Source organism: Stenella coeruleoalba (genome assembly GCF_951394435.1).
Source record: "Stenella coeruleoalba genome assembly, chromosome: 19".
Lineage (NCBI taxonomy): Eukaryota > Metazoa > Chordata > Mammalia > Artiodactyla > Delphinidae > Stenella > Stenella coeruleoalba.
Genome location: NC_137165.1, coordinates 9,879,672 through 10,001,567, shown reverse-complemented (window position 1 = coordinate 10,001,567; position 121,896 = coordinate 9,879,672). Strand labels below are relative to the sequence as shown.

At 47.6% G+C, this 121,896-nt stretch overlaps 6 protein-coding genes across 10 annotated transcripts; 3 read left to right on the top strand and 3 right to left on the bottom strand.

Moving 5' to 3' along the window:
* Positions 1–2,009: 2,009 nt before the first annotated feature.
* ZMYND15 (zinc finger MYND-type containing 15) lies at positions 2,010–7,244 on the bottom strand (the record flags this gene model as incomplete). Of its 3 annotated transcripts, none has more annotated exons than XM_079905572.1 (13): positions 2,010–2,360; positions 2,734–2,894; positions 3,131–3,189; positions 3,272–3,425; positions 3,591–3,689; positions 3,777–3,865; positions 3,986–4,102; positions 4,249–4,329; positions 4,650–4,802; positions 5,347–5,507; positions 5,774–5,929; positions 6,016–6,250; positions 6,683–7,244. In XM_079905572.1, the coding sequence occupies 13 exons, from the start codon at positions 7,224–7,226 to the stop codon at positions 2,189–2,191; spliced, it is 2,181 nt and encodes a 726-aa protein (XP_079761698.1). In that variant the 3' UTR covers positions 2,010–2,188. The 3 variants fall into 3 exon arrangements, with proteins under 3 accessions (XP_079761698.1, XP_079761696.1, XP_079761697.1); XM_079905570.1 differs by having other exon boundaries at positions 3,131–3,234; positions 6,683–7,226; XM_079905571.1 differs by lacking the exon at positions 3,986–4,102 and having other exon boundaries at positions 6,683–7,226.
* An 843-nt stretch (positions 7,245–8,087) lies between these two features.
* Positions 8,088–11,757, top strand: CXCL16 (C-X-C motif chemokine ligand 16). Its single transcript, XM_079905482.1, has 5 exons — positions 8,088–8,498; positions 8,855–8,993; positions 9,301–9,383; positions 10,589–11,008; positions 11,460–11,757. The coding sequence occupies exons 1-5, from the start codon at positions 8,432–8,434 to the stop codon at positions 11,504–11,506; spliced, it is 756 nt and encodes a 251-aa protein (XP_079761608.1). The 5' UTR covers positions 8,088–8,431; the 3' UTR covers positions 11,507–11,757.
* A 359-nt stretch (positions 11,758–12,116) lies between these two features.
* Positions 12,117–14,130, bottom strand: MED11 (mediator complex subunit 11). Its single transcript, XM_079903752.1, has 3 exons — positions 13,552–14,130; positions 13,225–13,355; positions 12,117–12,582 (listed from the first exon to the last, which is right to left on the bottom strand). The coding sequence occupies exons 1-3, from the start codon at positions 13,634–13,636 to the stop codon at positions 12,445–12,447; spliced, it is 354 nt and encodes a 117-aa protein (XP_079759878.1). The 5' UTR covers positions 13,637–14,130; the 3' UTR covers positions 12,117–12,444.
* An 8,244-nt stretch (positions 14,131–22,374) lies between these two features.
* On the bottom strand, positions 22,375–30,843 carry ARRB2 (arrestin beta 2). Of its 2 annotated transcripts, none has more exons than XM_079904620.1 (15): positions 30,709–30,843; positions 27,783–27,813; positions 27,092–27,152; positions 26,935–26,979; positions 26,508–26,704; positions 26,157–26,216; positions 25,720–25,787; positions 25,451–25,586; positions 25,129–25,213; positions 24,774–24,846; positions 24,342–24,479; positions 23,547–23,630; positions 23,382–23,461; positions 23,213–23,303; positions 22,375–22,921 (listed from the first exon to the last, which is right to left on the bottom strand). In XM_079904620.1, exons 1-15 carry the CDS (start codon positions 30,729–30,731, stop codon positions 22,828–22,830), a joined length of 1,266 nt encoding a protein of 421 aa, XP_079760746.1. In that variant the 5' UTR covers positions 30,732–30,843; the 3' UTR covers positions 22,375–22,827. The 2 variants fall into 2 exon arrangements, with proteins under 2 accessions (XP_079760746.1, XP_079760747.1); XM_079904621.1 differs by having other exon boundaries at positions 23,213–23,267.
* Positions 30,844–36,190: 5,347 nt separating this feature from the next.
* Positions 36,191–59,466, top strand: PELP1 (proline, glutamate and leucine rich protein 1). 2 transcript variants are annotated; one of them, XM_079903750.1, is made up of 17 exons: positions 36,191–36,444; positions 44,138–44,202; positions 44,583–44,688; positions 49,415–49,564; positions 49,805–49,876; positions 54,100–54,159; positions 54,486–54,636; positions 54,822–54,951; positions 55,098–55,185; positions 55,648–55,736; positions 55,816–55,932; positions 56,053–56,200; positions 56,342–56,501; positions 57,213–57,268; positions 57,413–57,619; positions 57,756–59,204; positions 59,324–59,466. In XM_079903750.1, exons 1-17 carry the CDS (start codon positions 36,196–36,198, stop codon positions 59,414–59,416), a joined length of 3,390 nt encoding a protein of 1,129 aa, XP_079759876.1. In that variant the 5' UTR covers positions 36,191–36,195; the 3' UTR covers positions 59,417–59,466. The 2 variants fall into 2 exon arrangements, with proteins under 2 accessions (XP_079759876.1, XP_079759877.1); XM_079903751.1 differs by lacking the exons at positions 36,191–36,444; positions 44,138–44,202 and having other exon boundaries at positions 44,582–44,688; positions 49,379–49,564.
* Positions 59,467–99,944: 40,478 nt separating this feature from the next.
* On the top strand, positions 99,945–107,951 carry ALOX15 (arachidonate 15-lipoxygenase; the record flags this gene model as incomplete). Its single annotated transcript, XM_079904494.1, is given in 19 exon segments — positions 99,945–100,244; positions 101,796–101,983; positions 101,985–101,995; positions 102,268–102,349; positions 102,434–102,556; positions 102,716–102,726; positions 102,729–102,821; positions 103,010–103,170; positions 104,034–104,169; positions 104,172–104,176; positions 104,333–104,542; positions 105,841–105,927; positions 106,019–106,094; positions 106,097–106,187; positions 106,340–106,461; positions 107,035–107,135; positions 107,248–107,415; positions 107,526–107,763; positions 107,941–107,951. Coding segments are annotated over 19 exon segments (2,049 nt in total). The 5' UTR covers positions 99,945–100,109.
* Positions 107,952–121,896: the final 13,945 nt, after the last annotated feature.

Genomic DNA, 121,896 nt, shown 5'->3' with positions numbered 1-121,896 from the left:
AAGAGTCATTAAGCCCGGCCCAGAGTGAGCACAGACTGCCACAGGTTAAGGGCTCAGTCCTAAAAGACTGCCCCCACTTCAGATGCTAATTGCAAGCCCTGGGCCCTCTGACCAACTGACTATAAACTGAGGCTTCCTGTGATCTCCTTCTCAGGTTCAATAATTTGCTAAAATGGCTCACAGAACTCAGGAAAACAGTTTACTAATTATTACTGGTTTGTTGTAAAGGAACTGCAAAATGGAAAAGAGGTATAGGACAAGGTGTGGTGAGGGAAGAGGGGGTAGCCTGGAGCTTCCATGTTCTCTCCAGGTGTGCCAGCCTCAGTACCTCAGTGTGTTCATTAACCCAGAAGCTCTCTGAAGCCCATCATTTAGGGATTTTTATGCAGGTTGCTTGGTGATTAACTTAATCTCCAGCCTCGCTCCTCTCCCTTGGAGAGTAAGGGGTGGGGCTGAACGTTTCAGCCCTCTCTAATCATGCGGTTGGTTCCTCTAGTATCTAACTTCCATCCTGAAGTTAAATAAGGGCCCACCTAGAGTTACCTTATTAAACTCAGGTATGGTTGAAAGCGGCTTATTATGAATAACAAAAGATGCTCCTCTCACCTCTGTCACTCAGATTATAGAAGCTCTTGTGCCAGAGATGGGGCACGCAGACCAAATATATATATTTCTTATATTATCACATTATCACAGGGAGTAATAATAAAATTTGAAAAATGTTGATAATTGTTGAAGCTGGGTGATGGGCACATAGAGATTCATTATGCTGAATCTTCTGGGCTTTTGTGTATATTTGGAAACTTTGATAATAAGATAGTTATAATAAAAGAGGATGACAGAAAGAGAAGCAACTTACAAGCCATACTAAAGAGTCTGAAATTTTAAACTTTTTTTTTGAAATAATTTTAGATTTATAGGTGGGGTGCAAAGACAGTAGAGTGTTCCCAAATACTCCTCACACATCTTCCTTATTACTTCTTCTATAACCACAGCGTGTTTATCAAAACTAAGAAATTAGCATTGATACAATACCATTAGCTAAACTGAAAACTTTATTTGAATTTCTCCAGTTTTTCCATTAATTTTTTTTTTCTGTTCCAGGGTCCAAACCAGGATACTGCATCGTATTTAGTTGTCATGTCTCCTTAAGTCTCTTCCAATCTGTCACCATTTCTTGGTCTTTCTTTGCTTTTCGTGACTTTGATGCTTTTGAAGAATAGCAGTCAGGGGTTTTGTAGACTGTCCCACAGATTGGTTTTGTCTGGTGTGTTCTCATGATTAGTCTAAAGTTATGGATTTGGGGGAATAATACTACAGAGGGGATGTGGCCTTATTGCATCATGTCAGGGAGCATGATGTCAACATGACTTCTTATTTCTTGTAAACCTAGTCACTTGGTGCAGGTGGTGTCTGCCAGGTTTCTCCACTATTTTTCCCTTTCTATACGTTGTGATAAGAGTCATCAAGCCCGGCCCACACTCACGGGGATTTTAAAAGTGGAGGAAAGTTCATTGAGGGGATTTAAGCAGGGAGTAATGTTTCGAATGTCTGTTTTGGAAGGAACACGAGATATGGTGGCATTTGCAGTGGGACTGGACATAAACTGCTGGATGTTGAGTGACCAGCAGCCTGACTCAGCTGGAGCTGGTTCTTTATGGGCCGTGAAGGATGAGAGAAGGTGGAGTCAGGGATGGCCATGAAGTTCCTAACTTGGACAGTTGGGTGGCTGGGGTCTTTCACTGACTCTAAACCAAGGTTGTGAGTGCCCCTAGGAGGTTGCATGCCTCCCCTGCCCCCGCCCCCGTCCCCTCTCCCCCCCAGAGAGAAGCCACTTTGTTTCTTGGTCTTGCTTGACTCGGATCCGGTCCCTGCCTGTTACTGGGGCCGGAAAATGCCTTGTCAACACACACAGTAGAAGAAGTTTGGGATTACCCAGGAGGGCAGAATCCCAGAGGGGACAGCTTTCGAGGAACTGAAGAAAGATGGAAGAAAATGTCATCCGTAAATCCTTTAATCCTCTTTCCATTTAAGGACCCAGTTATGAGCGTTTGACTCAGTGGTTTCAAACAAGTAAGTTTAATTACCTTTCGTGTTCCGCCAACTGGCCTCCCCCCTCGGCCTCGCCGGTTTCGTGTTCCTTTCTGAGGCGTGTTAGGGGAGGGGGTGGACTTCTACCTCTCCGCCCTCACCTCCGCCGGCGGGCCCTCCGCCCAGGTTTCTTTTCTCCTCGGCGCCTACGGGCGGGGGCGGGAGGAGCGGTAGGAGTTGGGGCGGGAGGCGCGGGCCCTGGCACCTGGCGGGCCCAGCTCCCTTGCGGAGGCTTGTAGACCAGGTGGAAGATGAAGGCGTTGCAGTACCTGAGGGGGGCGTGGCGCCGTCAGGGGCGGTGCCAAGAGGCCGGGATTTTCCCAAGGGGCGGAGTTTGTGGGCTCCGAGTTTCAGGGGGTGGGGCTAAACTTAGGGCTCTGCCAGCCCGAGCGTAACCTGGCTTTTTTTTGCTGACGGGTTGGGGGGGGGGGCGGGGCTGGGAAACGAGGCGTTGGAGAGATTTTTGTGAGCTGGATGTAAAGAGGGGTGTGTGGGCGTTGTCGAGACCCTCCAGCGGGGGTGGTGGGAGTGCGCGCGGCGAAAGCAGGGTGTAGGGCTGGGCCAGGACGGCCCCAGGACCGCAGAGACGAGGGTAGCGGTGGACCTTTCAGGATGCGTGGCCAGAGAGCAAGAAGGCCTTACCAGGGCATACAGTTGTCCGCCGCTCTGAGGCGAAAGGGGGAGCGGAAAGGGTTGGGCTGTGGAGGGCTGGTGCCCCCTCCCGTGGCCACCGCCATGGTCTGGTCGTCCATCACACAGCCGTACTCGCTGCTCTCGGTGAAGAAGGCCGGCACTCGGAGGGACTGGGGTGGGGGCGGGGCCTCAGACACTCTCAGAAAGGCTCCCAACCCCACGTACCTCCCGAGGACCCAGGCGGACCGGGATGGGGAGAGGCACGAGGCAGGCACAGAGGGGGGCAAAAGAACCCGCTGGCGCGCCCCAGGTCTGTAGAGCAGATGATGGGGAAGAAGAGACTTTCAGAAAAGGAGGAGGGACCGGGCAGGAGGTGAGAGAAGGTCCCTTTTGTCCCATCCCGCACCTGTAACCGGGGCAGCGAGCTCAGCCAAGTGTCCTTTAGACCAAAGCCAGAGTTAAATCCTGCGGAGGAAAGGAGAGCAAGGAGAAGCTGGCTCCCAGGGCCTCCTCCCACCTCCCCCATGCTCCTACCCCAAGAGCTTACCGATAACCAAGTCAGGCTTGGGCCCCTGGAGCAGGTGGTAGGGCCGTGCAGACACCTTGATCTGCAGGTCCCTGCGGCCCCCCTTCTCCTTAGTCCCAGAGCTTAGCCGTGCTGATACCCCGGAACCAGGACGGACAGATACTTCGAGGTCATCCTGGGGAGTTTGGAGTGGGGTGGAGAAGCCGGTGGAAGTTTTGGTACTGGGAGATGCATCAGGTAAGACAGGGGAGAGGAGGCAGGGATCGGAAGGGCAGAGCCCAGCTGGGAGGACAGCAGGAGGGTTAGGGCTAAAGAGCAGGGCACCCCCCTCAGCCCTCACCCTCTGCAGGGTAAAATTCTGCTGGTCACTCTCAGGGGGCAGGCTGTCACCCACAAACTGCAGCTCCAGGGCCACGTGGGGGAGCAAGACCAAGAGCTCCTGAAGGGCAAAGAGGACAGATCTGGGTCCCACCCTGCATCCACCTCCACACCCAAATGCTCAACCCTCAGGCCTGGAGGGACTTACCCAAAACACCATGATGAGGTCAAACTCCTTCCCAGCCTCCATCACGTGGATTTTCAGTGACTGTTTGTTCTGGATGTTGAGCTCAGGGACTGGGTGATAAGCTAGTCATTTAAGAATACATCTCCTCCTCCCCTCCCTCCTGTCCCCTACCCCCGCCCCCCCGGCCCTCCTGCTCCACGCACTCCTCCCCCTGCCTCCGCCCTCCTTACAGGACTGGGGCACCAGATGGGTGATGACATAGTACACAGTCAGCGGGTAGGTGAGAAGCACAGCCATGGCGGAGTCCAAGCTGAGGCCCCGCCACGTGTAGTAATCCTGCCACGAGCCTGGGGAGAGTGGGTTACTGGGGACCTTGCCCCAGGCCTGGACCCCCACCTCTCCTGTCCAATAGCCCCCTTTCTCAGCCACCGAGTCTGCTGGCCCTCCAGTCCCCGTCCCTACCCCTAGCTCCCTCAGGGCCCCTCCAGCTCACCAAAGAGGCCCCTGGGTGGATCTGGGGGCACAGGAGGCATCAGAGCAGGCCCATCCCCCTGAAGAAGCTGGTAGGGATCTCCTGAGAGGATGAAAGAAGAGGAGCCTGGTGTCAGGGAGGTCCCCACCTGGCCTCTTCCTTCTTCCAGAGGAGCTGTGTTCCCTGAGAGAGGGCCTGGAGCTGCAGCAGGAGGAATGGGGAGCTGCCTAGGGATGGGGCTTCTGGATGGGCTGGGCAGGGGTGACTTTTCTGAGGGTTGAGGAGAGGCATGAAATGCCCTGGTGGTGGTGGTGAGGTTTGGTGTGTATGTGGAGGGGTTATCTAGGACCCGGACAACTTTTTGCTCTCCCGTCCTTCCCTCTAGTCTGAGGGACTTATGCCTGGAGAGAGGCCCCACGCACCATTGAGAAGAACGCTGAGGGATGGTGTGCTGCCCCTTGGGTGCCCGAGGGTGCCAGGGCCTGGAATCAGCATGCTGAGCTGGGTCCAGTAGCCACGAGTGAGGCCTCGTGAGGCCAGGAAGGCCTCCTTGTTAAAGGTTTCACTGGTCACCTCTGGAGAAGGATGAGGGGAGGGGTTGAGGGCCTGGTGGCCAGGATTCCAGACTTTGGCTCTCCTCAGTCTCTCCCCAGGACACTGAGTCTGAGTCTGGTTCTAGTCAAGCAGAGAACTATTAACATTTCTGAGTGTCTACAGCATAGCCCACAGAACCCATATAACAATTCCATGCGTTTTAACATTTGTTAGTCTGCCCATTTCACAGTTGAGGAAATAGCTCTAAGAAGTAAAGCGATTTGTTTCAGGTCACCAGTTAGTGGTGAAGCTGAGAAGCAAGTATTTGAATCCCTACTCCCGAATCCCATAAGTTCTCTCAGGGACCAGGGCGCTCAGTTCTCAGCTCCAGAGATGCTGTGTCCAGCCCCAGGGGTCTAGCCCCCAGCCCCAAATACCCAGCACCCAGCTGTTATTCCAGGGATCTATATTCCAGCCCCAGGCACTTAGCCTTCAAGCCCAGGACCCTGTTCCCAGGCACCTGGGGCCCCAGTTCCAAAGACCGGGTCCCACTTTCCCCCACCCATCCTGACCTTCTTAGGGTACCTGCGGTGTAGGTAAAAGGCAGAGTTGCCAGTTCTCCGGCCCGCTCCATAAAGGCTGCAAGCCTTGGGCACCAAAATCGATGGCTCACATCATCTGGGCATCGCTTCCAGTCAGCCTGGAGACAAGCCTCTCCGCAGTACAAGACAGCGCCACACTGGGGGCTGGGGTCACGGGGAGGGGTGGGCACTCAGTGTTAGTGTCTGTAGGTCCCCTGTCTGCTGTCCATCTGTCCTGCGACTGCCCGTACGCACTCAGTCTGTTTGTACTCTCTGTGCCTATAACAGCTTTTTTGTGTGTGTGTCATCTTCTTGTTTCCCTGTCCCTCATTCTGTCTGTCTGCAGGGCCCCCCCGCCAGCCTGCTTCCTCTCTGTTTGCCTGACTGTTGGGGTCTTCCTTCCGCTCCCTCCATCTCTGCAGGCTGCTCACCAGGGGGTTAGCTTCACTTCAAAGCTATGCCTGTGACAAACATGGCAGTTCCGAGCCCGAAGGGAGGCAAAGGTGAAGCCGGGCCGGGGACCCCATGTCCGCATCGGGGTCTTGGTTAGCTTCACTTTCAGCCTTGGGACCAGATTCTCCAGCTCCCTGAATGGGGGTGGAGACGGCATCAGGCTGGGGGGCTCAGGAGCCCAGGGCCCCAGGCTTCCCCACCCTCTACCAGGTTTCTGTACCGATGCAGCTGGGCGTCTCCCACAGTAAGCTTTCGGGGCTTTCGGGGGTCTCCAGAGCCCATGGGACAGGCCATGCTGTGGCAGAGGAGAGCATAGGCCCGAGGAGCCAGGTTCTGTGTCCCTGAGCCCCTGCCTGCACTCCCCTGCCCTCCATCCGTCAGCAGGTCAATGCCCAAGATGGTGCCGTATTCATCCGTCACCAGTAGGAGGCAGGAAAGGTGCAGGGGGGCCGCCTCTGGGGAAAAAGGGAAGAGTCGGGGGCAAAGACTGTCAGGGTCAGGGATACCAAATCAAATGCCCACGGGGACTAGGAGACTGAGCGAAAGGGACTAGGGAGAGAGGGCACGCCTCATCGGAAGGGGACTGCGGCTACACAGAACCAGCATTTGCTGCGGGGTGGAAATGTGGGCCTGCTGTGGGAACTTTACATTTTTCTTGAGAAGGGGTAACTCCAGACTTCTGGAAGTTTTTTCTTTTAATGTTTAAATGTTGGCTCAAATTTTAAAAAACAAAGAACATTGTGGATCAATGAAGACACCTTTTTAGGCCAGATTGGCCTGAGGGCCACCCATTTGTGACTCCTAACTGGATTCTGAGGGGCAGAGGAGGGCTCTGAAGGGGAGTATGCCTGGGCGGGGGCAGGGCAGGGCCAGCCCTGGGTTCTTACCACTTCTCTGTCCCTTTCTTCTCTCAGGCCCTGGTTTGTCCTCCGCTCTGTCCTCTTGGCAGCCGACCTCGCCACCTGCTGCCTCCTGCTGGGCCCCGTCTGCCTCCCCTGGGGGGTTTGCTTCCTGTGGGGACTCCCTGCTGGTAGGGGCTGTCTTCCCATCCGCCTCTGTTCCTACTTTCTCGGTGCCTGCGCCCTCCTCCTCTCCCCCTTCCTCCAGGCTGACAAAGCTGACATAGGGGCTTAGGTCCCGCAGGTGGAGTGGGGGCTCGTCTCCCAGGAGCCGGGCAGCCCCCAGGCCTGGTGCAGGGCCTGGCTCTGCCCCTTGCCCCAGGCTGATGCCCACACTACGGTTGGGCAAGACGTGGAGCACCCAAAGGGCGCGGTCCTGGGGCAGCCTTCTGATCTGAGCCTCCAGCTGCCACCAGCAACCCTCCGGGCTGGTTCTCACGGCCCCGCGCTCCGCCACGAACTTGCGGAACCAGCCAAAGAGGAGGGCAACGAAATCAAGGAACTCATCCCGGTATCCAGACACAAACTCCATGTCTTCAGGGAAACAAGGCCTGGGCCCAGACTGAGCAGAGGGAGGGATGTAGGGTGAGAGAGAGGTACTCGGGAGAGTTTGGGGCTGGGTCATAAAATGGGGGAGATTGTGGGTTTGAGGGTCACTTAGGGTGGAATCTATGGATGAGTGTTAGGAGTGAGGAAGGAGTTTTCAGGGCGGAGGATGGGAATTCAGGGTGAGAATGGGGTCCAGACTTGAAAGTGGGTGATAGGGTTAAGGATGAGTAGTCGGGAGGGAGATGGTATTTGGGGCTCAAAATTTGAGGCTCAAACCCTCAAAGGTAGGGTTTAAGTTGAGGATAGAAGTGGGAGAGGGCTAATCCTATGGGCAAGGGTTTGGTGAGGAGGGAAGAGTTTTGGATCCGTCTGTGGGGTGTGGGAGGAGGGGGACAGCAGCTAGGGCATCTTCGGCTTGGATAGGTTTGGCGGTGAGCCCCGGTACACCTAGCCCCTGCCGTCCGGTTCGCTACTCCGGTACCTGCAGCCGCCACCACTTTTCGAAGGTAAATACCTCGGGGTGGGGCGTGACGTCAGGCTGCCCGAGCCCTCCGCGGGCTCCTCGGGTTGCCACGCCCCCTGTGTCGTGCGCGGCGCAGAGGCGCTCAGGGCAGTCAGTGTGCTGCTGGGCGCGCGGACTCGTCTGCCGCGGTCACTCCAGCCATGTGACTGGATCCCAGTGCGCCGGACCCGAGCCCGAAAAGTGAAAGCCTCTCGAAGGAGGAGGTCCAGCCAACTGACCTGCGGAGGGCGGGCGGGCGGGGCTGACATCCCCGGGCCGAACCGGATCAGCCTAGCGGGCAGTGCCCGCCCGCCACGCCTGGCCTTGCAGCCTGGACTTTCTTCCGCTTTCTTTCGCCTTCTCCAAACATTCCTGGCTGCCTCCTCGACGGGGCACTGGGCTGGGTGCGGGAGCGCGGGCAGAGGCGCTCCGCCTCCCGGAGTTTCCCCGCCGCCCCAGGCTGGCGATCACGCGGCTACAACGGTACTGACCGCACTTACTGGTTCGAGACGGTGAGGGCGCCCACAGGGAGGCGCCGCCACCTCGCGCCTCGCCTCGGCCCGGCCTTGGTGCCGACGGCCGCCGTCTCCCGCAGAATCTCAGGCGTGGCGGGAGAAGGAAGCGAAAGCCATTGAGAAACCGGCTGGAGCACGTCTGGGAGTCAGACAGGGCGAGGCGGGCCCGAGATGATGCTGAGCTGGGAACTCCGGATCCTCTTGCTCCTACTCTTTCTATTGTGCCACACTCCTCCAGGTTCGTCAGGGGCCCGGCTGGTTCCCAGATCCCCGAATCCGGGGAAGGGGATGGGGGGCACGAGGGCCGCGGGGTTGAGTTGAATAAGTGGGGAGCCAGGGTCCCCAAGGCAGCCGGGGCAGGGGGAGGGCCAGCTGCCTGGGGTTGGGGACGGGCTGGGGAACACCAGGGCCCAGGTGTGATTATGGACGTGTTTGGGGAGTGTGATGTGTGAGTTGAGCCCTGGGGGTGGGAGGGGCTCAGATCCCCGGGTCTAGGGGAGAGGCTGCAGTGGGGCTGTGGGTTGGAGGCTAAGTTTACCGCTGCGTGAGCCCCTGAACCTGGGAAACTGTGCTGACCACCTCGGTCCCGCTCAGGAGATGGCAATGAAGGTAGCATCGCTGGCAGTTGTCCCTGTGATATAAGAGTTTCTTCCCACTCCCCTCCTAACGATCACATCATGGGACATCTCCGAAAATACCTGAAAGTCTATCAACGTTGCTCTTCCTACGTCAGGTAATCTCACCCACCCCTGGGAGCGCAGAGCCTCCGGGTGCCTCCAGGACCCTCTCTGGTCAAACTTGAACTCCTTCTGGGAGGACCCCTAGTCCCTTCTATAGTCCCCATAACATTAGGTTATGTGTGCCCTAATTCTCCACACCTTAGTTTCCCTGTTCCGCCTGGAATTTCCCAGTCCCAGCAGAAACTGCTGAATCTTGGCAGTGACCTCACTTCTTTGGAACGAGGAAAGAGCTGGGAAAGTGGGGGGAGAGAAGGGGGGCGGAGATTGGAGACACAGCTGAGACCACGTCCTTCCTTACAGGTTCCAGCTACCCTCAAGAAGTGTGTGTGGAGGCAGCAGTGACCGGTGGGTCCAGGAACTGATGCGCTGCTTTGATCGTGAAGGTGAGCGCGTTCCCCCTCCTCCCCAGGCTCTGTCTCCAGGGCTCGGCCGCCTCCACCTCACACTTTTCTTTGCCTCAGCCCTTTCCCCTTTGACACCTCACATTCCTATTCTGTGTACTTTCACTTAAGTCCCTGTTTACCAGAAATCACTCACCGTCACTTCCAGGATTTTTGCCAATTCATCCTATCACCTGTGCATTTACTTAATGTTTTCCTTGAAATCAAGGCACTGTTTTTATTTTCCAGTAATTTATTATGGAAATTTAAAGACATATATAAAAGTTGAAAGATTTGTACAGTGAACATCCCACCACCTGGATTCTATAATATTTGATTTTTATATTTTATGTGTGTACATAATAAAGCATATATATTTTATATTTTACAATATCGCGTCTACAGCATTTTAACTATATTTGCTTTATTGCACGCCCATCTGTCTATCCATCCCTCTATTCCTCATCAACCTGCCTAATATTTTTTGGTGCACTTCCAAGTAAGTTGCAGGGTTGACTATACTTTATCCCCAGACATTTCATCATATATATTATTAAGGCGGGTTTTATATTTTATTGTACCTTTTTTTTTCTTTTGAGGTAAAATTTACAAACAATGAAACGAATAAATCTTAAATGTACACAGCCACCTCTGAAAAACTTAATGGCAACAAGTCCTAAGCAGGAACATCTGTGAAGTCACAAATTTGATATGCTGGTTGTATTTCTCTCCTAAAATAAATACACAACCATTAAGACACAAAGTGTTCTTCCAGATCCCAGCTAAAGTTGTCTTCTGTAGCATTGGTGGTACCCATACTGCCCTTTGGCTACGTAGACCTACCTTATTCATTTACTCTTCCTGGCTACTCTGGCCTTTAGTACTAAAATTATCCTTGCTTTACAGCTGAAAGAAATGAATCCCAGAGAGGTTAAGAGACAAGGGGCAAGGTCACAGCTACTTTGTAGCAGAGCCCGGGTTCCAACCCAGGTCTCCTGACTTCCCAGTTCAGAATGCATGCTCGCCCCAGTGGTTCCATGTTGTGGTTTGCTCACTTCCATCTCCCCATGTTTCCCCTCTGCCCCTGCCTTTCTTTCCTGGCATTTAGCTGTTCCCTTGATGTTCTCCTTGACCCACTACCCTTCCCTCTATCTAGTTCTTCAGCTTATCCCCTCATAGCCCTGATTCCTCACTACTTGCTTCTTCAGAATGTGGACGTGCTCACGCCAGGAGTGTGGCCCGCCAGGGACATGTACCTCCCCACAGCACCCAGGTTCCTGAGCCCACAGAAAAGACACCTTCAGCCACGGGCACCCCCTCACAGAAGTACCTGCCATCCACCCTGCAGCCTACCCAGCAGCCCATCCCTCCAGAAGGAGCAACTTTGTTGGACCAAAAGCTCATCCACACCAATGAGACTACCACTTACACTTTGGGCCACCGTCTGGGGGCAAGGCCTGGGGCCAGGGGGAACCAGAGGCAGCTGGGAGAGAATGTGGGTCCTGCAGCTGGGACATCAGCCATGGTGCCAGTGCTGTCCCTCTTGGGCATCGTTTTCCTCCTCACTGGAGCCCTGCTCTACATGCTGTGCGAGAAGAGGAAGAAGCAGTCACTGCAGTGTTCTCCAGGTAAACTGGGCCTCTGAACCCCTCCTCCAGGGATCCAGAGGCTCCTTGGTAGGGATCCTGCCCACAGTAGCTCTCAGGCCGGCAAATGTGGAGGCTGCCTGCACCACAGACAACAGGCAATGAGGGGAGAGTCAGCCAGACTACAGAATGGGGAGGGAGGGAAGCCACCATAGGCCCAGGGACCAGTGCATGGCCTTCAAAGCCAGACAGTGCTTGAGCAACATCAAGATGGCAGCTAGAGCAGACGAGTGGGAGATGAAGCGATGGAGGAAGGTGGGAGCTATTCGTTCAGTTCACACATCTTTATTGAGCACCTACTGTGTACCTGATCTATAGTCAATGTTTTGGAATCTGATTCCCCAGTTCAAGCTATCACCCCTTGCCCCCCACTCCCCCCGCCCAACTTCCCTTGATCTCAGAGCTCATCTCTCAATTTCTTTATCTTTTCCAGATTTGCACCTTCATTATGTGCGTGTGGCAGCAGACGCCAATGCTTAAAGAATGGAAGCTTGTGAGGGCAGATTACGATTTATTCAGTATCAAATGCAGTTAATATACTAGGGCAATCCCTGGCACGTGGCAGGCACTCTCCACATATTTGTCGATGTTTAATACACAACTAACCAGCCACTGCCCTCTCTTAGACGTTCCCTCCGTTTTTTTTTTCTATGCTGTAATGTAAAATTACCTCATACTAGATATCTTGTACAAATTCTGTATGTGGATTTTTTAACTACTAAAACTTATTTTTATAATTATTGACTCTTCTTTCTGCAGACATTGGTCTCATGCCCTTGCCCCCTTACCATGATTCCTGGCTTCAGCTTCTCTGCTGATGGCCACCTGACACCTTCCCCCTCAGCGCATCCCCCAATCCCTGCCAACCTCCTTGTCCCAAGTCCCTTGTGTCTTGTCCTTGTCCTTGTCTCTTCACACCACAGCAGTGTTCCTCCCCAACTTCAGCCCTCTTCCACTTTCCCACCCTCCCTCCGCACCAGCTGCCATACAGCCTGGTTTTACTTCCTCAACCCCTTACATCACCCATATATGGCCCAATGAGAGTCTGAGCTCCTTATTTTTAGTATTACTGTTTTTATTATCAAAACCCTTAGTTCTCATTTTATCTTTTCCAGTGAACAAAAATGTGTCTCCATTGGTCCAAGTCTACCTGGGGCAGGGACCTGAGGAAGTGGATTGGGTGTCTTGAGTCTCTGTCTCCTGTCCTGAGTTTGTCAGCGCTCAGTGAAGTGCATGGCAAGAGGAGCCAGGGCACAGCCAGGCATGGGCTTGGTCTTTAAGGTTCTCCATTCCCACCTTTTGTTTCTTCGTCCTCATGGCTTCTGACCAGCAGCACATGTACGGGGCAGCCCATGCTCTCCAGGTTCTGTCCTGGGGTGCAGGTGGAGCTCTCCTTCCAAGCTTTTCACCCGCTTGGCCTAGTTTTCCAGCATCTGCTCACAGGTTCGAGCCACCTCACTGAGCTTGAGACGAGCATAGTCCACTCGCTTCAGGGCCATCTGACAGTCCTTCCTCGAAGAGTAGCTGGAGCCCTCATGGGGCTGCCCTGTGGCCACCTACAGGACATTTAGATTGATCAAAGAAGCACCCTTCCCCTTTCCCATCTCCCCAACCAGGCATCAGGTCTCTTGTCTCATTTCTTCCCTGAGTCTGAATTTGCTATGCCACTTGGTTAGCTGGATTACCTAGGGCATATCACTGAATTTCTGTTAACCTCATCTGTAAAATGGGGATGACAGTAACTAACTACTTTCTGGAGTTGTTATAGGATTAGATAATGCAGAGTGGCACACTGTAAAAGTTTAGTAAATGGTAGTTGCTGTTATAATGACCTCAGAACCCTTCCAATCCTGTTCCTTTTCTCAGGAGGTAGCCATCTGGGGCTCCATACCCTTGAGGTCTGGTCAAGTTTCTAAGAGCATATCCTGTGGCTTTCGTATTGTTTACACACCCTCTCCCAGGACTTCCCCATCCAGTGGCTCATGTGATGCAACTCAGTGACAAAGGAAACCTACCCTGGAAGGGAGGGGTCCTGCCAGGGTCAACTGGCCTGCTGGGTAGGGCTGGTCTTGCTTAGCTCCCGAAACCAAAGCTCTGCCCGGGACTCCTGAAGGCTAAGGCTAAGGCAGTGAGCTGGGCGTGTTGCACGGTCCAAGACAGACAGACAGACAGACACACACACACACACACACACACACCTGAGTGAGATAGCGGATCTGAGCCGACAGCTCCGCCTCCACGTGCTGCACCGACGCGGTGAAAGCGGCTGCCTGTCGGTCTAGGAGCCGCTCATTGGTTTTTTCCTTGGAAAGTTCCAAGATCACTGTACCTGCCGGGGTGGAGAGTGGGCGGGGCTCTCCGGAGACTGCCAGTATAGCCGCGCCCCAGAGCCAGCCCCACCCACCCCTGCACCCACTTAGGATCCCTCCCAACCCCACTCCCAGTCACCGGTCGGCGCATGTGCGCACGGTCGGTCTAGCTCACGCTCTCGCTGCCGTTCCTCCTCTGGTCGTCGTATCCCGAACCTGCATTCTGAAGAATGGCTCCAATTTCCCGTTCGATGTCTTCCAGGGCGCGTAATCGCTCGTTCGCCAAGCTGTAGGTAGCCATCGTTACTCCGGGATTCTCTCCTTTTGCGAAATGCTGCGGAAAAGTGCCCGGAAATGGCTGTCGGTTTGCGCCCGCGCAGAGCGCGCCCCTTAGCTAACACTACAGTTCCCGGGATGCTCAGCACCGTCTCGCCTTCTCGGTTCACCTGGTGAACTACAACTCCCAGGGTCTCCTGCGCATGCCCAGGTCTGCGCCACCACCGCGTGACCACCTGTGGTAAGAGGCAATATCGAAATATTCACGCCCTTCAAACCTGTCCACCTTTACGACACTGTCTTGTGGTCTGTGTTTAATTTCTTCTACAAGAATTTAGTGAGCGTCTGCTGGGTGCTAGGTGATGATGGTGGGAGCGCTGGGGTATTACAGACTGGACAGCCATGGACCCTGTGTTTGCCTATCCCACTCCGCCACCTATCGGAGCCTGGGGAAAGCCGGACTTGGTGAGTGTGACCTTATTCGCCCTAGCGATTCCCTCTGAATGGGAGCCCTGAAACACGGACTGTCAGTATATTCTGAGAAGCTGGCTCCTATCAGCCTTTTCCCTCTCTGATCGCCTGTTAATGTGGTTGGCTCTGGGGATACAAAGGTGAGGTGGACTCTCACGTGATAGTGGGATAAATGTTTCGTTAGGGCTACGCCCAGGGTGTGTCTCTGGGAACACAGAGAAAGGATTCTGGGAGGAAATCCTGCTTGAACTGAATCTGAAGGCTTAACCAGGTGGATGAGAGCTTGGAGTGGAAAAGGGGAAGGCACAGGCAAGCGCATGGTGGTGTGAGGGGGCTTACACATTGGAAGTCCAGCAAGGGGTTCAGTTTGACTGGAGTGAACGCAGTGTGGTGGTGGATAGGTGTGACTGGGGAGACTGGAGTGGGGAACCAGATCAGGAAATGGCTTGCAAGCTAAGGAATTTGGACTTTATTTTGAAAGCATTTGGGAGCCTTTGAAGGATTTTCAAGAAGTGTATTCTGACCAGCTGTACCTTTTAGGAAAGATCAATATTGACAGTTTATGGAAGATTGAGAATGAAGCCAGTTTGCACAGAGTTAGCAAACGAGTGGAGACTTTCAGCTAAACTTGAGAGATCTAGCGTTTAACTTCACTCCTTTACTAAATCCTAGGAAGATAGCAATAAGGGGATTTTAGAAAGGAGTCAAGGAGAGAGAGGAGTTAATAGCAAAACTTTAGATAGAAACTGCAAGACAGAAGGGTGTGTAGTAACTGATTTAGCAGTGAAGTAATTAAGCCAGCAGTGAAGAAACCTTAGAAGCAACTCTTTTAAAATTTAATTTAATTTTTTATTGAAATATAGTTGATTGGCTTAGAAGCAAGTTGATTTACCCTTAAATCAGTGGCATCACAGTACAGCTGGGCTGTAGGTAGTACTAAAATTAGGAGGATTATTTGAAGTAGTTAGACCCCCCCATCTCCTCCTTTATATCCTCATATCTCCTGGCAGCTACTCACCCCCAACTCATCAGATTGCTGGAGGTTTCTTGGTTGGAGATGGAAACCAGAGAGTCTTTGGCATGGAGGGCACCTGGGCATGACTGTATTTAAAACAGATTGAGTGAAAGTTTATTTACTTAAGAATGGTGGTTTCTAGAACTCTGGCAACCAGGCTTTTACCTTCCAGGTCAGAGACTGGAAGACTCTCATCTGGGGAATTTGACTATTCAGAGGAAAGATCTAAGAGTATTAACATCAGGGGTTCTCCAGCAAAGCAGTTAGCCGGATCACCCCATAGTGAAACCCACAGTTGATAAGTCCCAACTGTGTCCACAGATCTTCTAGTCAACTTCTTAGCATGTCACCCTTAAAATGAGCAGACAAAAGATTTCTAGATGTTTGCAGAAACTTTCTAACATGGAAGGCAGAGACCAAAATAAACAGAAAAAAAACCCCAAACAAACCAAAAAAACCCCACCTTCGATGACATAGAGTAAAACTTAAGGAAAAAAAAATATTGACGCGCTTAGGTCAGAGATACTATAATAAAGGATTGAATCCAAGAAAACACACTTGAAAAATAAAACCATGAGGGAAAGAATGAAAAATTGAGCAAAAGGGTTGAAAGAGAAATTGAAGCACTCTCCCAGCAAGTAAAACAAAAGAAAGAAGATGGCATATAGGAAAGATGATGTGAGAAAATTAGAGAATCAGTCCAGGGGGCTTAAATTCTCTGAGAACAAAGGGAAGAAAGGACTTGTGTTTCTAGATGAAAAGGACCCATTAAGTGCCCAGCATCAAGGCACCTCGTGAAATATCAGAACACTAGTCCCACAGAAAAGGGTCTTGCAGAAGCTTCCAGAGAGAAAATAGACCAGCAATCAGAATGGCCTTGATCCTCTGAATACTAACACTCCACACCAGTGGAGCAGCGCCTTCAACGTTTTTGGGGAAAGTGATTTCCAATGTGGAGTTCTGTACTCCAGCTGTAGTAGGGTGAAGGCTAAAAATGCAGTGGCTCAACCAAATAGAACTTAACTTTTTCTCAGAAAACAGGTTGGTGTGGGTAGTTCAGTGTGCTCCACAAATCAGACCGAGACCAAGGCTAGCAAGCAGTGCAGCTCTGCCAACCTTTAGGCTCTTATGCTCAAAAGTATGGTCTTCAGGCCACAGCATTGGCATTACCTAGATGCTTTTTAGAAATGCAGGATCTCAGGCCCCACCACAGACCCACTGCATCAGTATCTGTGTTTGAAGATCCCAGGGGATCTGTATACACAGTATACTTTGAGAAACACTGCTTTTCCCTTCCAGGTGATCTGTATGCACAGTAAACTTTGAGAAACGCTGCTTTGCTCTGGGACATTGCTGTGTGCAACGTCAAAACTGGGTTGCTGCCCTCCGTGGGCTGCAGCTGGCAGGAAGGCAGAAGAGTAAATATAGAGGAGGCACACCTGTCTCGGAGGTCTGGCTAGGGAGTGGCACATATAATTTCTACTTACATTCCTTTGAAGAAAACCCAGTCATGTGGTCTTACCAGCTCCGGGGTTCTGGGAAATCCAGTCCTTACCTAGGTGGCTAGCTATTGTTCTAGCACTGTGGCAGAATAGGTTTTAGGGGATATCTAGACTCTCACAACAGCCCAACTATCAATAACGAAGATAGAATAAGGACATTTTGATATGTACAAGGTCTCAAGTTTCTCTTCCAAGTACCCTTCTCAGGAGGTGACTAGAATTAGACCCTAGTCAGAAGGCTCCTGGAGAGAGATTTTTCAAGGAGATGGAAGAGATAACATCTGTTTTGTTTTGAATGAGTTGAGAGGATACCCAGATTTTTGGAGGAGAGTATAGAGCAGAATTAGTGATAAATCAGAGAATAAGCAAATTTTAAAAATGATAGCTATTCAGGGAAAACAGTTGTGCAAGAAGAGAAAGGTAAGCATAATAGACCACATGACGCAGCTATGGATAACATTTGCAGTAAATCCTGGATGTTGATCTAACCCCGATTGATAGAATTCCCTTGGGAGAGCTTCCCATGTCGGGGCAGGGGGGCGAAAGGGCGCTCAGGCTTCACCTTACATGGCAGGAAGCCCATAGACAATGCTTAAAACAAAAATCAAGAAGTAGCAAAACAAGCATGTTGTTTAGAGATGGAGGTAAATGCCAAAAGAAACATCGAACGGAGGTGAAAGTAATTGCCTCTGAGGGGAAGGAAATTGCAGGGGGAAGGAGTTTACTTTTTCTTGTAATAGCCCTTGTATCTGACTCCTTCAACTATGTGGATATACAACTTTGAAAATAAAAATTAAATAAACATGAAAAGCGAGAGAGGAGATAGACTTGACTGTGAAAGAGCCCTGAGTGTGGAGGAGTGTGTTTTCTTTGGTTTCCTGCCTTTATCCCTCCCTTTTTCCCTCCTTCCCTCCCTGCCTTCCTTCCTCTCTCCCTTTCTTCCTTTAACGGAAGAGACTTGCACGGGTCTATTTACCATGGAGGAAGAACCAGTAGAGAGAGGCAGAGTTTGAAGAGATGGGGGCGGTTTGATGAATCAAGGTCTCAGAGGAGGTGGGAGGGGGAGCGATCTGAGCACAGGTGGAGGGATTAGCTTCGACCTGGAGGCGGCACCTTAGCCTTGGTTGTGTAGGAGAAACGGTGTCGATGTTGGTGCTTGCTTGTCGGTAGGAGGTGGGAATTAAAAATCATTCATCCCTCAGAGACTAATCTCTGTGAAGAGCGGGAGAAGTCACTCTGAATGTGAGGAAGGTTTAGAAAATTAGTGAGTTGGATGGGAGCAGGAATAGGAGGTGACCAGGGACGTGGAGGGGGACAGGGGGGTTATCAGGTGTTGAGGGCCCAGCTGAGGTTAAGGGCCATAGGTTTGCAGTGGCCCAGATCCATACCCAGCGCCTAACACGGTGTTGGCACCTAGGATGCGTTAAAAATATTTGTTGGATGAATGAGTAAATATGTGGTTGTGTGATTCTTCTCTGGCAGTGCCTCAGCAGCCCCGTGTTGGAGGGGACAAGGGCAGGTGGTGGTTAGAGCCAAGAGTGGGGTTTGAGAGCAGGTTTTGTGAAAGGAGGAACAGTTGACAGTGCTGATGAGATAGTGGTTGATGTGATGATCCTGAAGTTTAGTCTGGAAAGAAAAGCAAGTGTTAAATTGCGAGAAAACAGAAGGGCCAAGAGCTTGGTGACAAAAAACCAAGAAGTCATTAAAAAAAAGTGATTATAATTGACTACATATTAAATATAAAAATTATGAATTATTAAAAATACCAGAAGCAAAATACTTTGAAGCTAGAAGTGATGGTTGCACAACATTTTGCGTGAACTAAGTGCCACCGAATTTTACACTTTAAAATGCTTAACTTGGGACTTTCCTGGTAGCACAGTGCTTAAGAATCCGCCTGCCAGTGCAGGGGACACTGGTCCGGGAAGATCCCACGTGCTGCTGAGCCACTAAGCACGTGAGCCACAACTATGGAGCCTGTGCTCTAGAGCCCATAAACCACAACTACTGAGCCCACGTGCTGCAAGCACTGAGCCCTTGTGCCACAACTACTGAAGCCCGTGCACCTAGAGCCTGTGCTCTGCAACAAGAGAAGCCGCCACGAGAAGCCTGCGCACCGCAACGAAGAGTAGCCCCTGCTCGCCGCCACTAGAGAAAGCCCATGCATAGCAACGAAGACCCAACGTGGCAAAAATAAATAAATAAAATAAATAAAATGGTTAACTTTATGTTATATGAATTTTACCTCAGTAAAAAGAAAAGAAAAAAAAAAGCTAGGAACAAATTCAGAAGACAAAGCGGGACAAATATGAGCAAAATAAATGACAAAGCGTTAATTGCTTTAATATATAAAGAGTTCTTAGGGTACTTCTAGAAAAACAACATCAACCCAGTAAATCAGGTTCATCCTCACTCATGATCAAAGAGATGCAAATTAAAACTAGGGTGATACCATGTCATCTGCTTGATTGGCAGTAATGAAAAAGGCGCTCACCTTTTTTTTTCTCATTTTTTAAAAAAGTTTTTATTGAAGTATAGTCGATTTATAATGTTGTGTTAGTTTTAGGTGTACAGCAAAGTGATTCAGTTATATGTATACTTTTATATATATATATATATATATATACTTTTTACATATATACTTTTTTTTTTTTTTTGGCCACACTCTGTGGGATCTTAGTTCCCCAACCAGGGATCGAACCCGTGCCCCCTGCAGTGGAAGCGTGGAGTCTTAACCGCTGGACCACCAGGGAAGTCCCTGTATACTTTTATATTTATATGGTGGGTTGGCCAAAAAGGTCATCCGGGTTTTCCGTAAGTTACATAAGATGTTCTGTAACATCTTGTGGAAAAACCCGAACGACCTCTGTAACATCTTACAGAAAAACCCAAACGACCTTTCTGGCCAGCCGGATACTTATATATATATATACTTTTTCAGATTCTTTTCCATTATAGGTTATTACAAGATGTTGAGTGTAGTTCCCTGTGCTACACAGTAGGTCCTGTTGGTTATCTATTTTATATACAGTAGTGATGCTTACCCTCTTTGACCCACCAATTCTACTTTTTTTTTTGACCACGTGGTGGTTTGTGGGATCTTAGTTCCCTGACCAGGGATTGAACCCAGGGCCTTGGCAGTGAAAACAGGGAGTCCTAACCACTGGACTGCCAGGGAATTCCTCCACCAATTCTACTTTTAAGAGTTTGTCCTACAAACGCACTTTGCATGTGCAAAAAGACATATCCTCAAGGATAATTATTGTAATACTGTTTGAATTAGCAAGAGTGGACATCCTTCATGTCCATCGATAGAAAATTGGTAAAAGTAAATGACATCTAGGCAATGGAAAGTTAGGCAACTCTTTTTAAAAAATATATTGATTTTATTTATTTATTTTTGGCTGCATTGAGTCTTCGTTGCTGCGTGCAGGCTTCCTCTAGTTGCGGCGAGCGGGGGCTACTCTTCATTGCGGTGTGCGGGCTTCTCATTGTGGTGGCTTCTCTTGTCGTGGAGCACAGGCTCTAGGCGCACGCAGGCTTCAGTAGTTGTGGCACGCGGGTCAGTAGTTGTGGTTCGCGAGCTCTAGAGCGCAGGCTCAGTAGTTGTGGTGCACGGGCTTAGCTGCTCCGCGGCATGTGGGATCTAACCGGACCAGGGCTCGAACCCGTGACTCCTGCATTGGCAGGTGGATTCTTAACCACTGCGCTACCAGGGAAGCCCCTAGGCAACTCTTTAAAAGAATGAGGTAGATCTATGTGGATTGCTAAAGGAATGTTCTCCTAGCTGCATTATTAAGGGAAAAAAGCAAGGTGGAGAAGGGTGTGCAACTATCTGTATTTAAAATAAGGGGGAAATATGTTCATATGTATATGACTGTGTCTGAAGAATGTCTTTGGAAGAGTGATCAAGGAACTGCTAATAATGATCGCCTCTGGGAATGAGAAATGGGAGGCTGGGGATCAGGGGCATGAGGGAGCCTTCTGTTCACTCTTTACTGTTGAGATTTTTTTTTTTTTAAGCCATGTGCTTGTTTTACTTAAAAACATTAAAAACGTGAAAAGCTAAAAGAAAAAAGGCATTATTTCTCAAAGCGTGTGCTAATTCAAAATCCCGATTCATGGGTTCTTCCTGGGATCGACTGAATCAGAATTGGGGAAGGTAGAAGCCTGGGACGCTGTGTGTTTATCGCGTACCCCAGAGGATTCTGATTCACCTGAAAAAGTTTGAGATCCACGGGCCAAGAGCTCAGAGGTCAAGGAGCAGGTTCGTGGTTGTCAGAGGGATGATGACGGTCCCTTCACATGAAGAAGACCAGGGCGTGCAGGGTAGGCTGCTGCTGTGGAGAGGTAAGCAAGGTCATTGGCATTTTGGCAGCACTTAAAGCCTGTGGGTAAATCACGATTTAATTAGATGTCATGAGCCGTAACATAGACTAAAGGCCTGTATGAGTGGCTCCATTTGCCTCACCAGCCTCATCTGGAACTACTTTGCCACTGGCTGTCTCTGTCCCAGTCCCTCTGGCCTCTTTCAGTCTCTGAAATGTGCTCTGTTCCCTTCTGCTTTCACACGTGGTGTTACTTTTTTTTTTTTTTTTTTTTTTTTTGCGGTACGCGGGCCTCTCACTGTTGTGGCCTCTCCCGTTGCGGAGCACAGGCTCCGGACGCGCAGGCTCAGTGGCCATGGCTCACGGGCCCAGCCGCTCCGCGGCATGTGGGATCTTCCCGGACCGGGGCACAAACTCGTGTCCCCTGCATCGGCAGGCGGACTCTCAACCACTGCGCCACCAGGGAAGCCCCGTGGTGTTACTTTTGCCTGGGATACTGGAACTCCTCCTCATCTTCCAGTGTTCTGCTCAAAGGTCACTACCTCCACTGAAATCTTCTTCCAGCCCTAGCCTAGATCAGAACTCCCTAGCTCCTGCATTTCTCCTTTGGAGCACAGATACTGCAATGATTTAATGTTTGCTTCGGTCACTGCCAACCCTATACTATGCCTGGCACATAATAGGGGTTTAAATCAAGATTGTTCATGGAATGAATGAATGAGCCTTAAGAGAAAAAGGAGAAACGTTGGGCTGCAGGAATGGGAGTGGGTGGTGGGGTGAGGGATGTCAGTGGAGTACTGCTAACTCCCTCCAGCCTAGCCTGGGGCTTCGGCCAAGCCTCTGGGAGTCCCTGATGGATGTCAGAGGAGCAGCAGTAGGATGTAGCTTCTTGGACTTGTCCACAGCAGCATGACTCCCTTTGGCTGCCCAAAGCCTCGGTGTCTGTGTTACAGCGTAAGGACCAGGCTCCACAGAGATGTGTGTCGTGTGGCTTCTGCCTGCAGCCGTGGTGCCGCTGAGCCCCAGGAGTGGACAGCTTGAGCAACCATAAAGAGCAGTGGAAATGCACACACTTGGTCACGACAGGTCACCATGCAGTCGTGTGTGTCAGCTGCAACAGGGAATGGCCTGCCCTGCGCACCTCCCAAGAACATCTAGTCTGCAGGGAAGTGAGTTATTATTCCCTCTGTAAATGAGTGAGTTTACTTTGTGGCTTTACCAAACTGTACCTTTGAGTTGGGACTGACCAAATCGAGTTTCCATGTTTACCTTGGAGCTCAGGTACAGCTCAACCATTCAGTAAACGTTTACTGACAGCCTATGGGCCGGCCAGGTGCCACGCAGGTGCAGAGAAGAGACTGCGTCCTCACTCACAGCTGACAGTCATGGGTACGCACACTATGTGCTCCTTAAACGCTGCATAGAAAACACACACGCTCGTGCCTATTAAAAGGTTTATTTTCTTCTTTATGCTCAGAAGCAAAGAACTGGCCTTGCCTCCCAAAGGGTCTCATCCTGAAGGAATGGGAGGCAGAGATAGTGACAGGAGGGGGTGTTGGTGTGAGGTTGAATGTGGGAGCTCTTCCCCCCGCCCTTTCCCTACTGTCCTCTTCAGTGTCCCCCTCCAAAACATTTAGGTACAAACCCAGCTTGCCACCCACTGGGGGGCTGGGGAAGCACAGCCGTAGTCAAAAAATTAATGCCCACGATCCACAAGAGATGGGTCCAGTGTGTATCTGGTGGGGGATAGGGGAGGGAGGGAGGGGAGGGGTTGGTTGAGGAAGCCGCTGGGTGGAGGGGAAAGGACGAGAGGCTGGGATCCCCCCCGGTGACAGTGGGGGTCTTGGTCCTGCCCCTACGTCTCCCAGCACCATCCACGCCCTTCTTCCAGCCCCGTTTCCTAGCAGAACTGGTCGTCGTAGTCCTCGTCCTTCATCCCCTTCAGCCGAAGCCGGGCAAAGTCCTCAAACACGATGTCGTCATCTGTGGCATAGCTTGGTGGTGGAGAAGAGGGGTGAGGCGAGGGCTCCAGCCCTCCTTCTCCACCTCCCACACCCCTCCCGGAGACAGAGGTGCTGGGGCAGCCGCGGGGCTGGAGGTATTTGCAAGAAGGGACAGAGAAGGGGAGGTAATTGGCAGCTCACATGGCTAAGTCCTCTCTATTGGATGCTTCAACCATCCCTCCCCCAAGAGAAAAACAATGAGGGGCAGAGGGTAGGTTTGAACGTTACAGGAATCTATCCAAAGAGAGTCAAAGCTAGGAAGGTAGGGGGTGAGTCTCTTACTTGGTATCAAATTCAATGAGGTTGGTGTCCACAGGGGCATCTGTTTCAGGAGCAGCTGAGGGGAGGAGGAGAGTGGGGGGGTGGGGGGTTGCTGAAAGGACCGGCTTTTTCCTCCACTGGCCTTGCTTCAGGCCTTCCCTTGCGGGGCTTGGGCGGGTGGCAAGCTCACCTGACTGGGGTCTGGGGAGGGTGATGTGGTCATGGGGTTTGGGGTGCATAAGAACAAAAGGCAGTTCCACGGAGACATCCCTGGGGAGAGAGAGAGGCACGGTGATGAGATGACACTGCAGCGCCAGAGGAAAGCCCTGCGCCACCGCCCCACCCCAGCACTCACCCGCCTCGAGACACCACCAGCTTCACCTTGACCCTGTAGGACACCAGGATTCCCAGCACCTCCTTGTTGGCACCCTCCTTAACGCTGCAAGTGGGAGGAGGAGTTGGACCAGAGCCCATTGCCCTGCGCCCTAGGCTGATCTCGTGTAAGGTACCCGGCTGCGTCCTTCCTCTCATCTTCTCAGTTCTCTCCAGTAAAAGCCCAAGTCCTTGTGACCCGGCAGCCCTGCACTGTCTTGCTCTCCATAAGCCCTCTGACCTCACTTCCTGCTCCCACGCTGGCCTCAAGGCCTGCTGTGTGTGGTCGTGTACAGAGGCGCCAGTGTGGGTGAAATCCAGCCCACCCTTGGCGGAGCTGTTCCGAGAGGCACGGGGCCCGCAGAGGCCAGCAGTGGCTCTGCGGCCCCTCCTGCCGCCTCAGACACACGGGGCCGTCTGCCTCCGCGTCTTTGTGCCTGTAGTACCCTCTGCCCGGAGCGCTCTTCCCCTGCGCATCCGCAGTACCTACTTCCTTTATATCTTTCCTCAGAATTCACCTCTGGATTGCGCGCCCGCCCCCCCCGCCCCCGCCGCGGCTTTATATCTCCTTTCTCTGCCTTGCTTTTTCTCCTCAACACCTATGACTGAACATGCCTTATATTTTGCCATTTATCTGATCTGTCTGGCCTCCGTCTCCGAGAATGTAAGAGATGTTTTGGGTCTGTTCTGTTCACCGATAGAGCCTGGCACACACCTGGCGTGGAACGAGTGTCTGTCTCCTGTGCTGCAGGACTCCCCTCCCCCAGCCCCCCCTCACATGGTGCTGGATGCCAGGTTGGTGTCCTCGTGCTTGAGCTTCCCGTCCAGGGCGAGACCGCGCTTCTCCCGGTTGTTGCTGAGCAGGGGGGTTATGGTGTACACCTTACAGAACGTGGAACTGGGCGACACCTGGTCACTGGGGGATGGGGACAAGAGAGCGAGACTCTGGGGGCGCAGATGGGGTGAGGGGGCAGCTCCCACCCCCAGCAGCTTCTCCCCGGTCACTAGCCCCTGCCCTCTTTGGGCACAGGTCACAGGGAGGAGGTTTTGGCTCGACCTGCTCAATAAAATGAGCAGCTCAGAGCCACTCAGCTGGAGGGAATGCCCTTGTAAGTGGAGACAGTTCGGGAAGAATTGCCCCCCAACCTCGCGTTCCCTGGGCCTGCTCTTGCCCCCTGAGGCTGGGACCCAGGGCTGTTGTGCTACTCACTCTTGTTCGATCTGAGCCACAGGACACTTGTACTGGGCGGTGCTGAAGAGGCAGATGTCGGCGTACTGTCTCACTGTGGGGTGGGGTAGGGCCAAGCAGCTCCGCATGGAGTGCCGGCAGCCCCCCCCCCCCCCGCCAACTCCAGACCCAGGCAAGGGCCCCGGCCCCTCTGATGACCCGCACCCTCCCCCTGGCAGTAAACCCCACCCCCATCTCATCCTGGGACAGACAGCCTGAGTCCTTTGAGCCCCTCGGGTCTCCCCACTGGGCTATGTCCTGGGGCTGAGCTGATGCCTGAGGCCACATTTGCAGCAACTCCCTCCCCTAAGACACTTTTCCAACCCCGATGTCCTACCAGAGACTTTGATCTTCTTGACAGTCTTGGTGGAGTTGTTGGTGACGTGGACGTTGACATTGAGGGGCTCCCCATGGTAGTACAGCTTTTGAGTAGGGGGGTCAGGTTAATGGGATCTTTTTTCACTGGTCCCATTATTAGTGTGCCCCCTGACACACACACACACACACACACACACACACACACACACACACTGCTAGGCCTCCTCCCTCTAAACCCAAGCCCACCCCCAGCTAAGGTGGCCTCCTTTAAAAACACCATCCTGACATGTGGCTTCACCCCTCCCCCCCCCGGGTCTGCAGCAGCTGGGTCCCCACCCCACCTCCTTGTCCAGGGAAGCCTCAAGGTGGAGGGACCGGTCAGACATGAGGAAGTGGCGTGTGGTTTCAGCCGAAGGCTGGGGGCCGGGTTTCTCTGGGGCAAACTGCACCTTTCGGATCACCAGACGCACGGAGTTCCTGGGGGCAGAGATGAGGGGTGAGAGGGTCAGTCCTCAGATGCCCAGACACTCGCTCCCGCCTCCCACAGGGGCCTGGGGCTCCTGGGACCCAGAGGGAATGGTCAGACCTGAGGGGAGGTTGCTTCTCTCACCTTTTGTGGCTTTTCTCTTCTAGTGATTTGGCACAGAAGGCTCGAATCTCAAAGTCTACCCCACAGGCCTTGGGAGGGTGAGAAAAGGTCACATCTTACACAAGGCCTCTGCCACTGCCGCCACTCACTTCCTTCCCACTTCCCTGTCTTGGCCATGGACTCTTGCCCCATCATGGTCTGAGGAGCGTAGGGCCTGGGTCTTCCGCCTCTGCCTCCCCGAGGCCTGGCCCGGCAGAGGCTCGGTCCTCGCTGCACAAGATGAGCCCCTCTACTCAGGGCCGTGTAGGTCAAGAGCAGGAGGTGTCGCAACTGAACAGTGACCATTCCATACACCCACTGCCATCGGGGACATTTCCCTATCCTTAGTCCCACCCTGACGCCTCCTCCCACCCCCCGGTGTGTCCCCTGGCTCTTGCTGGACCCTGTTCCTCCCGTACCTTCCCTGTGTCCTCTGGGCCTGGCTGCAGGGTGACGGAGCAGGGCAGGTTCTGGGGTATCTGTGGCAGAAGAAAAGAGTTCAGTTCTTCCAGAAAGCCCCGGAATCTTCCTCCCAATCTCAACTTAAGAGGTTGGAGGACTCCTGGAGAAGAGAAAGGAAAAACAAAGGGGCCCCGGGGGGAGGCAAAGAGGCAAGGGCTTCCTGAGTGCAGGGTGACCCTGAAGCAGGGGTTCTAGGGTCCCTCCTCACTGTTTCTCCCAGACCTGCCCTTAACAGGTGCCTCACCCCCCCCCCCACCCCCAACACAGTCCCAGATGCCTTGCTCTGCAGAGGGTGGGGGTGTCCTCACTGTGAAAAAAAAGGGGTGGGCATGCTTGCCCAGCTTCCTCAGCAGCCGGTCCTGCAGGCGGGTGGGGGGCCGGGGCGGGTTGGGCGTTGGGGGGAAGGCCTGGTAGTTGGCGATGAACAGGTCCTTGCGGAAGGACAGGCCCAGCACATCCAGGTCTTCGCGGCCATAGCGGAAGGCACAGGTGAGGGTCACAAACACTGGCAAAGGTGGGCAAGGTAGGGTGGTCAGGAGCCCCCCTCCCACAGTCCCCTCACCTCCTAGCAGCAGCTGCTCCTTCCTCAGCAGCATAAAACCTGCCTGAATCCTACTCCTGGCTTCCGCCTCGGCCCTCCGTCTCCCCAGGGCCCCTCTCAATGCCAGCCCATTTCATTTCCCCACCTCCCTCTTTCCCTCCCTCCCCTGGGGCCCCTGGACTCAGGGCCAGTACCTTTGCGGTCCTTCAAATAGTCAGGGTCCACTAGCACCACGCCATCTGGGAAGGGGACACATGAGCTCAGTTCCTGTCAGGGCCTCTCCACCATTCCTGGGCCCAGGAACTTCCTCCCCTCTTGGGGCACATGATGCCACTTTCTGGGCACACTTACCTACAGGATCCACTTTGTCCAGGTGATCTACAAAGTCCCGCTTGCCCAGGTACACGGTGAGCTGAGGATGCAGGGGGTCACAGGGAAGATTGGGTAGGCGGGTGGCAGGGCTTCAGAGCCCTCAGAAGTGGCTGCCCTGACCCTGGGCTTCCCAGCCTGGGGTATCTGAAGGAGTTTCTCCTGGTTTCCTCCCAGTGGGGTTGGAAGAGGAGAGTGGGAGGCTTTGCTGGACTAGCCAATCTTGAGGCTTTTTAACTGCTCCCTAATATCTTTTCGCACCTCTGAACGCACACTGTGTGTGCGTAGGTCCAGGAGGACCTGGCGCTAGGCAGGCAGTTAGAGAGCCTCACTGCATGTCCTCAAGGACTTCTGGGATAAACAGGCATAGCTTGGGGGGATGTTATCTGTTCCCAGCCCCAGGCACCCGTGGGTTGGCTCCTAAGAGGGCTCCAGGCGTGAGCTTCTGGCCCCCTCCCCCTTGGTCTCACTTAGGGACCCAAACTGAACTGAGCCTGTCCCCACCCAGCCCTATGGCTGGCTCAGGCCTTTGCGGCAAGGGGCTTCAGGAGGGAAGGAAGTTGGCTCTTAGCTGTCACAGGAAGTGGGGAGCTTGGGGTTGGGGACTGTCTAGGGCAGGCTGGGCCTTGTGAGGGTCCAGGGAGGGTTGGGAGAAGCACTGTGGGAGACTCACCTTGCAGTTGGGACTCGACTTCTTGAAGACCCTGACAAAAAAAGGGAAACCCCACTGCCTCCCTCAGACTCAGCAGGGACCCCGGTGCCAAGACCTTGTCCCTCCCAGCCTGAGAAGCAGAGGTCACCCGAGATTCCTGCCTGGAGGCTTTGGGGCCTTACCTAGCCCTACCTGTTCCCACTTCTTCCCAGAAGGAAAGGTAACCAGAGGTCCTTAATACTCCCAGCATGGCAGCCCCTCAAAGCTGGTTGCCATGTCAATGCCCCTCACCCCCCGTAGTTCCCCTCCTCCCATGGCAGTGGCCACTGGTAGCCAGAGGAACCACTCAGGCTCTTCCCAGAGGACCTCCCCCAGGGGAACCTGAATGGACAGGTTGCAGTAGTGTCTGTGTAAGGCCTAACTCTCTTTCCATCTCTGGTCTCCACCTCCCACAAGAGCTGGAGTACTTGAAAGAGCGATGGCTCTAAAATGGTTTCTATTATGGGCAGTACCTAAGTGTGACCCTACTCTCCATTAACCTCCAACTGTCCCCATCTCTGATCTCAGCAGCTTAAAAGCTTATTTGTCTTTCAAGGCCCAGCTCAGATATCACCTCCTTTAGAAAGCAGATCCAGCCCAGACTCTGGTCACTCCCTTTTTTGGGATTCCTGTCACATGTTGTTTATGCTTTACCTATGGTGTGATAGCGTGCAAGGGCAGTTAGCTGTGTATCATCTATCTCACCAGATGGACTGTGAACAGCAGAGGCCTTATTAATTTGGGTGTCCCCAGCACAGCACCAGCCATGAGACAAACATGAGGATGCTGGCTAACATTTATTGGATGAATGGTCTATGCTCAGCACTGTTGCAAGTATTTCATGTGTGTTATCTCATTTAACACTCTTAGCAACCCAATGATGGGAGATCCTAATGTTCCTATTTTACAGGTGAGGAGACTGAGGCACAGAAGAGGTCAAACATTTTACCTAAGGTCACAGAGAGTAAATGGTGGAATGTGGGTGCAAACAGGTATTCTGGCTCTTCATCACTAAACTATTGTACTATCCTGCCTCTGTTATTGGCATTAGGTTTGTTGGAGTGAAGGAGATTCACTTTCCAGTTGCTGAAACAATCAAAGCCTGGACTCCACCCATTGCTGGGAGGGTAGGGAGGTGTCTGGCAACCCCTGTGTCCTGGCCACTGTGGGCCTATTCTTTGCTGCACCATCTTACTCCTCCCAATCCACTCTGCCTCCGTAGTGATATCTGTGAAGGGTCCCCAGGTAGCAGAAATTGAAATCCTGCCAAGTGGCCCATCCCTCCTCTAACTCCACCACCCCAGTTTTTGCTATAACAACTTCACATGCCCCTTCTTCCCAGAAGGCCAAGCTATCCAAAGACTATAAGGCATAGGGTATGGAGGCTCCCAGGTATCCCCATCTACTAAAGAAGAGCAAACATTGGTAAGGTGGCAGCTAGGATAAGCACCCTATCTCCTGTCCCCACTTGGGGGCTGACTGCTGTGGCATCCTGCAGCTCTCCCTCCCCTTTGCTTCTGGTTTTCCTCTTTGTCCTAGTGTTTCTTCCTATTAGGAGTACTGGCAGAGGGTTGGGACAGCCACAATCCGTTGGACAACTGGAGTGTGGCTCTGGGGTAATTGCCCTGAAGTAGCTGCAGGGCACCTGCCCTTTAGATTCTAACCCAGCCAGCCTCCTGCGGGCTAGGGAGGAGCAGTGTGTATACTGAGGTTGGCATGACCAGAGAGGTACCCAGTGAGGGGGCAGGGGGCAGCAGAAGCAGATGCCCCTTCACACTTCCTGCTATTCTCTCCATTTCCTGTGGCCCAGAATTTGATGGGGGTGGGAGGAATTGTGCCAAGTCAGCAGTCCCCCGTTGGTCCATCCGTCCCCCTCCCTGAACCACATAACGGAAATCTGGGGCCTCCCTCAAGTCAGCAACTTCCCCTTTCTCTGTGTTTAACCCCTAATCCAGGACACCAATCCTCCCTCCGATCATCTCTCCAATATCAGTTGACTTGGTGCTCAGAAACCTATGCTTTCCTACTCTACGGGTGGGGAGTGGTAGGGCTGGTAAAAATTTTTTTGCAGAACAAGTGACAGACCAGAACCAGGCCCCCATTCCTGATCCTCTCCGGAGAGAAGCAAATAGCCCCACTCTTTTTCCTCTTTTGCTCCTGCTCTCCAGGGATTCAGGCGTTCACCCACTGCCCCCTTGGGGGTGTTGGGTCACAACAGGAAGTGGATTTTGCTAGAGACCAAAAAAGAGAACTCGGGGTGTCAGTGGAAGGAAGGAGCCTCGATTGCACAGAAAACATCCGGGGAGTGGATGGCGTGCCCAGGGCAGACACAGCTTCCCCTCACCCCCGGGAAGAGGGGTAAGGCCCAGAATCGGGGAGGGTCGCCAAGCACTCTGCTCCACCAAGATGAAGCTGTGGCTCCTAGCAACCCGGGGGAAGGCAGAAGTTTGGAAGCGGAGCCACCCGGCCTTGGGACAGGTTGGGGCAGCCCGACTGCCTGTGGGTTACTGGACGGGAGGCGTTCCAGTGGCTCGGAACGAGTCTAGGGGGGCGATCCCCTCCTGGCATCCAGCCTGCCCATACCCGTCCCCTCGGGGCCGGCCACCTGCTCCGCCCTCCTCCGCCCCTGCATCGCAGCCTGTACTGGAGTCGTCCGGCCCCCACATCTCTGCGAGAACCCAGATGCAGGTTTCCTGATCGCCTTCAGCCCTCGCTTTCTGCATGGGCTGTGGCATGCGTTCCCCTCATCGTCCCCGAGGACCTAGGCGTGCGGCCCCGGATGGCTGTCCCCTAGGGACCCAGGAGTCCGACCCCCGGATTCTCTCCCCCGGGTTCCTGTCTGGGGACCGTCCCGGCACCCGCCCCGAGCCGCCGCCCACGTCCCGCTGCGTGGCCCCACCTCTCTTACCTGGTCCCGGGTTTCTCCCCCATGGTGCGCGCGCCCGCCGCCCGCCCGGTTCGCGGCTAGCTCGCAGCCTCCTAGCCCGCTGCCAGGTCCCTGCTCCTCCCCGCGCCACTGCGCACGCGCGCCCCCGCTCTTTCTCCACTCCCCCCTCCCCTCCTTTCCCCCCCCCACCCCGCCTCGGATCCTGGGGAACCGGGGCCAGATGCGTCAGCCCGGATCGCGCGCGCCACGGCGCTGCCCGCCCTCTCTTCACAGACACGCGCGGTGATTGGCTCCACCCGCTCCCCTCAGCACTCCAGCCCCACCCTTCCCGAAGGATCCCTGGCTGGCGCGCGCTGCTACACCCTGCTCTTCCCGCCCATCTCTCCGCCCCTCCGCACCCGCTTAGGAACTGATTTGGCCTCCTCAAACGAAGGCGCCCGCCTTCCAAGAGACTAAAGCCCTCTGATTGGTTCCCTGCATCCAGGACCCTGCAGGGGTCCCCTCCCCTTTGTTTGCTTTCTTAGTGGCGGTGGAGGCGAAGGCGGTGGTGGGGGCGGTGCAGGAGCTCAAGCACAGTCTAGGAAGGAGGATGAGGAGAGGCACACGTGGGTGAACGGTTCCAGTTGCGTGATGCTCGCCTATTGCGCGCCTCTCACCCGCTCACCCCAGAGCTTGTAGCCGTCTTTGGCCCGCCCTCCCGCTTCTTTATTGTGGTGTGTCAGCTCCCCCTGGTGTCTGTCTTTGATCTTTGCAGGGTTACTTTTCCTCATTTCTCTTAACCACCCTTCTCCATCCGTTCATCAAAGCTAACATCCTTTCATGCACGCCTGCATCCATCCATGCCTATTTTGTGCCAATCATTATGCTAGGAGATGGGGACCCAGACATGAATTTACATGGCCCCTGCCTTCCTCGTATGGTTGAGGAGACATATAAAGAGGTATTATGATTCTAGGAATGCTATAATAGAGGTATGACTCAGAAGACAAAGTGACTCCCAGCGCTTGACTGGGGGAGGGATGGAGGCAGTGCAGGCTGTCCAGAGGAGGGGACATTTGAGGACAATCTTTCTGAAGGGTGGGCAGAAGTTGAGAAAGGGTTTTCCAAAGAGAGAGAAAGGCAAGGGGCACATCCTGTTCTGAGGTGTCTGTGGGGTTAGAGGGCAGGAGAGATAAGGCTGAGGAGGATGGCTGGAACAGGAGTGTGAAGGATATTGTATAGCAGGTAAAGGAGTGAGACAGGGGCCTCTCGTGGAGGACACATGGATCCAGTAGTGGTTTTTTTAAGCCAAGGGGTGGCTTAAAATCTTCCTAAAGGATGAGATTTCTCCTTTAGGAAGATAATTCTGGGCAGTGTGGAGGGTGGAGGGAGTGGGGCACGGCTGTTGTAGATGAAAACTAGTCAAGGAGAGACGATGAACAATAGAGTGGAAGGGAGAAAGGGGGCCAGGCTGAAGAGTCATTTTTAGGGCAAAATTGAGCAGACTGGGGGAGGATGATGGATGATGGACATTCCTAGACTTAAGGAGCTAACGTATTCTCTTTCTTCCATCTCTTTCCCCATACTCCCCTGTCTCCCCCAAATGAACTAACTTCACCCTTCTCCCTCCACTTTTCTGTGCAACAAAAAGTAATGTGCACAACAAGTTTCTGAAATCATCTTTAAGGTTCAAATACAGGCTTACTAACCAGCTGCTACTTCCCCACCCCCAGTTCTCCCACCACCTTCTAAGCTCACTCTTCACACCTTTCGAGCTTTAGCTCATGCATTTCTTTTAAACTCATGAATCACTTTTGTCAAAGGGTCATGACCAGAAGGTAATGAGATCTATATTGCTACATATCTAAAGTGATTTTGGAGCTGAAAGGTAGTGGTCTGCATGGCATTAAAGCTACTGTATTAAAAAAATACTAATATAAAGACAACTTTAGAATATTAAAGAAGGCTGGAAAGAATGAAAGAGATACACCATATAATCATAGTGGGAAAAACCATCATTACAAAGACATCATTTCTCATATTGCCTATAAATTTAATGCTGTATCAAAATAATAATGAGACTTTATTGGGGGGGGAACCGGATTCTAAACATTATCAAAAGAATCAACTTTCACATATAGTCAGGAAAATTCTGAAAAATTGGAGTGAAGCAGGCATTTGTCTTACCAGATAATTTGTTATGTTATGATAATTAAAATAGTGTTATTGGTGCAATCATACTAAACGTGGCGATGAAACAGAATAGAGTGTCCAGATACACACCCACATGGAGAAATAATGGCAGATTCACTAGATAGGGTTGGGACAATTGGCTATCCATTTGGGAAAAAAAGTTGTATCTCTCACACCTTAAACAAAATGAATTCTAAATGGTTTAAGATCTAAATGCACAGAATAAAACTATAAAAGTATTAGGAGAAAAGACATGAGAATATTTTTATAACCTTGGAGGTTAGGGAAAGCCTCACAAGATATCAGACCCCAGGGCTTGAAATAATAACAGCTTACACTTTATGTACAGTATCTACCATGTGCCAAACATTGTTCCAAGCATTTTACAAATATCAACTCATTTAATCCTCACAAGCCTATGAGTGAATGTTCTACAATATCCCCACTTCATAGATAAAGAAGGGGAGGCACAGTTAAGTAACTTGCAGACTCACACAACTTGCAAGAAGCAAAGCTGGTGTTTAAACCCTGCAGTCTAGCTCCAGAGTCTGTGCCCTTAACCACAGCACCTTACTTGAAAAAGGCTAAGAAATTTAAAAATAACAAAATAAAAAGGCAAATTGGAAAAAATCCCTTGCAACCTTGCAACACAGATAACAGTCAAGAATACATTCCCGCATCTACAAAGAGTCCCTACAAATTAATAAGATAAACAACCCAATAGAAATAGGGGTAAAAGTTATGGGAAAATAATTAATAAAGAAGGAACACAAATGTCTACTAAACATATGAAGTTACTCCATTTCGCTAATGAAACAAAAGAAATTGAAAGAAGGAGATATTCTTCTTCATTATTCAGTTGACAAAATTAAAAAATAAACCTAGTTTTGGGATGATGTATAAACTAGAGAAGGAACACAAATGTCTACTAAACATATGAAGTTACTCCATTTCGCTAATGAAAACAAATTGAAAGAAGGAGATATTCTTCTTCATTATTCAGTTGACAAAATTAAGAAATAAACCTAGTTTTGGGATGATGTATAAACTAGAGAACACTGTTCTACATGGTTGGCAGGGGTGTTAATCGATGCAAACTTTCTAGAGGGCATTTTGCTTAGTTCTTGTCAAAATTAAAAAAGGCAGTTTCTTACATCCAAAACTCATTCATTTATTCACTCAACAAATATTTATTGAACAGTTTTTATGTGCCAGGTACTACTGTTCCAGGGGATGAGGATAAAATAGTGAAGACGACAAGACCCTTCTCATGGGGTCTGTATTTTAGACAGAAGAAACAGTCAGTGAGGACTTCCCTGGAGGTGCAGTGGTTAAGAATCCGCCTGCCAATGCAGGGGACATGGGTTCGAGCCCTGGTCCGGGAAGATCCCACATGCCATGGAGCAACTAGGCCCGTGCGCCACAACTACTGAGCCTGCGCTCTAGAGCCCGCGAGCAAAAACTACTGAAGCCTGTGTGCCTAGAGCCCATGCTCTGCAACAAGAGAAGCCACCGCAGTGAGAAGCACACGCACCGCAACGAAGAGTAGGCCCCGCTCACCGCAATTAGAGAAAGCCCACGCGCAGCAATGAAGACCCAACGCAGCCAAAAAAACACAACAGTCAGTGAATAAGTAAGAAAATAAATCTTGGATAGTGCGATGAGCTGTAAAAAAAATTAAATAGGGTAATGTGATTGAGGGTGATGGGGGTGAGAGTGGGAACTTCTTAAAAAGGAGCCCTTTCTGAGGATGGCCAGATGGCGTCAGTCATACAAGGAACGTTTCTCCAGGCAGAAGCAGCAGCATGTGCCAAGGCACTGAGGTGGGAATGGGCTTGCCAGAGGACAGAAAGTAGGCTAGTGTGGCTCAAGGATGGGGAAAGAGAGGGAGAGTGACTTATGTGGTATGTGTTGAGGTCACAGGTGGGTATGGGTCAGATCGTGGGGATTCTAGTAGGCCAAGGTGAAAAGATGGGATTTCATTCACATGATATTTGGAAGCCACCGAAGGGCTTTAAGCAGGGAGTGACAAGAACTGACTTCCATCTGAAAAGACCACTCTGGTTGCTGCGTGGAGAAGGGAGTACAAAGGGCCAAAAGGGGAGCAGGGAGAGCAGTGAAGAGGCCACTGCAGGAGGCTAGCATAAGAGGCCAGGTGAGAGAGAATGGTTACTTGGCCCAGAGTGTCACTGGAGATGGAGAAATAGAGAAAAATGAACCCTACTGGGTAGTATATTTTGGAGGCAGAATGCCAGGGCTTGAAGAAGGATTAGATAAAGTGCAATAAAAGAGGAAAAAAGATCACCCTTGCATTTGAATCTGGGATTTGAATTTTATTAGATTCAAATTATGAAGACTTTGTGTACAAAAAAATGCACAGAAGTATCAGAATGTTCATTAAAGTGTTTGTATTAAAAAAATGTGTATTAGTGAAAAAACTGGAGCAGCTGGAAGTACTCAGCAAAAGAATTGTGAACTCGTGGTGCGCCCATTTCATTGTACCGCGCCGCTTAAAAAACGGCGTAAAGTTGCCCACAATATATATCGAGTGACAAAAGCCAAGTACAGGGCTTCCCTGGTGGCGCAGTGGTTGGGCGTCCGCCTGCCGATGTGGGGGACGCGGGTTCTTACCCCGGTCCGGGAGGATCCCACGTGCCGCGGAGCGGCTGGGCCCGTGGGCCGTGGCCTCTGAGCCTGGGTGTCCGGAGCCTGTGGTCCGCGGCGGGAGAGGCCACAGCAGTGGGAGGCCCGCGTACTGAAAAAAAAAAAAAGCAAAGTACAGACCCCGCTCTTGTAAAATATACTCTGTATTTATGTGTTTGTGCATAGACTAATATTAGGAAAGTATACACATTACTGGGGGAAGGACTTGGGGGGGAGGGAGTTTCTCTTTTTACTTTATGCCCTCTTTATTGTTTGAATTTGTATTTGCAAGGCACGTGTATTGTATCATTTCTGTCGTTGTAAATGTAGTTAACAATATCTATGATTTCAGACAACGAGGCCAGGCCAGTGATACCTAGATCGAAAGTGTCCTACGTTAAAGGCTAGCTTTTGGACTCCGGCGCCTGTAGTCCTAACCCCGTGTTCTTTAACCGCCACTGGTCCGGCCTCCCGCCCTCGACCCAGCCCACCGACCAGGCCTTGACACCCCGGGAACTAAACACCCACAGCTGGGTCGCCCCGGCCCTTCCACGCCGCGCATGCTCCCTCCCAGCCGGCGACCGGACTGCAAAGCGCAGGACCAAGGCCCCCTCCTCACGCCCCTCCCCTCGAGGCGTCCGTCGCGGGGTATTTGCGTCATCGCGCCACGCCACCTCTAGAGCCCAGGGGAAGATGGCGGCAGCTGTTCTTAGCGGGCCGTCTGCGGGCTCCGCGGCTGGGGTTCCCGGCGGGACCGGGGGTCTCTCGGCGGTGAACTCGGGCCCGCGTCTCCGCCTGCTTCTGCTGGAGAGCGTGTCGGGGTTGCTACAGCCGCGAGCTGGGTCCACCGTTTCTCCTGTGCACCCCCCAACCCGCTCGGTCCCACATTTGCCGGGGCTCATGTGCCTATTGCGGCTACATGGGACGGTGGGCGGGGCCCAGGTGAGTCTGTAGCCCGCAGGCCCGCGGCCCTGTTGGAAGGTTGGCGCAGCTTTTGTGCACCGGGGTCTTGATGCACTGCAGCTGCAGTGGAGAGGTGGAGGGAAGGAAAGCTGGGGGCAGAAAGCGGATCCAGGTATCACTCTGGACGAGATTCACGCATTTCTCCTTTATCAGCCGTGAATCGAAGAAACTCGGAAGAGAAAGGGCCTCGTTTTCTCTACTGCTAGGCTATCGGTAGACACGCATGAATGGGTTCGATCCCAGGCCCCGTCATTCACTAGATGTATGATCTTTAGCTTCTTTTTCATCTGGAAGTATCTGTTTTGGGGATTGTTTCGACTGAGTGAATGGATGTATTCAACAAATATTTACTGAACTCTTACTGAGGGCTAAATGCTGGGCGCTCCAGTTATAGATGCGATGGCGATGAACAAAATGTTACAAAACACTACGAGAATTGTATAGTAGGGACCTCTAACCTAATGTGGAAAATTGCAGAAATTTTCTTGAGGTACTGGAGTTTAAGTTGAGATCCCCAAAGATAATCATAGGAGTTGGGTAGGGGAAGAAAATAGGAGGGGCGGTTCAGTCAGCGAAAAGCTCATGTGGGAAGGTCCTCTGGTAGGAACTGAAAAGAAGGGCATTGTGCTTGAGGTTCAGAGATGGAGGGGAAGAGAGTGGGCGCTATGAGGTGAGTAGGCAGTGAACAGATTATGCAGCGCTTTGTAGACTGGTTTAGAAGAGTCCTTTGGATTATACACAGAATAGAATCTAACTTCCATTCAGTCCTACAAGCTAGAAACCCAGATGTCATTCTGAACACTTTCTTTTTGCTCACACACCTCCGTATACAGTCTGTTAAGTCCTTTTGATTTTATTCTCTAAGTAGCTTTCAGATCTGTCCACTTCTTTCCATGTCTTTCCCATTGCCCCCATCCTGGCTTTAACCCCCATCATCTTACCCAGATTCTAAGAAGACATAACTGTCTAACCTACAGTAGGTTCACCTTTAATATTATCTCCCGTGGTCCATCTTCTCCCGCTAACCCTCCCCCAAATTCTATTCATCCTTCAAGACTCGTGTACATGAGTTCTTCCTTGTCCAACATTTGTTACCGGGATCTTCCCAGCTCTATGCTTCCTTCCAGGAAGAGGGTTATCACAACCTGCTGGGTGGTTCAGTAATCTTAGCCCCAAATTTATTAGAGATGACCTCATTTATTTATTAGTCCTCATTGAGGGTGACAAAACTGTGCCTCTGATATCTCAGCCCAGTTCCCCTCCTGTGATTCATGTGGTTCCTAAGTATTTCTGAAATATTATCTATTCTGTTTATAAATGTGTGATTTCCGTCATCATCTCTTTCAAGTCTTCCCCTCCTCCCTCAAGGTGAGCTACATGAACTTAATGTCTTGCTTAATTTCTCTTAAATGTCTAAAAGCATTTTTTTAAAATTGAAGTATAATTGATTTACAGTGTTGTGTTAATTTCTGCTGTACAGCAAAGCGACTCAGTTATACACATATATACATTCTTTTTTATATTCTTTTCCATTATAGTTTATCCCAGGATATTCAATACAGTTCCCTGTGCTATACAGTAGGACCTTGTTTATCCATTCTATATGTTTTGATATAGTTTATATCTACTAACCCCAAACTCCCAGTTCATCCCTTGCCCACCCTCCCTTCCCTTAGAAGAATTTTGAGTAAAGAATCTAAGGGTGATGTGGGAAACACCTTTAAATTGCCTGTACTATATTTTTTGGGTATATCTTGCCTTGAATTTTTTTCTACTTGTCTATGTTGTATTGAGTTCTCAGAACATGGACCTGTGTGGTGGGTTTCCTTCACTTCCTCGTAGATTTTCATTCAACAAAGATTTTTTGAGTATCTCTTATGTGTTACCTACTATTCCTCATCTCTAGGTAGATAAGTAAGACATCATCCTTTTCCTCGGAGAATTTCTAGCTTAGCTGAGATGAGAAATGAAGGTAAGTAAATAGGCCTGGAGCGTGAGAGAAAAAGAGATCCATTGATTGGCCCATCCATCTACGCTTAATCACCAACTTTGTTTTCCCACAGGTACTGCAAACTCAGTACCAAAATGGAACTACCTGAGCACAGTTCACAGTTTCTGGCTTGCATTATGGCAGCTGGTCTCCTTGCTGTCAGTCTTGCTCTTTTTAATTCATTTCCCACATAACAGCTGATCCTGTTTGTAAAATCCTTAACCTGTTTGCTGCCTTTTAAAATCCTTAAGCACCTGAACTTTCCTGCCTCAGGGCCTTTGCACTTGTGCTTGGAATCTCTCCCTGTGCCGCCTCTCCATACCCGCCCCCCCCACTCCCCCCCAACAATCCCCCAAATCTTTTCAACTCAATGTTTGTTTGTCACTGCCTTTGGGAAACCTTTCCAAACCACCTATGATTAGCTGTTCTTTATTACACCATATGGAAATTATTTATTCATTGTACATATACACTCAACCTCCTTCCCCCATACCCACACAACTGGGCTTTGATTTGTTTTCGTGTGTAGTTAAAAAAAAAAAAAAAAAACTTCTGAAAAATCTCAGATGACACAAAAGTAGAGAAAATAGTATTTTGAACCACCCCCACCCCGGCTCGTGCTGTCTCTTATCACCCAGATTTAACAGTGAACATTTTTGCCAGTCTTGTTTCATTCCCACTTTCCCAACTTTGCCTCCAACCTCCCCTGCCCCCGGAGCACTTTATTTTTATTTATTTATTTATGGCTGCATCGGGTCATAGTTGCGGCCAGGGGATCTTTCGTTGTGGTACGCAGGCTTCTCTCTAGTTGTGGCATGTGGGCTCAGTAGTTGCGGCACGTGGGCTCTCTGTTTGTGGCACGCGGGTTCCAGAGCGCATGGGCTCTGTAGTTGTGGCATGTGGGCTTAGTTGCCCCGTGGCGTGTGGGATCTTAGTTCCCCTACCAGGGATCGAATCTGCGTCCCCTGCATTGGAAGGTGGATTCTTAACCACTCGACCCAGGGAAGTCCCTCCCACCCCAGAGCATTTTAAAACAAATCCTGTATCTCATTTCCCTTATAATTGCACATACTTTGAAGGACAGAGTGTCTTGTTCTGGCTTGTGTCCCTAGGGCTTTGTACTGTCCCATTCTCTAACCAGTACCCAGTGATCTTCTTAAAAATATCAGTAAGATTAGAGCATTGTCCTGCTTAAAACTGTACACTAACTTATTGCACCAGGCCTTACATAGTGCGGCCTATGCTGGCCTCTTGACCTCCCCTCACACGACTCCTGGCCTGTCTTCATTGTGCTCCAGCCACCCAGGCTGATCTCATTTCTGCAGCAGCTGAGGCCACTGCTCATCAGTTCCTTCACTCTTTGTTGGGAAACTCCTGGGGCGGTGAGCTGCTTGTTTAGATCCCAGCTTCCATGCCGCCATTTCAGAGGAGCCTTTCCTGAGCACGCTGTTTTAAAATACAGTGGTCCTTCCCATTTCAGTCATTTTCTGTCAGATTATTCTGTTTTGGTTCTTTCCTAGCGTTTATCACTATTTGAAATAAATTAACTTACTTATTATCTGTCATGTTCTCTCTTCTCTTCTTACCTTGTTTAAATTCCATTATAATCACTTCCTCACCCTTCTGCCTTCATTGTACTTGCCCGGCAGCACCCCGTCTGTGTTAAATCCAAGTCCTTTTATTTGGTGCCTGTACCTGTAACAGCTCAGTATGGCTGGAGATACATGTATCCTGGCTGGCTGGTCTCACTTTAAATTCATGGCTATCATCTTCTCAAGTGGACTCTTAGTGTTGCCTAGCAATCCTGTTACATTTCCACTTTCCTAGACAACCTCTGATTACTTCTCTCCATCCTCACTCTTAACTGATGAAGTCACTTCCCATTTCAGTGAGAAAATAGAAACTGGGGGATGGGAATTCCCATAGGCTGCCGTCACCACATCTGCCAGCTTACCTGTGTCTGTGCTCGTATGCTCTGCCTTCCCTCCCATTACTAGGGGTGAGCTGGTCCATGCCCCTACTAAGGCCAGCCCTCTGCTTGTACATGACATCTGTCCCCTCTGCATGTACACAAGTCCATTGCTTCTCCACTTGTTCATCATCAGCTTTTCCCGCTTAGGTCATTTTCATCAGCATATAGCTCAAAACCACTTTAAAAAAAGTCCCCCTTCCAGCTCCTGCCCCATTTCTGTGCTTCTCTTTATGGCAAAACTCCTCAAAAGAGTTGTTTGCACTTGTACTTTCTCCCATTCTTCTTTTTAAAAAAATAATATTACTTTGAAATGATTTACAATTTATAGAAAATTTGAAAGAATATACCCTTCACCCAGATGCCCTGAATGTCAGCATTTTAAATGCATATTTGTTTGATCATTCTCTGTGCATATTTTTTCTGGGTCCATGAAGGAGGAAGTTGCAGACATGATGCCCTTTTGCCTGTAAATTCTTCAGCGTGCATTTCCTTAAAAACGATTCTCTTACATAACTGCATTCCATCATCAAACTCAAAATCAGTATCAGTACCATAAGTGATTTAATCTATAGATCTTACTCCAATTTTGTCAGTTGTGCTAAAAGTGTCCTTGATGGCGAAAGAAAAATTTCTTACGATCTTGACATTTTTGAAGAGTGCAGGATAGTTATTTTATAGGATGTCCCTTAGCTTGGTTTGTCTGCTGTTTTCTGATGATTAGGTTTAGGTTGTGCAGTTTTGGCAGGAACACTGCAGAAATGATGTGTGACATTCTTGTCGCGTTGTATCAGGGGGCACATAATGTCTCTTTGTCCCATTACTGGTGATGTTAACTTTGATCATGGGTTAAAGTGATGTCTGCCAGGTTTCTTCATTATAAAGTTTTGGTTTTTTCCTGTGGGGAGATTATGTAATTTTGTGTCTTGTTACCCTTTCACCTGTTTTTTTTAGTGTCCATTAAAGATTCTTCCCTGAACGAATCATTACCCTGATGGTTGTCCCTTAGAACTCATCCCATTTAGGCTTTTAGCCTAACTACTTCACCAAAATACGGCTTTACCAGGTGACTTGGTAAGTCTTGAGGATCAGCAATGACCACTGAAGATATCAAGTTCAAAGGTCAAATTTTGGTCCTCCTATTACTTGACTTGTCTGTAGTATTTGTTACAGTTGATGACTCCTTTCTTGCAAAATTTTCTTCGCTTGGCTTCTGGGATACCACTCTCTCTTGATTCCTCTCTTACCATACTGGTCACTCCTTCGCAGCCTTCTTTACTGGCTCCTCCTCTCTAACCTCTCAGTGTTTGAGTGCCCAAGAACCCAGTCCTTGTACTGCTTTCTTCCTCTATTTACACTCACTCCCACAGTGAGCTGATCCAGTCTGATGACTGACAACTTCCCAAATCCATACTCTAACCAGGATTTCTCCTAACTCCGGACTTAGCTACCCAGTGCCTATTTGGCATTAAATAGACATCCCAGACTTAACACCTGAAACTGAACCCCAAACCTGCTCCTCCTGCGGTATTCTGCTGCCTAGTAAGTGAACTCCATCTTTCTAGTTGCTCAGGCAAAAAACTTTGGAATTAGCTTTGCCTCTTTTCTTTATCTCCCACCCATATCCAGTGTGTTATCAAATCCTGTGGGCTCTAACTTCAGAGTATAACCACAGCTTGAGGCTTGAATCCCCACTCTTACCACGCTCTTTACACTGCCTCGTCTCTCTCCTGGATCCTTAAAATAGCCTCCTACTTGCGTCTGCTTCTGCCTTCTGGACAAGGCAACTCAGGTGTTGTGGATGTGTTTTAAAAAATATATTATGTCAAGTAATATCCCTTCTCTGCCTAATTCTTCTCTACCCCATGGCTTTTATCTTATTCAGAGTGAAAGTCAACGGTTGCCTATATGACTCCAAAAGGTCCCACCCTGCTCCCGGGGCCTCGTCTCTCCCGCTCCGTCTCCTCTAGTGACAGGTCACCTCCTTGCTGCTCCTCAGATACGCCTAGTGTGCTGTCATCTCACAACCTTTGCTCTTGTTCTCTGCTTTGCCTGGAACAACAAAAAGTTACCAGCATGCCTTTTTTTTTTTAAACAGTTTTATTGAGATGTAATTCACATACAATTCACCCATTTAAAGTGTACAATTCCATGGTTTTTAGTATTTGCAGAGTTGTGCAACCATCACCAGGATCAATTTTAGAGCATTTTCATCACTCCCAAAGGAAACCCTATACCCATTGGTAGTCACTCCCCATTTCCCCCCAACCTCTCTCTGCTCTTCAGCCTGAGGCAACCACTAAGCTACTTTTTGTCTCCATAGGTTTGCCTGCTCTGACGATTTCATAGAAGTGAATCATACAATACGTGGCTTTTGGGGGTCTGTCTTCCTTCCCTTAGCATAATGTTTTTAAGGTTCATCCATGTCTCAGAACTTCATTCCTTTTTATGGCCAAGTAATACTCCATTGTATAGATATGCTACGTTTTGTTTATCCATTCATGGTTGATGGACATCTGGGTTGTTTCCAGTTTCTGGCTGTTATGAGTAATGCTGCTATGAATGTTCGTATACGATTTCTTACGAGAACGTGTGTTTTCATTTTTCTTGGGCATATACTTAGGAGTGGTGTTGCTAGGTCATATGGTTAACTCTAACCTTTTGAGGAACTGCTGGGCTGTTTTCCCAAGTGGCTGCACCATTTTATATTCACAGTGCGTGTGAGCGTATCAGTACGCCTTGCTCTCACTTTGCTCAGCTAGCTTCTTAGAGGGCCCTGTGTCCACTCCACATAGAGTGCTGTCTCCCTTCCCTACTCCAGCCTCTCCTTTCCTTCCTCAGTTTATTTTTCCCCTTAGCACCTAGCACCCTCCAACATGCTATTTCTTATTTGGTCATTTGTTTATTTTCTGTCTTCTCTAACTAGAATATAAGCTCCCTAGCACCTCAAACAATGTCTCACATAAAGTAGGTAAATAAATGTTTATTAAGTGAATCAACATTTCCCTTCATGAGGACAGGGACCTTATTTATTTTATTCAGCTCTGTATTCCTTCATCTGATTCAGGCATAAGATGTGTTTGTTGAAAGAATGAATGATGAGTACAGTTAGGGGGATACAGGGGCCACCAGAGGACTCTGGCCATTTAAGCGTGGAGAGTTTACTCGTGGGAGGGCTGAGGAGGAGACCTCTTTCAGGGCTGCCAGAATGTGCAGGAAGGAAGCTCTGGTTGACTTGGTTTATGTTGGCATTAGCAGCTCGAAGGGAGCCAGGAACAGGAGGAGGGGGATTTGGGGTGAAGGAGGAAGGGGTCAGATGAGTTTAGTGTCCAGTCAGCAAGCATTTAGGGATGTCCCTCTGTGCTAGGTGCTGTCTAGGGAAACGGAAGGAGCCTGTCTTTGAAGTCTGGTAGCTGGGATGAGTCGGGCTGTCTAGCCTTCTGGGTAACACTAGTTCGTTGGGTGGGAAGTTGGGGAGGGGACAGGTGGGATGTAACTTGAGGAAAGCCCACGGGACAGGACAGGCTGCTGTGTGTGTCACCTACTGAAAATAGGGAAAAGGTTGTCGGCCTCTAGAGGAATGGCCTTTTGGTCTCAAAGGAGGTGTTACTTCAGAAAAGGCTTCGGAAACAGTGGGGCAGGGAAGCGCTTGGAGAAATCCTGTGTCTTTAGCATCCTATTCCCAACTCATTTCCTTGTCTTCTTTCCTCCAGAACCTTTCAGCTGTTGGCGCGTTGGTGGGTCTCAGTAATGCACGTCTTGGTTCTATCAAAACTCGGTAAGTCTTTAACCCTGTTTTTCTCCAGGGGGATGTTTCTTTAGGAAGAGGGCTGTATATCTGTCCATCCACTGTCACCACCCCACGGATTCCTGAGATTTCTCCATTCCCCAAGAAGGTGGAGAGTTTGATTCTTTTCATGAGTTCACTTGGCTTTGAACCCCACCTATTCCAGCTTCCAGGTTTCTGTGCCCCACCTTCTGTTCCCTTCTTTCCTTGTTGCCCACACCTCACTCCAAGTCCTCCAAGTATTTCAGGAGTTAGAAGCTGCCGTGGATCTGGAGGTGATGTGTTTCTCTAGCCAGTGAGCGTTAAAGGGCGATGAATTGCTTTCTCTGCAGTCTAGCCACCACCCACTTGTCACTCACCTTTCTTACAAGGTTTGAGGGCCTGTGTCTGCTGTCCCTGCTAGTGGGGGAGAGCCCCACAGAGATGTTCCAGCAGCACTGTGTGTCCTGGCTTCGGAGCATTCAGCAGGTCTTGCAGGTAAGGATTCAGCCGCCGCCCTGCCTCCCTCCCTCCCTCAGCCATGCTGTATTCTCCATTCTGGATGTGGTACATATTTGTGGCTTAGACATTTAGTTCTGAGGACAGAATAATTAGAAGCAGTTTTTTTCTAGCAGGGAGGATGAGCTTCAAATAGAAACATCCTTTTAAACGTTTTGATTTTTTTTTTTTTTTTTTGCGGTACGCGGGCCTCTCACTGTTATGGCCTCTCCTGTTGCGGAGCACAGGCTCCAGACGCGCAGGCTCAGCGGCCATGGCTCACGGGCCTAGCCGCTCCACAGCATGTGGGATCTTCCTGAACCGGGGCACGAACCTGTGTTCCTTGCATCGGCAGGTGGACTCTCAACCACTGTGCCACCAGGGAAGCCCACGTTTTGATATTTTTATCTACTGGGTTATTTTAATTCATCTGACCTTTCATACTCTGTAACCGCTGTTTCACATCCTTATTAGCTTTTCTAATGAGTGACATCTCTAAAGCTGCTTTTCCTAGATGTTTGATTTTTTAAAATAGTTTACTAATTTTTTTTTTTTTTTTTGGCTGCATTGAGTCTTCGTTGCTGTGTGTGGGCTTTTCTCTAGTTGAGGCGAGTGGGGGCTACTCTTAGTTGCGGTGCACGTGCCTCTCACTGTGGTGGCTTCTCTTGTTGCGGAGCATGGGCCCCAGGGGCATGGGCATCAGTAGTTGCAGCACGTGGGCTCAGTAGTTGTGGCTCTCAGGCTCAGTAGTTGTGGTGCACGGGCCTAGTCGCTCCATGACATGTGGGATCTTTCCAGGCCAGGGTTTGAACCCGTGTCCCCTGCATTGGCAGGCGGATTCTTAACCACTCTGCGTCACCAGGGAAGTCCCCCCAAATTTTTTTTTAATTTTTTTTTTTGGCCACGCTGTGTGGCTTGTGGGATCTTAGTTCCCCAACCGGGGATTGAACTCGTGCCTTCAGCAGTGAAAGCGCAGGATACTAACCACTGGACTGCCAGGGAATTCCCCAGGTGTTTTTTTTCCCTACTCCTCTCTTCCTCTTAACATTTAAATTTTTTTCTGCTTTTACATCCTTTGATGACATCCCCACTTAGTTCTTCCACAAGCATGTTCTGGGCACACATGGCAGGTTGTGTGCTAAGCTCTGGTGGAGAGATGTACTTGGACCCTGCTTTCAGGTGTTTAGAGTCTCTTGCAGGGGTTGGGAAACTTTCTAGGTGTCTATAGATAGTAAAATGTCTTAGGTTTTACGAACCCCATATGGTTTCTGTTTTTTATTGGCTGTGCCTCACACACATGGGATCTTAGTCCCCCAACCAGGGATCAAACTCGTGCCCCCTGCAGTGGAAGTGTGGAGTCCTAACCACTGGACCACAAGGGAATTCCCATGGTTTCTATTGCGTAGTGTTTCTTTGTTGGTTTGTTTTCCAACCCTTTAAAAATTTAAAAACCATCCTTAGCTTGTGGGCTGTGCAAAAACAGGCACCAACAGACCATGGTTTGCTGATCTGTGTTCTAGTGGAAGAGAATAATATTTATTTTTTAAGTGCTTTTTATTTTATTTTAAAAATCTATTCATTTGCTTTATTTATTTATTTGGTTGCGCCTGGTCTTAGTTGCAGCTTGCCAGCTCCTTAGTTGTGGCACGTGGGCTCCTTAGTCACGGCATGTGAACTCTTTGTTGCGGCGTGCCCGTGGGATCTAGTTCCCCGACCAGGGATTGGACCCGGGCCCCCTGCATTGGGAGTGCAGAGTCTTAACCAAGGAAGTCCTGAAAGAGAATAATTATACAATGAGTGTGAAAAGATAAACTTCAGTAGGTGCCCTGGAGGTAAAGAATGTAGTTCTCTGAGAGCATGTAACGAGAGAACCTGACCCAGACTGGGGTGGTGATCAGGGTCAGTGGTTCAGGGAGGGCTGTTCTGATGAGTAGGAGTGAACTGGGCTGAGAGTTTTCTAAGTGTTCTAAGCCTGCAAAAGTCCTGAGAGAAAAGGAGTTTGACTCATTTGTAAAGAATTATAAGCAGGCTGGTGTGGCTGAGGTTAATGAGATGCGACCGGGGAGGTATGTGCATGGGGACCAGGCTGTGTGTGGCGTTGTAGGCATATTAGGGAGTTTGGTTTTTATTCTCAGAACAGTGGGAATTCATGGAAGGTTTTGAGTAGGGGGAAGGAGGTGGTGGTAGTGGTGACGTGATCAAACTTTCATTTGGAAATACCACTCTGGCTGCTGTGGTGAGACAGGATTAGAAAGGAGCCAGAATGGCAGCAGAAGGACCACGAGGAAGGTACTAAGGGTAACCTAGGAGAGCATTCACGGTAGCCTGGACTAGGGCGGCAGCTGGAGACATGATGAGAAGTAGGTGAGAGATTTGGAGGCAAAGAGGGATTTCAAGAGAGATTTAGAGGCAAAATAGACAACAGGTCCTAATGATGGAATAGTGTCAGGGAAAGGATGTGTCCAGGATGACTCCCAGGTATCAGAACATTGGAAGACAGCCAGGTTCCAAGGGGAGTGGTGAAAATAACATGAGTATGGTCTTGGGCATTCAGTAGAGGCCCCCAGGAAGCATACCCTTGACCTAGTGTGCGTGGAAGTGACCAGATATCTCAGAGGGTAACCCTGAGGGTTCAGTGGTGGGGGCTTCAGTCAATATGTTTTACAAAGAGGAAGAGTCCTCAGCATTTAGATGGCAGCTGCAGCTGAGGATGAGGCTCAGATGATCAAGTTGAATACTTATACAGACTGGATCTTGAGGCGCTCCACAGTCAGTGGTCAGGTAGAGGAGGATGAGCTTACAAAGCAGACAAGACAGGGCTTCCCTGGTGGCGCAGTGGTTGAGAGTCCGCCTGCCGATGCAGGGGACACGGGTTCGTGCCCCGGTCCAGGAAGATCCCACATGCCGCAGAGCGGCTGGGCCCGTGAGCCATGGCCGCTGAGCCTGCGCGTCCAGAGCCTATGCTCCGCAACGGGAGAGGCCACAGCAGTGAGAGGCCCGTGAACCGCAAAAAAAAAAAAAAAGCAGACAAGACAGAGCAGCAGAAAGGAGATAACCAGGATGGTGGGTTGAATGGAATCCAGATACTTCAGGGAAGACGGAGGAGTCATTTCTCTTTATGCCCTTCTGAGCTGGAATAAGACAAGGACTGAAAATTTTTTATCAGATTTAGCAACTCAAGGGTAATGAGACAGTGAAAGTGTTTTTGGTGGAGCAGTGGACACGGAAGCCAGGTTGCCCTGGGATGAGCAGTGAGTGGGAGAAGGAGTGGAAGTGGAGAAGGTAGGTAGTCCTGTCAAGACGTCTGGCTCTGCTGGTAAGAGGGAGAAACTGGGCAACAGCTGAGATTGGGCAAGTGGAGTATGGACTCAGGAGGAGGACTTCTAGGATGGGGGAGACTGGAGCATGCACAAATGTCAGTAGGAAGAATCCTTTTGAAAGGGATTGCAGAGAGGGGGCCAGTTAACAGGGTTAGGTTCTGAGAAGAAGGGAGGGGGGACTATCTAAAGCACCGAGGAGGGATTGTCCTCGGACGGGAGGAGCATCTCCTCTAGTGGGACAGGAGGAAGGAGAGCAGGGATGAGGATGGAGATGGAGTTTTCAGTTTGGTGGTGGGAAGCTGAGGGAGTGCCCATCTTTGGGCTTCAGCTTTCTCTGAAGTTGCAGGTTAGGTTATACGGAGGTGACGGTGGTGGGAGAGGGGCTGAGTAGCAGAGGGAGTTAACGAGCGAGAGGTGCAGGAGGATTGCTGGACAGTGTTGAGGCCTGCTTGTGGTTGGTAGGCCCACTGCGTCGGACTTCCTAACAAGCATTCTTGTTTGTTTCATTGACACGTGGCGTCTGGTCTAGCAGGGGGTAATGTGCCGAAGGCTTTTCCCTTAGATACATGTTAATTTTCTAGAGAAGTCCTTCTTTATAAATTTAAGCCGTTTTTCCTCCGTGAATTCCACAGTAGGTCTGAGACAGCCAGAAGCAAGCTTGGAGAGATGGGGCGGTTTTGTTTTGGCTGAGACTTTTCTTGTGGTCTGAGAAGTGCTCCTCTCCATTCCTAGCAGGGAAATATAGTATGGGAGCAGCGAGAAACTCTTGAGATGGTCTAGTCAGGCAGATCTTTAAAGTATGGCTTTGTTACCTTTTTTTCCCCCAAATTCCTCGGACCCCCAGACGCGCATAGTACTAAAGTGTGAACACACATCCTGTCTGTAGATGAATGTGTTACTTCGGATGCTCCATATCTCTAATACGCTCTGTCCCTAGTGGATTTTTTTTTTTTTAATCTATTTATCTTTGGCTGCATTGGATCTTTGTTGCTGTGCACTGGCTTTCTCTAGTTGCGGCGAGCAGGGGCTGCTCTTCGTCTCAGTGCGCGGGCTTCTCACTGCGGTGGCTTCTCTTGCTGCGGAGCATGGGCTCTAGGCGCATGGGCTTCAGTAGTTGTGGTGCGCGGGCTCTGGAGCGCAGGCCTAGTAGTTGTGGCGCACAGGCTTAGTTGCTCCGTGGCATGTGGGATCTTCCCGGGCCAGGGCTTGAACCCACGTCCCCTGCATTGGCAGGCGGATTCTTAACCACTACGCCACCAGGGAAGCCCCTGTCCCTAGTAGATTTGATGGTAATGTTGACGTTAACTGTGGTGTTTGTCGAAAGCCCCATGTTTTCATACCTCTCATTCCTCCTTTCGGTGACCGTGAAGGTGAGGTTGGGAGCATGGGGTGTTGTTGCTCTTTAGTCCCAGGACCCGCCCCCCACGATGGAGCTGGCCGTGGCTGTGCTGGGGGACCTGCTCCGCTACGCGGCCCAGCTCCCCACACTCTTCCGGGACATCTCCATGAACCACCTTCCTGGCCTTCTCACCTCCCTGCTGGGCCTCAGACCGGAGGTGAGACGCCTGCCCAGGTCCCCCTCCCCTGGGCCCATTGCATTGCTTGCCCTCACTGATACCCATTGGGTTAAAGAATGTGATGGGAAGTGATTGGGGAATAGGACTGAAGAAGTGAGAAGGGGTCCGGGCCAAGAAAAAGTATAAGGAGAAGAGACCCTGAGGGGCGTGTGGTGGGGTGGAGATAGGGTCTGGGGCGATGGGCCCTTGGCCTCTTCCTTACTTTCTGTTTCCCCACAGAGTGAGCTCTCAGCACTGGAAGGAATGAAGGCTTGTATGACCTATTTTCCTCGGGCGTGTGGGTCTCTCAAAGTAAGTGTTCATGGGAACTCCTCTTCCCACAAACATACACCTTGATAGCCATCTTACCTCAGATTCCGGTGCTGAGATTTCTAAGCTCCTGTCTCCACAGCTCTAATTGTGCCACCTCGTAGCTTTAAATGCATTCTCATTTAATCCTCACAGATAAAGAAATCGAAATTAAGTAACTTGCCTAAGAACTGATGCCAAAGCTGAGGCTCTTACCCCTGGACTCTTTCCTCTCTCTGCCCTGCTTTCTCCGTACCTCTAGAATGCCCTGCCCGTTTTTCTACCATCTTGTTTTACTTTGTTCCTAAAGCTCTTATGATTTCCTCTGGGAAGCCTTCCTGACTTATTACTTCCCTATATCAGCTTCCCCAGCGCTTCTCTCTCCTTATTTTCCTGACTAACCTCTCACCCTGTCCCCCGAACTGTCATGGCTGTACAAAGGTGGCTGCACAGCAGAGCCTTATTAGGGCAAACAGGCAGGGTGGACGTGGATCAGGTGAGGGAGGAAGGAGGTCAGTGGAAGAATTCGTTTTATTTTCAAGGAGATAAAATAACAAATATGAATGGTTATCAAATTCTCCCAAAGCAGTAACAGTTAAAGGGCCTTTGGAATTGGTACATTGATTGTTTGCAGAATAATTCAATGCCGAGAAGTACCTAAGAACAAACAGGTGTTCACCTGTCGATTAGATGTTCTCTCTTGTTTTGATACACTCATCATTGCTTGACAAACCGTTGGGCACCCCCTTTCTCAGATGGAAGCACAAACCTATGGAGAACTGGAATTAGCGGCAAATTAATATTTTTTTTTGTATAACTCATGTGGTTAATCACAGTAATTGGTAATACTATACTCAGTATTACCAATTAAGGGGGAGTTTGCCATACAAGTTATCTTGAAAGTAAGCTCACATGGTTCTATGACCAAGTTAAGGAAGTCAAAGGGAAAGGGAACTGGTACTTAGTAGAACGGCTACTCACTATGTGCCAGGCACTCCGCTGTGTGTCTTCTCAGTTTGCAGTAATTCTGTAGAGCTGGTGTCACCGAATTAAACAGGAGGAAACGGGTCCAGAAGGGTTTGACTAACACAAGCCTGTGTATCTGGTAGTTGTAGAACCAGGGTGAGAGTGAGAACTATTTGTCCTTCATGCCCATGTTTTTTCCACCAAACCAAACTCCCCAGGCACTTTTAAGAACGTGGACAGGATTGACAGACAGGCTTCCACACTGATGCCGGCTCTGATCAGTTGTTAGTGGCTTGGGAAGGATCGTGAGCCTGACGCGGAGCTCTGGGGGCACGTGCGCTGTGGTCTGGGAGTGGTACTTATGGAGACTTTGGTAACTGGTTACTTGCAGTATTTGAAAAGCCCTGGAGCAGGTGATATTTCTCAGTGAACGTGGGTCCCGTCCTTGCTGATGCTTTGCTTTCATATGACTGCCACTAAGGGCAGGTAGTAGAATCTTTGGGTAGCAGGGCAGGACTTTGTCAAGAAGGCATTTGGAGTAACTTGGGGATTTTATTAAAGTTTTTTTTTTTTTTTAACTAAAGTTTACTAAGTTTAGTTTACTAAACTAAACTTTCTTCTAGAATGCTCTGTAAATTCACTTCTCAAATTGCACAGGCTAGATCATTGTCTCTGACCCCTCATTGGTCAAAGTACGTGAGGTTTTACTGCATACGCCTGCTTTGATTCAGCTTGGTTTGGGGTTATCTATACCTACCTGCATCCTCCCAGGAAAGTGCAGGGGGAATTGAGTGTTATCTATGGGGTCAAGATTTGAGTAGTCAGACTAGCCTGTCCATGAGCCCTCTGCTAGTGCCCCTTAATTTTCGTTGTGAGTGGTGGTCAGGAGAATTCATCTTTAACTCACAGCCTTTTGTCAGACGTGTAGTTTTTGAAGTTATGGCCTGCATTTTAAGTACCCTCTCCAAACCAAACAACAAAACTTTCATATGTTGTTACGGGGTGCATATGCCCTTATTTCTCTAAGAATACAGTGTCATCTGGAGCACTTCCCTCTGTTGAGGAGTCTGGCTTTGTCTGTTGCCTACATGGCAGATAAGACTCTGTCTTGTGTGGAGGCCCTGGGGGCAGTTTGTACTTGAAATGTCTTGCAGACCAGTACTTAGGAACTGATAATTGGACTGTCTATCTGTTCTCTATTCCATCCCCCAGAAGCTCCCAGGGCAATTGCAGTCTCCAAGCTCAGGATGACCCCTCCCAAATGAGATCTCTCAGGCATTCTGAGTCCATGAAGTCAGTCCTGTAGAGGCGTTACCTTTCCTCCTCGACAGATTATTTGTTCCCTGGAATGAGTGGGAAGACTCACCCCACTCTTAAGAGACACCCAGGACGTACTGTGTGTGCAGGCGTGCTTGCGTTTCCAGTGAAATGTTCCAAGTGAGCCGTTACTTTGGTTGGCTTTGCAGGTCACTTGGGGTAGACCTGTGGTCAGAGCCATGTCCCTGTACTTTGCTTGACTGCAGTCACGTAAGCAGACTTTTGGTGGCCTCAGCCCAGCTTTTTGACTCAGTCTCAGGGAAAGCGTGAGCAGTAAGTTGGCCAAAAGGGCTGAGTGCCACTGTAGATAAGGCTTTGGCGACTCTCTGTCATCCTTGGAGAAGCCGGTGTCAGGAGACCTGTGGGCGGTTGCTGCTTTTGGTTTGAAGTGTGCAGAACCCTACCACACCGGACCTGAAAATGCTTTCCAAGTCCCGAGGGATACGGTTCTAGGCCTTCTCATACCCTGGGATCAGCTGTAACAGTGCTTGTCTCATGGTGAGAATCCTGCAGTGGAACGTGGGAAACCAGATGTGGTTCCTGCCACAGGGCGATGGCAGGGAGCCCTTGGAGGGCTGCTTTCTGAACCATACACTGCTAGACCTCCCTGCCTGCTTCCTCCCATAAGTCCCCTGCTGCGTACCTGGTGCCACTGTTGATTTGTCTTCCTTGTCTTCTGGAAGTTTACCTTTGTGCATGTGATGCCGCCATCCCCTGATGAAGTCCATACACGCTAGCCTGGGATTTAAGGCTGGCCTGCTTCTCCGTGGGCCTCTTGTGAGCCTGGAGCTCTCCTCATGGTGTCCCTCCCTCTGTCTCCTTATCCGGGTCCTCCCTTTTCTCCCCAACCCAGCTCAGTCCTGCCTCTCAGCATCAGTCCCTCCTGACCCTCCCTCTTTGTTTTCCATGCATTTGTCTTCCCGACTCTTACACCCACTGAAGGTGGAAATCCTGTTATACTTCAGTGTTCTCACCCTTTTTGTGCCATAGACCTCTTCGAATGTTTTTAAATCCATAAAATACATGGAGTTGCAAGGGACACTGATTCTGTTGAAATGTATACTTGAAAAAATTGTGATAGAGTGGGATGTGCTGCTTTACTAACGTGTCAAATAACAGGATCTAGCAGCAGGTCTGGTAACTAAGTTTCAAATTAGTGATGCACGTGAATGATAATTCAAGATAACTTTACAACTATATGTAACGTGAAATGAAAATAAGTGATTTCTGATGGTGACAGTCAGAGGTACTGCTGATACTACTGTGGCTTTTTGTCTACATATACAGTAGAAAAAAAAATTATACTTCATTTACAGGTTAGTGAAAATGATTTAAAAAATTTCCCTTCCATGTTCACAGGCCCCTTTGATTCTACCTCCAGCTAAATGGGGCCCCAGTTAAACACTCCTGTGCCGGCGCCTTCACATAGCAGGCGGAGTACTGTTGTTGGCTAACTGACAGGTCGCTGCTCTGAGATGTGCTACCTCAGTCCTGCTGGGCAGCCTTTCCTTCTCTCTCCACCTTGTCCTGCCCTCGCACCTCTGGTTAGTGCCGCGCCTCCCAGCTTGGACCCTTGCTTCTTGTCTGAGCTGGCAGGGAGTTGGGGCGTGGAGGTAGCTGCTTTTCAGTGCTGTGTCTTTGGCTTGAGGGAGATGACTGTCATTTTGCAAAGATTGGCAGGAGGGGGCCCAGTCGTCTGTGGGACACAGGCCTCAAACAGGGAGGCTAAGGACAAGAGGTGACATTCAGGGTGTCTTTCTACCATGAGAGCATGTCTGCACCCAGGCATGATGCCCCTTAGAGTGTGGTGCTTCCTTGTCTGCAGGAAAGAAAAAGGCCTTAGATCCTGGGCCTCGATTCTGCTGCTGGGAATGGGCGGGGTCTATGTCTCTGGCCCTTGGAGCTGACTCACCAGCCTCTCCCTTTCTTTCCCTCTAATCCAGGGCAAGCTGGCCTCATTTTTCCTGTCTCGGGTGGATGCCTTGAGCCCTCAGCTCCAGCAGGTAAAGGGAAAGGAGGGAGATGGAGAGCCTGGGGTCTGAGCTGGAGCTTCTTTTCTCTATTTTTCTGTCTGTTACTGCTTTTTGACCACGGTCTCACTCCCCTCCCTGTGAACATACGCAGTAAACACAAGTCGTGACTTCTGCCTCCGTGTCTCCATCTGTGTCTTCTGCCTCCGTGTCTCCATCTGTGTCTTTCTGCCCCGTAGTCCCTTCCGTTTTCCCTCAGAGCTCTCTTTGATCTCCGTCTTCCTGGGCATTGGTGGGGTTGGGATTCCGTGGCTGGGCTGGATTCCCATCTGACCAGGGTTCCAACCTGTCTTCTGCAGTTGGCCTGTGAGTGTTACTCCCGGCTGCCCTCTCTAGGGGCTGGCTTCTCCCAGGGCCTGAAGCACACGGACAGCTGGGAGCAGGAGCTGCACAGCCTGCTGACCTCTCTGCACAGCCTGCTTGGGGCCCTGTATGCGGGGGCGGACACGGGTAGGGACTGTGGCTGCTGTGGTCGGTGGCATGGTGGTGAGGGGAGCAGGGGGCTGGTCTGGAGAGGCGGGGCCTTTGAGTTCTAGGCAAAAGGGAGTAGAATATGGGTGGGTCCTCCACCAGAATGGAGGAGGAGGGGATGGAAGACAGACCTGGCGTGTGAAGGTGGTTGTGTTTCTGTCCAGCTCCTATGCAGTACGAAGGCCCTGGGGTGGAGACGCTGCTCTCCCCCTCAGAAGATGGTGATGCCCATGTCCTTCTCCGGCTTTGGCAGAGGTTTTCCGGGCTGGCCCGCTGCCTGGGGCTCATGCTCAGGTGTGTGAGTGTCGGAGGGAGCGAGGGCCTGGAGCAGGAGGGGCCAAGATGGGTGTCGTCTTCATCATGAGGAGGGAGGTTGAGGGTGGGTGTGGAGTCGCCCTGGGCCCCCGCGCTGAGGATCTCCCTGCTCTGATTCTCGTTAGCTCCGAGTTCGGGGCTCCCGTGTCCGTCCCCGTGCAGGAAATCCTGGATCTTATCTGCCGGACCCTCAGCGTCAGTGCCAAGAACATCGTAAGTGGAGTTTGTGCCCTGTTCACAGCGCTTGCCCAGGATGCAGGGCAGCCGGGCAAGCAGTGTGGGCTGTGGCTCCCGAAGTGATGTCGCCTGAGGTTGCCCCGGCCAGCTCCTTACCTCTCCAGATGCCGTTATTCCCGTGCTCCCGGCACACGCACATCAGTGCCGATTCGCTCCCGTGTTGCGGGAGCACTTGTAGCAGATGCTTCCTCAGGGGAGGGTGAGCTGGGGGCCAGCTGCATCACTGCCGCGAGGTTCGGCCGTCCCTCCCTCATCCTCCTTGCAGGGTCTGCTGAGGAGGATGGCAGTTAGATCTTGTTGGGGGAGTTGGGGTCGGGTGTGGGTTCCTTACCTGCGTGCACACGTGTATTCAGTCACGTGCATGTATCCTGCCTCCATTTCTCTTTCTTTGCCTCACTTTCTTCCCCCACTCCTTAACTCTGCTAATTTTTTCTGCAGAGTTTGCTTGGGGACGGTCCCCTGCGGTTGCTGCTGCTGCCCTCCCTCCACCTGGAAGCCTTGGACCTGCTCTCTGCACTCATCCTCGCGTGAGTGGGGTCGGGAGGATGCGGTGCAGGGGCTGGGATGTGCTAGGAGCAGGGGTCACTGTTCTGTCTTCGCCCCCAGGTGTAGAGGCCGGCTCTTGCGCTTTGGGGCCCTGATCAGCCGCCTGCTTCCCCAGGTTCTCAATGCCTGGAGCATTGGGAGGGACAGCCTCTCTCCAGGCCAGGAGAGGCCTTACAGGTGACCATCTAGGAATAGAATAAAGAGGAGAGGGTGGGTGAGGGGGTGCCGGTGGACCGGGGGTGCCGGTGGCTGGGACATCGACTCCCTTTCACAAGCTGCCCTCTGCTCCTCCCACAGCACTATGCGGACCAAGGTGTACACTGTCCTGGAGCTGTGGGTGCAGGTGTGTGGGGCCTCGGCAGGAGTGCTTCAGGGGGGAGCCTCGGGTGAGGCCCTGCTCACCCACCTGCTCAGTGACATCTCCCCGCCGGCTGATGCCCTCAAAGTGAGTGAGGCCTCTGCCCCTGTCCCGGGACCCCATCCTGCACCCCTTGTCCTCACCAGCCTCACCACCAGACACTGCCTTCTGACTGTCCTGCTTTCCTGTTGGCCGGTGTGTGTGATTTATGTTCCCCTCCCCCGCCAGCTGCGCAGTCCCCGGGGGAGCCCTGATGGGGGTTTGCAGACCGGGAAGCCCAGCGCCCCCAAGAAGCTAAAGCTGGATATGGGGGAGGCTCTGGCCCCGCCCAGCCACCGGAAAGGGGACAGCAATGCCAACAGTGACGTGTGTGCAGCTGCGCTGAGAGGTGGGTGAGGCCTGTGCCCTGCACCTCGGCGCACTGGGATGGCCTGGGGTGATAGCCCCAAACCAGTGGTTGAGGTGGAGGGTGTAGGAAAAATGCAGACCCAGCTAAGAGCCTGTGGCGAAGCTATGCCACCCCCAGGGCTGCAGGTGGAATCTTGGGTCCTGTTGTTAGGTGGAGTGCTGGTGTTGACACCGCCCCTCCAGGGTCTCAGCTGTCTTTGTTCCTGCATCCCCTGTACGTGCCAAGTGCTGTTCTAGTACAAGAGGGCGGGGCCAGGAAGAGGACGAAATCCCTGGGCTGTGGAGCTCACACTCCCCAGGCGGGCTGCTCAGTGGGGCTTCCTGCTTCTGAGTTGCTAATCTGGATGCAGAAGTGACTTTCTTTTGGGTCCCGTGTATTTCACTGCCCTCCAGCCCCCCACCCCCCGTGTGAAGGGAAGTGCCAGCTCTCCCCAAATACGTAAACGCACATTTATAATGTTGTACCTCCATCATCTGTCTCGTTTACATAATGTTGTCAACAGCTTAGGTAGTAGGGATACGTTTAGGATCCCCATTTTATGGTTGAGAAAACAAACTTAAAGGAGTTACGTGACTTGCCTGAGGTGGGCCGTGGCAGAGTGGGGTGCTCAGCTGGGGCCATGTGCTTCAGAAGCCCTGGCTCGTCATCGTGTTAGCCGCCCACCTCTGACATACTGGTCTCCTTCCCCAGGCCTCAGCCGGACCGTCCTCATGTGCGGGCCTCTCATCAAGGAGGAGACTCACAGGGTGAGTGGAGCCTGGTCCCCATGGAGGTGGGGAGGAGCCACAGCTCTGTACCTGTCGGGGGCTCATTCACACCAGGAAGTAGGCCCCGGAGAAGGGTTGGCTCGTCGTGGTGTCGTCTCAAGGTGTGCTCTCTGTCCTTTTCAGAGACTGCATGATCTGGTCCTCCCACTGGTCATGGGCGTCCAGCAGGGCGAGGTCCTAGGCAGCTCCCCGTATACCAGCTCGCGCTGCCGCCGGGAACTCTACCGCCTGCTGCTGGCTCTGCTGCTGGCGCCTTCTCCTCGCTGCCCGCCTCCTCTCGCCTGTGCCCTGCAGGCCTTCTCCCTGGGCCAGAGAGAAGACAGCCTTGAGGTAACTGCAGAGTGTGGCCAAATCCACCTCGTGGGTTCCTGGATTCTCGTTTCTGATGCTTGTTGGCATTCCCTCCCTGATTTCATGAAGGCCCAGATCCCTGATGCTCGCGCTCACCCTTTTTTTCCCTCCTCAGGTCTCTGCTTTCTGCTCAGAAGCACTGGTGACCTGTGCAGCTCTGACCCATCCCCGGGTTCCTCCCCTGCAGACCATGGGCCCTGCCTGCCCCACCCCTGCCCCAGTTCCCCCTCCTGAGGCTCCATCTCCGTTCAGGGCTCCAGCTTTTCATCCCCCAGGCCCCATGCCCTCTGTGGGTCCCATGCCCTCGGTGGGCCCCATGCCCTCAGCAGGCCCCATGCCTTCCCCAGGCCCTGTGCCCCCAGCGGGCCCCATGCCCTCAGTGGGCCCCATGCCCCCGGCACGTCCTGGACCTCCAGCCACAGCCAACCACTTAGGCCTCTCCGTCCCAGGCCTGGTGTCTGTATCCCCCCGGCTCCTTCCTGGCCCTGAGAACCACCGGGCAGGCTCAAATGAGGATGCTGTCCTTGCCCCTAGTGGCACTCCTCCACCTACTATACCCCCAGATGAGACTTTCGGGGGAAGGGTGCCCAGACCAGCCTTTGTCCACTATGATAAGGAGGAGGCGTCCGATGTGGAGATTTCCTTGGAAAGCGACTCTGATGACAGTGTGGTGATCGTGCCTGAGGGGCTGCCACCCCTGCCACCCCCACCCCCCTCGGGTACCACACCCCCGCCTGCAGCCCCTGTCGGGCCCCCAACAGCCTCCCCTCCTGTGCCAGCCAAGGAGGAGCCAGAAGAGCTGCCTGCGGCCCCGGGGCCTCTCCCTCCGCCGCCTCCCCCTCCTGTTCCTGGCCCTGTGGCACTCCCACCACCCCAGCTGGTCCCTGAAGGGACTCCCAGTGGCGGAGGACCCCCAGCCCTAGAAGAAGATTTGACAGTTATTAACATCAACAGCAGTGAGGAGGAGGAGGAGGATGACGAGGAAGACGAGGATGAGGAGGATTTTGAGGAGGAGGAGGAGGAGGAGGAAGAGGAGGAGTATTTTGAGGAGGAGGAAGAAGAGGAAGAAGAGTTTGAGGAGGAGTTTGAGGAAGAGGAAGGTGAGTTAGAGGAGGAAGAAGAGGACGAGGACGAGGAGGAAGAGGTGGAAGAGGTGGAGTTCGGCCCGGCGGGCGGGGAGGTGGAAGAAGGAGGGCCTGCACCCCCAAGCCTGCCTCCAGCTCTGCCCCCCGCCGCGTCCCCCAAGGTGCAGCCGCAGCCAGAACCGGAACCCGGGCTGCTGCTGGAAGTGGAGGAGCCGGGGGCTGAGGAGGGGCCTGGGGCCGAGACGGCCCCCACACTGGCCCCTGAGGTGCTCCCCTCCCAGGGGGAGGTGGAGAGGGAAGGGGGGAGCCCCCCTGCAGTGCCACCTCCTCAAGAGCTTGTTGAAGAGGAGCCCTCTGTGCCCCCAACCCTGCTGGAAGAGGGGGCTGAGGGTGGGGGTGACAAGGTACCAACCCCACCAGAGGCATCTGCAGCAGAAGAGATGGAGACAGAGGCAGAGGCAGCAGCTCTCCAGGAAAAGGTGAGCGGGCTGGGTGGGGAGAAGTGCTGGCTGCTTGCACAGCCTGACCCACTCCTTGGTGTGTGTGTGTGTGTGTGTGTGTGTGACTGTTTTGGATTTGATGTCTTTGTCCTTCAAAGGAGCAGGATGACACAGCTGCCATGCTGGCTGACTTCATTGACTGCCCCCCTGATGATGAGAAGCCACCACCTGCCACAGAGCCTGATTCCTAGCCCTCTCCCACACCTCTCACTCTTCATTTCCAATAAAGTTATGTCCTTGGATAGCGACTGCTGCTTCTGCCTTTTGCCACCACAGTGTCCCCAGCTGGGCTTGTCCTGTACCCATAGTGTTTCCCAAACATGTCCATGGCTGTCCTGTTAGCTCCACCGTCCAGAAGAGGAGCCATTGACTTACAGGGGTAACAGCCTGTCCTGTTGCTCAGCAAGTCAGTGTCAAAAGTGTTGAATTTTTGCCTGGTGCTCTTGCTGATGCTAAGTGTGTGCTGGGTTGCCTGGAGAAGGAGAAGGAGAAGAAGGAAGTAGCCCTGCTTCTGTGAGTAATCCAGGTGTGGGAGTATGTGGGAAATTTATGGGATTAAGTGTCCTAGTGAGTGAACCTGTGTATACACACAGCCCCTTGGTCTCAAAGAGCAGGCCAAGTGACTGTGATGGAACTTTAGAAAATTACGATAAAGTACAGAGGCGTTTAATCATTGACTTCTCTGAACTGGGAACTTGGGTGTCTTAAATTATAGGGGCATCCATCGTGGATATGGGGGATGAGCTCTATTCTGGGACTGGTCCTTCCAGTGACAACATCCCCGCCCAACACCTCCCTGGCAGGAATTTGACAAGCTCACCTCTAGCCTTCCTACTCACTCTTGAGATTTGGACATTTCCCAGCCAGTGTCTGATCCCTTTAAGCATTTATAGACTATCTATATTCTAGGACTTGTTGGGATGCACATGTGAGCATCACCCAGAGTTGTGTATGTGAGAGGGTATTGAGGTTTATGGGCTTGAGGTAGATGCCTCATGGTTTTTTCAGTCTGTGAACATGAGTAAAGTGCCTTGGAAATGCAGAAAGGGTGGTGACTTCCCAACTGCCTGTATCCTGAAGGGCCTCTTTGAGAAGTGACATTTGTGCCAATTTTTGGAAGATTAGTAGGCGTTTAAAAAAATTTTCCACCCCCTTGGAAGGAGGAGACAAGATGGCGGAGTAGGAACTTGAGTTCACCCCCTCACAGGAAAACACCAAAATCACCACTAACAGCTGAATAATCATCGACAAAAAAGACTGGAACCTACCAGAAAAGATAATCTACTTCCAAAGACAAAGAAGAAGCCACAACAAGGCGGTGGGAGGGGTGCTTTCGTGATACCAAATCCCATACCCACCAGGTGGGCAACCTACAAGCTGGAAAATAATTATATTGAAGAGATTCTCTTACAGGAGTGAGCGTTCTGAGCCCCATGTCAAGCTCCCCAGCCTGGGGGTCTGGCCTCGGGAGGAGGAGCCACTAGCGCATTTGGCTTCGAAGGCCAGTGGGCCTTCAGTGCAGGAGCTACACAGGACTGGGAGAAACAGAGACTCCATTCTTGGAGGGCACACACAGGGTTTTGCATGCACTGGTACCCAGGGCAAGGCAGTGACCTCCTTAGGAGCCTGGGCCAGACCTACCTGCGGGTCTTGGAGGGTCTTCTGGGGAGGTGGGGGTTGGCTGTGGCTCACTGTGTGGGCAAGGACACTGGTGGCAGAGGCCCCAGGGAATATTCATTGATGTGAGCTCTCCCAGAGGTTGCCATTTTGGCATGGAGACCTGGCCCCACTCAACAGCCTGCAGGCTCCCAGGCCAAACAACCAACAGTGTCGGAAGCCAGCCCCAGCCATCAGCAGACAGGCTGCCTAAAGACGTCCTGAGCACACAGCTGCCTCTAAACACACCCCTTGAAATGGCCCTGTCCACCAGAGGGCCAAGATCCAGCTCCACCCACTAGTGGGCAGGCACCAGTCCCTCCCACCAGGAATCCTACACAAGCCCCTGGACCAACCTCACCCATCAGGGGCAGACACCAGAAGGATAAGGAACTTCAAGTCTGCAGCCTGAAACGGAGACCACAGACACAGAAAGTCAGACAAAATGAGACAGCAGAGAAATATGTTCCAGATGAAGGAACAAAATAAAACCCCAGAAGAACACCTAAGTGAAGTGGAGATAGGCAATCTGCCTGAAAAAGAATTCAGAGAATGAGAGTAAAGATGATGCAAGAACTCAGAAAAAGAATGGAAGCACAGACCAAGAAGATACAAGAAATGTTTAACAAGGAGCTAGAAGATTTAAAGAACAAGGAGCTAGAAGATTTAAAGAACAGATGAACAATACAATAACTGAAATGAAAAATACACTAGAGGGAATCAATAGCAGAATAAATGAGGCAGAACAAATATGTGAGTTGGAAGACATTGGTGGAAATCACTGCTGCAGAACAGAATAAAGAAAAAAGAATGAAAAGAAACGAGGACAGTCTAAGAGGCCTCTGGGACAACATTAAATGCACCAACATTTACGTTATAGGGGTCCCAGAAGGAGAAGAGAGAAAGGGCCTGAGAAAATATTTGAAGAGATAGCTGAAAACTTCCCTAACATGGGAAAGGAAACACTCACGTCCAGGAAGCGCAGAGAGTTCCATACAGAATAAACCTAAGGAGGAACATGCCAAGACGCATATTAATCAAACTGACGAAAACTAAAGACAGAGAAAATATTAAAAGCAATAAAGAAAAAGCAGCAAATAACATACAAGGGAATCCCCATATGGTTATCAGCTGAATTTTCAGCACAAACGCTGCAGGCCATAAGGAAACAGCACAATATATTTAGCGATGAAAGGGAAAAACCTACAACCAGGAATACTTGACCCAGCAAGGCTCTCATTCAGTTTCAACAGAGAAATCAAAAGCTTTACAGACAAGCAAACACTAAGAGAATTCAGCACCACCAAACCAGCTTTACAACAAATGCTAAAGGAACTTCTCTAGGTGGAGAAGGAAAAGTCATAATCAGAAACAAAATTACAAATCATAAAGTCAAGAGTATAGTAAAGGTAGGAAATCATCCACACACAAATATGATATCAAAAACAGCAATTTTGAAAAGAGGAGAGCACAAGTGCAGGATACTGGATATGCATTTGAAATTAAGAGACCGGTAACTTCAAACAATCCTGTATATATACAGACTTCTGTATCAAAACCTCATGGTAACTGCAAATAAAAAATCTACAATAGATAACACACACAAAAAAGAAAAAGCAATCCAAACACAACTCTAAAGATAGTCATCGAATACCAAGAGAAGAGAATGAAAGAGGAAGGGAAGAAAAAAGACTTAGAAACCAAATCCTAACAATTAACAAAATGGCAATAAGAACATACATATCGATAATTACCTCAAATGTAAATGGATTAAATGCTCCAACCAAAGGACATAGACTGGCTGAATGGATTAAGAAAAACAAGACCCGTATATGCTGTCTACAAGAGGCCCACTTCAGATCTAGGGACACATACAGACTGAAAGTGAGGGGATGGAAAAAGATATTTCATGCAAATGGAAGTCAAAAGCTTGAGCAGCAATACTCATATCAGACAAAATAGACTTTAAAATAAAGACTGTTACAAGAGACAAAGAAGAACACTACATAATGATCAAGGGATCAATCCAAGAAGAAGATATAACAATCATAAATATACATGCACCCAATATAGCAGCACCTCAATATATAAGGCAAATGCTAACATCCATAAAAGGAGAAATTGACAGTAACAGTAATAGTGGGGGACTTTAACACCCCACTTACATCAATGGACAGACCATCCAGACAGAAAATCAATAAGGAAACACAGGTCTTAAATGACACATTAGACCAGATGGACTTAATTGATATTTATAGAACATTCCATCTGAAAGCAGCAGAATACGTATTCTTCTCAACTGCACATGGAACATTCTCTGGGATTGATCACATGCTGGCCACAGGGCAAACTGCAGTACATTTAAGAAAATTGAAATAGGACTTCCCTGGTGGTGTAGTGGTTAAGAATCCGCCTGCCAGTGCAGGGGACACAGGTTTGAGCCCTAGTCGGGGAAGATCCCACATGCCACGGAGCAACTAAGCCCGTGCACCACAACTACTGAGCCTGCGCTCTGGAGCCCACAAGCCACAACTACTGAGCCCGCGTGCCACAACTACTGAAGCCCGCATGCCTAGAGCCTGTGCTCCGCAACAAGAGAAGCCACCGCAGTGAGAAGGCTGTGCACAACAACGAAGAGTAGCCCCCGCTTGCCGCAACTAGAGAAAGCCTGCATGCAGCAACAAAGACCCAACGCAGCCAAAAATAAATAAATAAACTTATAAAAGAAAATTGAAATTGTATCAGGCATCTTTTTGACCACAAAGCTATGAGATTAGAAATCAACTATAAGAAAAAAACTGCAAAAAAAACACAAACACGTGGAGGCTGAACAATATGTTACCAAACAACCAGTGGATCACCACAGAAGTCAAAGAGGAAATTAAATACCTAAAGACAAATGAAAATGAAAACACAACGATCCAAAACCTTTGGAACATAGCAAAAGCAGTTCTAAGAAGGAAGTTTATAGCAATACAATCTTACCTCAGGAAACAAGAAAAATCTCAAATAAACAACCTAACCTTACCCCTAAAGCAACTAGAGGAAGAAGAACAAAACCCAAAGTTAGTAGAAGGAAAGAAATCATAAAGATCAGAGAAGAAATAAATGAAATAGAGATGAAGAAAACAATAGAAAAGATCAATGGAACTAAAACATGTTCTTTGAAAAGATACACAAAATTGATAAACCTTCACCCAGCCTCATCAAGAAAAAAAGGGAAAGGGCTCAAATCGGTAAAATTAGAAATGAAAAAGAAATTACAACTGACACCACAGAAATACAAAGGATCACAAGAGACTACTACAAGCAACTATATGCCAGTAAAATGGACAACCTAGAAGAAATGGACAAATTCTTAGAAAGGTACAATCTTCCAAGACTGAACCAAGAAGAAATAGAAGATATGAACAGACCAATCACATGTACTGAAATTGAAACTGTGATTTAAAAACTTCCAACAAGCAAAAGTCCAGGACCAGATGACTTCACAGGCGAATTCTATCAAACATTTAGAGACGAGTTAACACCTATCCTTCTGCAACTATTCCAAAAAATTGCTGAGGAACACTCCCAAACTCATTTTCTGAGGCCACCATCACCCTGATACCAAAACCAAAGATACCACAAAAAAAGAAAAGTACAGGCCAATAACACTGATGAACATAGACGCAAAAATTCTCAACAAAATACTGGCAAACTGAATCCAACAATACATTAAAAGGATCATACACCACAATCAAGTGGCATTTATCCCAGGGATGCAATGATTTTTCAGTATTCACAAATCAATCAGTGTGATACACCACATTAACAAATTGAAGAATAAAAACCATACGATCATCTCAGTAGATACAGAAAGAGCTTTTGACAAAATTCAGCACCCATTTATGATAAAAAAAAAAAACTCTCCAGAAAGTGGACATAGAGGGAACCTACCTCAACATAATAAAGGCCATATATGACAAACTCACAGCTAACATCATACTCAATGGTGAAAAGCTGAAAGCATTTCCTCTAAGATCAGGAACAAGACAAGGATGTCCACTCTTGCCACTTTTATTCAGCATAGTTTTGGAAGTCCTAGCCATGGCAGTCAGGGAGAAATAAAGAGATAAAAGGAATCCAAATTGGAAAAAAAGAAGTAAAACTGTCACTGTTTGCAGATGACATGATACTATCCATAGAAAATCCTAAAGATGCTACCAGAAAACTACTAGAGCTCATCAATGAATTTGGTAAGGTTACAGAATACAAAATTAATACACAGAAATCTGTTGCATTTCTATATACTAGCAATCAAAGATCAGAAAGAGAAATTAAGGAAACAATCCCATTTACTATCACACCCAAAAGAATAAAATACCTAGGAATAAACCTACCTAAGGAGGCAAAATACCTGTACTCTGAAAACTATAAGATGCTGATGAAAGAAATCAAAGATGACACAAACAGATGGAAGGATATACTATGTTCCTGGATTGGAAGAATCAATATTATCAAAATGACTATACCACCCAAGGCAATCTACAGAGTCAATGCAATCCCTATCAAATTACCAATGGCATTTTCCACAGAACTAGAACAAAAATTTTAAAATTTGTATGGAAACACAAAAGACCTTGAATAGCCAAAGCAATTCTGAGAAAGAAAAACGGAGCTGGAGAAATCAGGCTCCCTGACTTCGAACTATACTACAAAACTACAGTAATCAAGACAGTATGATGCTGGCACAAAAACAGAAATATAGATCAATGGAACAGGATAGAGAGCCCAGAAATAAACCCACACACCTATGGTCAATTAACCTATGACAAAGGAGGAAAGAATATACAATGGAGAAAAGATGGTCTCTTCAGTAAATGGTGCTGGGAAAACTGGACAGGTACATGTAAAAGAATGAAATTAGAACGTTCTCTAACACCATACACAAAAATAAACTCAAAATGGATTAAAGACCTAAATGTAACACGAGATACTGTAAAACCCTTAGAGGAAAACAGAGGCAGAACACTCTTTGACATGAATCACAGCAAGATCCTTTTGGATCTACCTCATAGAGTAATGAAAATAAAAACAAAAATAAATGGGATCTAATGAAACTGAAAAGCTATTGCTCAGCAAAGGAAACCATAAACAAAATGAAAAGACAACCCACAGAATGGGAGAAAATATTTGCAAACAAAGCAACCAACAAAAGATTAATCTCCACAATATTCAAACAGCTCATGCAGCTCAATATCAGAAAAAATAAAAAAGAACAACAACAACGAAAACAACAAAACAAACAACCCAATCAAAGAATGGGCAGAGGGGGCTTCCCTGGTGGCGCAGTGGTTGAGAGTACGCTTGCTGATGCAGGGGACACGGGTTCATGCCCCGGTCTGGGAAGATCCCACATGGCACGGAGCGGCTGCGCCCGTGAGCCATGGCCGCTGAGCCTGCGTGTCCGGAGCCTGTGCTCTGCAATGGGAGAGGCCACAAAAGTGAGAGGCCCGCGTACCACCAAAAAAAAAAAAAAAAAAAATGGGCAGAGGATCTAAATAGACATTTTTCCAAAGAAGACATACAGATGGCCAAGAGGCACATGAAAAGATGCTCAACATCACTAATTATTAGAGAAATGCAAATCAAAACTATAATGAGGCATCACCTCACACTGGTCAGAATGGCCATCATCAAAAAATCTACAAACAGGGACTTCCCTGGTGGTCCAGTGGTTAAGAGTCCATGCTCCCAATGCAGGGGGCTTGGGTTTTGGGAACTAGATCCCACATGATGCAACTAAGAGCCCGCATGCCGCAACTAAGAGATCCCACATGCCACAACTAAAGATCTCACATGTCACAACTAAAAAGATCCCACATGCTGCAGTGAAGATCCTGCGTGCTGCAACTAAGACCTGGCACAGCCGAATAAATAAATAAATTTTTAAAAATCTACAAACAGTAAATGCTGGAGAGGGTACAGAGAAAAGGGAACCCTCCTACACTATTGGTGGGAATGTAAATTGGTACAACTACTATGGAGAACAGTATGGAGGGGTTCCTTAAAAAACTAAAAATAGAACTACAATATTATCCAGCATTCCCACTCTTGGGCACGTATCTGGAGAAAACCATAATTCAAAAGGATACATGTGGGACTTCCCTGGTGGTGCAGTGGCTAAGAATCCGCCTGCCAATTCAGGAGACATGGGTTTGATCCCTGGTCTGGGAAGATCCCACATGCCGTGGAGCAGCTAAACCCGTGCGCCACAACCACTGAGCCTGCGCTCTAGAGACTGCGAGCCACAACTACTGAGTCCGCATGCTGCAACTACTGTAGCCCACGCACCTGGAGCCCATGCTTCACAAGAAGAGAAGCCACCACAATGAGAAGCCCGTGCACTGCAATGAAGAGTAGCCCCAGTTTGCTACACCTAGAGAAAGTCCACGCACAAAACGAAGACCCAATGCTGCCAAAAAATTGAAAAAAAAAAAAGATACATGCACTCCAATGTTCACTGCAGCAGTATTTACAATAGCCAGACATGGAAGCAACCTAAATGTCCATTGACAGAGGAGTGGATAAAGAAGATGTGGTACATATATACAATGGAATATTACTCAGCCATAAAAAGAAATGAAATAATGCCATTTGCAGCAACATGGATGGACCCAGAGATTATCATTCTAAGTGAGTCAGACAGAGAAAGACAAATATATATCACTTACATGTGGAGTTTAGGAAGATGATACAAATGAACTTATTTACAAAAGAGAAACAGACTCACAGACTTCGAAACCAAGATTTTGGTTACCAAAGGGGAAAGGTGGTGGCTGGGGGAAGAATAAATTAGGACGTTGGGATTAACATACACACACTACTATATATAAAATAGATAACCAACAAGGACCTACTGTATAGCACAGGGAACTCTACTCAATATTCTGTGATAACCTATATGGGAAAAGAATCTGAAAAAGAATGGATATATATACAACTGAACCACTCTGCTGTATACCTGAAACTAACACAACATTGTAAATCAACTACACCTCAATATAAAATAAAAATTAAATTAAAAGAGATAATTATTACGGATGGCTATACCATTTATGCAAAGATAAAGTACAAATTTAAATTGTCAAAAAATTTTCCCCTCAACTTGTTATTTTGAAAAGTTTTAAACCTGCAGAAAAGTTGAAATAACAGTACAGTATATAACCCTTCCATGAATTGACCAATTAACCTTTGCCATGTGAGTTTTTATCTCTGTAACTACATCTGTATCTACGTGTAGACGTGTATTTACACATGCATATATGTCTCTATAATCAATACATTTATATCTATACACATTTTTTTGTTGTTGGATCACATAAAAGTTGCAGACAGCATGGCCCCTCACCTCTAAACTCTTCAGCATTTAGATGCTAAGATGAAGATGAAGGACATTTTCTACATAATCACAATACCACTAACAAACCTAAGAAAAGCAACAGTAATTCAATAGTACCAACTATATACAGTTGACCCTTGGACAACGTGGGGGGTTAGGGATGCCAACCCTCTAAGCAGTCAAAACAGAGTTGGCCCTCTGCATCCGAGGTTCTGCATCTGAGGATTCAACCAACCTCGGATCACGTATTACTGTAGGACTTAGAACTGGAAAAAAAAAGTGTATAAGTGGACCCATGCAGTTGAAATCCTCATTGTTCAAGGGTCAGCTGCAGTGTGGTATTCAAATTTCCTTATTTTTTAAAAAAATGTCTTTTATAGCTGTTTGTTTTTTAGGTGGAGGGGGCTTAAGGATCACAAGGACAAAGGTGCATAGGTGTGAAAACTCCTGCAATAGTGATTTTTCAAAAATGCAAAGAACCTGAATCCTGGAAGCTGTAGATAGGTAAAGTTGACATTGACTCTGAGGAAGATGCCAGAACAGAAAATTTTCTAATTTAAATTGTATTCTGAATGGATAATATAGTCACCTGGTTCAAAACTCAAGAGGTACAAAAGGTTTGTTGAAAAGTCTTCTTGCCCCTGTTCTAGTCACCCAGACTTTTTTTACCTGAGCAGCAAGTATTAGCAGTTTTATATTTTCTTCCAGAGATAACGTATGCATACACAAGCAAATATGAAAATCCTTCCCTTTTTCACACAAGTAGTAGTGTTTTATCACTTAAATCATATAATTTCAGTAAGTCATGGGGTTGATTCATTTGACAAATACTGAATACCAATTATGTACTGGGTACTGCTCTCTCAATACATATATTTTGAAATAATTATAGATTCACAGGAGGTTGCAAAGTCTAGAGGGGAGAGGAGTGACGAAGCCCCCTTCCCCATTTTTCCCAGCCTTACATGTTTATAGTACAATATTAAAACCAGGAATTTAATATTGGTATAGCAATAGGCACCTGTTTTACAAACTGGAGATGGAGCAGTGAACAGCCCTTAAGCGGGGTGGGGTAGATAAATACGTAAAATGTACGTTAGGTGGTGGTGACGTGTCTAGTGGGAAAACAAGGAAAGAGGAATAGGTTTGTGTGGGTGTTTTTCAACATTTTATTATGAAAATTTTCAGACATTAAGAAAAGTTGAAAGAATTATACTGAGAATACCCATATATGTACATGTTACTGCGTGTCTGCGTGTGCGCACGCGCGCGGGCCCATGCGGATTTTAAGTACGGTGGTCAAGGAAGGTCTTGCTGAGAATGTGATAGTGAAATAAAGACCCAAAGGAGTCCAGTGGTTAGGACTTGGCGCTTTCACTGCTGCGGGCATGGGTTTGATCCCTGGTTGGGGAACTAAGATCCCTCGAGTCTTGTGCCCAAAAAAAGAAAAGACCCAAAGGAGTTGGTGGGGGGAGAAAGACCATGGGGTTCTGGGGGAAGAGTTTTCCAGGCCAAGGGCACAGCAATTAGAAGGTCCTGAAGTGGGAGCATTCTTGGGGTGTTGAAGGAAAGCAGGGAGACCAGGGAGCCTGAAAAAGAGGAGATGAGGTCAGAGGTAATAGGGTGTCTTTTGACTGCTTATAGTGGTTTTTGCCAAGTTGAACATTTTTATTTTTATTAATTGCATTTATCAATAAGCCTTTTAAAGCTCCTAGGTTTTTGAGTCATACTTTTAAAAAGCCCTCACCATTCTGAGATTGTTAGAAGATTCTCACTTCTTTTTCTAGTTATTTTTAAGATCCCATCCTTTTATAATATTAATTCTTTTATGATTTTAGTTTTTATATTTAAATCTTTCATCCATTTGGAATTTATCATAGTGTAAGGCATGAGGTACAGATCCGGCTTTACTGTTTTGTCCAAATGTCATTTATTAAACAACCCACCTTCCCCTGATTTGAAATGCCACCTTTGCTACACTCTAAATTCCTGTACGTGTATATTTGGGTCTATTTCTTGACCTTGTGTTCTGCTCCATTGATCTGCCTGTGCACACTGATTGATTGTGGCTTTATGATATGTTCCAGTATCTGGTAGGAAGAGTAGGTTACCAAAGTGTGTTTGAGCTTGATCAAAATAACTGGTAGGAACCAGAATGGGTTCACAATTCAGAACAGGGCCTATCAGACTAGCCCTTCTGGGTTTCTGGATTGATAGCCCAGGAAATGGGGAGAGTGCTTGACTTCAGCAAGTTCTTCATCAGTCTCCCAATATGCTTGTGGCCAGTGTAGAGAATGGTGGCCACATATTAGGAGACTTAAATTATTTAAGCAGTTAATAATCATACCCAAAGGACAATCGATCAGGGTCATCCTGGAGATTTCTTGGGCTGTGTCCCAGACCTTGCTCACAATTCCTCTAGGTAACGTGGATGGAGAGCTGTGCACTAAATTTTCATGGGACACAAAGTCGGAAGGCTAGCATGTATTTGGAATTGTCTGACAAGGAGTTTTTAAAAAGTTGCATGGTAGAATTTCATAGGGGTCAGAATATCGTTCTGTCTTTGGGCTTCTCAAGCAATTGCATAGTATAGGAAGTTGTGGCTTAGCAGAGAGAGGGGGATTCAGAGATGGGTGCGGGCTTAGGAGAGCCTGGAGCAGGTGATAAAAGGGGGCGTGGGGATGTGGGTGGATGGGTTAGTGGGGGGCCTTGAAAGCTCTGCCCAGGAGTCTGGGCTTTCCTCTAGGTGGCAGGGATTCCTTTAACGTTTAAGCTGGAGCAGGGAAGCGACAAGTTCTATTTTCCATCAGCTTTGGCAGCCCGTGAAGGAGAGCAGGAGCCTGAGGGGTCAGAGAGGAAATGAACACTGGTGTAGGTGGAGGATGTTGAAGCGTGACTTTGGGCAGTGGCCATGGGCAGGGATGCGCAGGTCGGGCTGTCCGGCTGTCTAAGAGTGCCCTTTGGCCTGCTCTCTGGTATCGTGAATGCTTCAGTTTTGGGGACTCTTGACAAAGGCTGGCTGGGCCTTGCCTGGGGACAGTCTCGAAGTCTTTCCACTTTTTCCCAGGAAGCAGATGAGTCTTCTGCCATCCCTCAGTACCATGTGTCAGTGTCATTGCTTACACTCCCCCAGAGATGGGGCTTTGAGAGGATAGCTAGCCAGAAACTATAGATAATCCCCCAAATGGCAGGGCCTACGGCCAAGACTGAAGTAATGTTGGGTGTCTTGAGTGCTTATGGGGTACAAGCAGGGCAGCAGGCATTGCGGAAATAAATAATACATTATTTGAAATCCTTCTCTAAAGGGATTCACAACCTGGCAATAGTTAGAACACTCTGAGCAGTTCCTCTAGGATAGCAAGCAGCTGGACAGGTGGGGTCTGGAGCTCAGGAGAGGGATCGGGGCTGCAGAGAGATTTGGGAGGGGGCAAGTCACCCCAGGAATACGATTTGAGTGAAAAAAGTAGGCTGTGTATGGAACTCAGAAAACACTAACATTTTAAGGGCAAGAGGAGCCTTTAAAGAAGAGGGAAGGGAACTTGGAGAGGGTGATGTCCCAGAAAACGAGAGAAGAGCTTCAAACGGGAGGGGGAAAGTATCAGTGCTGCTGAGAAATGCCCGTAGGATTTGTCAGTGATCAGTGGGTTTGGGCAGAGCAGTCTTAGAAGGGTGGTGGGGGCAGAACTTAGTGGGGGAGCTGGAAGGTGAGAAAAGGGGGAGAGCAAGATTCTGCACAGGAAGGAGAGGGGAGAAGATGGGTAGTGAGGGCATTGGCCACGGCAGGCTCTGCTCCTGGCGCGTTCTCTGCGCGCTTTCTGTCTGCTGCGGAGGGCCAGCTGCTCAGCCTTGCATATGGTTCCTGTCACAGCCTCCAGGGACAGGCAGAGCTCCCCAGGCAGGTCTCAGGCTCTGGTCACCACTAACAGAGGCCGAGAGCTGACGTTTTCACAGGGGCTTTGGACATCCCATCTAAAATCACCTCTCCTGGGACTCCTCTGGCAGTCCGGTGGGTACGACTATGCACTTCCACTGCAGGGGGCAAGGGTTTGATCTGTGGTTGGGGAACTAAGATCCCACATGCCGCGTGGCACGGCCAAAAAATTAAAGATAAAATAAAATCACCCCCTCCTGTCCCCACCTGCCATCATCAAGCCCTTCCCCTGCTTCCCCCCGTGCTCCACTTTGTAGCACTTAGCACCACCTGACATATGCGATTTAGTATGAGTTTATTTGGAGCTGTCGCCTCCCAACAGAATGTAAAGCACCATCAGAGCAGAGACCCTTTCGTTGTGGTCTGTCCACTGCAGTATTGCCAAGTCCCAAATTCCTGGCTTGAGGCAGGGGCTCAGTCACCACCAGATGAATGAACAAGTGAATGGGTCACTGAGGAGGAATCCCTGCAGGGACCTGGCAGGTGTCACAAGCACAGATAACCGAGGTTCCCCTCAGTCCCTTCCCGAGCTGAAAGGGCGAAACAAGCAAGCCCCGCCCACAACCTGATAGCCAGCTCCCCAGCTGACGGGCGTGTTTGTAGAAGGTTCCGCAGAGTTCATCCTGTCAGGCTGAGGTCACCCCGCGTTCTTCTCACACAGCGCCTGTCCCAGCCCTCACCCTCTGAGAAGGCTGAAGGCAACAACAAAGCACGGGCTGGGGCTGTAGGGCCCCTGGGGCTGCGCTGCCCCTGCCCCCTGCAAGCCAAGGAGACCCTTCCAGGGACGGCTCTCAGGGCACAGATCCTGTGGCGCCCACGGGGGCCACCTCCCGGGCCTCTGTCTCCCCAGGGTCACACTGATCTCCAGTCCACGTGCCTGGTTCACTCTCCCCATTTCGGGTCTCTACCTGCCCCGGGCCCAGGTGGAGAGCTGCTTTCGGACGCCAAGGATGCTGCAACCTGCCCAGGGGACTTCCCTAAACACTCATCTGCAGCACCTCCTGCATAGGGCTCGGGTGCTATGTCTTCTTTTCTCCCTGTGCTTCCTGGCAAACGCTGGGCCTGGAGGAGTCATTAGTAGACGGTAAGTAAACGGGTCCTGTGTGTGATCCAGAGTTCAAGAGGAAGCTGCCCGCTTTCAGTCCTGTGTGATTATACCTGGTCTCCCTAATCTCATGCTGCTCTGATGTTTCCCAATTTGATAACTCAGTCTTGCCCCAGATTTCTTCACCTCTCTGACCCCTCTCAGTCCACCCTCTTCATTGTTTCTCTAGCTCCCATGTGGTGACACATCGCTCAAGCCACACTTTTTTTTTGGCTGCACCCCGCGGTATGCAGGATCTTAGCTCCCCCGACCAGGGATCAAACCTGTGCCCCCTGCAGTGGAAGCACAGTCTTAACCACTGGACCACCAGGGAAGTCCCTTAGGCCGCAGTTTTGAGTCTTAAACACCAAGAATCTGCACCCATTTACATGTTGATCATTTCAGTCCCTGTCAACCAGCCTGGAGGTTACTTGCCTTCATTTGTCACAACTCCACGAACCATCTCTGTTTCTCTCTGCTTCCAGCGAGCCATTCACTCACTCACTACTTCCACAACACGCCCTACACCTGCAATGTACTTCCTGTAGGCCACACATGATGCCGAATGCTAGAAGGAACACAAAGGAGAACTACCCAGTCACTGTCTCCAAGGACATCTCAGGCTCCTGGGGAACAGGAAGCTAAATAGAAGAATGCCATGAAGTGAACTTGTTCTGTGATTACAGAGCACAGTGAGAGCCCTGGAGGAGAGCTGTTGGGTCCATGAGGGGGTAAGGATAGTGGGGAGATATAAGGGCATAAGGGCTTTCGAGAGCAGTGTCTGTTGTCTGGGGGACAGACAATCTGGATAAAAGGTTGGGAAACTCCACCAACCCCGAGTGACTGGGGCCAAGAAGAAGGACATTTCACGTTAAAAATTTTTTTCATATCCATAGAAAAGTTAACAGAATAGCAGTACAACAGACACCCATGTACCTTTCACTTAATCAAATATTGATATTTTGTCACATATGCTTTTTCTAGACCTTGAACCATTTGGGAGTAAGTTGCATCATCATGATACTTTACACTTCAATATTCCCACATGCCTAAATATTTATACGGTATTTCTTAAGATTAAGGACGTTCTCTTACACAGTCATGATATGATTATCAGTCAAGAAATTTAACAATTGAGAGGCTACTCTTACCTAATATGTTGCCCATATTTGCCATTCCTCAATTGTCCCACTAGTTTCCCTTACAGCTGTCTGTGAATTTCACCTTTTTATGTCACTAAGTCATGGTACCTTTGGCCCATCTGTGACCTGAACTCTATCCCTTGTCCCATTCCTGAGTCTCCTCCCTTCCCTGACCTACATCCATATACATATAGGTCACCTATATCCATTCACGGCCCTTAGTTGGATCTCTGCAGCATGGGCCACCTCTGCTAACTCCTGCTTTGTTCTTAAAGCATTAGATTCTAGAATTAGTATTTACTTCTTCCTTTCTCTTTGATCAAAAGCAAAAATAATCCCAGCTAACAAGAGGTTCATAACTTTTTACTAAAAAGATGCCTGTCAAACAACAATGCCATATATTTCAGACAAAGATGAGGTCCAGGTTGTGGGGAGGGCTGATAGACTATCAAGCTTCCACCAAGCATCTCTGTCTTCTCATCCGGTCCCACAGTCATGAAGGGTGGGGCCCTTGACCACTGGAATGAGACACACACACAAACACCTAACCTAGGTTCATCACTTGCATCACTTCTTCAGTTTTCCCAGAACACTGAGGTTGGCACTCAAAAAGACCTCTGAACGTATGGGTCAGGCTGATGAGGTGATACAACTGCTCTTGTAACAACACAGTAGGCATTCATATTTTTGTGAAATGAATGAAACATATAAAGGAATGGTTGGAGAAGCCAGGAATTGACCGGACAGCAGGCAGTGGGAAAAGAAAGTTTGGGATTGGTTTGAGCCATTCCATTATTTTTTTTCTTCCAGTTTTATTGAGATAAAACTGACATATAGAACTGGATAAATTTAAGGTAGATAGCATAATGATTTGACTTACATACATCATGAAATGATTAACACAATAAGTTTAGTGAACATGCATCATCTTGTATAGATACAAAATTAAAGAAATAAGAAGTATTTTTCCTTGTGATGAGGACTCAGGATTTACTTTCTTAACTTTCATATAAAACTTACAGCAGTGTTATTTCTCATGTTGTACATCACATCCCTAGTACTTATTTATCTTATAAATGGAAGTTTGAACCCTTTGACTGCTTTCATCCAATTCCCACCTGCCCCAGTAACCACACATCTGATCTCTTTTTCTATAAGTGAGTTTCTTTTTGAAGTAGTTGACCTACAACAACACTATGCTAGTTCCTGTTACACAACAACATAATTATTCAATATTTCTATACATTTCAAAATGATCACCATGATAAGACTAGTTATGATATCTCACCGTACAAAGATATTACCTAGATATTGGGACTTCCCTCGTGGCACACTGGTTAAGAATCTGCCTGCCAGTGCAGGGGACATGGGTTCGAGCCCTGGCCCGGGAAGATCTCACATGCCACAGAGCAACTAAGCCCAGTGTGCCACAACTGCTGAGCCCGCGCTCTAGAGCCCACAAGCCATAATCACCGAAGCCCACACGCCTAGAGCCCGTGCTTCGCAGCAAGAGGAGCCACAGCAATGAGAAGCCCGCGCACCGCAACAGAGAGTAGCCCCCGCTCGCCGCAACTAGAGAAAGCCCGTGCGCAGCAACGAAGACCCAACGCAGCCATTAAATAAATAAATAAAAACAAAAACAAAACAAAACAACAAAAAAAGAAGGCAGTGGGCATTCCAAGAAGACTGCCCAGGTTGTCTACATTGCTAGACATGCCCAGCCCTAACCACCATATGGATGGAACATTAACTCAAGGGTGACCAGAAGGGACCATAAAAGAAGCCCAGATTCTTTCCCCCCGGTGCAGACCCTCTCTTGGTCTCACCCGCTGCTCCCTTGCAGTGTATCCAATAAATCTCGCTTTCTACCCTCGTTTCTGACTCAATAAATTCTTTTACCACCCTCGTTGCCGGCCCCTTCACTGCACTCTGTGGCGTCTTGGTGGCCCCTACGGGGAGTGCCTCTCTCTCCTCTCTGTGCCTTTTCTGATCGTCTTCCAACACGTAGTGATCGGCCTACTGGGCCTACTGAATCGGGGCAACTGAAGGTCACCGGCAGGGGCTACTCCTCAGCGAGACCGGAAGCCCTCCGGGTCGGGACTCTGACGTGCTGTCACCCTAAAGGGTACGGTCTCTTCTTCTCTTCAACACCGCGGATGGTCTGAGGTCCCTGGAGACCCGGGATGGCGCACCCTGGCCAAGGAGACTGTTCAGACGTAAAACCTGGCCCCATACGGATCGACAGTCCCTGCCCGATCAGGTGGCAGTGCCCTTTGGCCTTAGCCTTGGGACTCCTCGCTTCCGATGCCTGGTGCAGTCGGCAGTGGCAGCTCGTCTGGGGCGAGTCCAGGCAGGCTGTGAGATCCCCTTTTCCTTTCCATTCTCCCTTGAGGACCACCCATCCTGATCCACCAACATCTCCAGGTACTTCAAACGAGTCGAGTCACCACAAAACCAGTGAGTTTCCCCTCCTGGCTGGCCCGAGACCACTTTCCACTCCCTCCTCTTGGGCTGTTCACCCAAGGCCCGACACCTGTTGGCTGGGTGTCAGGAGGCCTCTGTCAGACAGAGCACGCCTCCAGAGGTCCTCTATTCTGGGGGGTGGGGCGCCCCAGTCTAGAGCGCAACCTCAGGTCCCCTGCGGACACTACAGAGGCCCATCTCCCTCTAGGGACACCTTTTGGGCAGACGCTGTGCCTGGTTAAGATCCGATATGGGTCTAACACCCTTTATTCCTGCTGAGTCACCTTTGGGATGTATTCTTAAAAACTGGACTAAATTTGATCCCCAAACTCTCAAAAGAAACGGCTAATATTCATTGCTGGATCAGGAGGTCTGGCCCCTCCATTGATCCCTAAACTATAACACCATCCTGCAGCTCTATCTCTTTTGTCGTAAACTTGGGAAGGACTCTGAGGTCCCCTACATTCAGGCCTTCATGGCCCTGTCACAAAACCCCAAAATACGACAAAGTGGGTGCATGCGTCTCTCCAAATTCTGCTCTCTTAGGCCTGACACCGATATTGTCCACGGTCCCTCCTTCAATCCCTCCTGCACTCCTCTTACCTGCTCCCCTCCCACCACTGCTTGTCCCTAGCCCGACATCCCCTCGCTTCCCCACACCCATTCAGGACCATGTAAGCCCAGAGGGACTAGCTATTCTAGCCATGCACTTTATCAGCCAGGCTTCACCTGATATCAGACAAAAACTCCAAAAACTCGAACAGGGACCCCAAACTCCCTTTGCGTCTTATTGGATACAGCCTTTAAGGTCTTCAATAACCGGGAGGAGGCCTTGAGAGCCCAGAGGGCTAAACAGGAAGATGAAAGATAAACGGCAAGCCCAATATATGCAGCCGCGATTGTTGGTTCCCTGTCCATTTCGGGCACTCCCGTGGCTCACCCCAGCCAAGCAAAGGGGACAGCCGCCCCGGCCTGTTCCTGCTCCTGCTGCAGCCAACCAGAGCACTTCAGTCGGGAATGTTCTAAGCCTCAGGGCTATGAGCCCTAACTGCAAGCAACGTGGCCACTGGAAACAGACTGTCCCCCTCTCCCTCAAGGGGGAGGGCCATCCTCCGCCCAAAGGCCCCATGTACCACTGGGAGGCCTCCGAGCTCCAAGAGCCCCTCCCCAGGGACAAATGCCCTTGATGCTTTTCCTGGACCACAAAGAGCCATATGAGGAACCTGTCCTCTTGCAGGACTGACAGGGTCCGGGGCTTATATAGGTTCCCATGTTTTCCATCTCTGTGGAAGAGCCCTGCGTGACCCTTGATGTGGCAGGGACCAAAATTACTTTCCTCATTGATACAGGGGCCACATATTCCACCCTGACCGCTTTTTCTGGTCCAACCTCTCTGTCCTTGATCCTCCTCACCAGCACTGCCGGCAAACCACAAGCGGCCCATTTCTACACCTCCCTTGACTTGCACGATAGACACACACCTTTTTTTTTTTTTTTTTTTTTTTTTCCCGGTACTCGGGCCTCTCACTGTGTGGCCTCTCCCGTTGCAGAGCACGGGCTCCAGACGCGCAGGCTCAGCGGCCATGGCTCACGGGCCCAGCTGCTGCGCGGCATGTGGGATCTTCCCGGACCAGGGCACGAACCCGCATCCCCTGCATCGGCAGGCGGACTCTCAACCACTGCGCCACCAGGGAAGCCCGACACACACCTTTTTACTCATTCCTTTCTGGTCTTGCTTCCTGCCCTATCCCCCTTCTGGGCCAAGACATTATGTCTAAGCTACAGGCTCATTTGTGCTTTCTTGAGACCCACCGGCCCTCATGGCACTCTTCACACCAGATTCCTCTTCCCACATAAATCCTTCCTTATCCTTCTCGTGGCAGGGCCACCTTTGTTTAATTTACTTGTTCATTTTGTCTCCAATAGACTTCATTCCATCAAGCTACAAATGGTGATAAGACAAGGATTCCAACCTCTACAATCAATACAGTTGACTACTCTTGAACAGGCCTCCCAAAATTTCTACTCACACACAATCCCATAGCCCCATGGCCGATCAGCAAAGCCAACCAGGATCCCAAGTCGCCCCTTCTCAGCATGAAGTAGCCCAAGATGATGTCGTCGCCCAGATGTCAATGATTTGACTTTGCTGATCTGTCAGGGGGGAAATGTGGAGCTTAACAATAGAACAGTCATCTTGAGCAGGGGAGGTCATTTCAGGATAAGGCAATTGCATCCTCCCCCAGTGGAAAATTACCAGCAGCCACAAGCAGTGGGCATTCCAGGATGACTGAGTTACGACACACCCAGCCCTAATCACCATATGGGTGGAACATTAACCCAAGGTTGACCAGAAGGGATCATAAAAGAAGCCCAGTTTCTCTCCCCCGCCCCATGCAGACCCTCTTCTTGATCTTGCCTGCTGCTCCCTTGCAGTGTATCCAATAAATCTTGCTTCCTATCCTCGTTTTTTTAAAAATTTTATTTATTTATTTATTTTTGGCTGTGTTGGGTCTTCGTTGCTGTGCATGGGCTTTCTCCAGTTGCGGCGAGCAGGGGGCTACTCTTTGCTGTGGTGCGCAGGCTTCTCATTGCAGTGGCTTCTCTTGTTGCAGAGCATGAGCTCTAGGCACGTGAGCTTCAGTAGTTGTGGCGCGTGGGCTCAGTAATTGTGGCTCAAGGGCTCTAGAGCACAGCCTCAGTAGTTGTGGCGCATGGGCTTAGTTGCTCCGCGGCATGTGGGATCTTCCCGGACCGGGGCATGAACCCGTGTCCCCTGCATCGGCAGGCGGACTCTCAATCACTGCGCCACCAGGGAAGCCCCAACCCTCGCTTCTTTTACCACCCGTGTTGCTGGCCCCATCACTGCACTCCATGGCAACGTCTTCAGCATTCATCTACTGCACATATATATTAAAATTCAACAGTGACTTCTGGTAAGCACAAAACAGCTTATCTTTCCCACTGATTGCAACTAAGAACTCTGAATAAAATATAAGATGCAACTAACTACCTGAGTCTGTAAAGTGAAGGCTGGCATGCAGATTGGGGGGAGAGCCAAAACTTGAAGAACCACATGTAACTGGGGTGAGTTACCCTGTTTCTTTTATTCTTTTATCTCCTGACTTTGACCTGAGAGTGATCTCAGTGGGGGATTGCACAGCAGGGAGCAGCGGTGAAAACACAGAGAGAAACCCTATCTTTCTGGCCAGAGAACTAAGAGAAGGGGCTCCTACAGCTTGGGAGTCTGGTGGTGACTCCCCTCTTTTTCTGGCTCAAGGGTGGCCCAAGTCACAGAGTGTACAGCAGTGGGGGCAGCATATAAAACTGAGCGAAAACTCACCTTTGTGGCCAGAGGAACCAGAAAAAGGAGACCCTGTGGTCTAAGACTGTAGGGGTGAATCTCCATTATTTTTTCCTCTTTTTCTCTCACCACTTTGCACTGGGGGTAGCCCCAGCCATGAGGAACTGTGTGGCAGCACTGGTGACAAAAACTTGAAGAGAAACCCCTTCTTTCAAGCAGGAGGACTGAAAAAAATAGATCCCTGGAGGTCGGAGAGAGTAGGGAAAGTACTGGAGAGGCTATAGAGAGGAAATCCTAATTCTGTGTATGAATTTACACAAATTCTGGGTTAATCTCGGAGCTGTGCATGCATGGAACAGACCTAAAGGAGCATAGCCAAGGCTGAGAACTGAGTTATGATATAAACTACCACCCAAGTCCCAGACTAAGAGACATTCATGCGTGGGACAGACCCAAGGTACCACAGCAAAGGTTTGGAAAACACTTAACACTGAAACCACAGCTCACAGAAGGTGAGACAGAGGTTGATATCTGAATCTAACCAGGCCAATTATCGGCTAAATCAGAACAAACAAACATCAACATTTTCCAAAGGATTTTGACAGGACTTAAGAGTCTCACAACATAAAATTTAAAATGTCCAGGATTCAGTCCAAACTTGCTGGACATAAAAAGAATCTGGCAAATAGGACCAATTCTCAAGTGAAAGACAATCAATAGAAGCCAGCTCTAAGATGACTCAGATACTAGAATTATCAGACAAAGACTTGAGTGCAGCTGTTATAACCATGCTGTATGAGATAAAGGTGCTGAATGGAGAGGTTCTCAGAAGAATAGAGATATAAATAAATATTTCCATTTAGTTCATTTATTTATTTATTTATTGCGGCACTGCATGGCATGCAGGGTCTTCGTTCCCCGACCGGGGATCAAACCCATGCCTCCTGCAGTGGAAGCACAGAGTCTTAATCACTGGACTGCCAGGGAAGTCCCCAAATGGAAATTTTAGAATGGAAGGATACAATATCTGAAATAAAAAATTCACTGGAGGAGCTCAACAGTGGAATGGAGGTGGCAGAAAAGAGTCAGTGAACAGTCACACATTTTCCAATCCGATGAACATAAAGGAAAAAAGATTTAAAAGAAAACCCAATGAATAGAATAGAGCCTTTGTGAACTGTGGGACAATATCAGCAGTTCTAATATTCATATCATTGAAGTCCCAGAGAGAGAGGAGAAAACATTTGATGCATAAAATATATTTCAAGAAATAATGGATGAAAACTCTCCAAATTTAGTGAAAGACATAAATTTACAGATTCAAAGAGTTCAGCAAACCCCAAACAGAATGAACTCAATAAAACCATGCCCAGGCAACAGTCAAATTACTGAAAATCAAAGATTAAAAACCAAACCTTCTCTAAAGTAACCAGAGAACAAGGGCTCATTACATACAGAAGAGGAACAATATGCATGATTGTGAATTTCTCACTAGAAGCAAAGAAACTAGAAGACAGCTGAATGACATTTTTTTTTTTTTTTCCTGGTACGTGGGCCTCTCACTGTTGTGACCTCTCCCGTTGCGGAGCACAGGCTCCGTAGGCACAGGCCCAGCGGCCATGGCCCACGGGCCCAGCTGCTCCGCGGCATGTGGGATCTTCCCGGACCGGGGCACGAACCCGTGTCCCCTGCATCTCAACCACTGCGCCACCAGGGAAGCCCTGAATGACATCTTTAAAGTGTTTAAAGAACTGTCTACCCAGAATTCTATTTCCAGTGAAAACATACGTCAGGAATGATGACAAAGTGAAGACATTTAGATGGAGGAAAACTATGAGAATTTGTTGCCATCAGACCTGTTCTATAAGAAATGGTAAAGGAAGTTTTAGGCTGAAGAAAAATGATACCAGAGGGAAACCTGTAACTTCAGGAATAAAGGAAAAGCAACAGAAATTGTATATATCTGGGTAATATATTTTTCTATTTTTCTCCTCTTAAGTTACTTAAAATACGTATTAACTGTTTATTTTTAAATTTTCATTTATTTATTTTATTTATTTTGGCTGTGCCAGGTCGTAGTTGCGGCACACGGGATCTTTTTGTTGCAGCATGTGGGATCTTTTAGTTGTGGTACATGGACTTCTTAGTTGCAGCATGCATGTGGGATCTAGTTCCCTGACTAGGGATTGAGCCCGGGCCCCCCTGCATTGGGAGCATGGAGTCTTACCCACTGGACCAACAGGGAAGACCCTGTATTAACTGTATAAAGCAAAAATTAGTACATTGTCTAGTGGGGTATTCCATGTATGTAGATGTAATGTATATGAAAAGTATAACATAAAAGTGGATGAAGGGACCTAACCTATATGGTTGTAAGGCTTCTATATTTTACTTCGGGTGGTAACAATATTAACTCTGAGTCTACTGTGAGAGGTTAAGTATGTATATCATAATTCCCAGAGCACCTCCTGAAAAACAAAGTCATATAGCCCCAAAGCCAATAGGTAAATTAAGATGCAATAATACTCAAATAACCCAAAAGTAAACAGAAAAGGGGGAAGAAAACATAAAACACAGAAAATAAAATGGTAGACTTGAATTCAACCATATTAATAATTATATCAGATGTAAATGGTTAGGGAATTCCCTGGCAGTCCAGTGGTTGAGACTTCAAGTTCTCACTGTGGAGGGCCTGGGTTCGATCCCTGGTCGGGGAGCTAAGATCCCACAAGCTGTGTGGTGGAAAAAAAAATTAAATGGTTAAACACTCCAATTAAAGATGGATGATCAGATTGGATGAATAAAGGTCCAAGTATATTCTGCTTATAACAAATCCACTTTAAATGTAATGATATAAATAGGTTAAAGGTAAGAGTTGGAAAACATATGCAGTGAAAATACTAGTAGAAGAAAGAATAGCAAAAGAAAAAAAACCAACACACACACACACACACCAAAAAAACTCAATCAAAAAATGGGCTGAAGACCTAAGCAGACATCTCTCCAAAGAAGAGATACAGATGGCCAACAGGCACATGAAAAGATGCTCAATATCACTAATGATTAGAGAAATGCAAATAAAAACCACAATGAGGTATTACCTCATACTGGTCAGAATGGCCATCATCAAAAAGTCTACAAATACTAAATGCTGGAGAGGCTGTGGAGAAAAGGGAACCCTCCTGCACTGTTAGTGGGAATGTAAATTGGTGCGGCCACTATGGAGAACACTATGGAGGTTCCTTAAACTAAAAATAGAGCCACCATATGATCCAGCAATCCCATTCCTGGGTATATATCCAGAAAAGACAAAAACCCTTAATTTGAAAAGATACATGCACCTCAATGTTCACAGCAGCACTATTTACAATAGCCAAGACATGGACACAACCCAAGTGCCCAGATGATTGGCTTAAGAAGATGTGGTACGTATACATACAATGAAATATTAGTCAGCCACAAAAAATGAATGAGATATTGCCATTAGCAGCAACATGGATGGACCTAGAGAATGTTACACTCAGTGAAGTCAGACAGAGAAAGACAAATATTATATGATATCACTTATATGTGGAACCTAAAAATAATACAGATGAATCTATATACAAAACAAACAGACTCACAACATAGAAAACAAACTTACGGTTACCAAAGGGTAAAGGGAGGTGGGGAGGGATAAATTAGGAGTATGGGACTAACAGATCCAAATTACTATCCATAAAATAGATAAGCAACAAAAATTTACTGTATAGCACAGGGAATTATATTCAATATCTTGTAATACCCTATAATGGAAAATCTGAAAAAAACTGAATCACTTTGTTGTACACCTGAAACTAACACAATACCGTAACTCAACTATACTTCAATTGAAAAAAGAATGGAATGGGTATATTAACATGAGACAGGCTAGACTTCACATCAAGCAGTGTTATCAGGAATAAAAGAGAGACATTACAGAATGAAACAAAAAGGTCATCCCAACAAGAATTCATAACAATCCTAAATGTATATGCACCTAAGAACAAGGATGCAAAATACAGTGAAGAGAAAACTGATACAACTGAAAGGATAAATGGACAAATCGACAATGATACTTGGAAATTTCACCTACTCCCCTCTCCATCATCAACAGAACACGCAAACCAGTAGAACACAGAAAGTCAGCAAGGATGCAGAAGACCTGCACAACACCATTAACCAACCTGACCTAATTGACGTTTATAGAACACGCCACCCAAACAGCATCGGAACAACGCTTTCCATGTACACAGTGAAAATTCACCAAGACGGATTATATTTTGGGCCATGCAAGAAACCTTAAACAAATTTAAAAAAATGGAAAATCATACAGAGCATGTCTCTGACCATAATGGAATTAAACTAGAAATCTGCAACAGAAAGATATCTGAAAAATCCCCCAAATATTTGGAAATTAAAACACACTTGTACATTGTTCAGGAGTCGGGAAAACTATCTCAATGGAAATTAGAAAATAAAAGAAACAAAAATACAACATATCAAAACCTCTGTGAGGCATTAGAGCAGTACTTAGCGCCATTGGTTGCTAGTAATTGTTTAATAATAGGTTCTCTGGAAGGGGGAAGACTAGCCCTAGTGCATAGTATTTCTGACTTCTGTGGTGTAAATACTCCCACTCCAGCTGATTTCAAGGTGACATCACTGAACACAAGGTTGGGAAGAGGTGGGCACAATTGATTCTCACGGCTCCAGGTCACAAGTGCCTGAAGGGAAATTGTAGCATTAAATACTTATATTAGAAAAGATGAAAGCTCTCAAATTAAAAAAAATCTAGCTTTGCATTTAGAAAATGAAAAAGAGCAAATTAAACCCAAACCAAGCATAAGGAAGGAAATAAAGAGCAGAAATCAGTGAAATCAAAAACAGAAAAAAAAAATCAGTGAAACCAAGAGCTGGTTCTTTGCAAAGATCAATAAATCAACAAACCTCTAGTCATGACCAAGAAAAAGAGACAAGTGACAAACTGCCAATATCAGAAATGGAAATGGAGAGATCACTATAGACTCTACTCACATTAAAAGGATAATAAAGGAATATTATGAACAATTATACCATGTATTTGACAACTCAGATGAAATGGACTAACTGCTTGAAAGACTTGAACTACCAAAACTCAAGAAGAAATAGATAACTTGAATAGTTCTGTATTAAAGAGGATTCTGGACCCAGTTCCAGCATGGGGGTGGGAGAGTTTTTCCATATCAACAATTCTCCGACACTAGCTGGGTGTCCTAAAATTCAATACAATTCTGACACTATCTACTTGGAGATAGCATCAGATCCCACATGTTAAGAGTTGTCTTTTTTTTTTTTTTTTGGCCACACTTGTGGGATCTTAGTTCCCTGACCAGGGATCAAACCCAGGCCTATGGCAGTGAAAGTGTGGAGTCCTAACCACTGGACCACTAGGGAAGTCCCGAAAGTTCAGTCTTATAAGACTGCTTCTCCCCACGTACCCCACTGCCCCCATGCACCCCACCCCCGCCCCCCTGCACACATGTGTGCACACACCTACCCACCTACCCACATACACACACTTCAGATGCCAGTTGCAAGTCCAGGTTATCAATTGTGCTTCTAACCAACTGGCTATAGGTGGGAGGTTCCAACGACCCCCTCCTTGGATTCAATTAACTTGCTAGAGAGGCTCATAGAACTCAGAGAAACATTTTACTTGCTAGACCACTGGTTTATCGTAAAAGGTCATTACTCAGGAACAGCCAGCTAGAAGAGGTGCACAGGAGAAGGTATGGGGAAAGGGCTCAGAGCTGGCCGCAGCGGGCCTCTCACTGCTGTGGCCTCTCCTGTTGCGGAGCACAGGCTCTGGACGCGCAGGCCCAGCGGCCATGGCCCACGGGCCCAGCCACTCCGCGGCACGTGGGATCCTCCCGGACCGGGGCACGAACCCGCGTCCCCTGCACCGGCAAGCGGACTCCCAACCACTGCGCCACCAGGGAAGCCCCCTTTTGGGTTTTTATGGAGGCTTCATTACATAGTCATGAAACTGAGTCCCCCTAAAACCAAGTTCCTCTGCCAAGTTTATGATTAACCTCTCTATCCAAAACTTTATTCCTTTTCTTGTCCCACACATGTTCTCCCTCAGGTCTGAGGAAGATCAAAGAAAAGGGGGGACTGTGACTGAGCAGGACCCTATGGGGCCTTCCCAGGAAAGATCCACCCCCCATGCCCTCCACCTGCCTCTTGTTTGTAGCAAATCTTTAGCTGCCTAGGCCTTCCCTGAGTTCCAAAGAACAAATTTAATCAGAAGTGAGAAAATGCAGAGACAGAGGAAAACAGTTAAGCAAGACAAAATAATAATAGTTTAGCCATTAAACAAAGTCAAGGACCTTCAGTACCTCCTCAAGGGCTAGACAGTATTCTGAGCCATATCCTTGAGCCGTTTTGCAGATACTGAAACCCCCACCAGGTGGAAGAAGTTAACTGCACGCTGACCACAAGCACACAGACCTCAGACAGGTTGGAACCAGAAACTTAATGATGTTGACTTCCAATTACCTCACCACCAAGTCAGAAGAGTGTCCACGAGTTGATCATGCATCTCACAACCTTCTCCTTTACCCTATCTTTAAAAATCCTTCCCTGGGCTTCCCTGGTGGCGCAGTGGTTGAGAGTCCGCCTACCGATGCAGGGGACACGGGTTTGTGCCCCGGTCCGGGAAGATCCCACATTCCGCGGAGCGGCCGGGCCCGTGAGCCATGGCCGCTGAGCCTGGGCGTCCGGAGCCTGTGCTCCGCACCGGGGGAGGCCGCAGCAGTGAGGGGCCCGCGTACCGCAAAAACAAAAACAAAAACCCTTCCCTGAAATCCAACAGGGAGTTTGGGTCTTTTGAGCATTAGTGGCCTGGACTCTGTTTGGCCTTAACAATAAATTCTGCACTTTCCTTCACCACAACCTGGTGTCAGTGGACTGGCTTTACTGCACACAGGTGAGCAAAGTTTGGCTGGGTAACAGCCACAGTCGATTAAATCATTAGCCTTTGGTGATTGATCCAACCTCCAGCTCCTCTCCCCTCCCCAGAGGTCAGGTGGGTTGGATGGAAATTCCAACACTCTAATTACACAGTCAGCTTCTCCAGCGACCAGCTCCCATCCTTAGGAGCTTTCCAAAGAAGTCACCTTATTAACATAACAAAAACCACCTTACTGCTCTCCTCACTTAGGAAATCCCAGGCGTTCTAGAAGCTCTGTGCCAGAAATGGGGATGAAGACCAAATACGTATCTCTTTTTTTTCTTTTTCTTTTTCTTTTTTTGCGGTACGCGGGCCTCTCACTGCTGTGGCCTCTCCCGCTGCGGAGCACAGGCTCCGGACGCGCAGGGCCATGGCTCGGCCGCTCCGCGGAATGTGGGATCTTCTCGGACCAGGGCACGAACCCGTGTCTTCTACATCGGCAGGCGGACTCTCAACCACTGCGCCACCAGGGAAGCCCCAAATACATATTTCTTATTTAAAATCACAATGTTACATATATCAAAGAAATTGAATTTATAGTTAAAAACCTTCCAACAACAAAAACTCCAGGTACAGACAGTTTTGCTACCAAACATTTTGGGGGAGAAATAATACCAGTTCTACACAATATCTGTGGAAAACAGAAGAGGGGAGAATACTTCCCATTTCATTTATGAGGCCAGCCTTACCGTATTACTGAAGCCAGGTAAAGATGTTGAACCAGGTTCGTTCTCCGACGCACAGCAAGCCAAACACTGAGATGCCGAGGTTTGCAGCAGAGGAAGGACTTATTCACAGAGCAGCCAAAAGAAGAGAACAAATCTCAAACCTGCCTCCCTGAATGCAAGAGGCTCAGGGTATTTATAAGATAAAGCTGGTGGGCGGGGAGCACGGGGAGCATGGAGAAAGGTGATTGGAGGTAAGAAAAAGGCGAAACAATTGTTGTTCTGCGCAGGTGCAATGAATCTACATGCTTCTTCATGGGACGCATGTCCAGAAAGTGGCAGCGACAGCATGTTCTCAGGGTGGAGTTCCTGGCCCTCTGACTTCAAAAGGTTACTGGACACTCGCACAGGCCCAGGTAGGGGATCGGTAGTTCCAATCAGTCTTAACTAGCTCAAGCTAGTCATCACAGCTGACTCCAAGTTTCTGAAAAAAACTACTTGGGCAAACACCTTATTGTTTAGGCTACGTGATGCTTGGAGGACATGCAGATTTTTGCAAAAACAATTAAAGTGAGCCTGAGCAGTGAAGGCAGTTTACAAGTTTAATGGATCTAACTGATGATTGCCCTCAGTTTCAAAGACAAAACGAGAAAGAAAAACTGCAAACCAATGTCCCCCACGAACACAGAGGGGAAAATCTATAACAACGCATTATCAAATCGAATTAAGCAGCATGTAAAAAATGTAATAATCACACACAAGAGGAGTTCATCCTGGGAATGCAAGGCTGGTATATATGGTTGAAAATCAATCAATGAAATTTACCATCTTAACAGAGTAAAGAAAAAAATTCGTGTGATCATCTCAATACATGAAGAAAAGGCATGTGACGATATCCATTCATGATAACTGTCAGCAAAATATGAATAGAAGGGAACTTCCTCAACCCGATGAAGTTGAAAACCTACGACTCACATCATATTTAATCATGAAATACTGAATGCTTTTCCCCAACATCAGGCACAAGGGGAAGTTGTCCATTCTCACGGCAACTATTCAACATCACTGGAAGTTTTAGCCAGTGCAGTAATGCAAGAAAATAAATAAAAGATACACTGATTGGAAAGGAAGAAATAAAATTGTCCTCATTTCCATTTGATATGATTATCTACATAGAAAATTCAAAGAATCTACAAAAAAGCTCCCACAACTAATAAGTACGCTTTCCAAGACTGCACAATGCATGATCAATATACAAAAGTTAATCGTATTTCTATATAGTAGCAATGAACAATTGGAATGTGAAATAAGAAGGAACAATTTGCAACCACACCAGAAAAAAGAAATACTTAGTAGGTATAAATCTAACAAAACATGTACATGATCTCTATGCTGGAATCTACAGAATACTAATGAAAGAAATCAAAACAGACCAAATAAGTGGAGAGATATACTTTGTTCATGGATTGGAAGACTCAATAACGTTAAATATCAATTCTCCTCAATATATCTATAGATTCATGCAATCCCAATTAAAATCAACAGCAGAAATTTTTGTTAGTAATTTTTGTCAGTATCAATAAGCAGATTCTAAAATGTATAGCAAAAGGCAAAAGGAAATAGAATAGCTAAAACAGTTTTGGGAATGAAGAACAAAGTTTCAAGACTCAGGCTACTTGATTTCAAGACTTTCTATTAAGCTGCAATAGCAAGTCAGTGTGGTATTGGCTGAAAGATAAGATCATGGAATAAAGTAGGTTGTCCAAAAATAGACACAAATATGGTTAGCTGAGTTTTGGCAAAGATGCAAAGGCAATTCAATTGAGAAAAAAAGTACTTTTCAAGAAGAGGTGCTAAAACACCATTTCCATATGCAATCCACAGGCAAAAAAAAAAAAATCAACCTTGGCTCATTCCTCACACTTCATACAAAAATTAACTTGGAATAGATCACAGACCTAAATATAAAATGTGAAAAAATGGGAGTTCCCTGGTGGTCCAGTGGTTAGGACTTGGCACTTTCACTGCCATGGGCCCAGGTTCAATCCCTGGTCAGGGAACTAAGATCCTGCAAGCCACGTGGTGTGGCCAAAAAAAAAAAAAAGGGGAGAAAGTAAAACTTCTAGAAGAAAACATAGGAGAGAATCTTTATGACCTTTTGTTAGACACAGGCAAACACAATCTGTAAAAGAGAAAAATAAAGTTTACCTCCTCATAATTAAAAACTTCTTCTCTGCTGGAAACACTGTTAAGAGATGAAAAGACACCCTCACTTCCTGAGACCTTGCTTGTTGGGAGAAAGTATTTGCAAATCACATACCTTATAAAGGTCTTATATCTAGAATATATAAATTACTCCCAGAACAACAATGAGAAAACAAGAAACTCAATAAAAAATGGGCAAAAGTTTGAAAAGATACTTCCCCAAAAAAGATATACAAGTGTCAAATAAGGACATGAACAGATGCTCAGTATAATTAGTCATCAGCAAAATGTAAATTACAAGCACAATGGCATGCGTCTATACACCTACTAGAATGGCCGACACTCCCCTGCCACAAGTCACCCCGTCTCCCCTAAGCTGTACTGGTGAAGATGCACAGCAACTGGAACTCTCATGCGTTGCTAGTGAGAGACTGAATCTACAGAAGGACAATGGCCAGAATCACATAAAGAAACAGAGCCACGACCACTGGAGCAACCAGCCAGAGACATTAAACCACACCTCTGAAGCGACCAGTCTAGAAAGCCAACCCACAACCTCTGCAGTAATTGGCCCCACATGGTCAGAACCTGGTCAATAACCACCAGCTTCCCTAATTTTTGCCCCTGCTTCCAATTTAGGACCAACCAGAGAGAGACATACAGGCCCCCTAACCAATCACATAGGATGCCCCACTTCTAGTTAGCTGTGGGCCTACAGCCTTTGCAAGGCCAACAGCCTCCAATCAGGAAATACCTGAAGCCATCCCTTTTTCCCATTGTAAAGCTTTTGAACTACCCCGCCTGCCACACACAAGTGATAGCGGCTGACTTCCTTGCCATATAGTAAGCTCTGAGTAAACAGCCTCTGTTTGCTCTCATTTGGGCGATCTTTGTTTATTTCCCCACTGGTGGGAATGCAAATTGTCATGGCCTAGAGAAATCCACAGGTTCCACAAATTTCTGTGGAAATCTTCAGACTAGCAGTCTCACTATAACTCTGGCCTCTAATCCCAGCTCCCAACATGGGGTCTCTGAATGGTCATTGAATAAACTTAGATGCAAAATTCGGTTCACGTCAGATCACATCACATCAAGTGTTTCATAACATTTATGAAAGGTCCAGAAGGTTTAATGGAGGAAACACATCATGCACCACAGAGCATTCAGCAATCTCTTTGCCCTCCCATATCCTGCTACCTTTCTCCCATGACAGTTAGGAGAAATATTTATAATGAATTAAGTTACACAGCTGGGGCACTTCCCTGGTGGCTCAGTGGTTAAGAATCTGCCTGCCAATGCAGCAGCACGGGTTAGAGCCCTGGTCTGGGAAGATCGCACATGCCGCAGAGCAACTAAGCCCGTGCACCACAGCTACTGATCCTGCGCTCTAGAGCTCGCAAGCCACAACTACTGAAGCCCATGCACCGAGAGCCCATGCTCAGCAACAACAGAATCCCCCAAAATGAGAAGCCCGCGTGCCACAACGAAGAGTAGCCCCCGCTTGTCGCAGCTAGAGAAAAGCCCACATGCAGCGACAAAGACCCCATGCAGCCAAAAATAAATAAATAAATAATAAAATAAATAGATAAACAAGAACCTTGAGGATATTAAAAAAAAATTACACAGCTGGGTCCCACTTTGATGGAATAATACTTGTAAAATACAGTGTTAACATATGTTAAGGTCCTGATACTTCCTTCCACAATTTCAGCTGGCCTTACTATACTGGAGCCTCAGTTTTGGATTTTTGAGTTCCAAAAGCCTGGACGTAAAGGGATTGGGAATGACTCCTGTGCATAGATGATGGCTGTGGGAAAAGATAAGCCATGCCTGTACCTTTGATTGCAGCCAACGGGTCACCTATCGACTGTTTGCACTAAAACCCTGCTTAGCCCCTGTCTGAAATATCTCAGGTGGGTGGCCCTTCTTACTACATCAATGTTATTTGTTCATTGCTTTGCTGATTGATCACTTTTCTAACAGCACTTCCATGGACTTGGTTCAGTCTTCTATCTTTTTCAACACTTGGAGTTTCACTCCGCAGCCAATTAGATGGGCGAGGTTGGTAGCTGGTACTAATAAGGGAGGAATGTATATGAATAAGGACTAATTTTGTAAGTGGTCAGTTCATCATGAATACTTCCTGGCTTTACATAAGCTTATGAGTTTGGGGATTCAGAAAATAAGTATGTGGACCATATGAGTTATTTATTGCTACATTATCATTACCTCAGTGGCTTAGGGCAACAAATACTTATTACCTCATACAATTTCTGAGAGTCAGGTGGTTCTAGCTCAGGTCTCTCATGAGGTTTCAGTCAAGGTGTTGGCTGGGGCTGTAGTCATCTGAAGGCTTGACTGGGGCTGGAGGAACTCACTCACATGGCTCTTGTCTGGAGGTCTGTTTTTCACTGGCTTGTGGCAGGAGAGCTCAGTTTATTGCCATGTGGAGTGCTCCATAGAGTTTCTTTTCTTTTTTAAAAAAAATAAATTTATTTATTTATTTATTTTTGGCTGCGTTGGGTCTTCAGGCTTTCTCTAGTTGCGGTGAGTGGGAGCTACTCTTCATTGTGGTGCGTGGGCTTCTCATTGCAGTGGCTTCTCTTGCTGTGGAGCACGGGCTCTAGGTGTGCGGGCTTCAGTAGTTGTGGCTCGTGGGCTCTAGAGCACAGGCTCAGCAGTTATGGTACACAGGCTTAGGTGTTCTGTGGCATCTTCCCAGACCAGGGCTCGAATCTGTGTGCCCTGCATTGGCAGGCGGATTCTTAACCACTGTGCCACCAGGGAAGTCCCATAGAGTTTCTTAATTGTCCTCATGACATAACAGCTGACTTCTCTCAGAAAAGCAGCTGAAGAGACACAGAGAGAAGGAGAGAAGCGGAGAGAGAAAGAGAGATGTCTTTTAGCTTCAGAAGTCATATACCATCACTTCTGCCATAGTCTATTGGTTACAAAGACCAACCCTGATACAGTTTGGGAGGAGACTACGCAAGGGCATGAATACCATGAGCTGTGGGTCCCTGGGGACTGTTCTGGAGACTGGCTACCACTGTATGCCCTCTGGCCCCCAACAATTCATATTTCTTCCACATGCCAAATACACTCATCCCCTGTCAAGGCACCACAAAGTCTAATCCCATTATAGCATCAGCCTGCAGTCCAGAATTTCATCATCTAAATCAGGCCTAGGTATAGATAAGGTTTCTCAAGTATATATTCTTTTTTATTTTTAATAAATTTATGTATTTATTTTTTAAATTTTTGGCTGCATTGGGTCTTCATTGCTGTGTATGGGCTTTCTCTAGCTGTGGCAAGTGGGGGCTACTCTTCATTGTGGTACATGGGTTTCTCATTTCGGGGGCTGCTCTTGTTGCAGAGCACAGGCTCTAGGCACGGGGGCTTCAGTAGTTGTGGCATGCAGGCTCAGTAGTTGTGGCACACAGGCTGTAGAGCGCAGGCTCAGGAGTTGTGGTGCACAGGGTTAGTTGCTCTGTGGCATTTGGGATCTTCCTGGACCAGGGATCGAACCTGTGTCCCCTGCACTGGCAGGCAGATTCTTAACCACTGTGTCACCAGGGAAGTCCCTCAAGTATATATTCTTAAGTACAGTTTCTCCAGTGAAATTCCTCACCTTCTGAAGACCTGTGAACTAAAGAGAAAGTCATCAAAAAAAAAAAAAAGAGAAAGTCATCTGCCTCCCTCCCCCACCATACAGTGGTGGACTAGGCATAGGATAACATAGTCATTCCTATTCAAAAAGCGGGGAGAGGGCAGACAGCAGAAGCAAGAAGAACTACAATCCTGCAGCCTGTGGAACAAAAACCACATTCACAGAAAGATAGACAAGATGAAAAGGCAGAGGACTATGTACCAGATGAAGGAACAAGATAAAACCCCAGAAAAACAACTAAATGAAGTGGAGATAGGCCACCTTCCAGAAAAAGAATTCAGAATAATGATAATGCAGATGATCCAGGACCTCAGAAAAAGAATGGAGGCAAAGATCAAGAAGATTCATGAAGTGTTTAACAAAGACCTAGAAGAATTAAAGAATAAACAAACAGAGATGAACAATACAATAGCTGAAATGAAAAATACACTAGAAGGAGTCAATAGCAGAATAACTGAGGCAGAAGAATGGATAAGTGACCTGGAAGACAGAATGGTGGAATTCACTGTTGCAGAAGAGAATAAAGAAAAAAGAACAAAAAGAAATGAAGACAGCCTAAGAGACCTCTGGGACAACATTAAACACAACAACATTAGCATTATAGGGGTCCCAGAAGGAGAAGAAAGAGAGAAAGGACCCGAGAAAATATCTGAAGAGATTATAGTCGAAAACTTCCCTAACATGGGAAAGGAAATAGCCACCCAAGTCCAGGAAGTGCAGAGAGTCCCATACAGGATAAACCCAAGGAGAAACACACCAAGACACATAGTAATCAAATTGGCAAAAATTAAAGACAAAGAAAAATTATTGAAAGCAGCAAGGGAAAAACAACAAATAACATACAGGGGACTCCCCTAAGGTTAACAGCTGATTTCTCAGCAGAAACTCTACAAGCCAGAAGGGAGTGGCATGACATATTTAAAGTGATGAAAGGGAAGAACCTGCAACCAAGCTTACTCTACCCAGCAAGGATCTCATTCAGAGTCGATGGAGAAATCAAAAGCTTTACAGACGAGCAAAAGCTAAAAGAATTCACAACCACCAAACCAGCTCTACAACAAATGCTAAAGGAACTTCTCTAAGTGGGAAACACAAGAGAAGAAAAGGACCTACACAAACAAACCCAGAACAATTAAGAAAATGGTCATAGGAACATACATATTGATAATTACCTTAAACATGAATGGATTAAGTGCTCCAACCAAAAGACACAGGCTTGCTGAATGGATACAAAAACAAGAACCATATATATGCTGTCTACAAGAGACCCACTTCAGACCTAGGGACACATACAGACTGAAAGTGAGGGGATGGAAAAAGATATTCCATGCAAATGGAAATGAAAAGAAAGTTGGAGTAGCAGTACTCATATCAGATAAAATAGACTTTAAAATAAAGAATGTTACAAGAGACAAGGAAGGACACTACATAATGATCAAGGGATCAATCCAAGAAGATATAACAATTATAAATACATATGCACCCAACATAGGAGCACCTCAATACATAATGCAACTTGCTAACAGCTATAAAAGAGGAAATCCACAGTAACACAATAATAGTGGGGGACTTTAACACCTCACTTACACCAATGGACAGATCATCCAAACAGAAAATTAATAAGGAATCCCAAGCTTTAAAAGACACAATAGACCAGATAGATTTAATTGATATTTATAGGACATTCCATCCAAAAACAGCAGATTACACTTTCTTCTCAAGTGCGCATGGAACATTCTCCAGGATAGATCACATCTTGGGTCACAAATCAAGCCTCAGTAAATTTAAGAAAATTGAAATCATATCAGGCATCTTTTCTGACCACAACGCTATGAGATTAGAAATCAATTACAGGGAAAAAACTGTAAAAAACAGAAACACATGGAGGCTAAACAATATGTTACTAAATAACCAAGAGATCACTGAAGAAATCAAAGAGGAAATCAAAAAAATACCTAGAGACAAATGACAATGAAAACACGATGATCCAAAATCTATGGGATGCAGCAAAAGCAGTTCTACGAGGGAATTTTATAGCAATACAAGCCTACCTCAAGAAACAAGAAATATCTCAAATAAACAATCTAACCTTACACCTAAAGGAACTAGAGAAAGAAGAGCAAACAAAACCCAAAGTTAGCAGAAGGAAAGAAATCATAAAGATCAGAGCATAAATAAATGAAATAGAAACAAACAAAAAAAAAACAATAGCAAAGATCAATAAAACTAAAGGCTGGTTCTTTGAGAAGATAAACAAAATTGATAAACCATTAGCCAGACTCATCAAGAAAAAGAAGGAGAGGACTCAAATCAATAAAATTAGAAATGAAAAAGGAGAAGTTGCAACAGACACCACAGAAATACAAATCAACCTAAGAGACTAACTACTACAAGCAATGCTATGCCAATAAAATGGACAACCTGGAAGAAATGGACAAATTATCAGAAAGGTATAACCTTCCAAGACTGAACCAGGAAGAAATAGAAACTATGAACAGACCAATAACAAGTCATGAAATAGAAACTGTGATTAAAAATCTTCCAACAAACAAAAGTCCAGGACCAGATGGCTTCACAGGTAAATTCTATCAAACATTTAGAGAAGAGCTAACACGCATCCTTCTCAAACTCTTCCAAAAACTTGAAGAGGAAGAAACACTCCCAAACTCATTTTACGAGGCCACCATCACCCTGATACCAAAACCAGACAAAGATACCACAAAAAAAGAAAATTACAGACCAATACCACTGATGAATATAGATGCAAAAATCCTCAACAAAATACTAGCAAACAGAATCCAACAACATATTAAAAGGATCATACACCGTGATCAAGTGGGATTTATCCCAGGGATGCAAGGATTCTTCAGTATATGCAAATCAATCAATGTGATACACCATATTAACAAATTGAAGAATAAAAACCAGATGATCCTCTCAATAGATGTAGAAAAAGCTTTTGACAAAGTTCAACACCCATTTATGATAAAAACTCTCCAGCAAGTGGGCATAGAGGGAACCTACCACAACATAATATACGACAAACCACAGCAAACATCATTCTCAATGGTGAAAAACTGAAAGCATTTCCTCTAAGATCAGGAACGAGACAAGGATGTCCACTCTCACCACTATTATTCAACATAGTTTTGGAAGTCCTAGCCACGGCAATCAGAGAAGAAAAAGAAATAAAAGGAATCCGAGTTGGAAAAGAAGAAGTAAAACTGTCACTGTTTGCAGATGACATGATACTATACATAGAGAATCCTAAAGATGCCACCATAAGACTACTAGAGCTAATCAATGAATTTGGTAAAGTTGCAGGATACAAAATTAGTGCACAGAAATCTCCTGCATTCCTATACACTAATGATGAAAAATCTGAAAGAGAAATTAAGGAAACACTCCCATTTACCACTGCAGCAAAAAGAATAAAATACCTAGGAATAAACCTACCTAGGGAGACAGAAGACCTGTATGCAGAAAACTATAAGACATTGATGAAAGTAATTAAAGATGATACAAACAGATGGAGAGATATATACCATGTTCTTGGATTGGGAGAATCAATATTGTGAAAATGACTATACTACCCAAAGCAACCTATAGATTCAATGCAATCCCTACCAAATTACCAATGGCATTTTTTACAGAACTAGAACAAAAAATCTTAAAATTTGTATGGAGACACAAAACCCCCAAATAGCCAAAGTGGTCTTGAGGGAAAAAAACAGAGCTGGAGGAATCAGACTTCCTGACTTCAGACTATACTACAAAGCTACAGTAATCAAGACAATATGGTACTGGCACAAAAACAGAAATATAGATCAATGGAACAGGATAGAAAGCCCAGAGATAAACCCATGCACCTGTGGTCAACTAATCTATGACAAAGGAGGCAAGGATATACAACGAAGAAAAGACAATCTCTTCAATAAGTGGTGCTGGGAAAACTGGACAGCTACATGTAAAAGAATGAAATTAGAACACTCCATAACACCATACACAAAAATAAACGCAAAATGGATTAGAGACCTAGATGTAAGACTGGACACTATAAAACTCTTAGAGGAAAACATAGGAAGAACACTCTTAATCACAGCAAGACCTTTTTTTTTTGCAGTACGCGGGCCTCTCACTGTTGTGGCCTCTCCCGTTGCGGAGCACAGGCTCCGGACGCGCAGGCTCAGCGGCCATGGCTCATGGGCCCAGCCGCTCCACGGCATGTGGGATCTTCTGGACTGGGGCACGAACCCGTGTCCCCTGCATCGGCAGGCGGATTCTCAACCACTGCGCCACCAGGGAAGCCCACAAGATCTTTTTTTTTTTTTTTCCACAAGATCTTTTTTGATCTACCTCCTAGAGTAATGGAAATAAGAACAAAAATAAACAAATGGGACCTAATGAAACTTAAAAGTTTTTGCACAGCAAAGGAAACCATAAACAAGATGAAAAGACAACCCTCAGAATTGGAGAAAATATTTGCAAATGAATCAACGGACAAAGGATTAATCTCCAAAATATATAAACAGCTCATGCAGCTCAATATTAAAAAAACAAACAACCCAATCAAAAAACGGGCAGAAGACCTAAATAGACATTTCTCCAAAGACATACAGATGGCCAAGAAGCACATGAAAAGCTGCTCAACATCACTAATTATTAGAGAAATGCAAATCAAAACTACAATGAGGTATCACCTCACACCAGTTAGAATGGGCATCATCAGAAAATCTACAAACAACAAATGCTGGAGAGGGTGTGGAGAAAAGGGAACCCTCTTGCACTGTTGGTGGGAATGTAAACTGATACAGCCACTACGGAGAACAGTATGGAGGTTCCTTACAAAACTAAAAATTGAATTACCATATGACCCAGCAATCCCACTACTGGGCATATACCCAGAGAAAACCATAGTCCACTCTTTCAGCTATTTTTCTATGATTATTGTGGACACAGTTTATGCTCATTGTTGATAGAGTTTTTAAAGTTTGAGGATAACTTTTGTCCATGGAGAGAATACTCCAAAAATATTGGTATTTTATTTAATACTCGATTTTTAAAACATTTATCTATAAACAGAACTTTGAAAAATAAATTTTAATATTTAAACATTGCTTGCATACTTCATTAAAATTCCTTAAATAATCTAAACTGCAATTACAAATTTAATATGATGACTCTTTTGAATACAATGTAAACAGTACACAAAAGGAACACAAATACAATGATTACAAGACTTACTGTCACTATACGTAAATCTGTTTTAACACACCAACACCATGGATTTAGTTACTTTGTTGGTTTCTACTTGTTCCGGTCTTTCTCTAGGAATAAGATATTTTCTCAAGGTTGCTAAAATACTTCTTTTGATGTTGTCTTGGTGTTACCAAAATCTTGCCAGATTCCCTCATATCCCACAAGGAATATTGTCTCAGATCCTTGAATGCACTGAGGCTACAGAATAGGGCTTCTCAGCAGATTGATTCACACTTGGGGCTCTGAAGCTTGTTGTTTCTTCCAAGGCGCTATCTTTGCTCCAGTAAAACTTCTCCTGTTACCCCAAATAGTCTTTTAATGTTTGCATCTTCTACATAAGGTTTTAATTTCTGCAACCTCTTTCTCCTCTGAAATGATGGATTCCTTTAGTTTCACTTGGCTAGAGTTATGGAACTCCTGGTTTTGTCATTATGATAATTGACTTGCTTTGTTAGTATTATTAAAAAATTATGCGTGCATTCCTAATGTCTTATGGTTAAGGTGGCGTCTAGTGGATTTTGCTTCTCTTTAGGACATTTGGCTAATTCAGCATCTCAGGACTCCCTTTCTCCTTGGTCACAGAGTGTGAGTACCAGCGTTGGTTAACTGGTTGGATCTCCTTTCTACCTGGTTATCATGTGCAGCCACATGGCGCTGATCAGTCCTTCCTGTTCTTGGAACAGTTATTTTTTCCTGGGACTACTTGGCTCCCAAATGCTGCTGGGTCCCGTCTCCTTGCCGTCTTCATCCTCCCTTGCAGCCTTGAGCACGACCCTTGGCAGTGGTGAATCAACTTGTGAGGCGCGCGCGCGCGCTTAGATGGAGGGATGTTTTCTGCCCAAATCCGCATCTGCTTCCCCCTACCATCCTCCTCCCACCTCTGCGCCCTCTACCCTCCCCCGGGGGGCCCCGCCTTCTTGGAGTCAGGGCTGAGCTCTGGGCTGCACGGAGCTGAGGACCCCAGAGCGCGGACAGGCGGGGTTGGTTGGAGACCTGTCACCCACACCCCGAACTCCGCCAGGCTTCGGAGGGGCGTGGTCTCGGGCCCAGTTATTTAGCGCATCCACTCTTTCTTCCCGCTCAGAAGGGGCGAAACTTCTTTGGGCAAGATGGGTCTCTACCGCGTCCGCGTGTCCAGCGGGTCCTCGCTCCGCGCGGGCTCCAACAACAAGGTGCAGCTGTGGCTGGTCGGCCAACACGGGGAGGTGGCGCTCGGGTGGCGCCTGCGGCCGATGAGCGGCAAGGTGAGCTGGCCGGAGCCGAACGAGGTGGGCTGCGCCCCTGGCCCCAAGGCCCACAAGTCCCCTGGAAGAGACGCGCCGCAGCCGGCCTCCAGCTCCTCCCGGCGGCTACGGGCGCACGCCCCACGCGCGGAGAGGGCTAGGAGACCGCGAGAGTAAAGCGCTTTAGGGCGGGACGCGGCACACGGTAACTGCTCAATAAATGCTCCCGCCGCCCACCCTCCTTGGAATTGGGATAGTCTTGCGCGTCCGTCGTTCCACAGAAGTCTGTTTTTGGAAACTCAGGGGTCCTTAGAGCGGCCGTCCGTCTCCTGTCTCCTCTTCTTAAAAGCTACTATTTCAGATCTTCACAGATCTTCTCCGACCTTGCGGGCTTTATCTCTGGGATGTGGCGGGGATGGGGACGCAGGAAGAGGGGGGAGAAGAAGCCGAGTGATGAGAGCACTCGATTTCCCCACCCACCCCCTCTCCCATCACATCTACCTGGTATTCGCTCCTGGCTCCTGTTACATTTTGCCTCCGCCGACCCCCAGATTCCCATCTCCCATCCAGCTCTCTCCAAGATCCCCAGATCTGATGTCTGGCCCATGGACCTTCAAAGGACCATGCTCAAGTGAGGTCCTCCCCTCTCCCCACGTCCCAGACCGCTCCCCTTGTATCCCCCAGGTGCACTCCCACCTCCGCCTCTCTTCGCCTCCGTCTAACCAAGAATCGATCGCTGTCCAGTCCATCTCTTAGACATCTCCGGCATCCATACCCTGATGTCCATCCCACTCTGACCACTAATGTCCCCTCGAACCTACGCCACCTTCATTCTCTTCACCCGCCTCACCGCTTGCGCCCCTGCCCTTCCAAGCCCTTCTGCAGTCAGAGCGATTTCTTCCCAATACATTCCCATCCTTAAAACATTCCCCCGACTGAAAACACGTGAATGGCTTCCGCTTACTCTCAGCACCAAGCCAAAGCTCTTGGCTTAACCTTCCAGACTTTACAATCCGGTCCTGCTCATCTGCCCACACCTCGCGCTCAGCGCTCCAGCTCCGCGACGCCGCTCGCCCGGCCTTGGCCTCTGCTCTCCCCGCTTCCCCTCCCTGGCCTGCCTTTCCCCCACCTTTTCCTCTTTCTCATTCTCCCCGGCTAAGCCCTTTCCACCTGTGCGTCTCCGCTTTGACGGGATGTCCTCGGGGAAGCTTGCTCCGGGCTGGGTGGGGCCTCTGTGGGCGCTCGGCCTTGGTGACGGGGTCGAGGGGACAATGTCTGTACACTGGTCACCAGTGCGCTCGCGGGTGCTCAGTGCGCAGCCCAACTCTCGGCGCAATCAGTGACTACAGGGAGGAGAGCCCCTCTCCACCTTCCGCCTCCCGCCTCACCCGGGGCTGAGGAACTCACGATCGAGAATGGGGTCGTGGAGCCGCCTGCTTGATGCGCGCCCCCTTCCTCTCTGGCTCCTTTCGCGCCGCTTTCCCAGAGGCCCAGAGGGAAGGGCGTCCAGAGCTCAGTCCGAGGATTCCTTCCAGAGAGCCCCTCTTGTTGACCCTCTTTTGTCGGGGGCAGGAGGCGGAATTCGAGGTGGACGTGTCAGAGTACCTGGGGCCGCTGCTGTTCGTGAAACTGAGCAAATGGCACCTCCTTCAGGGTGACGCGTGGTTCTGCAACTCGATCTCCGTGCAGGGCCCCGGGGCCAGTGGGGACGAGTTCAGGTTCCCACGCTACCGCTGGCTGGAGGGCAAAGGCATCCTGAGCCGAGGGCACTGGTGAGCAGCGGGGGGGCTTGGGGGTGTGAGAGGCCTCCGGGGGCACGAGAGAAGTTGGGGGTGGGGGAGCGAAGAAGGGGGCGTGGTCTTTGGGGGTCACGGAAGAGGCGGGATGCTGGAGCTGGCACAGAGCAGCATGGAGACTGGGGGTGTGCAGTGATGCTTAAGGGTCAGGGGCCAGCCGCAAGGGCGGGCTGAGGGACCCCTGGCAGGGACAGGGGAGAGGCTCTCAGGAGGAGCCTCATGGCCCATGCCCTCCTCCCCACTTCTAGGTCGCACAGTGGTCGACGACCCTCAAGGCCTGTTTAAGAAACACAGGGAGGAGGAACTGGAAGAGAGAAGGAAGCTGTACCGGTCTGCCCCACTCCCACTTCCTGACCCCCCAGGGAGCCACTGACCCTTCCCCAGTACCAATGCCTGGTTTCATTTCCACCGCAGGTGGGGTAACTGGAAGGATGGGTTAATCCTGAATATGGCCGGGGCCACAATATGTGACCTCCCCATAGATGAGAGATTTCTGGAGGACAAAAGAATTGACTTTGAGGCTTCGCTGGTCAAGGGGTAAGAACAAGGCATGCTGGGTGACAGGGAGCTGTCCTGGTCCAGTGGAGGCCAGTGGGTTTATGGACTTCACAGGGCTGGACCAGCCCAAGGTGGATGCGTGGGGTTGTAATGTTTGATTCTGAGAATAACAAACTCTTCGCCCATCCTTCCCTGAAGGCTGGCAGACCTAGCATCAAAGACTCTGCAAATATTCTGACTAGCTGGAACAGTCTGGATGACTTCAACAGGGTTTTCTGGTGTGGCCAGAGCAAGTTGGCGGTTAGTGCCCCTACCCCAGTACTTCTCTCAGGACCCTTACCCCCAGATCCTACTCAGTCTAAGGAACCATGGTTGGGAGACCAGAGGCCTGGGCCCCTCCAGTAGGTTGGGGTCAAGTGGGGATGGTTTGGTGGGGGTTGGAAAGACCAGGAGCTCAGATCCCACAGAAAACTGCACAAATGCCATCCCCAGAGCGGGTGCGGGACTCCTGGAAGGAAGATGTCTTATTTGGGTACCAGTTTCTCAATGGCTCCAACCCCATGTTCCTGAGATGCTCCAATCACCTTCCTGCCCGCCTAGAGTTTCCTCCAGGGATGGAGGAGCTGCAGGCCCAGCTGGAGAAGGAGCTCCAGGTATGGACGGAAGAGCCCTAAGGAGACCACACAGTGAAATGGGGGTGGGGTGTTTGCGCTGCTGCGGGGTCTACCGTGGGCCCAGCTTGCTGCCAAATGGCGAGACGGGATCCTACAGCAGAAATCTTTTTTTTTTTAATATTTATGTATGTATGTATTTATTTAGCTGTGCCGGCTCTTAGTTGTGGCATGTGGGATCTTCGTTGCAGCACGTGGGATCTTTAGTTGTGGCATGCGGGCTCCTTTAGTTGCAGCATACGGGATCTAGTTCCCTGACCAGGGATCGAACCTGGGCCCCCTGCATTGGGAGCGCAGAGTCTTAACCACTGGACCACCAGGGAAGTCCCGACAGCAGAAATCTTGAGTGATCCTGGAAGCGTGCCCCTCCATGGCTTTCCTCTCCTAAGGAGAATAGCGTGCTGTGGAGGAAGAGTATGTGATGGGTGACAGAGACAGAGTCACAATGAAGAGCTGTGACTGGGTGCTAGGCACTTAGGGAGAGTGTGGAGTCAGAGAATCAGGGTCAGGGCTGGGGCTGTTGATGGGGAGTCAGCATGGAACTAATAAGAGAAAACGCATGGGATTTAGGGTGAGACAGACTTGAGCTTGAATCCTGGCTCTGCTGTTCATAAGCTGTGTGACTTCAGGCAAGATATCTATCCTCTCTGATCATCTGTTTCCTCTTTTATAGAACTGGGGCTAATTCAAGTGCATCTAAGAATTATATGAGGCAATAAGCACATGATCCATCACCTGGTAGGAAGTAGGTCATGGAGACAAATTAGTTTCCTTCTTCCTTCGGGGAATCAGAGTGGGAAGATGTCTTATGCTGATAGCAGCCCTTGCTCTCTGCCCCCATCCAGGGAGGCACGCTATTTGAAGCTGACGTCTCCTTACTGGATGGGATCAAGGCCAACGTCATCCTGTGTAGCCAGCAGTACCTGGCTGCTCCTCTGGTTATGCTGAAACTGCAGCCTGATGGGAAACTCTTACCCATGGTCATCAGGTGAGAGGACCCAGACTGTAAGGGAGCGGCAGCCGTCAGATGGAGAATGCTAAGCAACTTTGGAGGAAGAGGAAGAGCTTAAGCATGCAAGGGAAGGGGAGTCTGTTGTGCACTGGCCCTCACCCCTCCCAAATCCCACTTCTGTCCCTCTTCCAGCTCCAACTGCCAGGCAAGGGGTCTCCCCCACCACTGCTTTTCCTGCCCACGGATCCCCCGATGGCCTGGCTCCTGGCCAAATGCTGGGTCCACAGCTCTGACTTCCAGCTTCACGAGCTGCAGTCTCATCTCCTAAGGGGACACTTGGTGGCTGAAGTCATTGCTGTGGCCCCCATGAGGTGCCTTCCATCGATACATCCTATGTTCAAGGTAACACTTTATCCCCCCCTCCTCCCCCGCTCTCTGCCCCACAGAGTGGTCCCACCTCTGGAAGCACCTCCTCTGTGGAATCTCAGCTTTTGGGAAGAAGCAACCAATAAAAGACAAATGAACAATGGCGCGAGAGCATGGCTTGCTCTGCATTTCTAACAGGGTGATATCACTTCCGAGGAGGTGAAAATGATTCATTGATGGGGTGGAGAGTGGTGGGAGGGTGAGGGAGTGGGGGGCAGGAAGTCTTACTCTTTTTATGTATAAAGCACAGACACACAGGCAGTATATAAACAGAATACACAAATGACTGAGGATTCCACCCAGGGAGAGGGGACCATGCAAATAATATAAAAGATTTTTCCAGCCAGTTTTGAAGGGTTCCCAGATAGTAACACATAGGCCAGTTAGAGGGGCTCAGGTCAGTGACAGTAGCTGACAGTTAGAACAGAGTGTTCGTCCATTAACATTTTTCTTGGGTGTCTCCGATGGTGCAAATAACCATTCTAGATGCCGGTGCTAAGCAAGACAGCCAAGGTCCTGGTCTCTGGGGATTTTCCTATCCATTAAGGGCTAACAGACGGTGAAGACTGTATTGTAATAGATCTGTGGTGAGCTGTGGTGAGCACACTGCAGAGAATCAGAGCAGGGTGATGTGATGGTGAGTTTAGACTGGGTGGTCGGGATAGGCTCCTTTCAGGAGGTGACAGGGAGAATGAAATTACACAGAGCCAGCCATGAGCAGAGCATGGGGCACATTGCTCTAGGCAGAGGGGACAGCTTAGCGCCGAGGTCCTGACTCAGGAACAAGCTTGGAGTGTTTGAAGGACAGAAAGAAGGTGAGTATAATGGACAAAGCGGTAGGAGAGTATAATGGACAAAGGGTAGGAGATGAAGTTCTGGAGGTAGCAGATTAGACCATGTTCTGGAGGGCAAAAAATTATTTTTATGTATAAAGCACATACATATTTACAGGAGGTAACAGATATATAGTATATCTGTAGCACTAAAAGTTCATGGGGCAGGTAAGAGTACAAAAAATATCAAAAAAGCCTCCTTGGAGAAGTGATAATGAAAACAAAGGTGGAGAAACATTGAGAAGACCATGAAGAGAAAAGGAGAACGATTTCTTTCAATGATCAAAGAGCATTAAGTCAGTGGTGTTGAGGGGCCGCTGTACTTCAGTCCCTGCTTTTCCCGAAGACCTGGTACCTTTCCTGCTTTTCAGCCCCTATTTCCTGCAGGGACGGGCCACAGCTGTCTTCTGACCCTGCCCTTCCCTGTTCCTCTCCCTCCAGCTTCTCATTCTGCACGTTCGATACACCATGGAAATTAACCTCAGGGCCAGGACTGGGCTGGTCGCTGATTTGGGAATTTTCGACCAGGTATGAGGAGAGAAAGGGGGCGGTTCTGGAGTTCACACTCTGGCCGTGGGGCAGGTGGACTGGCCTGACCCCACCTGTCCTTGCTCCTCAGGTGGTGAGCACAGGTGGGGGCGGCCATGTGGAGCTGTTCAAGAGAGCAGGAGCCTTTCTAACCTATAGCTCCTTCTGCCCCCTGATGACCTGGCTGAGCGGGGGCTCTTGGGAGTCAAGTCTCCTTTCTATGTGCAAAATGCCCTTCGGCTCTGGGAAATCATCTCTCAGTGAGGTGGCAGGGGGCGGTGAGGCCGGGGAGGAAGCTGGGGAAACATGAGGTCTGTGGCCCAGCTGGGGGGCTGCGCGGGCAAGGAGCAGAGGGCCTGGGGGCTCCCTGTCGTCAGCCTCAGCTCCCCCGCCCTGACCCCTCCACTGGCAGCTACGTGGAGGGCATTGTGAGTCTCCACTATAAGATGGACGAGTCTGTGAAAGAGGATCTTGAGCTGCAGGCCTGGTGTCGAGAGATCACTGAGATTGGACTGCTAGGGGCCCAGGACCGAGGTAGGATGAGCCCCGAGACCCCAGCACATGATTCCTCCCCAGAACTTCCCCAGAATCCTCTCTACTTCTATGGAACCTTCCAGAAGCATTCCCAACCCCTATGAAAACACCCAAAGCCTTCCCAGATTCCTTTTCCTCTCAGCTAGAAGCAGGTCTCCATCCTGTGCACTGAGAGCCCCTCTAGGTCCCAGATGCAGTGGGACCAGAGGTTGCTCATAAATGTTTAACAACTGGCTCCCTGGGGGAAAAAAAATGCCCCGATTTGTAGCATTTGCCCATTTCCATGGTGTAAATATTGCACTGTGGCTACCAAGGTGATATCAACCAGCTTGCTAAATACTTGAACATTTGACATCATTGACTCTTGTGAGCCACACCAGCACCCCACTGAGTGGGACCCTCCCAAAAGACCTCCCTGCTCCCGCCACCCCAACCCACGCTCGTCTCATTTCCCACAGTAGTTACTGAGAGTCCTTGGTCCTCTTCTTACCTCTCTTGTTCTCCTCCTCAGTCCCTCTGAACTCTGCCTCTATCCTTGGCCTCACAGCTTCTAACTCTCCTTACCCCTTGCAGGGTTTCCCATCGCCCTACAGTCCAAGGACCAGCTTTGCCACTTTGTGACCACGTGCATCTTCACCTGCACTGGCCAGCACGGCTCCAACCACCTAGGCCAGGTACTTATCATAGGGGGGCAGCTGGGCATTTGTGCCTGGAGGGGGAAGGGGGCTGTGTGCAGGTGGTCTTAGGGGTTTTCATGTTTAGTAGACATTGACTGCCCCTCCTTAGCTCTACTGGTACGCTTGGGTCCCTAATGCACCCTGCACGATGCGGCTGCCCCCGCCAACCACCAAGGATGTGACACTGGAGACAGTGATGGCAACACTGCCCAACTTTCATCAGGTTTCTCTCCAGATGTCCATCACTTGGCAACTGGGCAGACGCCAGTCCATCATGGTGAGAGCCAGGTGCACGGGTCCCCGAGGAAGGGGGCAGGTACTGGGAGCTGTGGCACTCCAGACTGAGGGTCAGTGAAGCTCTCAGCTGCCTTTTTCCCCTCTGTCCAGGTGGCTCTGGACCAACATAAGGAGGAGTATTTTTCGGGCCCTGAGCCCAAGGCTGCGCTGAAGAAGTTCAGGGAGGAGCTGGCTGCCCTGGAAAAGGGCATTGAGATCCGGAATGCCAAGCTGGACTTGCCCTACGAATACCTGCGGCCCAGCCTGGTGGAAAACAGTGTGGCCATAGGAGTGCCCCAAGCCTTGGGTTGTTTCGGCCCCCTTCCACCCAAGCCACACCCATCCCCTAGTGCTCTCAGTCTTGCCCTCCCCAAACCCCATCCTCTTCCCAACTCCCATCGTCCCCAAAGTCACCTTTTCATTGTCCGCGCCCACCGGGAACAAATTTTACTCCAGATGCAGGACCTAGGGACCTTGTCCCTATTTCTTCCGCCTCACCCCCACCCCTTCTTCCTTGATATTTCAGATCACCCATAGGGCAGGTTAACAGCCACATTTTTTTTTTTTTTTTTTTTTTTTTTCGATAACGCGGGCCTCTCACTGTTGTGGCCTCTCCTGTTGCACAGCACAGGCTCCGGACGCGCAGGCTCAGCGGCCATGGCTCACGGGCCCAGCCGCTCCGCGGCATGTGGGATCTTCCTGAACCGGGCACGAACCCGTGTCCCCTGCATCGGCAGGAGGGCTCTCAACCACTGCGCCACCAGGGAAGCCCCAACAGCCACATTTATACAAACAGTTCCAAGAACAGAACAGGGTGATAATGAATGAATGAACCTTTTATGAATCAAATATGATTCTGAACCTAAATTCAGTTAATGACAGGAAAAAGCTATTTTAGACTAATGAAAGAAAAGAATTCAGTCCAAACTATGCTAAATCAAATATTGGCCAAAGAGTGTACAACACATCTTTCTAACTGGATGGGATTCACTGCTTGTCCTGAGACCAGTCACAACACAAAGCAAACCATTAACACAGCAATTCTCAAGATTTTCATTTCATGACTCACTTAGAAAGTGATAAATGGAAGTTAACTGGTTAAACTGCAGAAGCTGCTCTCAGCTGGAGGTACTTGGCCTCAGGGTTTTGCCCAAGGGATCCATATGGATAATCCGTTTGCACTTCATCAGTTGGAAAGCTCCAAGTAAAAAGGATTAACTGGAAAAGTACTAAAAATCTCATTATTTTAACGGGGGACAACAAAGGAGTCAATAAAATCCAACTTCTGTATCTGATTAAAAGTTTGGAAAAACAAACTTGGAAGTTTGATTTCTTAATATGATCATCTGTGGATATGGTGAAACAGAAACTAACAGTAAACACAAACCAGAATTGTTTCCTTTACAGTACGATCAAAGTTGCTTCCTGCCTCTGATTCTATTTAATTTGGCAGAAGACATATGGGTGATGCTTGGTCTGATTCTTGAAGGAAGAATACGAAATGCAGAGTTGAGAGGCTGGGGTAGAGTTTAATGCTGGGATCCAGAAGAGCCCACAGGAGGTGAGAGAGAGCACGGCGCAGCTCCACACCAGAAATAATGCAGTCTAGCGAGTGAGAGAAGCGGTGGGAAGGGGTGGTCTCATGAAGAACATGTTTCACGCCAGGAAATTAGCCTTGACCTTTAGGAAACAGCCATTGAAGGATTATAAGTAAGGGTATGACAGGGTCCTGGAAGTCACACTCACAGAGGCACCCCCTTCCCCTTGGAGGCCACACCCCCTTCTCCTTGGAGGTCACATTCTCTTCTCCTTGGAGGCCACACCCTCTTCTCATTGGAGGCCACACCCCTTCTTGGAGGCCACACCCTCTTCTCATTGGAGGCCACACCCGCTTCTCCTCGGAGGTCACAAGAACGCACAGTGACCAAGTGAACAAGGGCTGAATCTTGGGCAGACAGGCCCTGGGCAGGAGTACACAGCAGTTTGTTTCCCAGTGAGAGGGCCTGGGCTCTGGCGACTCCACACCGCAGCTTAGCGCTAGGTGTGGGGCAGACAAACCCAGGAGAAGTCTGTCACAGCGGCAGCCCAGATCTCAGGCAGCAGTACAGTTACCTCAATTCCTGCAGCCACAACACCCTTGACCCCCCCAAGCCCCAGCCCACTCCACACCACACACTTGTACTAGATCAGGGAGGAACACAACAGAGAAAGGGGTGCGACCCTGGGCTGCTTCTGAGTGGAACCACGGATGCCTACACAGGTGGCGCAGAGCTTCTCTGTGACTACACGGGCCTCACTTGCTTCGACAACCACCTCCTGGGAGAGAGAGCCTGACTGAACCTGACTCTCAGGGCCTCTACTCCAGAAGCTGGGGAGCAGACCCCACCCTGACAGGATGGAGACAGCCATGGAGCAAAGAGGAAGCCCCGCCCAATATCCAGCACAGGGTCTGGACACCACAACACCAACCACACCCCCTATACCAAGGGGTTAGCTGACAGCATGCTCTGAGGAAAGACATGGCTGGCATCCATACCAAAACCAGCCCTCGGGACTTTCCTGGCAGTCCAGTGGTTAGGACTTCATGCTTTCACTGCCATGGCCTGGGTTCAATCCCTGGTCAGGGAACTAAGATCCTGCAAGCCACACAGCACGGCAAAACAACAACAACAACAAAAGCCAGCCCTCGCACCAAAAATAATGGACCCACATGGTCTACACAGGGATACTCTCACATAAAAACAACCTGCAAGACCACAGTAGATAACTGTTTCTCCTGAATGCCTAGAGACAGAAAAAGTTAAGTAAAATGAAAAAGCAGAGGAACTATTCCCAATTAAAAGAACAAAAGAAATCCCCTGAAAGAACAAATAATGAAACAGACCTCACCAGTCCACCAGACCCCGAGTTAAAAAAGGAGGCAATAAAAATGCGAAAGGAGTAGAGCAGAGATTGGCAAAACATTCTAAATCAACTATACTTCAATAAAAAAATGTTTAAAAACGCTAAGGGAATTAAGAAATTATCAACAGAAATGCAGATCACTGTAACAAGGAAATAGAAACTATAAAGATGAACCAAAGTTAGACAATTCAATTGCTTAGACCAATCTAGAAGCAAGGAATAGCAGACTAAATGACATAGAAGAACGAATAAGTGATCTAGAAGATAGAATAATGGAAATTACCCAAACAGAATGACAGGAAGACAAATAAAAAAAAAAAGAAAAGAAAAAGAAAACAATATATGAGATCTATGGGGTAATATAAAGCATGCCAACCTACGCATAATAGGGGTTCCAGAAGGAGATGAGAGAGAGAGAAGGGGATGGAAAATGTATTTGAATAACATCCAGTTATGATAAAAACTCTCACCAAAGTGTGGGCATAGAGGGAACATATCTCAATGTAATAAAAGCCACTTATGACAAACCCACAGCTGACACAATATTCAATGGTGAAAAGCTGAAAGTCTTCCCTCTAAGTTCAGAAACAAGACAAGGATGCCCACTCTTACCACTTCTATTCCTTTTTTTTTTTTTTTGACCACACTGCACAGTTTGTGGGATCTTAGTTCACCGACCAGGGACTAAACCTGGGCCACAGCAGTGAAAGCACCGAGTCCTAGCCACTGGACTGCCAGGGAACTCCCTCACCATTTCTATTCAACATAGTATTGGAAGTCCTAGCCACAGCAATCAGACAAGAAAAAGAAATAAAAGGTACACAAATTGGAAGGGAAGAGGTAAAACTGTCACTATTTGCAGATGACATGATACTCTATATAGAGGACCCTGAAATCTCCACACAAAAACTATTAGAATTAATAAATGAATTTAGCAAGGTAGCAGGATACAAGATTAATATACATAAATCTGTTGCATTTCCTTACACTAATAATGAAATATCATAAAGAGCAAGCAAAAAACAATCTCATTTAAAATCATGTCAGAAAAATAAAATACCTAGGAATCAACTTAACCAAGGAGGTGAAATACCTATATGCTGAAAACTATAAAACATTGATAAAGGAAACTGAATATGATTCAAAGAAATGGAAAGATATCCCATTGAATATTCTCTTAAATTGAAAGAATTAATATTGTTAAAATGGCCATACTACCCAAAGCAATCTACAGATTTAACGTAATCCCTATCAAAATATAAATGACACTTTTCACAGAACTACAACAAATAATCCTAAAATTTACATGGAACCACAAAAGGCCCAGAATTGCCAAAGCAATCCTGAGGAAAAAGAACAAAGCTGGAGACATAACCCTTCCAGACCTCAGACTATACTACAAAGCTTTAGTAATCAAAACAGCGTGGTTTTGGCACAAAAACAGACATATAGGTCAATGGAACAGAGTAGAGAGCCCAGAAATAAACCCACACACCTATGGTTAATTAATCTACGACAAAGGAAGCAAGCCTATACAATGGAGAAAAGACAGTCTCTTCAACAAGTGGTGTTGGGAAAGCTGGATAGCTTTAGGTAAATCAATGAAATTAGAACACTTCCTCACCACATATATAAAAATAAACTAAAAATTGTTTAAAGACCTAAATATAAGACATGACACTTTAAAACTCCCAAAAGAGAGCATAGGTAAAACATTCTTAGACATAAATCACAGCAATATTTCCTTAGATCAGTTTCCCAAGGCAAAAGAAATAAAATGAAAAATAAACACATGGGACCTAATCAAACTTAAAGCTTTTGCACAGCAAAGAAAACTATCAACAAAATGAAAAGACAACATACGGAATGGGAGAAAATATATGCAAACAATGTGGCCAACAAGGGTTAATATCCAAAATATAAAAACAGCTCATACAACTCAATATCTGAAAAGCAAACAAACCAATTTAAAAAATGGACCAAAGGGACTTCCCTGGAGGTCCAGTGGTTAAGACTTCGCCTTCCAGTGCAGGGGGTGCGGGTTTGATCCCTAGTCAGGGAGCTAGGATCTCACATGCTTCGCAGCCAAAAAACCAAAACATAAAATAGAAGCAATATTGTAACAAATTCAATAAAGACTTTAGAAAACAATGGACTGAAGACCTAAATAAATATTTCTCCAAAGAAAACACACAAATGACCAACAGGCACATGAAAAGATGCTCAACATTGTTAATTATTCAAGAAATGAAAATCAAAATCACAATGAGGTATTACATCACACCAATCAGAATGGATGTCATCAAAAAGTCTACAAATAATAGGGCTTCCCTGGTGGCGCAGTGGTTGAGAGTCCGCCTGCCCATGCAGGGGACACGGGTTCGTGCCCTGGTCTGGGAAGATCGCACATGCCGCGGAGAGGCTGGGCCCGTGAGCCATGGCCGCTGAGCCTGCGCGTCTGGAGCCTGTGCTCCGCAACGGGAGAGGCCCCAACAGTGAGAGGCCTACGTACCGAAAAAAAAAAAAAAAAAGCTTACAAATAATAAATGCTGGAGAGGGTGTGGAGAAAAGGGAACCCTCTTGCACTGTTGGTGGGAATGTAAATTGGTGCAGCCACTATGGAGAACAGTATGGACATTCCTTAAACAACTAAAAATAGAGCTACCATACAGTGCAGCAATTCCACTCCTGGGTATATACCCGGAAAAAATGAAAGCTCTAATTCAAAAGGATACATGCACCCCAATGTTCATAGCAGTACTATTTATAATAGCCAAGACAGGAAACAACCCAAGTGCTGAACAGCAGACGATTGGCTTAAGACATACACACACATACAATGGAATATTACTCAGCCAGAGGCAGCTGGGGAGGGACAAATTAGGAGTATGGGATTAAAAGGCAGAAAATACTATACATAAAATAGATAAGCAACAAGGATTTACTGTATAGCACAGGGAATTATACTAAATATTTTTTAATAACCTATAATGGAATATAATCGGCAAAAAAAAAAGAACATGAATCACTATGCTGCACACCTGAAACTAACACAATATTGTAAATCAATTACACTTCAATTAAAAAACAAACAAACAGTATGTTTGCCAAAGTTGGCAGTCCCCCAAAGATTGGTACTATGTGTACTCCAAGGATAACAAAGAAAAATAATTTCCTTCAGAAAGCATCTTTGAATCAGAGATATTATAAAGGTCATGAAATCTTCCAAATTGAACAGAGTTTCTATTTTGTTTAATTATAAGAAATTAGTAAGTGCTTTGTAAAAACCTAAGATAAGAAAGTGCAAAGACTAGCTGGGCCGGGGCTAGGTAGAGATAATACCAAAATTGATGGTGCTTTAGATACGACAGTCTTTAGGAAAGATTCTCTTTAGGCTGGAAGAAAAGGAAATAATTGTCAGAAGAAAATGACATCTTAAAACTTCACAGTCGCACCTCAAGCAATTAGAGAAAGAAGAACAAAAAAACCCCAAAGCTAGCAGAAGGAAAGAAATCATAAAAATCAGATCAGAAATAAATGAAAAAGAAATGAAGGAAACAATAGCAAAGATCAATAAAACTAAAAGCTGGTTCTTTGAGAAGATAAACAAAATAGATAAACCACTAGCCAGACTCATCAAGAAAAAAAGGGAGAAGACTCAAATCAATAGAATTAGAAATGAAAAAGGAGAGGTAACAACTGACACTGCAGAGATAAAAGAGATCATGAGAGATTACTACAAGCAACTCTATGCCAATAAAATGGACAATCTGGAAGAAATGGACAATTTCTTAGAAATGCACAACCTGCCAAGACTGAATCAGGAAGAAATAGAAAATATGAACAGACCAATCACAAGCACTGAAATTGAAACTGTGATTAAAAATCTTCCAACAAAGAAAAGCCCAGGACCAGATGGCTTCACAGGCGAATTCTATCAAACATTTAGAGAAGAGCTAACACCTATCCTTCTCAAACTCTTCCAAAATATAGCAGAGGGAGGACCACTCCCTAACTCCTTCTACGAGGCCACCATCACCTTGATACCAAAACCAGACAAGGATGTCACAAAGAAAGAAAATTACAGGCCAATATCACTGATGAACATAGATGCAAAAATCCTCAACAAAATACTAGCAAACAGAATCCAACAGCACATTAAAAGGATCATACACCATGATCAAGTGGGGTTTATTCCAGGAATGCAAGGATTCTTCAATATACGCAAATCTATCAATGTGATAAACCATATTAACAAATTGAAGGAGAAAAACCATATGATCATCTCAATAGATGCAGAGAAAGCTTTTGACAAAATTCAACACCCATTTATGATAAAAACCCTGCAGAGAGTAGGCATAGAGGGAACTTTCCTCAACATAATAAAGGCCATATATGACAAGCCCACAGCAAACATCATCCTCAATGGTGAAAAACTGAAAGCATTTCCACTAAGATCAGGAACAAGACAAGGTTGCCCACTCTCACCACTATTATTCAACATTGTTTTGGAAGTTTTAGCCACAGCAATCAGAGAAGAAAAGGAAATAAAAGGAATCCAAATTGGAAAAGAAGAAGTAAAGCTGTCACTGTTTGCAGATGATATGATCCTATACATAGAGAACCCTAAAGATGCTACCAGAAAACTGCTAGAGCTAATCAATGAATTTGGTAAAGTTGCAGGATACAAAATTAATGCACAGAAATCTCTGGCATTTCTACATACTAATGATGAAAAATCTGAAAGTGAAATCAAGAAAACACTCCCATTTACCATTGCAACAAAAAGAATAAAATATCTAGGAATAAACCTACCTAAGGAGACAAAAGACCTGTATGCAGAAAATTATAAGATACTGATGAAAGAAATTAAAGATGATATAAATAGATGGAGAGATATACCATGTTCTTGGATTGGAAGAATCAACATTGTGAAAATGACTCTACTACCCAAAGCAATCTATAGATTCAATGCAATCCCTATCAAACTACCACTGGCATTTTTCACAGAACTAGAACAAAAAATTTCACAATTTGTATGGAAACACAAAAGACCCCGAATAGCCAAAGCAATCTTGAGAACGAAAGAAGGAACTGGAGGAATCAGGCTCCCTGACTTCAGACTATACTACAAAGCTACAGTCATCAAGACGGTATGGTACTGGCACAAAAACAGAAAGATAGATCAATGGAACAGGATAGAAAGCCCAGAGATAAACCCATGCACATATGGACACCTTATCTTTGATAAAGGTGGCAGTAATGTACAATGGAGAAAGGACAGCCTCTTCAATAAGTGGTGCTGGGAAAACTGGACAGGTACATGTAAAAGTATGAGATTAGATCACTCCCTAACACCATACACAAAAATAAGCTCAAAATGGATTAAAGACCTAAATGTAAGGCCAGAAACTATCAAACTCTTAGAGGAAAACATAGGCAGAACACTCTATGACATAAATCAAAGCAAGATCCTTTCTGACCCACCTCCTAGAGTAATGGAAATAAAAACAAAAATAAACAAATGGGACCTAATGAAACTTCAAAGCTTTTGCACAGCAAAGGAAACCATAAACAAGACCAAAAGACAACCCTCAGAATGGGAGAAAATATTTGCAAATGAAGCAACCGACAAAGGATTAATCTCCAAAATTTACAAGCAGCTCATGCAGCTCAATAACAAGAAAACAAACAACCCAATCCAAAAATGGGCAGAAGACCTAAATAGACATTTCTCCAAAGAAGATATACAGACTGCCAACAAACACATGAAAGAATGCTCAACATCATTAATCATTAGAGAAATGCAAATCAAAACTACAATGAGATATCATCTCACACCAGTCAGAATGGCCATCATCAAAAAATCTAGAAACAATAAATGCTGGAGAGGGTGTGGAGAAAAGGGAACACTCTTGCACTGCTGGTGGGAATGTGAATTGGTTCAGCCACTATGGAGAACAGTATGGAGGTTCCTTAAAAAACTACAAATAGAACTACCATATGACCCAGCAATCCCACTACTGGGCATATACCCTGAGAAAACCAAAATTCAAAAAGAGTCATGTACCAAAATGTTCATTGCAGCTCTATTTACAATAGCCCGGAGATGGAAACAACCTAAGTGCCCGTCATCGGATGAATGGATAAAGAAGATGTGGCACATATATACAATGGAATATTACTCAGCCATAAAAAGAAACGAAATTGAGCTATTCGTAATGAGGTGGATAGACCTAGAGTCTGTCATACAGAGTGAAGTAAGTCAGAAAGAGAAAGACAAATACCGTATGCTAACACATATATATGGAATTTAAGAAAAAAATGTCATGAAGAACCTAGGGGTAAAGCAGGAATAAAGACGCAGACCTCTTAGAGAACGGACTTGAGGTTATGGGGAGGGGAAGGGTTAGCTGTGACAGGGCGAGAGAGAGTCATGGGCATATACACACTAAAAAACGCAGTAAGGTAGATAGCTAGTGGGAAGCAGCCGCATGGCACAGGGATATTGGCTCGGTGCTTTGTGACAGCCTGGAGGGGTGGGATGGGGAGGGTGGGAGGGAGGGAGACGCAACAGGGAAGACATATGGGAACATATGTTTATGTATGACTGATTCACTTTGTTATAAAGCAGAAACTAACACACCATTGTAAAGCAATTATACCCCAATAAAGATGTTAAAAAAAAACAAACAAACAAACTTCACAGTCTTTGAAAAGAGAACCAAGTCATTAATTATACTCATTACCTTCCACAAATATATTACATCTGTAATTAAACTGGCCTCAAAGGGACAGAGTCTTATTATGGTTTTCACGTTTAAAAGGGTATTTTTAAGTAAAAAAAATATATTACTCAATTAAGTTATAGAAATTTAGTTAAAAGATAAATATTACATACTGGACGTTCCTCAAAAAACTAAAAATGGAACTACCATATGATCCAGTAATTCCACTCCTGGGTATATATCCAAAGAAAATGAAAACACTAATTTGAAAAGATACATGCACCCCAATGTTCACAGCAGCATTATTTACAATAACCAAGATATGGAAGCAACCTAAGTGCCCATCAATAAACAAATAGATAAAGAAGATGTGGTATATATACACGATGGAATATTACTCAGCCATAAAAAAGAATGAAATTTTGCCATTTGCAACAACATGGATGGGCCGGGAGGGTATTAGGCTTAGCGAAATGTCAGGGAAACACAAATATATCACCTATATGTTGAATCTAAAAAATAAAGCAAACTAATGAATATAACAAAAAAGAAACAGATTCACAGATATAGAGAACAAACTTAGTGGCTATCAATAGGGAGAGGGAAGGTGGGAGGGGCAAGATAGGGGTAGGGATTTAAGAGGTACAAACTACTATGTATAAAATAAATGAGCTACAAGGATATATTGTACAGCACAGGGAATAAAGCCAATATTTTATAGTAACTATAAATGGAATTATAATCTATAAACATTTTGAATTACTATGTTATATATATACAGGAAACTAATGTAATATTGTAAATCAACTATACCTCAATTTAAGAAGATAAATATTATATATGGATGAGAAAAATAAAACCCATATAAGTTAACCGTGAAAAACAACTGTTATTAATAAAAAATTTACTCAGTATTCTTTTTTTTTTTTTTTGGCTGCATTGGGTCTTCATTGCTGTGCGTGCGGGCTTTCTCTAGCTGCGGCGAGTGGGGGCTACTCTTTGTTACGGTGCGCGGGCTTCTCATTGCGGTGGCTTCTCTTGTTGCAGAGCATGGGCTCTAGGTGCACGGGCTTCAGTAGTTGTGGCACATGGGCTCAGTAGTTGTGGCGCACGGCTTTAGCTGCTCCACGGCATGTGGGATCTTCCCAGACCAGGAATTGAACCTGTGTCCCCTGCACTGGCAGGCAGATTCTTAACCACTGCACCACAATGGAAGTCCCTTTACTCAGTATTCTTACTTCAAAATACATTCTTTCTATCTCTCCAAAGTTTTTGGATGACTAAAAGGGAAATTTTTACTCAGCCTTGCTAAGTTATAAGCTAAAGAAAAAATATGTGAATTTACATTAGGCCAACTATTAGTGGTCATAAGAAGCCTTCAACACTTGATACTGAGACTTTTAATTAAGACATAGAAGAACTTACTATTAATCAGCAAAAGAAAAATGAGAGAATCATATTTTAATCACTCTAAATTTCAAGTCAAGGCAAACCCTTTGATAGATTTAATTGCTTTGTAAATTTTGGGTAGAAGGTGGCTCTACATTATGTCCTGGAATTTTCCAGAGTGTGAAATAAAAATACAAAATGATATTTAAGTTTATGCAAGAATTTACATATGTCTTTTTAAAAGACTAAAATAAATGTAACTTTCTAAATTCCCTACACTTGCTTTATAGGTCAGATAAGTTACATTACACTGTTACTTAAGAATATATAGGGACTTCTCTGGTGGTGCAGTGGATAGGACTCCATGCTCCCAATGCAGGGGGCCCGGATTCAACCCCTGGTCAGGGAACTAGGTCCCACATGCATGCCACAACTAAGAGTTCATGTGTCACAACTAAGGAGCCCGCATGCCACAACTAAGGAGCTGGCGAGCCGCAACTAAAAAAGAGCCCTGGAGCTGCAACTAAGGAGCCCACATACTGCAACTAAGAAGCTGGTGAGCTGCAACTAAGGAGCCCACGAGCTGCAATTAACACCCAGCACAACCAAATAAATAAATAAATAAAAAGTATATAAAAGTATACATGTGTATTCAACTAAATTGGTATGATTTATTGATTGATTGATTGATTGATTGATTTTTTGCCGTACACGGGCCTCTCACTGCTGTGGCCCCTCCCGTTGCAGAGCACAGGCTCCGGACGCGCAGGCTCAGCAGCCATGGCTCACGGGCCTAGCCGCTCCGTGGCATGTGGGATCCTCCCGGACCGGGGCACGAACCTGTGTCCCCTGCATCGGCAGGCGGGCTCTCAACCACTGCGCCACCAGGGAAGCCCTAAATTGGTATGATTTAAATAAAAAATCTTTATAAACGAGTTCTTACAAGTCAGATAAAATTGAAAACTTTGTGTAGCTATGAGTTATTCCACTATACCATCTGGGTGGAAAGTTTTAAGATGGCCTATTTTTCTGACAAATGCTTATTTTCAATGATGATTATGTTTCATGGTATCAGTTTAAATGTCTTTTCTAAAATTCTTAATTGCTTATGATACCTTAATCTAAATCGAAGTTGAGGTAATTGAGTACTTTTACTTTATATGGAGGCTACTATTGAAATTAAAAATCACAGAGCAGATTAAATAAAGCACATGGTCATTGTACAGCCTCCAGATGTCTTCTTGAGTAACATATTTTTGTTTTTTACGAGAGCCAGTAAAACTCATTTAAAAGAACTAGCGCTTCCCATACTGATGTGTTTCTCAATTTCAGGGAGCGGAGAAAATTTGGGGTCCTATAAAGGGACATGGCGTGTGAACGAAGGGGATATATATATAATGGAACTAACTCAGCATTGTTATGTCTCCAGGTCTTAGTTTCTTCCTGTGCAAAATGCCAAGGGCTTTATGGCATCTAAGCTTCCTTTATATCATCCAGAACTGTATCTGGCAGTTTGCTGCCCAATGTATCTGCTAGAATCACACCCAGATGTGCCAAAAAACACCCCGAACTCAGAATCTCTGTTAAATCCTTCTAGATCGACAATTTCAGCCTGATGTAAAATAATACTCCTCTTCCCTTGGCTGGTGGTCCTCAAAATCCACTTCCCAGAAAAGTCCTTGGATTTGTATTGACATTAACAAACAAAATGTCTCTAATCTTCTTAATATGCAAACTTTCTTTTTCAGAATCTGCTGTCACATGTACATGTGTTTTCCATTTACATGTCGCTGAATGCTGGGATCCCATTCTGATTACTGGCTCTTGTTGAGGAGTAGGTCCTGAGGGAAGTTATGGTTTGCTTTCTTGCATGGCGTCTTCCTCTAGTGAGGCGGTTACATCGTGTCTAAGCCAGGGAAGAGCAGCTTCTTCAGGAAAGGAGGGAAAGGAAGGTTCATCTCTATTGGGACAGATACCAGGCGCGTGACTCCCTTTCTTGGATATCCACTCAACTACAGAATTTCACCTAATGGGGAGAGTCAGAAGATAAAGTTCCTCTGAACTTTCTTTCCAGGCAACAACCCAACTGTCTAAATAACTTAAGATACAGGCAATGGTACATAACTGTTTTTGATACAAATGAACATTCTCTTACGTAACAGTCTTTGAAACAAAGCGTTTGGAGCTTGGCTTAGCAGTTTTTAAATGCAATGTTAGGCACTGGTCAACTCCAACTCTAAAAAAGCAGAATGACAGTCGTGACTCTCCACATTCAGTGAGACTCCCCGATTCCTAGCCTATCATGTGATGGGGAGTGGGTCTGAGGGACAATTATTATCTTTTTGCATATGGGGTCTTCTCTAGTGAGGGGGTAACACCATGTCTAAGCCGGGGAGAGGGAGCTTCTTCAGGAAAAGGGGTGCAAGGGAGGTTTACCTCTAATGAAATGGATGCCAGGAGCATGACTCCCTTTCTCGGATGCCCACTTAACTGTGGAATTTCACCTAATGGAGATAATCAGAAGCGAAGACACTCAGTGAGATGTTCAGTGAGACCCACCTGTAGAGTCTACTCAGTAAGTTCACTACTGAATGGCTTTGCTAACATTCCACTGGTCACTTCATTGTCAGAATAAATCTCTATATTTCTATCATTTGGTAAATATTTATCCTCCCTTCCTTCCTTCCTCCCTCCCTCTCTCCCTTCCTTTCTTTCTTCTGCTAGTCCCATTATACATGCACAGTATTGACAGGTTGCATGATTCTTTAAGTACACATGATGTTTCGTCAATAAGTTTTGTGTATACCATGCTCCAATTTTCTCACTTGTTTATTGACATGAAAGGAAAGAGAGATTGCGAGGGAAACAAATATTTTCCTTTTCCTTAGTTCTTAGTCATTCTTAGTTCTCTAATAAAATGAGTGGATTTTTTTGCATTTCATTAGAACTTATTTTGTTGTTCCTAAGATTAAGGTTTATTCTATATAATTTAAAATGTGTTCCCCTCCCCCCTTATTATTAGGACTGTAAGCTTCTGATCATTGGGACCTTTAATCACAAAGATGTCCTTTAGAGATGAAAATACTTAATTCTTTCAGCATCTTCATTCAATCTGCCTCAGGAACACAACTGATGCTGGTTTGGGAAATGAAAATGTCTTGGTCTGTTCAGGCTGCTATAACAAATAACACCAGTAGTGTTAGCTGACACCTCCACCACGTCACGTCGTTATCATTTCTTTTACGTGGTGAGAACATTTAAGACCTGCTCATTTAGCAGCTTTCACGTATATATATAGTACAGTATGATTATCTATAATCACAGTGCTGTGCATTACGTCCCCAGAACCTATTCATCTTCTAACTAGACGTTTGTACATTTGACCAACATCTCCCCATCCCCCCCACCCTTGGTAACCACCATTCTACTCTTTGTTTCTACAAGTTCAGCGTTTTTAGATT

Bases quoted from the DNA above. Each gene is read 5' to 3' on its own strand.
- CXCL16 (XM_079905482.1), top strand. From the start codon at position 8,432: ATGATGCTGAGCTGGGAACTCCGGATCCTCTTGCTCCTACTCTTTCTA. The intron at 8,499-8,854 runs GTTCGTCAGGGG...GGTCCCGCTCAG, and splicing joins ATTGTGCCACACTCCTCCAG to GAGATGGCAATGAAGGTAGC. The intron at 8,994-9,300 runs GTAATCTCACCC...CCTTCCTTACAG, and splicing joins CGTTGCTCTTCCTACGTCAG to GTTCCAGCTACCCTCAAGAA.
- MED11 (XM_079903752.1), bottom strand. From the start codon at position 13,636: ATGGCTACCTACAGCTTGGCGAACGAGCGATTACGCGCCCTGGAAGAC. The intron at 13,356-13,551 runs GTTCGGGATACG...CCACCCCGGCAG, and splicing joins AGCCATTCTTCAGAATGCAG to GTACAGTGATCTTGGAACTT. The intron at 12,583-13,224 runs GTGTGTGTGTGT...AATGTCCTGTAG, and splicing joins AGATCCGCTATCTCACTCAG to GTGGCCACAGGGCAGCCCCA.
- ARRB2 (XM_079904620.1), bottom strand. From the start codon at position 30,731: ATGGGGGAGAAACCCGGGACCAG. The intron at 25,587-25,719 runs GTGAGAGAAGCA...CTCTGCCCCCAG, and splicing joins GAAGAGAAAAGCCACAAAAG to GAACTCCGTGCGTCTGGTGA. The intron at 23,304-23,381 runs GTGAGCTTGCCA...CGGTCCTTTCAG, and splicing joins CCTCCCCAGACCCCAGTCAG to CAACCCCCCACCCCCCCACT.
- PELP1 (XM_079903750.1), top strand. From the start codon at position 36,196: ATGGCGGCAGCTGTTCTTAGCGGGCCGTCTGCGGGCTCCGCGGCTGGG. The intron at 36,445-44,137 runs GTGAGTCTGTAG...TCTTTCCTCCAG, and splicing joins GGACGGTGGGCGGGGCCCAG to AACCTTTCAGCTGTTGGCGC. The intron at 55,186-55,647 runs GTAAGTGGAGTT...TTTTTTCTGCAG, and splicing joins GCGTCAGTGCCAAGAACATC to AGTTTGCTTGGGGACGGTCC.